Below are 113,184 nucleotides of genomic sequence, written 5' to 3'. Positions count from 1 at the left end.
TTCCTTTAAGATATATTGCAAGGAAAACCAACTTGTTCACTGTATAGAGTACTAAACATTCCCTGTATAACAACCACCTGAGAAAAGACCTGTTTCGGATGACTGTGGAAAATCATTGAATTTATGTAAAATGTAATTTCATTGTATATTATTCGCCAGCTATAGTAAATGTACAGAAATTTGTCTTGGTGACGGCGGGACAAAAGGAGATCATATCGCCTCTATCACATCTTCCTCCTCTACTCTCTCAAATTTGCTCTCATCAAAATACAATTTCCATCTACCTCTCTTTATTCTATATACTAGTTAATATATTTATTCTATTGCTGTAGTTACTGTAGGTCATTTTGGATAAAAGTGTCAGCTAAATGTCTAAAATGTAACGTGGAATGTTGACAACTTACAACTCTTAATCATCGTATCAGTATATGTGCTCATGCAGCTACTTATTCTACACCACTTTGATCTGCCTCTCCATGTTTTTTGGTTTTTTTTAAGATTTATTTTTGGCGTTTTCATGCTTTATTTGACAGGGAGATAGAGAGAGACAGGAAGGTATGGGAGAGAGAGAGGGGAGGACATGCAGCAAAGGACCGCGGGCCGGATTCAAACCCGGGTTGCTGTGGGAAGGACTGAGCCTTATGCGCTCTACTCAGTGATCCACCGGGGCGCCCCGAGCCTCTCCATGTTTATCTATACTCAACAGCCTATATATTTTTCTCACTTGAGTGGTGATGACCTCTTGACAGTTTGGAAGACGGGTCTTTGTTGAGTGCAGTCTGTGGTTGTGTTTCCAAAAGATATGGCTCACATCGTCTTTGTGCAAATGCATGCTGCTTAGGTGCTTTTGGGGAACCTAGCAGTCCACCATAAAATTCTTTTGTTTATTTTAGTTAGCGGTAGTTTGCGTTTTTCCTTATGTTGGCTTGACTCCCCCTTTCAAACGCTGACTGATGGAAGTTTACCCAGCATAAATGGAGAGATAGTGGCAAGTGTTGACAACCTGATCCCAAAGGGGCTGTTTGTCCAGCCAGGTGGCCTGTTGCCTGGGTCCATATTAATGGCTGCTGACTGTTATGATGATGACTATGATGACAATCTTGATGCGATACTGGTGTCCACTACCAGCAGGCTGTATGTTTACATATCTGTCTGTCACCTTTTCCCCTCAATCTCATCACATACTAATGAAATCATCTGTCAGTGCATGGCTGGCACCTTCTGTCTGTGGAGCGTTGACATGAAGTGCAAGATTGACTGTTGTTTATATGTAGGCTACATTTATATTCTGTTATTATGCGGATCCTCACATATTCAATTTAGAAGTTGTTGCATGTAATAGCCATATCCTGTTTACAGTAGCCTGGATAAATGTACACCTTTAATTATTAGAACCCCAAATATAATAGCTGGGATAAATATTAGCCAGGATGCCGTGGCATGTAAACATTTTATCCCATTTGTTTTGTGAAATTTCTGTTCCCATGGTAATATTTAAAATATTCTGACAATTCATGTATACAGGGATATTTAGATAGAGATATGAAGATGCATAAACACCTTACTACAAATTTGACCTAAACGCATCAACCTGGTATTTACAAGTAGGCTAGGCATTTATTTGATGCTGTGATGAGCAGGTAGGGGTGTAGGTGTAGGTGTTGCTCAAGGACACTTCAACTCGACACGTGGCTGTTGACAGAAACACCCTGGCTGTTTGGGAGGATCAAACCTGCGACCTTTCAGTTATATAACTGAAAGGTTGCAGGTGGGATGTGATTGTCACTCTTAACTGCCAGACCATCCTGCCACCATGCAGGGCCATGGGCTAGTATGTGGAATACTCTCTGCCTGTAAAAACACTGATGGTCAGTATAATGTTGTGCAATAGCTATAGGCCACAATTGGAAACAATTAAATAAGAACCAGACTACTGGGGTAGGGTTAGTGCCATTTTTCTTCCAAGAAGCACATGTGCTTCAAAATTTGAAAAAGAAAAAATGTAGGAGCACAGGAAAGAAACTGCAGGAGCATGATCTGTGAGAACAATTTAAAAGTGAGTGTCCATACTTGGAATCTCAAGTTGCACATGTGTTTCTTTTTCAGCTTTCTGGGTAGCGGTAATGTATTTTCAGGCACTCATATGCTTAGGCTTATTTACTGCATTCCATCATATAGTCTATCAAGATCATCTAGCATCTAACAGCCGATCAGTCTTGCTCAAGTCTCGCTAATGCACGTCGCTCAGGGGAGGCTCTCGAGGGGCTGGAAGGAGCCGTGCCCTCGTTTGCTTCTGCTGTTTGGAGAGGATCAGTGCTGCTGAGATGTGCTTTAGAGTGCTTCAGCCCGTCATTAGAGAAATGGCTCTTCACCTTATTGTCTGTTTAATTGTTCCATTTCCTGGGCACCTTCTCCACCCACGGCGCCTTTGTGAAACCACTCATTACAATCTGCCTTCAGTGGTCGGGTGATAAAATGTTTTCCAATGAAAGTGCACATACGTAGTGAATCATTTATTTATGCCCACAAAGATACAAGGATAAATAAATGGATGTGAACAATACAAATGTAATTAGAAGGTTTCTGGCATCTGCCTATGTGGTGACAGCGCTCATGGATACATACTGTATAGCACCGCCGCTATCTTCCTCTGATATGATGACCGCCAGCTGTTTAGCTCTCTTTTTTAATAGACTTGCTGTTTGGATTCCCCTAACCATGAAGCTGCAGGCACACACACACAGTCAATCTTGCATTTCATACTCAAATCCTACATAATACGCCTCTAATGCACTGTTGTGAGATCATTTGTTTAAAAATCAATTGAAAAGATCAATCGGTTCGACCATAGAATGCATTGACCCACGTAGATGCATTTGCAATAAGCTTGTGTGGCTCATTCTAGATCCAGCGACCATCTCATATGTTGAAATATCCTGCAGCCACTATGAGCCTATGCATGCCTGAGTGTGGGCGGTGCAGATGTGTGGGTGTCTTGCTCTCTCTCTTTTTTTTTTTGCCCATTTCACTTTTAGTGTTTTTTGTGCTTGCTGCGGTTCAAGGGCATTATGTAATGCTTATGAGAGCGCCCCATCTGGAGAATTGCCGCTGAGATGCAGAGTTTGCAGAGCTCACTTTAGAGAAACCGAACCAACTTGTCTGTGAAAGAGATTAGAATTGAGGCCGCTAAATAGAAACAGGGTTCTGGAGTCCTGCAGGTAAGTAGCACTCAGGAGTGGAGCATCTTTGCGGCCATCAGCCCTAAGACGGTGATGGTTTCTTTTTTTGCAAGTGTTTATATCTGAAGAGATACTGTATATGTAGTGCTATTATTACTTCAGGAGCATTGTAAATGTAGCCTAAGACATGAGTTTCTCACATGGTGCTTAACGAGTGTAATGCCCTGCTTTATTCCCAAGTACACAAAGGTCTGTCCTCCGTGGATGATATTTTGTGTTGTTTTTCTCTGATTGTGTTTGCTCTCTTAGATGAGTATAGTGCCACAGGGAGGCTTGCTGCTTCAAAAGACCGCTCATTGTGCCGGGCTGGTTAATGAGTGATTAGGCAGGATTGGCTCTCTGTTTGAGGAGAGGAGCTGCTTGACGACCTGTCAGATGGATAGAGAGACGACCCCTAAGATGAAAGGAGGATGTGCAACCGCATTGAGGTTGGCTGGCACTAGGGGTGCACAATTAAAGCTGCACTAGGCAAGATTTTATGTAAAAATCCACCTGTGTTATCAGCGTAAATCACAAAGTGCAGCTGCAACAGAGAAGAGAGTCCCATCCCCCTTAATTGCCCAAATGAAATTCTGGTATCGGTTAGGTCACTGGTGGGAAATCCTCTCCATGCAAAGGAAGTAACGAATCAAAACTAAACGCGAAACTGTCTCCTAAACAGCGCTCCGTCCAGAGAAAACTGGACTCACCAACATTAGATCTTTTGCCTCTCTGGTCCCTTTGGTTTCCTTTGGTTTAAAGCATCACAGACCGGCCGGGTTGGTAAACATGAGTGTGCTGTGTGCAGTTTACTGACATCGCATTACATAATTTTCAAGTATCGAAGTCCTTAAATTTAAAATAGCAGCCACTCAAAGCCATTTGGGGCTGCCAGCATGTGAAGTTACCTAGTGCAGTTTTAATCAGAAAAATCAAAATCATTACATAGAGCACTCCAGTTTTGTTTGTTTGGAAATGTGCTTCAGATAGCTTCCTAACCACGTTTTCAAGCCCTAGAAGTATCTATGTCTAGATTTATGGCCATTTATGCTGTAACCACAGTATGGGGAATAAAAGGAAATTAATTTAGGCTGGCATTGTGCAGTGCTGGTTGGTGTGACTCAGGTGCTGTGGCAGCGAGGGCATGCAAGGATGATGACTTGAGGATTTAGTCCCAGGGACCCATGTGTGAAGATTTTTGTTGCTGATGATTTAGCATTGAATTGTAGAACTGTATATGGGGAGATAATACTGGTGAAACCACTACAGTCATTCTTATACACTCTCTAATATGGAATCATTTCTAGTGAGTTATATTGCAGTGAAATTAAGCGGTGTCTCATTTTGCTGGTAGAACCCCTGGAACCTTCTCAAGGACCACTGGTGACCCCACTTTGACAGCCACTGTCTTTAGGGGAACTGGATCCCGCTGCTGTGGCACACACACACTGCATCCTTTGTGAGGCTGTCACACGGGCCACTGCTGTCAGCATTTGGGATGCAGTGGTCTGTACCTGAGTCCAGCGGAGCGGCCCAGGCTTTAGGCTCAGGTATCGCAAAGCCGAGAGCTCCGTGTCAAAGTAGGGTAGTCAGTAGTAGAGCCAGCTAGCCCACACAGTGGTGTTACCCTGTCCTCTTGTTGATGCAATGAAGAAAACAAAAGTTTCTGTTGAGTAATTGGTTTCCTATTTATCGAGCCTACATCCTTCTCATTTCTTATGTTGTGACTAGGCTATATGGTTCTTATCTGTATCTCTGCGTATCTATCCTTAACTAGATCACCGTTTGCCCTGACGTAGCTTGAAATCATTGGTTGCTTTCATAACAGCATCCATCAGTGACTAAGTCTGCAGCGGCTGCAGCTTCCCTTTTTATGAAGCCGTCCTTGCAGCGTTGTCAGGGAAATGAGTCACGGTTGCCAAGGAAATGAGACGGTGTGCGGTCGACTGTATGTCGCAGGGTAAGGTTGGCCTTGAAGCAAGAGTGCTCTCACAGCAGTGAAAACTCATACACTCACTTGACATTAGAGCTCTGTAGAAATGCATTCAGAAAGACAGAGAGAGAGAGAGAGAGAGAGAGAGAGAGAGAGAGAGAGAGAGAGATCATGACAAAAGTGGGAAGGTGAAGAGTGCAAAATGAGTGGGAGGGATGAAATTATAGATACTGTGGAAAAGTGAGTTTGTCTTGTATTTGGCTCTTTTGCAATATTCTTATACTTCAGGAATTAAAAAATTCAAATCTGCTAAATGTTAATTCACAGGCACACACACACACAGACACACACACACACACACACACACACACACCAGAGATCTTCCATGACATCATGATTGCAAGCTTAATGTAATTTCCAAACAGAGCCTGCTTAGAAAAGCTAAATCCTACAGATTGAGGGTTTTCAGGTGACACTGTAGGTTAATCCAGAAATTATGGCCACAGATCTCAAGTGAAAGTGATTTACCACAGTTCAAATGAAAACAAAAAAAAGATTGCTAACAGCTGACAGCATGCTGAACAAAAGCTCTCTGTGCTCCTTTTTCGAACGAAGTGTCTGTTTTTTGCATATGTGTGTGATGTATCAAAGTGTGTGTGTGTGTGTGTGTGTGTGTGTGTGTGTGTCATCCAATACCAGGTCGGTAGTGAAGGTTTGGAAGGTTGTGACCACTGATCTCTGTGGTTTCAGTGAATGAGGGAAATTCCACTGCCTCTCAAGCTGACTGTAGTTGAGTGTTGAAAACTGACTTCTCAAGCCCTCAAGAAAGTTAATCATTATTAACTCACATTAACACATTAATAACCTAATTAATAAGCAATTATTTTGAGTATAGCTTTCACAAAATGTCGTGTTTTGTGCCAGTGCCCCTTTCGAAATAAGTGTTTAAAGTGGTAATCTGTGAGATCCATGTCTTTTTTTTTTCTGTTGATGCAGTTTGAGTTTCTGTAGGTGGTGCTCTTTTCTTTGTCTGCTCATGCTAACTACCCAGTTCTTCTTCTATTTGCTTCTGCTGTTGCTGCTGAGTCATGTAAAACGCATCACCTCCTGTGTGACAGGATTTTTCGCTGGAAAATCCTACCTGACTGTGGGTGTTTAGAACACCAAAGGTAAAAGCTTTCATGAACCGGGTCTCACTTGAATCACTATGGTGATCAATTGGCAATAGCCAAATAGACATTAATTTATATGAAAATGTCACAGCTTATACTCTAAATTATATTTTTTTATCTGTGATATGACACCTTTCCACAGACTACAGAAGAAAATGAGTTGTTTGTTCGCTCTGGGGGAGTTTACTTAATTGCCCTTGTTAAATACTCACACAAAATAAAATCCTTCATAATTCCGGTTAGTCCCTGCCTTCCGCCCAGTGAATGCTGGGATAGGCTCCAGCCCCCCCCCACCCCCCTTGTTGCTTGTTAGGCTGATACTCACAGCACATGGGATGAGGTCTTCACACCTGTATGACTGTGAGTCACACTCGGGAGAGGCTCCAGTGAAACTCCAGTCATCTCCAGCCAGTTCCTTTGAGGACTCCTGCGCTGCAGACAGACGCTCAGTGGGAGTAACCTCGCCTTCACCCAGCTCAGCCAAGACATCTTCTTCCCACTCAGCCGCGGAAACCCCAGGAAGGGCGCTGCTGCCTCCAGACATTCCTGACTGTGTGGCTGTTCGACAGAGACGTTTTTCGTGCGCATTCCTTGGCCCGTAGCAGCAAAACATAGGGGGCGGCTTTTACAAATGGTGTAACCCTAGCCCTGCGCGTATGGGCCGCTGCAGACAAGGGTTCCATTGAGAGTCAGGAGGAGTAGTGTGCCACTGGAGAAGGCAGGGCAAATGTAAAGACAGCCATGATGTAGAGTAAAGAGTCTGGCTTAGGGCTGCCACACTACCACAGTTTCATCCATACAGTATTGTGGCACCTGGATGACTGAAGCACCATATAGCACCATATAGTTAATTGAGCACTCATGCACTTTTTCAGCAATGCCCTGCTTCACACCCATAGAGGTAAACACATTGTCATCTGAGAACTGCTCAGTACAACCACAGTCTTCTACTTTTGACACTAGGCAGTTTCAGTGGAGTGGTTCAATGTTGCCAAGTGTCTCACTCAAGGGCAGCTCAAGGGTATTTACTGAGGGAGAGGAGAGCATTTCTCATTCCCTAAAGATTTTCCTGGAAGGTCAACTACCTTCAAGCCAGCTTCTAGGCGACTGCCGCCTTGTACCCAGTGTAGGGCTGGGCGATATATCAATATTATATCGATATTGTGATATGAGACTAGATATCGTCTTATATTTTGGATATCGTAATATTGTGATATGGCATAAGTGTTGTCTTTTCCTGGTTTTAAAGGCTGCATTACAATAAAGTGATGTAATTTTCTGAACTTACCAGACTGTTCTAAAACAGGGAAGGAAACCCTGTCTTTGCATTTTATTTTGATCACAGTCTTGTTTTAATGAAAGTGCTTGTGACATCTCACATGTGGCTTTGACTTACAACTGAACATTTAGCCTACTTCGTAGAAAATACCGAGATATATATCGTGTATCGCCATTCAGCCTAAAAATACCGAGATATGATTTTTGGTCCATATCGCCCAGCCCTAACCCAGTGCTCTTGATACTACAATACATCTTTGATATTGTGATTAATTTTTATTGTGCAACCCTAGTGCAGTTTTGCTGGAGGGCGAAATACGGATACGCACTAGAAAACCTGTCCCTAGACAGGATTGTTATGATTTCAACCAGACCTAGGTAAGTACTGGAATGTTTAGGAAAGTGTTTGAAAGTCAGTTTAGTTCATTTTTATGTGATTGACAACTTACCTGACACAATGAAATGTCCTGGTGCGCTAAACCCCACCCACCTGATACTCCTAATTCAAGCAAATGCTAAGAATTATTTGCAAGTACTATTCAACCCAGGTCAAATATTCCAGTTCGACTGTACGGAAAAGCTGGTACAGGAAACATAAGTTGGGAGGAGTCTGTCTCACAACCAATGCTAATGATGAAGACACTCAGCGAGCAGACAGGGATGCTATTAGTTAAATCCTCAGGCTCCATCCACTCCAGTCATCCTGAGCTCCCAGGAGGCATTTGAGGTAATGAGATCCCTCTGTGCTCCTCCTGCGTCACTCCCGCCGTCTGACCCCTCTCTGCCGCTGCACAGCTGTAATTGAAGGCTTAGCAGAACGTGCCGTGCCATGCAACGCTTATAGCACATGCAGTCAGCATGTTAACCGCTCATTGTGCCTCTTGTGAGCGCTGAGGGGGGTTCGTATGATGAAAGGGGTTGAGCCACGATGTGTGAAGCCCTGGGTAAATTGCTCAGTTGTCTCTTTTTTTGTTACATTTGTCCAGAGGTTTGCCCTTTTTTCTTTGCACAACTGTCATTCATATTTATACAGTTGCACACATCGACACCTGGGAGCTGCCCAGTACAGGCACAGTCATATGAGCAGCTCTGCTGGTGCAGTTGAGGGTTAAGTGCCTTGCGAAGGGGTAACTCAGCAGTAGTTGAGCGTAGAGAGCGTTGCTCATTCACTCCCCCACTCAGGGATTTTCCCAACCTTCTATTAACGAGCTCGCTTTTCTAACCTCTAGGCTACCACCCACACAATAAATCAGTGTTTGGATTAAAAACTACAATGTGAGATATTTAGATATTATATCACCATTCATTAGATATTACCGTTGTAGTTTAGAGTAGTGTGTCACTGGCTTGTTCATTGCCCCTTCCCAGATTCCTAGATGGGTGAGGGATTTGTTCCTGGTCTGCCACGTTATTTTGTGTTGCTGACATCCACTTGTTCCCTCTGCAGTAGAAAGATCCCCCTATTGCTGGGAATTGAACAGTATCTATCAGCACCATACTGGTGTTTGCTTCAATATGCTGGATTCTTAAAATTTCAGTTGTACATCATACACAGATATTGATGAAAGTATTATTTCAGAACTGGATGTTGAGTTTGAAGTATCTAACCCACTATATGTATCAAATATTTGCCAAACATACCCAGCATTAGTCACAACTAAGCTGTAGCTTGGCTAGGCTGGGTGCCACTTGAGTTGACATGCGTCCTCACCAGGCGGTGTCAGCTGCTGTCAGGTCCTGTGCCTTGGCCATGCTCTTTGGCTCTGGCTGGATGGTGCGGTACGTGTGTGTGAGGGGTGTGTGAGACAGGGTGTGTTTGAGAAGACTCACTGGTCCTCAGTGGTTGGGCCAGTGTCCAGGCAGCTGCTGGCCTCTGCAGACAGGCTGACCCCTCCCTGCATGCACACCCATGTCACTGAGGACTCCACCGACGTATGCAAAGAAGTCGATGCGGCTTCTGTTGTTCATTCCTACAGCGCAGCCTGAAGTCAGTTCTGTCCACTGCGTCCATGTTCTCAGCCATTTTACTGTAGTTTGTTCCTGCTGTTGAAACACATTGCTGGTGTTTTGAGTATGCAGGTTAACTCCGCCAAGCAGAAGTGATGTATTAACACCAGAGTCAATTCTAGCTCAGCTAGCATGGTCTAATATGGTGGAGTTGCAGTGAATTATACCCAAATGAACACTAGATTATTTACTTGAGACAACAAAATGTAGAACCCACATAGGATCAAATTGGACCAAATTTTAGAAACTACAACAGAGTTGATTAACTCACTCATTTGCGTTTTTATCTGCGTTAGATTTGCATCGGTGTGTTTAGAGTCTGGCCACTACTGCAACATTTCCCACTTTGTTGAATCATGTGCACATGTATGGGCTGCTACTTCCATACCTTTCCATACATACACCCACACACACACACACACACACACACACACACATACACATACACACACACAGTGCATGCCAAAGTGTGACAACAATGCTAGTCACATATTGAAAAGCTCACATACATACACACCTCACACATACACACACACATACATACAGTATCTGTACATATAGATCCCTCAAGGCCATTTTGGATCAATACGCTCTGTGTTGCCACTCTTGCAGGATTTATTTTCCTTCAAGTGGCTTTTACAAAGTGTTTTTTGTCCTTTAGGGCTAAACAGTTCAGGGTGGGCTCCTGTGTAAAGAATGTCCCATAACTGGAAGGTCACACGTTCAATCCCAACAACAGCCAGTGTGTAAAAGCTGTTGTTTAGCGAGACACTGAACCTCTACTTGCTCCATGGGTGCTGCTCTTGGTTGTCCCTGCACCTTGAACCCTCCGGCGAAGTGGGTCTCACATGCAGACAAGCAAATTCATAACTACACTTTGCATAATGTGGTGACTGAAGTGCTCTAAACCTCCTAGAAGAAAAAAAACATTAAATCTGATGTCTGAATCCCTCTCGTCTGATAACCAGGGGTATTTAACTGCAGTGGAAAGTGTTGCTTTTGCTGTGATGATAATGACAATGATTAGATGCGGCCTTGAGAGAGAAAGACAGAGAATGAGCATCCTGTCCTAAACCCAAGCCAGCTTTGCTTTTCATCTTCTTTCATTTTTTCAGGGTTCCCACAGCCCTTGATTTTTCAGTCAAATGTAGCACCCAAATTCATCAGTATGCCTCAGCTCCGTTCTAGCATCAACAAAACCCTATGATGGATATTTGCATTGATATGGTAGCAATTTTAAAATGAACAATTTCACCATGATTTATTGATTGTATGAGGCCTGTATTGTGTCTAAATTTGAAGTCACGTCTTACCCTCAAAACATGGCAATTCTGAGTCTAAATTTCACCAAACAAGACCTTGAAAGTAATTGAAAAGTCCTTGAATTTGATGTCCGAGCGAGTGTGGGAACTCTGTTTGTTATCCAGTGGATGCTTCTGTTAGGGGCCTTGCAGTCCGCTTGTAGAGAGCTTGGGAGGGTATCCAGCAATGGCTAGGAACGTTACCATAACCACATCATATGATACACACTAACCCAAGAATTAAATATTACAGGAGATGGTCTGCGCATGGACTCACCCAGGGAATTTTAATCCCCTCAATCTAAAAGCTTTAGTCTAATGTTACTCTAATGCACCGCCGCATTTGAACATTAGATTGGTCAGTATGAACATTGCTGTTTTGTGCCCCAGTGGAAGCTTTGTGGGAACTGGAGGTCTTATCTGTGCAATGCCATGAACCATACTGTACAGACTTGGACCGACAGCTCATCACAATCTGAATCGCTTTATTTGCCGAGTACAGTTCATGTACAGGAATTTGCCTTGGTGGCATTGGTGCAGAGAATTTGCATAGTAACACAGTACATACTGACACATGGTATGAGGACAACAGGACCTCATATGCGGCGCAAAGGGACAGTGCAAGAGTCTACACATACTGTTACACATACAGAGTTCATTCAGAGTTTAGTTTAGTTGAAGTTCTTTTCAGTCAACCAACTTTTAAGTATGTAAGTGCTGTGGTTACCTCCCATTTATCTCATGATATGGTGTAATAGATGTTATGTAATTCCATTGTCAGTGTGGTGCATAAATCACAGCTGTCAAGGCTCCATTAACCTTAATTTGTTTTTGATGTGGAACAAGACCTCACCCTGTTCTACAAACACTTACAAGCTAATACGGAGAATCTATAAGAAAGGCTCTTTTCTGTTCCTGGTTGTAGATAAGCCTACTGATGCTGTCATCACGTGTCAGCAAAAAAGGAAGGTTTTCAAGACAAAGAAAGAATGCTTATATGTATTTGTGAAATTATACAATGAGGATTTAACAGGTTTCAAGTCAGAAACTGCTAAGTGCCACAACAGTTATGTAGGGTATCGTCTGGATTTTAACGATTCTGATTCCGATTCCGATTCTGCTTATCGATTCCGGTTCTTAACGATTCTTGATTACGATTCTTTGAGGGGCAGGGTCAAAACATTTTTTTTTTGTTTTTTGTTTTTTTAAATATTACTTTACACAAGTCATATTCAGAAACTTCTAACTTGTGCGCACATTAAAAAAAAACAAAGACCCGGGTATTTTTCAAAGTCTTTGTAAGTCTTTGTCACTCAGACTCCGGTATGGCCGGTATGAAGAAAGGTATGTATGTTGTCTGTCTCTGGAGCTGTATGTGTGTGTGTACCGTTCAATCCTACCGCACTTGAAGTAGGTGTGGAATACGTGTTCCTTAGTTCACAGTCTTCTTACTGCAGGCAACAGGTTCTGTATCTTGTGGGCTGGGCTCGCCATCAGTGCTGGATTAGTTCAGAGAGCTAATACCTTTAGTAAAAACTCGATTGCAGCTAGCGGACTTTTAGATCACTAACGCTTTTAGCATAACTAGACTAAACTGCATAACTAAGAAACAGGAAACTTCTTCTTCTTCAGTGATTTTACTGGCGGACTACAAACCAAAGGTGCATGCCGCCGCCACGGAAACTGAAACTAGCACGAGTGAAATCTGTTTAGGAACCGATAAGCAGAATCGAAATTAAAATGTCTTATTGATTCCTTTGGAATCGGAATTTTGGCACCGGTTCTAATTTGGAACCGGTTCTCGATGCCCAACCCTACAGTTATGTGGTTTTTACGTGACAGAAGCACTCAAAAGCATGCACGCTCAGTCAGCTTTCTCCATATAAATAAAAGTTTCCTGCTTGTATTAAACCCTTCAATGTAACGCCTATGGGAATCTGTGTGTGATTATGGCAGGGCTATTAAGCCTGAGAGATTGTCCTAAAACTTCCTAGTGAAAAATGGGTCAAGGAAAGAGAGAAGACATCTGAGGCGGTTAAATCTTGCATTGACCGGGCCTCATATTCACAGGATGCAGATCGGACATCAGATGACAGATGAGGGTGTGATGGTGATATGGGGGTGATATGGGGATGTCCCCAAAGTGTCAACACTCACACACACAGACATACACAGAGGAGGAGAGCAATCAGCATTTGTAGGTCAAACTATTGTAGCGCTGCAGGGATTTCCCTCCTGCTGCAGCCCTTGCAGGTCTTGCCCATTCCTGGCTGGGGCCTCCATTGTCTGTGCTTCCCAAAGATAACAGAGAATGTGTTTAATGAGGACGGCCATCATGGAATAACTTTGCCTCGAACGCCTGGCAATAACCTGTGGGGAACACTTAAGCCTTGTCTCTGTAGCATCAAAGCGCCTCTCATGTGGAAAGTCCCGTATAAGCACAGTAGGCTAGCTTGTAAAAATACTGTAGTGTACTTACATTATACACTGCAGTGTAGACCCTGTTGATGTTTCTCATATTAGATTCATGGCCTCAACACAATTGTCCTCCACTCTTACAATATGCTGTTTGAAAATGAAAGTCAATCGGCACTGTTAGGGCTGCATGTACAGTATGAATCATGAGCACAGTTAAAACAACACTAGTTATGACCATTCAGCACAGAAACATGTGCCAGATGGCCCTGTCAACAGCCAGAGCTTTATGGCAGCCTGGAAAATTACCATCACTAGACTGATGTGAAGCCGCCCCCCGTTTGTGTTGCACCAGCTCCACATGGATATCCACATTAGCTTGTGTTCAGCTGTGTGAAGAGCTCTCTACTCTACCGGTTGCAGATGTTGAGGTTTGTCTGTGAGGGGCAGTGCCGGTAGTAGGCTGGCTGGCGTACTGAGGGATCATTATGGTTTTCTGATGGTTAGCGGTGGTGGTGCTGCTGGTGGTGGGAGGGGCCGGGAGCGCAGAGGGGCCCCATAGCTGCACAGTTACAGGATGGAGCGGGGCCCGGCAGCGACTGGCTAACTGTGGGGTTATGAAACCTGAAATGGGGATGTGGTTGGCTGTACTAACTGGAAACAACTCTCTCTCCCTCTCCCTCGCTCTCGCTCTCCCTCGCTCTCGCTCTCGCTCTCTCTCACTCACATTCTTTCTCCCCTGTGTTTTCTTTTCTTGAGTCCAAAATGTTACATATCCATTTCAGGAAAAACAAAAACAAAGTAAAAGCCCTTTGTCAACAAAGGACTTAAATTGTTTACAATCCATAAAAAAATAAACACCATAATTTGCTTTACTTATGGACAGTGGACAGTATGTTGGACATTTAATTTCGAAATGAAAATTCCTTTCCATCTGTCATCACTGATGTTTTATTTTCCCCTTTATAAACTTTATTTGAGACGCATTTGGCTTTATTTATTTGAGATGTTGTGCTGTTTAAAACTTCCTTACAGTTTCTATAAGCTAAACCCGCATTTTATTTTTTAAGAAAAAATTCAAATGTTTTGGTATTGATCTGCTAAATTTGTTTTTCAGTAATTGAAGCATATTACCTCCGCCAAGGTAATGTTTTCTTTCTTTTAGCAGGATATCTCAAAAAGTTGGGCACGGATTTGCACAAAATTTGGTATGAAGGTTGGTTATGGGCCAAGGAAGAACTAATGAACTTGTGATGGGGGGGGGTGGCTTATCACCAAAAGGTGCATAACTGCCTTGCTGCCTTGTTGTCGGCCTTGGCTCCTAGTTTTTAAAGTTTTCATCTTTTTAGTAACTATCGTATATAGAGATAATTTTGGTCAAGGTAATCATACTATGAAATTTTCATATGGCCTGCTTTCCTTATAGGTAACTGATGGATAACCTTTCCTTGGTGAGTGTGCAGGTGTCTTCTGTCCAAACTGCATATGAGGAGAAGGAAATGGCGTAGTCTAATTCAATCAATGCTATTTCACTATTTAATTTGCCTCATGACTGATATGTTTAGATCCAAATTCGATGTATCTTTAAATCAATAAACCCTTCTTTGGGTTGCTGTTCGTGTCAAGCAGCAGAATGGATGGCCCCACTTGTGGCTGCGTAACTCTCTATTTGTGGAAGTGAATGCGAAACACTTGAGCGGCGAGGGGCAGCTTCCGAGCACGTGGCGATCTCGCTCGCACTTCCTGTGTTTATTATAAACAATGGCAGTTGAAGCTGAAAGCAGTGCAGAGATAGCATCCTGTTAATGTCGTTACCTTTCAGCAGCTCCCTCTGGTGAATGCGGCTAATTCAATACCAGTAGACGGTACTGGGAGGAGAGGAGGGGAGATGGGGAAGGACGGGAGGTCTAATCCAATCTGTCTGGTGCATTGCTGTACATACATCAGTCATCTGTTGTGGAAAGGGTCTGTGCATGGGCAAGCATCTGGCAGATTACGTAGATAACTTCAAAGAGCTTTGAATTAATTGTCTTTCCCTATTGCTTTACTGAAAAGTGCTGGGTTAGAAAAGGAAACCCAAATTTGGCCACTTTGCTGACCACATGTTGGGTTGAATTGACCCATCGATTCAACCCAGGGACTGATAATTTGAAAATTACAAATGACCCAAACATTGGGTTACTCTCTATCTCGCAATCACTGCTTGTATCATGCTCAATATTTCTTTATAATTAATACTACTAATATGTATATCAAATATACCTTCTTAATATTTTACCACATTTACCACATTCCATTTGTGTATTCACTATATTGAAATAACACAAATGTTGACGACCACCCAGGCACACACACACAATAGAGAGGCCACAAGAAATGCCTGTGCATACGAAAGTTGTATTAATATTAAATAACATTTAATTAATTTAAATTCACGATGCAAGTTTTAAGAATCAGTATGGGAATAGCTATCTAGCTTTCAATACTTTGAGTGTAACTATCAAAGTGCTAAGAGTTTAACAGAAAATAAAAACATGCCTGAAAACAGATTGAAACATCAGAATTGGAGATTCTGATGGTGTTGGTACAGTGTATATATATCCAGCGAGCTTCTTTATGAAATATTGCGTTGGCAATATCCCCTCTTGGGGAAGGATTAATTTCTAAATTCCTCAAAATCTTAGTCATACAGGGGAGCCATGACTTTCATGAACATAATGGTGTACAGTTGCATAATCCGTATTGTCTGTATACTCAGTGACACATCTTATGCTAGAAACTATTGGGCGGAGGGGAGGATCATTTAGTGATTTATGGATCTCAGGGAGACCATAAAAAACAGGACGTATTGGATATTTAGTTATTAGGAATTATTTTTCATTCTCAACAATCCTCCCTTTCAAAGGATAATTCAATTAGAGATTTGATCTCAACTTTGATCTGATCATTGGATAGAATGTAAGGGAATGTAGAACTCTCTATCATTTAGTTGGGATTTCACACCATCGTCATATTGTTCATATTTCATGACTACAATAGATCCACCCTCATTAGCAGCACACATTATTACATCTTTCCTTTTTTCAAGAGAATGTATTAGCTTTTATTTCAGCAGTTGACTTTTTTTTTTTTTAGTCAGATGTTGTTCAACCAACTGACTATATGTAGTAATGGTAGGGTTGTACTGTAGCATTGGCGTTACTCAATATATTAGGTCTAGAAGCAAAATACTGTTTAAGCTGGAGGAAACTGAAGAACTTAAGTTTTACCAGGTTAATATCTGTGTTATTCAGGGTTAATACTGTGGTAAGAGATGTTGATATTCAACTATCAGGTGACAAAAAGACAACAAAGTGTCACTTGCCTATTTGATGAATCTCTATGGTAACTATGGTAACCCTAACCCTAAACTGACCCTATTTTTTAACCATAGCCCTATCCTGACCCCAACTCCAACTTTAAGTTAAGCCTAACCCCTACACTGAATATCTAAACACTACTTTTCACACTATTGTATCACCTGAAACTCAGTTGACTTTTTAGTGATATGTTATGTCACTTGATGATAAGTTGAGTATCAGTATTGGACTGTCCAAATAAAGCACAGCTCCACCCCGCCTGTTTCTGACTGAGTAATGGAAATGAGGTAGGCCTATTCGATCTATTTAATACGGCAAGACTAGTTTTCCTAATAGCGATAATTCAGATTACAAATGTTAGATAAAGTAAATTGTACTTGCAGTATGTCTAGGAGAAAAATGGCCAACTCAAGAAAAACAAACTCAAAGGAGCCTATAAGGGTCTTACCTCTTATAGGCTGAGGGCTCAAAAAACACACTATGCATGGTCCACTAATATCTCCTTTGAAGCGTTCCAGCCATGCGTTTTGCACCGTTGGGGTTTTTTTGACTGTGGGAGGTCACTGTAGATCCAAAAATAACAGTTGGTGTAGACAAGAATAGGTGAACTAACTGGGTAAGGGTCACATGCAGGAGCTCCACCCTCTGTATTAAACTGACAAAGAATTATCTTGGCTCAATTTGAAATGCACCATCAGGCTCCAAAAGATGTGGATACATTTGAAGTGCTGATGACTAACTGCACATAAAATTGAGAAAAGTGGGCAGGCTGGGTGCCCTGATGTTTGAGGCTGTCCTGTACCTGAAAGGTCTCAGGTTCAATCCCCGCAACAACTGGTGTTTCCCTCCCGGCTCTGACCTTGTGTGTCTTAAAGGGATATACAAAGGCACTATGTTGCACCAAGGGGAACATACTGATTCCTGTTACTAAGCTATATCACAGTGTACATTTACTGATGCAAGGCAACTCTACAGCTGATGCCTGGGAGCCTGGATCCTCAGGTGGCGATCAGCTGACCTTTCACCTAGTCTTCTTTAACCCTGGATCTTGTGCAGCATGGGCTGGGGATTGTGATTCCCTACGAAGGTCACTCATTGTCCCTCTTGCCGGCCAACCTTATTGAATGCCAACACAAAGACGGCCGTAAAAGCAGAGTGATTTGCTCAGGAGAGAGACCTGCCTATTTGCTCTCTCCGTGAAAAGGCTTTGAATGGGGTGTTGGTTTGGTGAAGATCTAGCCAGATTGGCATTGTGCGGGCTCATTTCATTGGTCTGAATAGCTCGCTGCAGAAGATAATTGCAGAGCATTGGTTTATTACCAGGGAAGGTGATTGCTTAACTGAGAGGAAATGGATTGACCGTGATAGTTCCAAGGCAGCATTCAACCAGAAAGTTTCCACAGTGAATCACACTGTCTCAGTTCAGGGACTTTCCTTGCTTCCTTGAAATTAAAATCTCCTAATACGCACGGTTTAAGCATGGCCTTCATTCAGACTCACAAAAACCTGGTATTGTTCTCTCATAGGTGGGAGGAGGAGAACTGCAATTTACTGTTTTTTCTACTTTTACATAGCCAATGTAGAAATTCCACTTTTAGGCTACTTGCTGAACTACTGCTGCACTTGTGTTCCATCCCTAAGAGGCATTAGAAAATCAAGTTTTCTCTCTCTTCAGTTGTCTAAAGTTTCAGGTAATTGTCTGGTAACCAGTTGGTTGACAGGCACTAGTATTCTGTGTTACAATATAGTAATATGAATTTAATGTGTAACATTACAGAGTACTTGTCTTGAAACTACTCAAGATACACATACTTAATTGCTTTTGAATGAAAATCATAAAGATTTGGTGCATGTTCCAATAATAATCCAACCCTTACCCTATATAATTTTATCATTCTAAACACCTGGTGTCAGATAGGTCTTTTCTGGTAAAAAATCCTCTGGTGCACTGGAAGTGATGCCTTTTTGTTTCTGGCAGCAGCAACAGCAGTTTGTTTGGAATAAATGCGATAGCCACCATGGCTGAACAGACAGAGAACAGAGCGCCACCTACAGAAACTCAAACTGCATCAACAGAAAATCCAAGGAGAAAGCCATCACAGATCCCTGGGAAGAGCAGTGCAGAAACACCACAGCAATGAGCGCTGAGCACCAAAGATGTAACCAAAAAAAAAAAAAAAAATAGGAACTCACAGATTACCATTTTGAATTACTGACGTAGAGTACTGAAAAAATACTCAGAAAAGCGTCAATTTAAGCATTTGTTCATGTACAGTGAGTATAGTAGCTGTAACTCATTACTCTCCACCACTGCCTTATCCCAACATGTTTCACCAAGGCCTACACAGTATGATTTACTCTCTCATCATGGTCACCACGTTGTCATTTTCTAAACCTGTCCATAAAAAGACTAACGGAGAACACGGCTTCCAGTCCCTTTCACTTCACCTCCTCTTTTCTTTGACGGCGAGCTCCGAGCTGCCAGTTTGCGAGCGCCTGTACGTTCCTGCGTCTCAGCAGCAAGCGGGCAATGACGTCAGTGGGTTTTGTATGGTCGCTGTTCCAGGAGTCAATGACGCCAGTTTGCAAGGCCGCTATGTGATTCCCTCAATTGCCAGGCTTTCAGAGAGAAAGACCTGGCAGACAATGCGGCACAGTTACAGCTATTCATCCCGGCTCGCTGAGAGACTCTGCTCTATTGAAGCGTACGTCCCTGTCTGTTCTCCCGGCTCACTGCCGCGGCACCACCATAGATCTGCCGGCGCGCTCCTTTGCCATAGCAACTTTGGAGTCGGAGCATACAAAGCGCCATCGGGGCCAGGAGCATTAATATCAGCCCGCTGTTTCGCAAATGAGAGTTCTTGCAGTGTCAAATGGCAGCCTATGTACTCAACATCCTCTATATTCTAAAATCCCTCGGTTGTCTGTCATCAATTTGAGAAAGTCTTTTTAACCTCCCCACTCCTCTGAGCTGCAGCACAGAAAATGAACAGTGTAGCTTAGAGGCATATTATGTTGGTCCACCATTACACTTTTAACTTGTTTCCTTGTTATGTACACTGTTGCCACTTGCTGTCTTGATGATTGTACAAGACAAATTTCTTGTAAGGACCAATAACTCACTAATCATTCGTTAATTTAGTCATAGTGCAGACCAAAGATTACAGGAAAAACACCTGCATAAGAAGCTGCATTAGAGTTAAAAGAAACAGCAGATAGCCCCCTTTTTTGCTCCATTTGTATAGCTTCCTCTAAGTGGACAGGAAGATGAGCAGATAGAAAGAAGAAGCACCGTCCTGTGGTCCAGTGATAAGAAGTAGTTCCCTTGAGGTCCGGCTATGATAACGGCTCCCTTGTTCCCTCTCACAGGCAGATACTGTCTAGACCGTCTCTGTTTTGGTCTTAACTGCTTCATGTAACCAAGTTAATCTGTCCCTTAACACTAAATTGGATCCCTCCCGCGCTTCCTCTGTTTCTTATTGCACCAAACACTTGTATTTGCCAATCTTATTATTATTATTCCTCTTCTTCCTACAAGAAAATCTGCCTTCCCATGCATGAAAATAAACCAAACTTTGCACATAGGTCCAGTCCCATGCCAAACTTACTCAACTGGCTTTGGGGGTCAATAGTCCTGATGGTGGCACTACAGCAACCACCTAGAGTTTAAAACTTTCATAAGAAAATCAGTCGTACGTGCTACAGCTTTGCAACTTTCACCAAAATGTAGGCCCAAGTGAGCAGAAATGTTCAGATGCTTCAAGCTGCCAGGAATTATGAAGTCCATCACTCTTTTTTTCTCAAAAACTGTAAAACTAATTGAACCTCTCTCCTCCCACATTTTGTGCTCAGTTGACACCAAACTTGCTACACAGCATCTTCAGACTGTCCTCCACAAACCATCCAGCCAGATTTTTGAATTATCAAAAATTGAGCCCACAGTGCATCAAAATGTTTTACTGTAAACAGTACTGTAAACAGCTACTGCAAATTCTCGCTAAATAAATCTCCAATTTTCATGAAAATAAATGACAAAATTTTCCAGTCATGGTAGATGAAGTGTGTAAAATTTCAGAATTTTATCTCAAAAACAGAATTTTTGACAGTATTTTGAATTCTGCCCTCATGTAAACTATTGCAGTCAATGGAAATAGAGTGTCTTTAAACATCTGTTTTTGGCTTATGGAGCAATCAATCTTTGTTAAAATAACTTACAGACATCTCTATGTTGTCTAGATGAAGTATGCACATTCTCAGAATTTTGTCTTGAATACTGAATATTTCACACTAGTTTGAAATCTGCCTGTAAATGCATGGACAGCTGTTATCCTGCACCCTGGTGGTTGGCTAAGTTCTAGTGTGAAGCCTCCTCTAATTGTCCCACTTCTCAGGTAGCTCAACACGATCAAGACTTGCCATTGGTGGCAAAGGTTGTGAGTTTGAGCCCCAGGTGCTGCAGAATGAACATGCTTATACCTAATCAGGCATTGTGCTGTGTGGATTAGAGACTCATGATTTCAAAGATACTTCAAGGTTTAATGATAATTTTGGTCCGGACAGGTCTGCTGATGGACCCTCATGTATTTCTCATTTGCCTTCCTCCTCTTCCTATTTTTCCTCTTCCTCCTCCTCTTCTTCCTCTTCCTCCTCCTCCTTCCTCAGCAGCTATAATTTTGCTTGTGTTTAGTTTCCAATTATTGCCACTGTCTTCTTTAATTAATTTACCTGAATTGAACATTCCCATGGTTATTTGTGATCATAAAAACTATATATGGCTGACACATTTATTCCTGCTTTGACTACCATTTTATGATGGCATTTACAGTAACAGCAGTCCAAGGAAGTACATCAGCAGCGTGACTGCATAGTTCCCAGGTCTGAGATCTAAGTGACATATAGCTATGGCATTTAGTCGGTATAGGCTTGTGGAGTAAATCATTCCCCCAGTGTAAACACTAAGCATACATCTACCCAAGGCCCCCCTCTCACAAGCCAGCTGGTTCTTATTGATGCAAGACGAGGACAAGATTCCCCACTGCCATTATGTGCTTTACTTTTCCTCCCTGCTCTCTGGGCTGCCTTTACTGCCCTCAGACTGTCGTTACAGCCTTGCGTTGGTGTATTATTTGGAGCCGGGGAGGGCTGGCTGGGTGCTGTTCTGTCCTGTAGCAGCAATGAAAAGCAAAGTTAAAAGTGGCTGTAAACTGCCGGCAGGTCGGTCGTCACGCTCCCCCGCTGTGGCAAGGCATTTTATCACTAGAGGAGAGGAGCATCCCGGCTGGTCGTCCGCTCACACACAGCGCAACAGGCGTGTGTGTGTGTGTGTGTGTGTGGCATCCCCTTTTTCCCCATCTTGGTCCACTGTGCGCTCTTTTTATGGCACATAGCATCTGTTGCAGTTGCTATGCGAGGGACAAACATAGAGCGCTGTCTCACACACACTGCAGACCGGGACAACAGTATTAGCAACTGGAGGAAATGAGGTTTCTATTGACAGTGGTGCGAAGTTCATATTGTTTCTATTGAGCTTGAAGCCAGGATCTCCTCCCCTCTCCCAAATGAATAAATGAGAGTTCATCAACTAGGACTGGACTGTTAACTGCAAAAACACTGAAATCACAATTCAATTTTCAAGTCACTGTAAAAGCCTGTACTTTTGTCTTAGGGGGAAATAATTGCCTTTCACACAGCTGCCAAAAGGGTGCTGAGCAGAATCTTTGATTTTGTTAAAACTGAACACAACCTAATCATTAGCATCTCATACCTCCCATGTTCCCTCTCAATTTTTTTTTACTGCTGAAAAATAATTTATGTAGAAAAAGCTACGTCCATACAATTTATATTGCAATCTCAACATTCAGCCAAAAGAATTGCAATAGGATTTTTTTTAATTAATATAATGCAGCCTTTGTAATATATTACTAGGTTGTAACTAGCTTTGGGTTGTATAGTGTGATTATCAGGTCCACTTGCAGCCCAGCCGCTGGACTCTCATTGTTTGAGAAGATAAGGACAGTCTATCCGTGGTGTGTGTTTTGACAGAGCCTTCCTGCCATCTTCCCTCAGATTCAGATGTGTAAATAATGTGGCCTCTGATTCAGCGAGCAAACACCTGGTCCGAGACAGAGAGCAGATAAACGGCTCATACAGCCATGTTCATTATATGATTATAGAGGTTTATTGTAAAGGTAGAAAAACACACTCCACGACTCGATGGGAACTCTTAATAAAGTGGAAGTGGATTGTTGTCTTATTGTTGCCTGTTGATGGGTTGGTTGATATTTGATGGATATTTGAAAGGTCTTTCTCTTCAAGTTTATGAAGACAGTCTATAAATACTTGGCCTCACATTCACACAATTACATGCATTCACACATCAGAGCTACCGGTGTACAACCACAGTCTCCTGCTTTTATCCTCATTGTAATAAATGGTTGTCAAATGCCTTGCTTAAAGGCACCTTGAGAGAAGCTGTTGAGGGAGGGGAGAGCAGATAGGTTTTCCCAGCCAGTCCGGGGATTTAAACTGGCAACCTTCAAGTCACAAGCCCACTTCTCCTTGTTTTGGTTTCTGCCGCTCCCATTTCTTTCCTAGAAGAGCAGATGCTGAATTGAAAGCTGAAGTTAATCTGAAAACTGTGACAGATGTACCCTTAGCTGGGGTTCCCTCCATATTTGTGAGTTCAGCTGGAGCAAATGAAGCCGAGTGTGGTTTGCGGCTGTACGAGAGCTCATCCCTCGATGGTGTATTCTCCACTAAATGGCTCCATAGAGACTGTATTCATTAGCAGGCCTGCCCATCATCATGGCTGCTTTCCATGAGAGTCCTAGTCAAAATGGGCCAGGGCCTGGGGTAAACATAGACCAGGCTTTCTAGATTGTGGGAACAACTGCAGGGTTCAGGTATGAATAAGCATTCACTCATCTAGGCTGCCAGATATTTATGCCTCAGACTCAACAGTGTTCACAGTGTATCATAGGAAGTGCCCGACTACACTCTTTGCCTTTTTTAGCCTTTTTAGTCTTTTAAAATCTATTAACCCATATTTTTTTGTTTATATGTGATGTGGGTTTTTGTGGGTAATTGTAATATTTTCTATTCATTTCAAAGTGTTTTCTAGGCCTAGCTTAGCCAATGGTCTCTTTGTTGTTGTTTTTTGATGTGTTTGTGCATATTTGTCACAGTGTGTATTTGGCCCTAGAATCAGTGCTTCCACTAAATAGTCCTCTTGCTCTCTCCCTCTCTCTCTCTCTCTCCCTCTCTCTCTCTCTCTCTCTCTCTCTCTCTCTCTCTCTCTCTCTCTCTCTCTCTCTCTCCCAGGTCTTGCCTCTGTGTTGTCTCTAGCAAGTCGAGTTGCCCGCCTCACCGCTCTGTTACATCCTGAATCCTGGCGGGATCCCCGATGACCTTTTTGGCTGCCCTCCCCAGCTCCTGTCTGCCTTCTTCTCTTCTTCCTTTTCCTCCTCCTTCTCCTCCTCCCCTTTCTTAAACTCTCCTCCCCTCCTCCTCTGTGTCTCCCAGCACCAGGCTTATTACTCAAACCCCGCTGAAGAGAGCAACACAGTAGCTGGCAAAGGATGAAGCGGGTCTGCCTGCCAACGCCAAACGGGAGATAGAGAGAAGACACAAAAGAACGAAAGAAGGGGAAGAGAGAGAGGGAGAAAAGAGTGGAGAGAGAGAGAGCACTTCAACAAAGCTGTGAGAGAAGCAACAACAACATTCAAGATGCCCCACAGAGAGAAAAACACAAGCTTCACTTGAGTGCCATGAGCTAGCAAGGGGCCCCTAACAGATCTGGAACTGTGGATTTTACTGAACGGACACACACACACTCAAAGTACTAGAGACATCCAACCACACACACACACACTCCTGCATTCTGGGGCTCTTATTTCCCACCTGCTATGCCTCTGTGAGAAGCGTCGGCCATGCCAGCCAAGGGGAAGTACCTGTTGAACGACCAGGAGCTGAAACATGAGGCGCTGTACCGCAAGTTCTCCTGCATCAGCCAGTACCAGCCGCTGGTGCTGCTGCTGGGCCTCTCCATGCTCTCCTGTGGGATCCTCCTCATCCTCTTCTTCGCCCTGGGACTGGTGAGTCTCCACATGCACATCTTTAGTGACAAAATCGGCCTGTGTTTGCAGATTTCCCACTGACTGATAAAGGAATTTCTGGGGAAGTCAGGGAGTTGGATAAAGTCTCTGGGAAAGTCGGGGAATATCAGGGAATTTTATAACTGGGTCAATTTACAGGGCTATACCAGGCTGTATTTAACAACTTGTTGCAGACATTTATTGTATTACATGGTGGTTTTCATCTGGTTTCCTCCACAGCAAGCCCAACTGTTGTGGAAACCAGACTGTTTAACCCTATAGGACTTTTCTGAGCTGAAAAACAAATCAGGAAGGAATAACATTTCTGAGTCATAGATGTGCTCCGCCTCCGACTCATTTATGGCAAGTCATGGAAAAGTCATGGAGGCATTTTACAAGGCATCTTACATCAAGGCCACGGTAGAAACCCTGTATTTAACAAATGAGGCTGAGAGTTTTTTTAGGATCACCTGCCGCTGTGCCCACCTGAATGAAAACACTGAGAAGCTGTTGTTTTGTTGATGGTTTATCAACTCATAAAGGGGGCATGTCTTGATAGAGTGGGGGAATTTTGCACACACAAATTAGTGAGATAAATACCTTGATTGTAATTTTGAACGTTTTTCTATAACACATCGATTTGATTAGCCTGGTTCCAGACTCCTGCATCGGGTCCCCTCCCACTCTTCAGATTTGGTTGAGTGATTCAGAGAGTCTGGTGTTGCTCTAGTCAACGGCTTGTTCTCGCTCTGAGAAACATCGAGCCAATCAGCGCCTTTGTGGGCGGGACTAATGTTTGAGCCGTTTGTGTGACGGTTATTGCCGTTTCAGCAGAATATTTGTTGAAATCATTCCTTAACCAATATTTTGTCTTTGCAAAGATGATATTTTTGTCAAAAATGACCAACATTCTTGGTGAAGTTAGTAAATATGCCCAGTATCAGTGTAACTGAAAATAACATCAGAATGGCCGGATACGTCAGTCACTAGTGATTGGTTCAGGGAAAATCAACCCCCCCCACGGAGAAAACGTCTAACAAGAAGGCAATCTCAGGCTGAATAATGGAGTGGTAACGAAATGGCAATTCAGTCTGAATATCAGGCTACAATTTGATCCTATTTGCGGTTTTGTCTTTATTATTGTCTCAATTGAATAATCTGCTGGTTCAAAATTGGACAGTAATTCACTGGTGTGCTGCGATCTTGGATCAAGACAGATGGGCTGGGATTGACACTGATGTTAATACATTGCTTCTGATTGGTGAATGCAGGTTGACTGAATACAGGTTGACTCCCCTAGCCAAAATGCCGCTAATGTGGCAAGAACAAACTACAGCGGAATGACGAGGAATATGGAAGTAGTGACGAGAATTGGCTCCAGGTTGTGCTGTAGGAACGAGCAGAGGCTGCATCAATATCTTGTATCTTTATCAATGCTGAAATCAGGCAGTTTGAGGCCATCTTTATGCAAGATAGAGATCCACGTATGTCACTCCAAAGTGTGAAAGTGCAAAGTGTAGTGCAGCAAATGCTTATATCAGTTTACTCATATCAGTTGAGACCTACGTACCTAAAGACTGAGTTTGGACATCAGTCAAGATGTGACACACACACGCACACAGGATGAATGAACCTTCTTTTTAATCATAGTACTTCTTGGACTGACACGGCTACAGTCATATGTCCTCTGAAGCTTATAACAACCAGTGTTTGTGTGTCACATACACACATGCACACACACCAGCCTTGGTAATTATAGCCTAGACTTTAATTAGATAAAGCAGTGAATCTCTGTTTCACCCCCTGAGGGTATGCTGTTCAGCTAATGGATGGAAATACGGAAGATTAGCACATTAAAGACACCATTGTGGCCAGATCTATTTATATAATTACGAGCCAACACACTCTAGATAAGAAAACGTTATTTTCAGAGGGAGACTGGGTCAAGTGTTATTTTCTGTGCACAGGATACAGTCTATTAGCCGTTCTTCATCTTAAGAGATTAATAAAACCCTTACACAATTAGCTGCCTTTGCACCAAATGTCACGAAGGTCCAATTTTGATCAAAGTTTTTGTCGCACTAAATGGTGAAAAGGCATCTTAGAGTGTGCTGATTCTAACAATCTTTTCCTGATTGGCAGTCAACCCAGCAGCTAGACTGAATGTGCGTACATGTCTCTGCTCTGTGGGAGCTCTTTGTCTTTCAAACCATTACTTAACCAGGCAGGTCAGTTTAGAGCCAGAATTTCTGTGAAGAAGTCCAATCTTTACTGCATGCTTGCTGAACCAATGCTGCACTTTTACTCCAGGGTCTTGCTCAAGGACACTTCAGCAGGGAAGATGCTTGCTGACATGTGGGCTTGAACATGGGTCCATCAGTTGAGGGATGCTCTCCCTACTCTCTACGCCACCCTGCTGCACCCAAAAACGGCTCGATTAGTGAACTTTGAAAAAGTAAATGAATCAAGTAAGGGCTAAGACAGCACTAAAAGGTTAACGTAGCTATGAGAGTTTGGGGTGTTACGGTGGTTCTGACAGGAAGAGGCGGGGATTCGTTGACTTCCGCTGATGGGCGGCATGCTGTTGACGTTGGCCTGGCGACGGGTAGCAGAGCGGCGGCCGGTCAGCAGACCAACGGGCTGGACTGCCTCTGTCACCGGAGATTATATTACAATCCTCCGTAGGAAAATCCATCCTTACCTTCCTTCCATTGTGCTGCTTGCCCTCTTGCTCTCTCCCTCTCTCTCTCTCTCTCCCTCTCTCTCTCTCTCTCTCTCTCTCTCTCTCTCTCTCTCTCCCTCTCTCGCTCTCTCTGTCTCTCTCTCCTATACACATGCGCATAAAGCCTCATATACACACACATACAGTAGACCTCTGCCACACACATACACATATACACAGTTCTTAGGAGTGCTTGCTCACGCATAGACTTTCTCTGTTTCTTACACACACACACACACACACACACAAACACAAATCATTACCCCCCTTTATTAGCATGACCACTATACTTGTGTTGCCAAAGCACTCATGGATATCAATAATAATTAATATAAAATGTACGGTTATACATTAACAGAACACAATGAATCAAAAGCAATCACACACAAAAATAACAAAATATCTTTTAGGAATCATTTTTTGCGGCATTCTCTTTGACTCATCAATATTCATCAATTCATTAATATCAATTGTATTGCTCTCTTCACCTCATACAATTTTCATCTTTTCTTTGTTAAGACTTGGAAGCACTTGTTTCTATCACAAAAACGTGGGAAATAACACATCTCTGAACTGCATGTCAACTTCAATATGACTGCTGTGCAATCTCTCTCTCTCTCTCTCTCTCTCTCTCACACACACACGCACACACATCCATAGAAGCACCATCACTCACCCCCTTCTCTTTCTTTCTTTCTCTTTCTCTGTCGCTGTCTCTCTCTTTCTCACACACACACACACACACACACACACACACACACACACACACACACAGTTGCCGGGGGTACAGAGGAGTTCAGAGAAAATGTTGGGATGGAGGAGCTTGTGTAATGCTTTTGTTAAGTGGGGAGGGTTGGGGTGGGGTGGTTGGGGGGCGCTATTAGGGAGTAGCTACTGGTGTCAGAAAGTCACCGTCAACTTATATAACTCTCCTCTCCAATCACGGATATCTGATGAAGAGCGTCGCTGAGAGGAATACAGGCTGACCTGGTTTCCAAGTGCCACTCCATACCACCAATTTTGGGCCCTGATTGGACGGAAAGAAGGTTTTGAGAAGTCTGTTGTTTCGGATTTCATCTAAATACAGTGGGTCAATAAGTCTGGAAGAGCTGCGAGAGGCTGGTTCTGGATTGTAGATTTTATATAACACATCACAACGGCTCTAATTTTGTCAACTAGCGCTTCTTAATTTTGGGGCCGCTGCGGCTTTGACCCCTGCACTTGACACTTGCAGTTGCTTGTAATGTTTATGATCCATGAGTGGAAGCCTGCTCCAGTGTTGCGCTCATCGAAAGTTTCTCTGGATAGGAGCATGAGCTAAATGACTGAAATGTAAATTGTAGGCGCAAACATCTTCAGTGTAGTTTACCACAGTCAAACAAATGACACCGCAGAATATATCACTCCCTTGTAAGTGCTTATTTTTTTGCCTGTCTAATGTCTATTTAGTTTCATAAGACATCGGGGCAGGAACATATCACAATTTACTGGCACACATGGTACAGGGACAACAGGACCTCACAGTCAGTGCAGAAGGACAATTGATATATACTGTAATACACAGCAGACTATTGCTCAAATAAAGCATTCTGTCACTATGCAAAAGCAGGCGGTGCAGACATAAATAGTGAAAGATTGTGCAAACCACAACAGGTCATAAATAAGTAGGAATAACAAGTGGCAAAAATGTAAAATGCAAATCGTACAGAACAACGCAGTCGGTTTCATTGTGAGTCTGTCAGAGCTCACAGTGTGGCAATTGCTGAACGTTATTGCAGTATCCGTATTATTTTTTTGTTTTGTTTTGTTTTTTCCTCACACAGTCTAGGCTGCTATTCATATGGAATAATTGTTCTTTTCCTGCCTACAAAAAGGTGTTGTCAAGACTCAAAGCCCCATAGGGCGCAGAAAGTGCTCTACTCGAGATCTGGCCTTTTCCACCGCTGCCATGGTAACCAGAAAGCTCAACATGCAATGCAGAGATGGCCTTCTCTGAGCAGAGATCTACTAACACTCACTTTGTGTGTCAGTCTCACTCTTTAACACTTTTTAACCCTTTCCTTTCTTCTCTCCATTTGACACACACTTATTCCATCTCTGTTTGCACTCGATCACACACGCAGACATTCACGCCGTCACACACATACGCTCACACACAATGCTCACCAACATACATACATACATGCATACACCACATGCGCTCATGCACACATGTACATGCACACGCCCACACGCTTACAGACATTCACACACAAAACGCACAAGCACACACACACACAAACACACACACTCTCTGCCTCCTGCTTGTCTCTCACTGTACAGTAACTCAATCAGGAAGACCGTGGCCCGGAGCAAACAGGACATGACGCAGAGACAGATGTGAAATAAGCCTCAGTAATCCCACATAAGCCTTGATGCTCGGGTTCGATATCGATGGCCCTCAGGAGCATCAAGCACACATGGAGAACCTGAGTTCTATGAACTTCAATCAGAGCACAAAACTGACCACTCTACCAAACAAACTACCGGACTATGAACATATTCACTGAAAAATTTGCCAATTCATAAACATCTGTATTTTTATAATATTATTCATATTTTTTATAAGATCTGTCCTAGTGGGTTTTTGTTTTTTGTTTGAAGTACTTTTTAGCATTTTACTGAATAATACCTGCTCAACATTCTTATTTTCACATTTAGTTTCATCGAAATCAGAATTGTTCAGTTTGTCTAGTACGTTAAATACCTGGAATCTGTCCTGGTAACATTGGTGCAGGAACATAGCATCTCACACAGAGACGTAGTACTCAGTACATACTGGCATGCATGGTACAGAGACAAAAGGACCTTACATTCAATTCAAGGGCAGTGCAGGGCAGACTATACATATCGCTCTACTTATAGGTATGAAAGAGTTCTATCACTATGTGCATTCATGCAGCGTGGCATGGTGTGGGTTTCAGCCATAGGTGAGAGTTCACCAGTGCAATGGAACAGCATACTATGAGAAAATGGTACTGAGTAGTATGAAAGTGCATGGAATAAGCTCTGAGGCTAAAGTGTGGTGCATAAAGACTCATATGCAGTAATAAATAGGATGGACTAGACAGCAACAGGTGTGGGATTATCGTCACTTCCATAAATCATCTTTAATTTCTAACAAAATGATATGAGCGTGTGTTAAACTGCATCTTCCTGCAGTATGATCTCAGTAAAGTGTGTGTTTGTGTGTTTTGTTCTCCCTCCCTTCGTGCTGGTGCAGAGTGCGAGGTCGCACTGTGCCTTTGTGATCGTGGTGAGCTGCAGCCTGTGTGTGTTCCTGGGTGTGTTTGTGCTGGTGTGCACAGAGGTCACGCAGCGATGGAGACGTCTGCTGGGCCTGGTGGTCTGGGCCACGCACCTCACCATGGGCTACACCTTCATCTTCAGCGGCCCCCTCATCCTGGCCTGGGACCAGGTAACTGCTTCCCCTCTGCGATGTAGCGGAGGGCAAAGCCATCCAGACTCAGGTTACGGTCACAGGATACACAGAAGATTGGACTTTGCTATTGAATCTTCTGCACCAGATACAGAATGTAGTCTACAATGGTGTAAAGTCATAATCTGCAACATTTTCATATGAATGAAATTTTTCCGTTTTGGTTCTCTCTATCACTGAATGATGATCTTGCAAATTTGCAAATCTCTAAAACATGAATGACAGATGTTTTTTTTTTATTTCACATTTCAAAAAGCACTTCCAGCATTGGGTTATAAAATACAACATCATATTTCAGCATGTATATGTTACAGCATAATTTAGTGCTATATTTGTTGATATTATATGGACAGTGTTTTATTGGTATACCATACCCCCCCCGACCCCAAGATACACACACAAGCTCACACGACTCTCCTTCTACAAGCGCTGTGCGATTACTCGAAATTCAGATTAATGACAGCTAATGAAAGTAGCATTTAGTGACATTTGATTTAATTGCCGCGCAACGGATGACATCTTAAGATGCCTGAACCTCTTCCCCTATTTTCCCAGGTGCCGTACTTCCTCTTTATCATCTTCACCGTGTACACCATGCTGCCTTTCCAGCTGTGGTACGCCGTGGTGTTGAGCATCATCTCCTCGCTGTCCCACATCCTGGTCCTCGCCCTGCGCCTCACCGTTTTCAGCCATGAAACCACTCCTTACCTTGCCAACCAGGTGAAGCCTGTTGGAGCTTGTATGATAAAAGCTGTGGCATTCTGTTATAGATGATAGTTATTCCCAGGGCTGCTGATAATTACTACATTCTGAAATGTTAATGTATCAGTCTGTAGCTGTTATTTTTATTGTAAGAGTGCGTAGTATGCTTTGACCAATATGGGTTTTTGATGCCCAATACTGATATTTTTGTTCTGAAGCTGCCAATAGCTGATATTTTGTGATGTTCAGTATCTTTAAATATGACAAAAAATTACTAGAGTTCAGTGCCTATCTTACAACAAGACAGGTTTGTGTTTGCAAATGACTTTAAAGATAATGAACAAAAGGCTACCAGTGTCTGTCAAATATATTGGAAAAAAACATAAGAAATGTGTGTATTATAGACAGGTGTGTAGACAGTTGAGCTGAGAGGACACAGTATATGTGTGTGTGTAATAGCTACCTCTTATCATTTAAGCTCTAACACCTGCCCCTGTCTGTGTGTGTGTGTGTGTGTGTGTGTGTGTGTGTGTGCGTGCGCGCTTCTACAGCTGCTGTCCAATGCGGTGGTGTTTCTGTGTGGCAGTGTGGTCGGCGCCTTCCACAAGGTGCTGATGGACAAAACCCTGAGGCAGACCTTCCAAGACACCCTGAGGTGCCTGAGCATGCGCATGAAGCTGGAGATAGAGAAGAGACAACAGGTTAGTCTATCGTACTGGTGTTTCAAAGACTGGTTCAAAGATTAGAATGGTTGTCCAAATTTTGCTGAAGAAAATGGAATTAAAATTTAATGCTTTGGTTAAATTTCCAAAGTCTTCTTAGTGCAAGCAATAACTGGGGTGATGAAGTGGGCACCTCCCATCACAAGTGTTTGGTTGAATTAGGCAAACACCTCCTCGAGAAAGCTCCACACAGACACACACACACACACACACACACACCCAACGCTGATCCAACGTACTTGGAATTCAAGGAGTATTACTCATTTTATTTTGTAGGCTTGGCTAGAAGCCTTTTTCTCCATCTGTATCTTTATAATATTATGTCCCTCTTGCATCCATACTGTTGGTTACTTTCACATGAAAAGAACAACACATATGTTTTAAATTTACTAACTTCACTGAATGGAAACAAAGATTATAGATAAATGATGAAAATAGGTCTTGAATGATTGTTATTTCCATAGGCTTATAATTTGATTTCAGCTTTAGGCTTTGCCATTGGCCGGCCTCATGTTCACTCTCCCATGGAAGTTTTCATTACGGCTACCAAATCCTGCCCAAATGCGTTGACTTGCTTCGACTTCAGATGGCTTTTTTAAAACAATTTTTCTTCTTTCGTCATTTGTTTTGACTGTTGCTTAGGAGGTGACATAAAACTTACTGAGAGGGAAGCTGATGCGTTGCCTAGCAGGACAGAGAGGAATGATATAATCGTTAACATTTAAACCTTCTGTTGTATTTGAATTGAGGCTGAAAAAAGGGAGTGAGGTGCACGGGGTTAGCCAAAGAGAACAGGGACATAATAGGACGGTGGGGGAAGCTTCAAAACCGCTCCTAATGGGGAACCAATGGGGAACACACATTGTGCTCCCACATTAATTTCAGCAGGAGGAGACGCAGTGTTTACCCCTGAAATGTTTCTTGGCAGGGTGGGAAGGTCGTCAGAAATGGCATTTAAACCTGTGACGTTAAAACTCCCCTTTGAAAGCAACACTAATGAAATTCTCTGAAACAGCATTGACCCCCCTGCCCCACCACCACCACACCTCCATCACTGATAGAGAACACACACACACACACACACACACACACGAAAACTTTCCCACATTTACCATAATTTATATATAAGTACTTGTATGTCACTTTAATTAGACCCAGATCAAGTCTAATGGCTAACATTTACAGCAGCGCCTCCTGTAACACATCCTACAGTCACACAGCATCGTCTGCACAAGGGCCACTTTATCTGACTTCATGTTTCAGACTTAGCGGGAAACTGATAGGGTCATTTGAACCTGCAAGGGGTCATCCAGACAGGATGGGAGCAGCTCAGGTCACAGCAGAGTGGAGCGAGACAAAGACACACACACACACACACTCATAGACAGACAGACACACACACACACACACACACACACACGCACACTCTCATAGACAGACACACACACACGCACACACACAAAGTACATTGCCTTCAGAAAGTATTCAATCCCCTTGACTTTTTCCACATTTTGTGGTGTTACACCCTGAATTTAAAAAAGATTAAATTAGGATTATTTCTTTGCCTCTGATGTGGTGGATTTTTATATTGCATAAATGCAATACAGAATGCATAATCTGTATTGTGTCCCTTACTTGTGATGTAAATATGTTATATTTATTTATATTTATATTTAAAAAAGAAACTCTTTGTAGAGTTCAGAGACAGAAATGTAAGCAGGCATGGGTCTGGTGATGGCTATAAAACTGTTTCAATCAGGATAGACCAGGTCTACAATTTCAAATTTTTACTGAATCAAACATTGATCAGAACTTTGGAGTAGACTCCATTTGAAGCTCATGGCAAAAGATTCTGTGATCTCATGAAAATAATTTTGAACTCTTCAGCTGCAATGCAAAGCACTGTCTTGACGGAAACTGGGCAAAGCTCATCACCATCTAACACCGTCCCTACCACGAAGCACTGTGGTGGCCAGGCTGTGGGGGGGCTTTCCAGCAGCAGCAGGGACTGAGGGAACCATGAATGGAGCCAAATACAGGGAACTGTTGAGGAGAACCTGTCAAGGACCTTAGATCGGGGTGACGATTTATGTTCCAACAAGACAATAAAAGCATACAGCCAAATCAACACTGGAATGACTTCAGAACAAGAATGTGAAAGTCCTTGAGTGGCCTCGCCAAAGCCCAGACTTGAATCCTATTAGAAAATCTGTGGAATGACTTGAAGATAGCTGTCCACTGACACTCCCCGTCCTACTTGACCGAGCTTGAGAAAATCTGCACGGAAGAAAGGGAAAAAAATCCCAGAATCCAGAAGTGCAAAGCTGATACAAACATTATCCAAGAAGACCCACGGCTGTAATTGCTGCCAAAGGTGCTTCTATAAAAATATTGACTCAGGGAATATTTAAATTAGACATTTCTGTGTTTCTTTATGGGGCATTTTGGTATTTTGTGTAGATTGTTGACAAAGAAATCTCAGTTCAATACATTTTGAATTCACATAACAACACAACGTGGAAAAAGTCAAGGGAGTTGAATACTTTTGAAAGGCAATGGATTCTCACAAACCTTCAGATGTTTGAGAGTACTCGCTTAGTTATTCATACAGACACACAAACACACACATAGATATCTCCGTCTCCGTCTCTCTCTCTCTCTCTCTCATGTACACACACAAACTCACACACTCAAAAGCTCCTGCCTCGTATCTTAAAATTTGTGTTTGTTCTCTCTTGCTTTTATCTCTATTTACATCCAGTTTTCCTCTGTAAAGCACTTTGTGATGAATATATTTTGTTAAAAGCATTTTGTAGATAAATGTGACGAGACTTGACTTGGCTAGCACGGTCAGGTGGTCTAACCCGACTTCTGGAATGACGGTATGAAGAGAGATTAATGATTTCTTCAGAAGTTGAATCATCAGATTTTTTACAAACCATTAAACTTTGAACAGTGTTCTTCTCAGGTCGCTGGCTTTAGTGGCAGGCTGACTCTAATACGTGTTTTCCACTGCATTAATGTGTTGTGCCGTATCCACACCGGCACAGTATGGGATGTTTTTCCATTACGTTATGTTTACCATTATTTGGGTATGATTGCAGCATGCTGGTAAGGCACCTAAATGTATGTGGTAGTGGATAACAGGTACAGAATGGTGCTGATACTGTGCCATAACTATAGCAGGGCCAGTACAGGTACAGCAGGACACTGATGCAATGGAAAAACCCTTAATTAACAGTAATCTGGCTGAATGAGAGCCTTGTTAGCTCAGTCAGTAGAACGGCACACAGCGCTCTGACAGCAGCTTGATGAGACCGGCCTTTCTCTCCTAAGTTCATGACTGTTCGGATATTAGAGAGTGAGATATTGATGAGGTATGTCTGCGTGTCCGTGCTTGCATGTGTGTGTGTGTGTGCCTGTTTGCATGGGTGTGTGTGTGTGCCTGCATGTGCTGGATATCTGTGTATGTCGTTTTACATTTTAGGCATTTAGCCAAGACTCTCATCTAGTTACAGCGAGCGCAACAGTCCAATGAGCTTAAATTCCTAGATCACCAACATTACAACTAACTAATTGTGTGTGTGTGTGTGTGTGTGTGCGCAGGAGAATCTGCTGCAGTCTGTGCTGCCAGTCTACATTTCCATGAAGATGAAGCTGGCCATCATGGAGCGGCTGCAGGACTGTAAAGACAAAGAGGAGCAGCAGCGACTGGTCAAAGACAACAACTTCCACAGCCTCTATGTCAAGAGGCACGAGAATGTCAGGTACACAATGGACCAGCTGGAAATAAAGGGAAGGCTATGGATTTTAGATTGTATTGATCACTAATCAGGCATTGTCTTAAAGCAGTACTTCAGTATATACAAAAGCCTGTCCTACTGATCACTAATCAGACCTCTACTGCCGCTGTAGAAATATATTGAGCTGTGATTGTGAAAGTAATGGTGTCATTTACTTTTACTGCTAATAAATGCTAACAGGAGACTAGTGCCAATTTGTCAGATCAGAAACAAAGACTAGATTTCTTAAAATGTCTTCAGAGGGGCCTTGATTACTGATCAGTAGGATAGGATCAGAAAAATCCTGCACCTTCCCTTTAACATAACATCTTTCAAGAAATGTCATTGCATTGTATATTTGTTCTGTGCCTCTGTATCATCGCTAATCTGAATGGGGAAAAATGGATCTAACCCAAATCATTAACTTTTTGAACTTCCACTCTTGGCTCTCTGCCTCCATTCCTTTCTCTCTCCCAAAAGCTTTTGGTTATTGCATTAATTTTTTTTTTGACTTGCTTCAGTTCTATATTTGTATTTTCAAACCTAAGCATGGCTGAGGTCTCTAATCAAATTGATTACATTTCCTTTTCCGTCTACTGGGAGATCTATTTATACTTTCACACTCATAAAGCCCCAGTCATTTTGAGGGAAACTTGTGTTTATGCTTTCTCTTGCACCACCATGTTGTGGACACAAAAAGCAGATATTTCTGTCTCTTTCTCATAACGATGGAGATTAGTATGTTTATATGTTTTCAGAGCACTGACCCAGTTCAAGCTTTTTGTTTTATGAGGGTTTCATTCATTTAGAAAGTGCTGACAGATATTGGGTCAGCTTACACTGAACATTGGCAGATGGCTCACTGGCTTAATTTTTTTTCCAGTAATTGCAGGCAAGGTACAACCTCTGCCTTACCTAGAGGAGGGAAGTACAATAGGTCATAGATCCCCTGTGTACAGCGCTGCTCTTCTCAGGTGGCTTTTGGAGCAGGAATCATTTTCCTTACAACCATTAAAATAATCTACAGCTCACTGAAAGGCTTCAGACCTGTTTGATATCTTTAATATCTTCAATGTTTCTTAAGAGCAAGAAGAATATATTAGAGTGAGGAATGTTTCAGTTCCAGGCTTCACAGTTTTGAATCAAAAAGTTTTGAATCTTCACATTCGTTTGAATAGGCAATATTCAGTTTAGTTCAGTTCAGCTGAAAGATGCTTTATTGGCATGACTGTCAGCAGGACTGGCAATACAGTTTATAATCTAGAACAATGTAGATTACATTGATTGTACAACAGAAAACGATTAGACTGCTAATATCCATTCTGCTGTTCATTTGGGTAGTTTTGTCTTTGAAAACATTTAGAGAAAGGACTTTTGTGCGCTGCCAGAGAGAGGTCATCGTGACTGGATCAGTCATTTTTGCTGCTGTGTTCTATTAAGCCCGCAGTACGTAGGTGTTGAGTGATAGACTGCTTCCCTGACCTATCCCTATAATTATCCCAGTCAGGCCTGTCATTAGCTGTGTGGTCTGCCTCAGCGCTGTGAAGCACCTGGCTGTTTTCAGTCAGTCAGTCAGTGGAACAGGTCAGGTTGGGTATCGGTGTCCCTCCGGTGGTCGGCTGACTGGCAGCTGTAATGAGGCCAGGATGCAGCATTCATCCAGCCGGTGCTGGTAATCGTTCTGCTGGCTGGATGTAGTAGGCTGGCCTGGTGGTTTCAGTAACTGTCCTGTAACAGAAATGTCACATGTTCAATCCCTGCACTGCCACAGCCACTGGGCACATTTACATGCAGACAATACTCTGGTAATTGTGAATAATCGGGATAAAGATGGTTGGTCTGAATTTAATCAGAGCATTTACGTACATGGTTCAAAGTAATGTGATTTCCCCCAATAAGATGGATTTACTTGGATTTATTTGATAGTTGAGTTAGTTTACAGAACAGTAAGTGACGCGATGAGATCCTGTCCACAGCCGTGATGTCAAACAAAAACTATCCCAATATATTTAGGATGCAGCATTCAGCACAAGACATGTGAGAGCTGACATGTAGCTGTCCTGTAGCTCAGTGCGTTGAGCATGCAGCCTGAGCCACTGCTAGGGTTAGAGGTTCAATTCCCAATGGGGCCACCCATGCTAAAAATGCATGCACGCATGGTAAGGCACTTTGGACGAAAGTGTCCACAAAATGGCACATTTGGTCTTATGTGGTCTATGTGGTCACTAGTGTTAACAAGCATAGCAATAGGTCAACTTCCTCTATGACCTTTTTTTGACATACACACATTTAAAGTCACAAGGAAACGGCATTTCGATTGTTTCATATATATGAAATTCAACATATTTCTGGTTGAAAAAGGATGTTGGGGAGAGACTGTTCAAAAGTTGGATCATAACAAACATGGAATGAGAAAGGCAGTGAAGCCCATCTGTGTTATTACTCAGAATTTTTATGTATGCCTACTGATGCGCCGTGAAGTAACCACTAAAAATACACTGTTTTGTAGAAAGTAAGTTAATGGGATTTTGATATAAAAATACAAAACAATATTTTGTTTTATTCTTTTTGGCATTTATTGTTGAATAGGTGTACATTACCACCATGTTAGCTACGGAAATTAGATAACATGGTGAATTCAGGATAATTTTTCATTTCATTGTGACTTAAAAAACTGAATGAAATTGGGCTAAGGCCAAATAAATCAAATCAAATCAAAGTGTGTTAAACAGGTTATTCATACATGGATTATGATCTTACTATGATTAAGATGATCGGACTAAGGCATTAATATGACAATTGCAATAGTCAGACTATTAATCAGGTTAAAATCGGATTATTACAGTGCATGCAAATGTATTCAAAGTGTCAATCCCTACTAAAGTGTCATTGAGCAAAACACTGAACCCTCTACCTGCTGCGCCCTGGCTGCTGTGGTGAAATGCATGCCTGCACTGTACATGTGTCTTAGACAGATGTGGAAAGAAACAAATTCCTAGTTACACAGACTGAGAGCTTCATGTTCTTAAAAAATCACAAGCAACCAGTCATCAGACCTGCTGGATGTGGGTGGGAGGCAGGTCAGGTGACAAACACTAAGACATCGTCTGAATGTCTTTGTCTGAATGTCTAAATATCTTTTGTTACTGCCAGTATTCGTTTCATTGAGAGCAATGTTTTTTCTAAATGGGGAATCTGCGGCAAAACATTCTTGAAAAATCAAAAGTGTTAAATGTCTGGGAACACACATGTTGTTTTGTTCATTCAGATCCTGATTATTCTTTAAGGTTACCAAGGTAACAGCTGTTCTTCCTGCAGTCCACTGGAAACAACGCTATTACGATTCACAAATATAGTGAGAGGACTGACTTGAACACTTTGATGTACATTACATATAGATTTCATTATGATTAAAACAACAATAAGGCAAAAAGAATAATAAACATGTATGTAAAAGAATACATATGAAGTAAATAAAAACAACCTAATGATACCTATTCATCAAGTAAAATCTTTTAATTTGTATTTTAAAGCTAAATTTGCTATTATACTGCACAAAATATAGTCGCAATTTGTTCCATGCACATGTGGGGAAATTTCTGAATTTAGTGGGTCTAGATTCCACAATTAAAGAATATTAGCATATCGGCAATATTGAAACATTTCATGTAACTGAAAGTGTCCACTGTTTTGAAAATAGGCATTTGTATATGATGCAGAATTTCAGTAAAATAGATTTGTTCCTTAAATCAACAATAATTATGATCACAGTATCGAGCAAAATAATCGTGATTTTAATTTTAACTCCTGTTCATTTCAGGCCATAGACATGAATTACAATGAACTGATATTTATGTCTTACTATCTGCATATTTTACAGGTTAGGAAAATCCTAATGACAGCCGATATTCTTGCTGTGTGCGTTAAAGTCTGTCTTTTCTTTCTTTCAGTATCCTGTATGCTGACATTGTTGGCTTCACCCGCCTGGCCAGCGACTGCTCTCCCAAGGAGCTGGTCATTATGCTCAACGAACTGTTTGGCAAGTTTGACCAAATTGCCAAGGTGAGTTAATGATTCAGAATTCCTCTCTGCAGTTAACTGTTAATACCGGTAACACTAACCTCTGACTTTTACTTGCAAATGACGATTTACCTCTTTATAGATTGTGACAGCAATAATGTAATGATTAGAGTAGTGAGCTTGTGACTGGAAGACTGTGACTCAGACCAGCTGGGGAAATCTGGGTGGGGGAGTAGAACGAGGAAATACTCACTCTCTACAAATACTGTCAAAGTGCCCATGAACAAGGCACTTAAACTCCATTTTCTCCAGTGGAAATGTTCAGTGACCCATAGTACAAGACTGTAGTTGTTCTGGGCAGCTCTCAGGTGTCAGTGTGTGCATGTTTGTGTCCTCTGCAACTGCTCCCCTGTTAATTAGGATTTTAGATAATTTGCCGGGTTGAATAAGAGGTGAAACCATATCAGATAGGTTAATCAATTCTCAAAAGCCTGTAACCTTTTGGATTTCCTCTGTTCTCGTTCCTTGTAGGAAAACGAGTGCATGAGAATCAAGATCCTTGGAGACTGCTACTACTGTGTGTCAGGACTGCCGGTCTCTCTGCCCAAACACGCCAAGAACTGTGTCAAGATGGGCCTGGACATGTGTGAGGCCATCAAGTGAGTTTTATACCAACCAACCACAGAGCTGCATACTGACTAAAACAGATACTGTCTCTGCATCGTTTAACTCCCCACAGATGTGCTGCAGTCACTCTCAGTTTTGTAATGAGTGATGTGTGCTGAAAATAAAACATGTTAAAAAGCAGTTGGCGAACATCTCTCAGAACATAGTGTGGTTTATTATCCTGTAACGGTGGACTCTGTAGGATGAGTCATTCCCATTCTCTTATTCGTGTGTCTAGTTTAGGGTAAACCACTTTTGGGTTACTTAAAAACAACTGTTTAATAATGCCTAGAATAACAAAGGAAACTAACATTGCTGTCCACAGTTGACAGGCACTGGACGACCCCAAAATTAAGTAGCGACTTTTATTATTTTACCAGTCAATACATTTTCAAAATAGAGGAGGGTGTCCAAATGGTCAGTCACCTTCCAAACTGTTTGTATAGTCAAACTTTGCAGCCACAACTAAAAACTGTTAATTCCTGACCCTGTTATTAACATATATGCTGTTAAAATGTAACTGTGTTGTTCCAAATTAGAAACACATATATGATGAAAATGATACATCCTCCCATGCTGCTTATTCAGGTGTTTAGAAAAGGAATTAGATGGGCTGCTGAGGAGAGAGGAGGCTGCTTTAGTCTTTTACGATCCTACTAAAATGAAAGGACAAATCAGAAACACCTAAATTATCAGTTTCACTGTACATACTGACACACATGGTACAGGGAAACAGGACCTAGGAAACAGAGCAAGTCGTAGCGAGGACAGAGGATTAGAAGTATCACTCAACATAAATACATTCAACCTTCAGTATTCAGTAGCTGTGTGCGTTCAAGTACTGCCATCTCCATATAGGAAGAGAGCTTTAGTGTTGCTGTCATCCCCTCCAGGCAGGTACGGGAGGCCACAGGGGTGGACATCAACATGAGAGTGGGCGTGCACTCTGGCAACGTGCTCTGCGGCGTGATCGGCCTACGCAAGTGGCAGTTTGACGTGTGGTCACATGACGTTACCCTGGCCAATCACATGGAGTCTGGAGGTCTTCCAGGGTAGGATTACTTGCATATGAATATTTCGTTCCAAAACACAATATGCATTTCATTGGCATTTGCTAACATCTGTCAATGTTTGTGCATTAGAATGCTTGGTTATTGAAGAAGGCAGCAGGCTAAAATGTGTAGCTTTCCCACCTGTTCAATATCTGAATATATGTATATCTAAATGTATTTCATACCATATCTGAATTAAACAAATTGAGTGATTGTGAGTGAATGACTTAATGACTGAACTATCCTGAGTGCAATCCAGCATTTGAAGCATTTGAAATGTAATACGTTTCTTACATTTGTCAAGCCAGGTTATTTCATTATTTCCCCTGATCACTCTCTCACACATCCAGACGCGTCCACATCACAGAGGCGACCCTGAAGCACCTGAACAAGGCCTACGAAGTGGAGGAGGGCAACGGCCATCAGAGGGACGCCTACCTGAAGGAACTCAACATCCAAACCTACCTAGTCATCGATCCGCGGGTGAGCTATCTGCCTGGTTTCCCTCCATATTGCTTAGAGTGTGGGAGAGTGTGACAAAGAAATTGCGAGAACTATCCACCAATTGAAAAAATTGACGCCCACCAGTCACAGAATGACTGCTGGGATGAGATACAGTACAAAAGTTATGAGTCATTTTAAGATTACAAAATTGTTATGTGTTTGAGGATACAGTCATCTGTGTTTTTCAAATATTGACCTGGTCTTGCTCCCTACTGAAAAATAGTTTTTCTAATTTCTTTACCTACCCTTGTTGATTACACATGATCATTTTGGCAACACAGGAATATTTGTTGCATCCTTATTGGTGCTGTGGCTTTGACCTTTGACCTCCTCACTGTTGCTTGTAACGCTGATTATTTCAGAATTTAAGCTCAGTTGATGTATTGTAAATGTAACGTTAAAGGTGTGTGTTTTAAGTCAAAGGATCAGTCGCTGAACAGCCGCAGCGTGCCTAAACCTCGGGTGAATGACGGCCTGAAGATGCGGGCGTCCGTGCGTATGACCCGCTACCTGGAGTCCTGGGGGGCCGTCAAGCCCTTCGCCCACCTGCAGAGCCGCGAGGGCTTCACCACCGACACCATGGTCAACGGCAAGTCACGCTGCAAGGTGAGCAGACTATATACACCTGAAATGTACAGGAAAAAACACAAAGTAGTGTTGGTTATTCAGGACAAATTGCATCATGTGCAGTGACATAGTAAATGCAAGGTGGGTAAACGACAGATGTAGCCATTGTAGAGGTACTACTTTTTACTGTGTGCTAGTTGAAAATACTGCTGATAAAGTTTGAACCATCAATTTAAACAATAGGATTAATTCATGTTTTTTTTTAAGAAGACCCCATTTTCACATTTTACTATAATGTACACAAGGGATTTAGATCAGAAAGCTTTACATTATTTTGAGAATGTGGGTATAACTATTTCATAAATAAAAAGGCGGGTAAATTGAGTTTAGCTGGGTTTGCCCTCCACCACCTATGTGATCATGCATTCTTAATGGGTGAATTTGGTTCCTGTCTTTTTCAGGACATCCCGCTGCGATCAGCCCCCTGCTCCAAGATCACTGAGAGGTAAGAACAAGTCTGGTAGCCACAAAATGGTGTTGAAGTTTGGTGAATATTTTTTTAAGCTTAAGAGAAAGTTGACTGAGCCTCGCACTCACATTCACCGCTGGAAGTTGGCCTGCATAACGGCCCAGTGTGCAGGTTCACTGGATCAATTGTGGTGTGAGTGCCTTGCTCAAGAGCACATGGAGGATGGTTGTTTAGGGAGGGAAGAGTGTCTCTCATTGGCCTTCCCTGCCCAGATTTCCCCAGCTGGTCAAAGGATTTGAACTGGCAGCCATCCCATCAAGTCCACCAAATATATCTTGCAACTAAGCTGTTTCCTGCCAGTTGAAATAGGCTTGTGTGTGTGTAGCAACTGATATTGTATTGACTGCTGGATAGTATAACAACATGTCAAAATGTAATAAAATATCCCTCTAAATGGGTTGAAAATATCCTAAAACTCATTAATGTAATAACTGACATGACATTATTACATTAACTGGCAACTAATAAGGGTTTTCATAAGTGTTTTCAATATATTTTTAACTGATATCATAATAATATTGACCAGTAATACAACAACTCCAATTATTACATTCTTCTTATTCTTACAAGTTACTACATTATTAGTCAATATTATCATCAATAAAAATATGTCACACGGTTTTGAAGTTAGTGACAGTTAATGTAATAATGGGATGTCATTTACTACTGTACATTAATTGGGTTTATTGCATCTCCAACCCAGTTAGAGGGACATTTTATTACATTTTGCTATGTATTACATTATCCATTATCCAAACCCTCACATTTTTACAGATTTCCATTGTCTTTGTGGATTTTAGATTCACATTTTACATTTCAGTCACGTAGCTGACGCTGGTATCCAGAGAGATTCACAGTGAACGTGCAGGTAGAGCATTCACTGTCCTGCTCAAGGACACTTCAACATGATGTGCATCTGTATGCAGAAAACCAACAGACCATCTAAAATGTAAACGCATCCGCTCATAGATGAAAGCATGTGTGAATAATACATTATTCATTCAGTACATGCCAGCCCACATGTTGTATCATGTTATGTAAATATCCCAGAAAAGCACATTTGGTTTTAGTTAGGCCATCCACTTTAGTGGTCAGAGCTCAGAAGTCGACTCTCCTCCCATGTTCGTCAGACCTAGAGCTTCTTTATGTGAGTGCCAGTAGACAGAGCAGGGAAATGAGAAAATTACCATTTAAAACCTTAAGTCTGAGTGGCGGTTAGTTGACACAGATTCTTTAGATGGATATTTATGAGATTCAAGGCGTGCTGCTTCTTTAAGAAAAAAAACACCCTCAAACTGAATTCACACGTGTAACACTTTCCACTATTGGGACATGAATTATCATTAAGTAATGCATGAATTAATGTGAATTAATGAATGATTTAATGTATTAACTATCATGAATTGATGATGCTGGAATATTAATATATGACTGAGTCATTGCTAAGCGGTTGCATTAACTAAGGGTATTAATTCATTAAGTAATTACCTGGGGGCATCAAATAGACTATGAATCCACTCTACAGGAAAAATCCACTCTACACAGCAGCAAAAAGTCCAATCAGCCAGTGCAGCCTAGGAGCCCATAGTGGTGTATTTTCCAGGGGGAAAATTCCTGATCACCCGAACTTCCTCCTCTATTTTCTCCATCCACATTCCCGGTAATGCAAACTGCCTCTACTGATCCACTCCACTGTTAATGCAGTCAAGGCTCATGTTTTTGGCTGAACCCATTGATGTCTGCAGTTGTAGTGTGCTGTACTGTAATATGTTTTAAAGTTATAAATCACACCTATACCCACACACAAATACGGATTATGAAGAGCATAGACTCTCTCTTGCTCTCACTACACTGTGAGAAAACAAGGTACAGAGTTGTACCTTTTGTCACTGGGGCTGGACCTAAAGTGGTACACCACTGCTATTGCTCTCTCCACCTTCAAGTAAAGCCAGAAGCAGAAAGCAACAAGTTCAGGCATGTTCTTTGGAGGTTGTCAAAAGGCATTCTGGGAAACGTAGGAAATCACTAACTGAAGTAGAACTAGACACAAAAGTGGGTACACCAAAAAAGTAAATTGCAACACTTCATTACAAAATAACGAAGAATGCATTGAAAATGAGAGATTGATGAGATCTAATGGTAAGAATATCTGAGGGTGGAATGTTCCTTAAAATGTTCCTTAAAATCCCCTCCATTAGCCAATGCATAGGCAAATGGATTATGGTTATAGCATATAATGGTTGATTCTCTGTGCCTGTCTGGCACAGGCAACAAGTGTATGGACAAATATTTAAATTGCAACAGCTGATTTGTGTGCAGGACTTGCCCACACAGACAGTGTGGGTCAGAGGGATACGAGTAGAAGAGATAAGTGTCTGCCTAAAAGAGCATTACAAGCATTCCTCCATACAAGCGTTAAGTCTTATTTTGTCTTAGACATAGTTAATCTCATTCATGTATTCACAGTTGACTGTAGCTGAGAACATCTCAAGTGACAAAAACTGAGGAGCTGACTTGACAGTGAACACCCACTCATGACTTGACATCACAGATCAGAGCCTTGGTCGCCTAGTCTCTAAAACAAAATTAACTGTCAGTGGAGCGAGTGACATTCCTCTTCACAAATGTTGATCTAGCTGTTTAATATGTGAATTCTGTCTATGGATGGATTTTCACTTTTGTGTGATCAAAGGCCCTGTGTTCATTTTGGTTCCCCACTGCTCTGTTGTGATGAATTTGTGTTTGTGTCTTACTGTTGGGCCCTGACAGCTTTGATGAGTCTCTAGAAGAGCCCTTCTCCTTGCCCGCCCCTCCGTTCAGCAGCTATAAGTGAGTGGGGCCTCTGCGGCCTGCAAGGTGCTCCCTCCCTCAGTGCAGTAGTTCTCAACCTTTTTGGCTCGAGACCCCCAAAAACTAAGGGATGCCTACTCACCGCCCCCTGTTACAATAGAATAGTGAACTTTCATATTAAATAATTATTTTAATTTTCCATTTTCAGACAATTTTACTCAGTGGCTCTGCAGCTCACTGGAAAGTGTGTTGGATTTCTAGGTGTGGTGGGCAAGTTATGCAAAGGTTGTGGGTTCAAGTCCCACCAGAGTGGCCACCTCTGCCTGTGTCAAAGACAATTTCTTGATTCATTGATTCATTGCTAATAAGTACCAAGGAATCAATATGCTTCATGCAATTTCCCCATGGGGATAAATAAAGTCTCATTAATAATTATTAATTTATTGGACTGAAAATACTAATTTCAAGGAAAAGGTCATTCATCACAAAGGTTAAAGATGACACATTTGTATATTACAAATAGATTTTTGCACATACCATGAATTATTCCATAACACCCCCCCCCCCCCACCAAAATCATCTCGCCACCCTATTGGGGCGTCCCGACCCGCAGGGTGAGAACTACTGCCTTCAGCGGAGAGCCTTGCTGTTCCAACACTAACCCCAGCACAGATCTACTACTGTTCTCGTCGTCTCACTGTTTCTCTTGCTGCCTTCTCTGTGTAACAGGGCAACATGGGATCTCACAAGCCTTCAGAAAGCCTGTAACAACTGTCACTAAGCAATTCAAGTCTGTCTTTCGTTGTTAGTGGAGTGACGTGCTCCTCTAAATACTGACCACTGACTGGGGCTTGTGTATATGTGTGTGTGCATCTGTGTGTGTGTGTGTGTTTCCTTCCTGGTAGGGGGTTACCAAGCAGGGGCACTGCAGAAACACTCCCGCCGAATCCCCCAGAGTTCAGCTAACACACGATATCCTGCATCCGGCACACTCGCTGTAGATTGCTCTCACAGGCACACACCATTCCTCTTTTTTCCCCACTAATGCTCAGAATGGCCGTAACCAGTTGCCTCCCAGCACAGCTAAACTGGGCCCGAGTAACCCGCATGACCTCGTCTGGTTTTCCAGCATCTGTCCCAGTCAGCCTGTGTGTCCACGTGTCCGTCGGGTATGCCTCTTCCTAATTGTCTCTGTGCTTTCCGGTGCAGGAACAAGTCCCAGAAGAGTAAGTTTGATGAAGAGCTGCACAATGAGATGACTACGACCATCGATGAGCTCAGCAGCAAGTAGGTCCAATTTTAAATCAAACCAAATTTTATTTATGTAGCCCATTTTATACAACAATGTAAAAGGGTTAAAAACCGTTCAGGGTCATGAAAAAGAAAGCCAACAATAGAAACAAGATAACAAACATCATGAAGGGACACAAAAGCAGAAGCAACATGTAAGAAGTGTAAAAGTCCATGCAATTATGTCACTTCTTTCTTTCTTTCTTTCTTTCTTTCCTCCCTTCCTCTCTCTCTCCCTCTCTCCCTCTCTCCCTCTCTCAGGCAGTGGTCTAAGTCTGAAGAGACCAGCAGCTTAGCTCTGTGGTTTCCAAAGAAAGACTTGGAAAAACAGGTCAGTTTGACACAAAGCTGCAAGTCTGGCCTGCTTTACAGTGCTGTATCCTTGCTCCTTGTAAAGAAACATTATAATGTTGGATACACTCACTCAGGTCCATTAACTCATATTGGAACGCACCACCAAGAAAAAGAGTCTGTGAAATACATGAAGGTGTTTCTGCACTCAAAGGCAAAAGGCAGAAATCATGCAACTAGTAAGGGAAAACAAGCACAAACATTTCAGCATTTGATGACAAGAGCTTGAAAGGTGAAACCTTTGTTCTTGTTTTCCCTTGTTCTTTGCAGATGCACTATTGAAAGCATTGCCTAAAGCATAAAGCATTTACCTGCTAAATGGAGGTTCATGTGCATCCTCTTTTTTTCCCCCCTTATAAGTACCGAGCCTTGGACTTGCCCATGTTCAAACACTATGTTGGCTGTGCCACCATCATCTTCTTCTGCATTTTTGTGGTTCAGATGTTTGTCACAAAGGAGTGAGTATGACTAGATTTTTCTCTCCTATCATCACATCTCATCATTTACTAATTCAAAAAATCTATCCCAGAGTTGTTGACAATTATTGTTACATTCATTCAAAAATACATAATAAAGATGCCATTACTTGTACTTACGGGAAAGAGTGGCACTGGCCGCTAATGTTTGATGTCCTCTTTGTCTTAATCTCTCTAAGTCGGAAGATGTTGGGGATGTCATTTGGAGTGCTGGTCTGTGTCCTCCTGCTGACCCTGGCCATCTGTTTCGCAGGTCACTTACAGGTCAGTAGGACTCATTTAGCTGATGCTCATATTCAGAGTGACTTACAATGTGTACAACAGTAGAAAATGCTCAAATCAGGCAAACAGTCATTGTCGTCTCAACATCTGGACATCATGATCGACAAACAACAACCATCTACCCACATTTAGGAGGCCTAAGGCAGTAGGGATAAATATCCTTATAGCTGTTTTCTTGGCAGTAGTGAGAGGAAAAAAAAAACGTAAATTCCTAGACTGCCAACATCACACGCAACCAGTCAGAAGAGGTGCAAGGGTCAAAGATGCAACACACACGTAACAGTGAGAATGGCCATATGTGATAGGGAAGTGCTGGGTAAAGAAATAATGCCTGTGTGTGTGTGTGTGTGTGTCTCACTGTACCAGAATTAGTGAGTGTGGGCGTGGAAACATGCTTTCTTGCATGTTATGGAAGCTATCCATTCCACTCACTGGGCTCCAGCCTTCTGCAGCTGCCCAGCTGGCCCTGGTGCATGACACCTTACATTCAGTCATGACAGGCAGTGTGATCTACACACTCAGACAGATTCCTTCACTGGAAATAGCCGGTGCTAAGTGAGTCAGTCACACATGATGTCTGCAGACGGATGACTGTATAAACGTCACGCGCTCCTCGTACTTGTTTGATTCCATCCCTCCTCGTCTTTCCTCTCCCTTCCCTCCGTCCCGTCCAGCGGCTGTTTCCAGAGAAGCTGTCGAGCTGCCAGTGGCTGCCAGCTGTGTCGGAGGCGGTGGTGAAGCAGCCGTGTGTGCGCCTCCCTCTGGCCACCATCACCACCGCGGTCATCGTCATCCTGGCGGTTTTCAACCTGGTAAGACTACGCTTCCACCACTTTGAGCGCTGGTAGAATGTCATCACATGCTCTGCTATTTATAGATGTACTACACTTCATAGCTGAAATACCAAACTTCAAAGCCCACTGTCCAGTGGCTGCGTGTCAGTCAAATCCTTTTACTCCCCCTCAGTGCTTCATCAGGACAGATTTGACAAAATGTTCCGGCGATAGTGCTGACCGGCTTTATGCAAATAACTCCCATGAGCAGCGACCTGACGAAGATCTCTTCTACCTGCCTGTGAGTGATCGCTTTGTTAAACACACAAAATGATAAAATGACAAAATTGTAATGTTCAAGAGTCCATTCATACATTACAACTATTTATTCTATTTATTCCTAACTTTTAAGTATACTTGAACTATCACTTTGATACATTAACCAAGCCAGGTCTAACTCCCATCCCCCGTCTCTCTCTCCCTCAGTACTCTGTCTACAGCTGCATCCTGTCTCTCATTGCGTGTGGAGTCTTCCTCAGGGTGAGCTTTGAGCTCAAAGTGCTCTTCCTCACCCTGGCCTCCACAGCCTACTACATCATCATCCTCAGCTGCAAGAGGAGGCTCTTCGTGGCCTATGGACACATCCTCTATCATGGCGAGTTGAACTGCAGCAGGTGGGACTGAACTCTGGATGTCAATCCTGTATCCTGTGTAGTGTTTTCTGTGAGGAGGTGGGTGAGGAGCTGAGAGGGGGAAGGGGGATGTTAGTGCATTACAGGATATGAGTAGTAATTTAACATTAGTCACTCTCTTAGATTTCATGCATCCTCTAGTTTAATCTCATTAACATCAGCTCTTATTCCCTTGTGTATTTCAGAGGAAGGCTAGGTGGTGGAAACAAAACCAATTGGAATTACATTTAAAGCATATAAATGACATCTTATCTCTTATCAGAACCGTTTACAGTGACCGCCACAGTATGATAATCTTAAATTCCTTGATTACCAACATCATTAGGCAACCAGGGTCAAAGACACAGAGAACTAACAAAAGATGTTACAATTATTCCTGCATCCCTAAAATGACCATGTATGAATAGGTGAAACACTTAAATGAAACTGACGTCCAACCATGAATTCCCCTTTGTGCTACAGCATTGAAGATGAATCCGTCCTGGATGAACTTGGCCTGGTTAAACACCCCCAGGTGATGAGCTGCATATATATCACCCTGTTCCTGGTCACTATGCTCATCATCTCACAACAGGTAAGGAGAATGCTCTTCACCCCATTTCCCTTCCATTTTTATCCCTTATTTCCCATACAGATACACACAAAGGTGCATTCAAACAACAATAAAAAAGCATCCTAACGGCATGCATCCTCCATTCATGTATTCCTATCCAAACCCTGTATTTCAGAGTCATCGGTGAACCAAAACTAAACATCTGTTTTGTATTTTTGTCAGCCTGTCATGATTTTATCTGCGGCATCTTTTATAAATTTTGTCTGGCACTGCTGTCCACAAACTGTAAAACGAAAGGAATTAATAACTTTGTATTGCTTACAGGCATAAAGACAGACTGATAGCATTCCTATAGAGTTAATGGTGCCTCGCAAGTACCTGGATGGCAGATGTGTAACCTTTCGTTCCTAACCTTTCGTACATTCCTCCTCCATAGCCCTTTCTTCTGCTCTCTTTTCTCTACAGCAAGTGCAAATGTTTTTACATGGAGGGACAAGGGTCTAAAACTGACACGGGCGCTGAGCGATGTGGCTTTAACTATTAGATGTGTAACAAGTAGCGATCAGCTTCTTGCGTCTTATGTTATGGTTGAGTTTGTCAATTTGCCTTGAAATAGCAAGTCTTATCAAAATAATTTCTCAAATGTAATTAGATATCATCCAAACAGCCCAAGTAGAATATCTCATCACTCTCTGGAACTCTTCAGAGGCCAAAAACAGATTTGAGGAGGACCACATTAGTCCTTCGGACCCTACATTAACCAGTTTTATTCTATAGGAAGAGCGTTACCCACTCAGTTTCCCCACCCACATTTTCCCAGCCAGTCCAGGGATTCAAACCAACAATTCAAACCTCCTTCTTCCTCTGCTCCATCCCTTCTTCCTCTGCCTCATCCTCACCACACGTCTCTGTCTCCTAGAACGAGTCCTGCTTCCGCCAGGACTTCCTGCTGAAGAACAAGAACCACACGGAGCAGGACGAGATCGAGACCAGGGAGAACCTGAACCGCCTGCTGCTGGAGAACGTGCTGCCGGCCCACGTGGCTGCGCTGTTTGTCGGGGAGAATAAAAAGAACGAGGTGGGACTCCACTCAAACTCTTTACTTAATGAGAAGTACAAGGTAGGCACCCCGGGTTAGGGGTGGATTTCTGAGGCCAACATGCCCCCCCATCTCCTCCCTCCACCTCTCCCATCACTCCACTGGCTCTCATTGGCACGTTTGGTGACTTTGACACCGGTACACGGTTGACATGAAATTGGGCTTACCAGCAAAGTAATGTGGTCACTACGTACTGTTTGGTTTGTGGTCAAGGGAAAAAAACGCCCCAATGGGAAACCTGCAAAACATGGATCGCTTCGTATCATAATCTGTGCCTCACTTGATTCAACCGTCATTCTGCCCCGCATTTCAAATGATGGATTGCAGCATCATCATCATTATTTGTCGACATTATAGAGACAGAGCCACTCAAATTATACATTGCCAAAAGCACCCAACTAAAGTGCATGTGTCATTTTGCAAAATGTAAACAAAAATTAGGCATTTGTCACTACTTGAAATATTCTCAGTGTTCTATGTGCAACCCTGTGACCGCGACTTGTTGAAATATAAGCTAGTTATTTTGTTCTCTAATGTGATCACAACAAAAGAGATTATATTTTCTCTGTCTTTCACATACAAGGGAATAAGGGAAATGAGATTTTAACAATCTCATAACAGAAAGCCGAGCATGACTCCAGTGATGTCGGTGTCCCCAAAATGTTGAGTAAGATTTAAGATTGACGAGGATATAAATAAAAATAGATATAGAATAGTTTTTGATGGCTCGAATTGTCACTATGCCTCGCTACTGAAAAATTTACAGATGTTTGCAGTTCAAATTTGCAGTGCAAGAGAGCATATTGGCAGGGTGTGCAAATGTGCCTCAATGGCTATTCACATTATCAGCTTTACAGATGGCTACTGTTTTTCCAAGTATGTGCAAGTAATGTATGTCCAACAATATATTCTGGTCTCGTGCATAAACACAGGGCAGATTGTGCAAGCAGGGCAGATGTACAGAGCAGTGTAGAGCGTGGAGAGAGATTTACCGATCTAAAAATAAAATTGGAAGTAATTCTAAATGTCAATCTGTACAATGACCTCACTTGCACTCTAGGAAGTTAAGCTGTCGTCACGGGGGCATGAACAATCTGTCACCCGTCACTCACAGAGAAACTCTTTGACTTGACATACAGTGACAAAGGAGTCTGCTTATACAGGAGCTCGTCAAGCTGTCTTTTGTATTGTGGGAAATCTGTTTGTGGTTAATTTTTGTTCCTGGAGGCCGGCCGGCGTATCTCGAGGAGTATCTTGTGTTGTTAAATGCTTGATGCACAGTGCTCGCATTGTCACATCACTCGAATATGTCTCATATGATGAAGAGTGTGGGAAACATGAGCAAATTGTCTGTTTTTTTTGCTCTTGAGTGAAACATGATACACATTCAGAGTGCTAGCTGTTTCCTGGTATGAGTCATCAAGATATTTTTGACAATGGCTCTCTTGAAGAGGTGAGACCTGATGACACAGGCTGTCATATCTCATGCATTGACCTGACCTGAAACCCAGTCTTTGACAGAAGTGGCTCTGTGCTCTGATGCCTTCCAATGTTCTTGCAACAAACTTTCCACAAACTTTCCCTCTGTCTGTTTTGTGTGTGTGTGTGTGTGTGTGTGTGTGTGTGCTGGTTGCTTCTTCTTGATTACTTGTACAATAACCAGAGGTGGAAAGAGTACTGGAAAGTGTTGCTTAAGTTGCTTAAGATGTTACTTGACTCTGTAAGAGTAATTGTTTGGAAAATTACACAAGTAAAAGCTTGAAAATTTCCTCCCCTGATTACTACTCATTTTGGTATGGTACTATAATATACAATTTGCCCAATCAGCCCAAAGTTTGTGGATTGTCTCTTTCTAATCACATCAGCAGAGCTAGTTTTGATTATGGGAGGTAAAGTCCAGAATAGCTGTTATGAGGTAAATCACAGAACACATTGCTTTCACTAATCTCATGTGTAGAAATAAAACTTACTTACATTAAAGTGGGAGTAAACACTTGAAAACATATTCAAGTAAAAGTAATTGTAGTCAAAAAAGTAGTGTTGCTTAAAAAAGCCCAAAACAAGTAGTTACTTTCCACTTCTGGCATATAACCCTACACTTCTCCTTGGTACAATTACTCATTGTGCTTCTCGTATTTTGCCTTTTGTCCAATAGGATCTCTACTATAAGTCCTATGACTGTGTGTGTGTGATGTTCGCCTCCGTGCCGGATTTCAAGGAGTTTTACACCGAGTGCGACATCAACAAGGAGGGCCTGGAGTGCCTGAGGCTTCTCAACGAGATCATCGCCGACTTTGACGAGGTCAGGCAGAGAAACGGGAGAAAGCGAAACCTCTATCTTTCATCCTAAGTCCTTATTTCTTTACCAAGTACTTCCCTATTATACATGACGGAAATATCTGTTTCATCTCTGCACTGTGGGTTTGACAGATCGGTTGCTTATAACGTTGCTGATTAGGAACTTATTCTACTCTTGGAATCATTACAAGTCCCTCGGCTAAATGGCGAAAATGTAAATGTCAACGGGAATAAATAAATGATGAAAGAAGGAATGAGTGACTAATCAGGCAACATGCCCAAATGCACACGACTCATATTTCTATTCTGTTTTTCCCCTAACGCAACAGCTGCTGTCCAAGCCAAAGTTCAGTGGCGTGGAGAAGATCAAGACAATTGGCAGCACGTACATGGCCGCCGCGGGGCTGAGCGGGACGCCCGGCCAGGAGAACAATCAGGTGGAGTAGCAGTGCTTTGGACCAGGGCCACACCTTTCTCAGCATTTGTTTTAAACCACTTGAAGCGCCAGATGGGTGGGGTTAACCACATCAGGACAATCCAGATACTGTCAATAACTAAACTTAAGAATGTTTTTTTTGTCACGGTTTAATGCGTGTCTTCCTGGCACTCATGGCATTTCTTAACACTTAATGTATGTAATTTCTTGGATGGTTTTATCCAAAGTGCCTGGCAGTATCGGTGCCATTTTTTTTACCGCTGAGCACAATGTGGCAAATCCCACCAATCTGGAACCTTAGTATGGAAAAACAAACCATCAAAGGTATTTGAAAGTACTATTGGACCCAGGTCTTCTGAATAGTGATTGATTGATTGATTGATTGATTGATTGACAGACATTATTTCGGTGTCATGCACCCTGCATGCTCAGATCACATGAGCTTTAAAGACTCATCCATACATCACATCGCAGTTTGGTGTAACAAATATTTTCCTCCACAAACTCAAATAAAATACGATGCATATTTCCCTTTTCTCCAGGCTTTGTGCCACATACAATCCACCTTTTCAGCATGTCTCAAGACTCTCATGATTATTTTACCAAAAGAAATGACCAGAAATAGAAGTCATTTTGCACACAAAACATAAAACATGTCCTAGTCATATTTTGCATGTTGAATGACGCTGCTGTGCCTCTGTGTTCTCTCAGGACAGGGAGAGACAGCAGGCCCAGATAGGGAACATGGTGGAGTTTGCCATCGCGTTAATTGGCAAGCTGGATGGCATCAACCGGCATTCCTTCAATAGTTTTCGGCTCCGCGTGGGTGAGTAGGTGTAGCCGCTCGGCAGCTTCGGCATAAATTTACCACATTTGACTGACTAAAATCTGCACTGCACTGCATCCAGTACTATCAGTGCAGACACATTAACCAACAGGTTGCCTTGGTTACACGGTGCATGAAAGGCATTTAGGTTAATGGTCTTAGAGTCAACGAGGGCAATATTAGAGTCATCATAATGTCTTAGATCAGGGTTTTATATCATTTTATATCAAATTCATAGCATGCATTATGGTGTGCTGGTGCAAGTTTCTTCTAGTTTCACGATGGAGTTCCTAGTTTACCCATCTTTTTTACTATAACATTACATCATCTTATCATCTTTTGAATTAATACTTCATCTTCCCCTCCCTGCTAAATCATACTCACTTACATGCTTTGTCTCCTTGCTCTAATATGCTCTTGTCTGAAGTAAAGAAAATCCTTTCTCCCTCTCTGCTCTTATTTGCCTTATGTCCTTTCTTAGTGCTTCTCTGTAATATATGATCATTCTAGGGTGGCAGGAGTATTTTGTTTAATCCATTGTCAGGGAACTATGACTGATATTTGCACTATTTACTGGCTGCTTGTAATGTTGGTGATCTAGGAACTTGTTTACCATTGCACTCAAGTTGCTCTGGATAAGTGCACCAGCTAAATGTTTAAAATGTATAAGGTAAATGTAAATGCTTAAAATGTATAAAGTAAATGTCAAAACCCAGTTGTGCGTCTGACTAAACTTTGCCCGTCTGTTGTGTCTGCAGTGCTGACATACAGTCATTCCAGACGGTTTATTCTCTCCAAGTCTTAGATAAAACATTTACAGTTCTTGGGAGATAAAAACACACATAACTCCTGGCCATAAACACTGAAAGTTGTTCCAGAGAGCGGCGTAACGGCGCTCTTATCCACAGCTGTGTCAAGACACACCGTGCCGGGGAAATTAAATCCACTAAATTCCTCTCTTGAAAGACATTTTTATTAAAAAGCAGTAATGTGTTTAGCGTCTGTATCGTTTCTTTGACCGGTGACAGTTTTCTGCCCGCGCTATGAGAGTGTTGCTTCAGGTTTCCATATGAAGGGATTAAAGTGGTAATCTGTAAATTTCTTTGTTTTTTCTTGATTTTGGTGACACCTTTGGTGATAAGCGGTCATTGCTTTGGTGTTTTGCACGCAATGGAGGCACTGAGCCAACATACTGTGATAATAAATACACTCAGTGTAGACTGCGGCTTCTTATATTCCTTCTACCTCCTTATATTTATTCCATAAACGCTGCTGTTGCCTCTGTAAACATAAAACGCATCACAGCACACATATTTTTCCCCAGCAAAAAGGGACTCCCTCATAGGTGTTTAAAACAGCAAATGTTAAAGTTTTCATGAAGTGTCTACAGGTTGAATGACTACTGTATGGTAGCAATTGGTGATGCACAGTAGCAAAACACACATTTATTTAGAGGAAGAACTTGCAGATTATTACTTTAAATCCAAAAAACGGCATACAGAAAATTTTGGTGAAATTTTGCTACCCAAAATTCATCCATCCATATATCAAAAACACAAATGATTCTAAACAGACATATGTTGTCTAAAGAGACTTTAATAAGTAACCCATTATGTGCTTTATGTTCACAGCAGTAATGTGTGGTTTGTGGTTGATATATTGTTTTGGAAAGAAACTCTTCACTGGGATAAGATACTGTCACTGTGCATGATACAGACTTTTTTAAATAAAATTTTTCTTTATCTTGAATTGAGGCTAGTTGGCTGTGCCCCTCTCTTCACCCAGCCTCATGCCCCTGTTGTTGCTCCACAGGTATTAACCACGGGCCGGTGATAGCGGGGGTGATCGGGGCGAGGAAGCCTCAGTACGACATCTGGGGCAACACGGTCAATGTGGCCAGCAGGATGGAGAGTACCGGGGAGCTGGGCAAGATCCAGGTACATTCAGCCTGTCCAGCAGGCAAACAGCAGCACCTCGTTTGGTGCTTTTTAAAGGTCAAAGGTTGTGACCAGAGGTTAGATTTCATATCCATAAAAGTTGTACCCATATGTATTAGCAACAATAGCTTTGGTGGGACAGCAGATAAATAAAGTTATTACTGAGTTATTTTTTTAACTTTTATTTTAGTTTCACTACTCACACAGTTACTGCTCTTTGGCTTTGCACAGTAAATCTCACCTAAACCATGGCTGCATTTACAAAGATCCAGTTTCTAACTCTTCGCGGACCAAATCTGATCTCTCTGTGACTGTCTAAACAGGGACAGATGATATGAAATCAGATTTTCCCACATTTAGTCATGAGATGTGATGTGTGTCCCTGTGTTAACGCAGACTGTTCCTCTGCATGGCACTAGAACGATCGTAAATTTAGGGTTTAACTGGGGGAAACGACTTAATCCACTTTGCCAATGTTGAAGGCGGCTTTCCCAAAACGTCCTGCTGCTATAACAATAAAGGCTTTATAACGTTTGCTCACAAGAGTACCATGACTCCTTTAAAAAAATATATGCTGTCATGAAGTTGTAAGGTGATAAACTTTGAAGACAGTCAGGTGATGAACTTTGTTATTCCTGCTGTCAAGAACAGTGCACTTTGTTCCACCACACATGAATGCGGGTCTAACAACTGAAGCATTAGACGTGGAACCATGTAATTCCAATTTGTGTTTTCAGATGAGTGATGTTACCAAATTATGTCTGACTCCATGACTCGAAGTACAGGGTTCAGCAGGGTGGCAGAGGGAGACTATCCTTCAACCAGAGGATCAGGATTTAAAGTCCCCATGAAATGAACTCCCATTACTCCCGTTTACTTCCTGGAAAACCGTGTATCTTTAATGGTGACCATACACCTCTTTGACGATTTAGTCCCCCCCAAAAATTATTTTGTTGTATATTTATATCAAAATCTCATTAGTCTTACTTCCTGGAAAGCGAAAAATCTTTAGTGATGACTTCATCGTGTACCAGGAGGCGACAAATATTCCAACCAATGAAACTATCACAGATTTTTGAACAGTCCCACCCCTCTGCCTTACTCTCCCTAACTGATGTCCAATTGGTTTACACTTTTGGATGATCTCTCCCTGAGCTATGTCCCGCCCCAACATCCTCTTTCAACACGAAATACATCACATTAAGGAAGCAAGATGCTCTCAAAATGTGGTTTGAGAGCAAGCATCCACCCCGCTGAAGTGTCCTTGAGCAAAACACTGAATCCCTACCAGCTCCAGTGCTGCTTTTCTGTAGCCTGACCTCTGACCTCCCTGCAACAAGTCAATGTCACTGCAGGAGTCAGTAAACTATCATCATTATTACGCTGGGTGCTCAAAATGGCCTTATAGTGTCCTTTGAAGGCTTCAGTCACTCCACCCCAAGTGTTACTGGAGCCACAGAAGCTTTAATTTGTTGATGTTTTGACTAGTGTTCCCGTCTGTGTGTTCCTGTCTGTGCGTTCCCGTCTGTGCGTTCCCGTCTGTGTGTTCCTGTCTGTACTCCCAGGTGACCGAGGAGACGTCGTCCGTCCTGCAGAAGCTGGGCTACTCCTGCGAGTGTCGAGGCTTCATCAACGTCAAGGGGAAAGGGGAGCTGAAGACCTTCTTTGTGTGTACGGACATGAGCAAGCAGCAGGGCATGGGCCTGAGCTGAGGCCAGGCGCGCCACAGTGGACTCCAAGCCCGACACACACACACACACACACACACACACTTCACAGAGACCCGGGTACACTAGTCGAGAGTTTACACACTCCCCCGCGTGCCGCGAGTGTCCAGACAGACCCCGTCCTACAACGCACCGGTGTTTTGTTTCGGATATGGAGGCTTACTGAGGAGCTGCTGCCTTGCTGTGCGGTGGGTGTGATTGTGACTGTGGTTGGGACCTGTTGGAGTCACCGGGATTCGGCAGTCGTGGATCGCATGCTGGAAAGATGTACATACACTTGACATCTTTTTCTATTCATCAACACGTTTATGTCCAGTGATCGGTCACTTTTGTACTTTTTCTTCTGTCTTTAACTTAGATGTTGTTTGTGACGGACAAATGTGTATTGTACTAATGCCAAATACACTTGTAATCCCTGAAGAAGACCACTTTGGTCCTTTTGAGAAAAAAACAAAACGTCTTCTTTCTAAATCTAAAATAAGGTTCTACAATACGACAGATTCTACTCGGATCATATTTTGGAGGCCATCCTGTATGGTTTTCCTGTTTGAAAAGGGGTTTGGATACTCTGCTCTGTTACTGTGTAATGGGCAAGATGTGTGTGAAGCCAAGCTGCTTCACAAACAGACTGTACAACTATGATGTCGCAAAGAAGTGCTAGATATAAAAAGGAGAAAAAAAAACGTATCTCGCTTCTTCAAATGTTCTTGGGACACATTCAGATTAAAAAATAATAATAATAATTATGTTTTTCAGGTTTTCACTTTCTGGCCAAGCTGCAAAATCTAAACTCACTATATCCTCAGAAATTAATGATCATATGGTTTCTTTTTTTACCTCTCATTACAGTTACTTAGGCATTGGTCCTCTAGTGAGGTTTAAGTTTGTAATCAAATTTTTGTGAAAATTATGAGCAGTTCCAGCTTGGCCAGAAAGTAACAACCATTTATTAATACATGTATGAAAGGATATTTGTTGAGGAAGAGTTTCAGGAAGAAATCCATGTTGTGCTGTGTGTCATCCGTTAGTTGTAGTGTTCTTTATTCTGCAACATCAACCCCCGATGTGTCTTACGCTGCCTGTCTGCCAACATGCTGCAATGAGGGAATCTGTGATGCTCTCCTCGGTGTCCTTAAGTCTGTTTAGATCTTACTATCAGTCTGCTGTGACTGTTTTTCTGGCTACAGCTCTAATGATCACCTGCATTGATCTGCATCGCTCTCTGTGCCTCAGAAAACTTGATTGGTCTTGTGGCCTTATCTTTTGACTGCCATCTCATCTGTAATTATGGTTGCATAATAATGTATTGGCCTTCATGTGAACAAATGTGAGTTTGAATTTTGTACAGTTCTGGAATGTAATAAATGTTTTCATAAGTTTGTGGTTTGTAGTAACGCGTTCCAAAACACCCGGGGGTTTATATAAAAGAGGTTTATTGATTGAAATGCATACAAATGTCACACAAAAAGCACCCTTTGTACAAAACGTGAGTTATGAAACTGTCGGCGTGGTTGGAGTTTCGTTACACAGCGACGACGGGAACACCTTCCTGACAACCAGACACCGTCTCCATGGGCTCAGCCGTCTCCTGCACTGAAAATGATATTCAATGGTGTAACTTTCAGTGTGTTGATTTTCTACTGACATGCATTTGTAACCTTCAGTAATAGATTAATTCAGGATTTGACAAATAACTGACAAATCATTTTTAAATCAATCAATATCCAAGAATCCAGGGACGCAGTTGGAAAATAATGGGAGTTGTATGTAGGAAAAAAGACAAATCCAAAGTACAAAACTGTTTCAACATGTCAGTCTTTGTCCATTTGTATTCCTTGTAAATTCAGTAAAGTTGGTTGTAACTGAAGCTGTTAGTACAGCAGGGTGTTTACCTGTAGTGAGGTCTATGAAGGGCCCGGCTGGTTCTGGAGGTAGAGAGATGCCCATGGCCTTCCTGATGCCGTAGACGCTGCTGACGTCACACGGGGCGACCTGCCCGGTCAGCGCCGTCAAGTTCCCCGTCACCTTCTCAGCTGTAGAGGGGAGGAAGTGGAACGTTATCAAGGCAAGATTAATAGGGGCAAATAAACAGAAATGTATATATGGGATAGGTCTCGTTTTCTACACTAAAATGGGCAATCCCTTTGTATTTTCTCTTTACTGAGACGATAGGGGAGACAGAAGAGGCTTTTCTGGTCGATCCTACGATAGGGGAGATAAGTGGCTCTAGAGGCTCGGCTTTTAAAATAATATGTGACATTTTCATTTAAATAAATGTCTGTTTTGCTACTTTATTGCTGTTGATTCGAGCTATATCCAGTTCATGAGAGCTATTAAATTAGCTGTTCCAAACACCCGGTGTCAGGTAGGTTTTTCCCAGGAAAAATCCTCTGGTGCAAAGGAGGTGATGCGTTTTATGTTACCAACAGTTTGTTTGGAATAAATAGAAGAAGAACTGGGTAGTTAGCATGAGCAGTGATAGCCACCATGGCTGAACAGACAAAGAACAGAGCGCCACCTACAGAAACTCAAACTCCACCAACAGAAAATCCAAGGAAAAAGACGTCACAGTACTGGACACACTGTTGACAGGTGATCTCTGGGAAGAGCAGTGCAGAAACACAACAGCAATAAGCGCTGAGCACCAAAGATGTCATCAAACCCAAAAAGACATGGATCTCGCACATAAACTAATTTAACCAACAGATCTCTGGGAACGAGGTCCGTCGCAACGATCTGAATCGGACTCGCGGTCTAAGGAGGGGGAATTCCTTTCTGAAGCCCGGAGATAAACCACATCTGCGTGGGCTGGAGGTAAAGAGGGTGTTGTTGGTGGTCTACAGCTGGGGGCGAGGGCCTGAGCGGAGGAACAAAGGGGCCATGCATCGCAAGGCTCTTACCCAGCTGCAGCTCCTTGGCGGTGGGGGCCAGCAAGCAGATCATGTTAGGTAGCTGCTTGGCACTCAGACGCTCCTTCTGTGCTTCCTGCAACTCACGGAGGAGCTTTGTAGTCTCGTCCAATTTCTGCTGGAAGTGCAGGGCCTCTGTGATGAGAGGGGGGGAAAAACACACACACACACACACAGAGTTGGTACTTCCTCTACGTTCCTCCAGTTACCTCCTGGTAATTCCTCCTGTCCTTGGTTACATGTATTCAACACAATAGGTCCATTCTTTCTGAACCCCCGATATGGATCCCCCTCAATCTTTCTGTTGTCTTTGTTTCCTACATTAATCTCTGACAGTGCTGAGAAACCAGACAGCCTTTTGGGAAAAAAATTATAAAAAAAAAAAAACTTTGTTAATGGGCTTTTAGAAAGGTCTGAGAGGATTCATAATGGGATGCTCAGTGACTAATGGCTCATCTAACTGCTTTAGATGAAGGTTGACTTTTTTATTTCAGATTGCCTGCATTGCCATAGTGTACACAAGGTAATTGGGAGTTTGTTTGTTCACATATTCCTCTAAGACACATATACTGACGCTGTTCACAAAATGGGTTACAGCACAGAGGCAGCCAGGACAGACCAGGTCAGAGTTTAGTGTCTTCCTCAAGGACACTTTGAGGATGTCAATTGAGTGGGGTCTTTAGAAACGTATTTAGAAATGCAGACAGCATGTACAAATGTTGCACAAAAAATTATCTACTTTGTTACATAACAAAATGTGCTTTCACATTATTATTATTTGTTTTTAAACTTTATTTATCCATGGGTGGTTGGCGGAGCCTGCATGCTCTCATTCAGCACTGCCCCGTTTAACATTCATAGTTACGCACATTCACACCTAGGAGCTGCCCAGTGCCACCACAGTCTTCTACTGTCGGCCTGCTGGAGCTGTTTCAGTGTCTTGCCCAAGGCGTAGTTGAGGGAGGAGCAATGAGGACTTCTTATTCCTTTTCCTTCAAAAATGCCGTCAAAATGTTGTCTAATGTAGTCTAAATGTAGTTCAAATGTTGTGTAGTGGATTATATTATAGTATAGTCTTGTGTATTGTATTGTCCTGTTGCGCTGTGGTCGGAAGGAACGCCATTCCATTCCTCTATATTCTGGGCACTGTATATGGTTGAATGACAATAAATCTGTTTGACTTGACTTGAGGTTTTAGAACTGGGATCAGGATTGAAACGTTTCCAACAATGCTCAGCTCTAGGTATAAAAGGTCCAACTTTGGCTGTGTGCTGTCTGGTATGGAGCGTTCTCTCTCTGTCATATGTGTATATATATATTTACCCTTTTGCGTGTAACATATTTTCTCCATCTGATCAGATTTGCAAATTTGGCTTTAATTGTTTTCGTGTGACCTAAATTATACTTATTAAGTTTGACTGGATTTTACCCCCAGAGAGTTCCTCGGCAGACTGCTGGCCCAGGCCCAGGCTGATCACAGAACTCAGGGAGTCCAGCCTGTTGCTACTGGTTGCTTCAGGTTCAGCTACCTGAGAAAGAAGGGAAAAAACCAACAAAAAACAAATTTAGTCAGATTAGAAAAATTAAATCCATAGAAGACAGCTGACAGTTTGTGGGAACATCCAGGCCCTTTTGAAGCCTTTTTAGTCACGCTGCTTTCTAGATCCAATAAAATCAAATATAATGAAAAGCTGCAACACCCGAGCATGAGGATAAACTGGAGAGCGGCCAAGCACAGCAAACAGCCAGGACAGAGGGTTGCTGTGTGCCTGACGGAGCGGCCTGTACTTCAGTTTCCTCCACTGCTGTGAGGGGCGATTCAGCGGCCCGGCCGATGGGCACGGAAAGAAAACTTTTCCAAATCTCCAATACTGGGAATTGAGTGTGACCGAACGGGACCGGCCTTAGCGGGGGGGTGAAGTGACGGGAGCTGTGTTTTGAAGGGAAATGTTTGTTCCATGTGGGGATGGGTCACAGGCGGGTGCCTGCCGTGTTGACACAGCTGGACGCTGCAGCAGACGTAGACAGGCTGTCTATAATGACAAAATGAAATAAAGAATCCGCACATGACGTAAAATCAAGACCACGTGCTTTAGTGCCACACCAAACAACGGCATGGCAAGAGGTCCTCTCCCACAACTTCCTGGAGGATCAAACACTGTTTGTGTGATGAGGGCAGACTGCACGGGTTTTGCATTACATATCATTTACTGATATTTCTCATTTTCGATCTGACTTCTACTTTCATTTTATTTATATAGTGGGACACGTCTCACCTCCATGTCGTCCTTGTTCGGATGTGTTTTTGCTGGCTCTTCCACCTGTTGGACAGTCAGAAAGAAAAAAAATAGTATACTTTCAAATGCATGGACACATACAGTATATATATATATATATATATATATATATTATATAAGCATGTAAGATACATGGTTCTAAATTTCAGAAGCATAATGCTAAAAAAAAAGGTTTTCATGTTTCTACATTTCTCCTCATTTAAACTTTGTTGGAAAAAATTAACCTAAGTGCTCTAATCAACTTAGAGCACTTAGATATGAAAGTAGAAGCTTACTGGCTCTGTGTTCTTGAGGGTTTTGGAATGCTCCCCATTCGTCATGGCATCCAGAAGATTGTCTGCCAGTTTGTATGTGTACTCCTCTGATTTGGCCAGGAAGTCTGTGATGCTGCTAATCTCACACACACACACACACACACGCAAGTTACACACATTTACTGCTAGTGTTCTCCTTCATAAGTAGCAGAGGGTTACAAACAGAATCACTTTATTCCCCATGTATAACGAGAGGGGAGCGTCTTGGTGGGGAGATGTTGACAACCCCGGTACAAAGTATGAGAATTCACGGCTTGAAATCGGATCAGCGGACTGAGCCAGAGCCCGCGGCCAACAGTGGCAGAACTCTGGAACATCTGGAGGCTAATCAGCCAGGAATGCCTTAAGTGAGGTTTTGTGTAAATGTCACAGATCCAGGGTGCATTACTGCCCGTACTGCTCATACCTCTCGGGGGCCTGGGGGCTAGACTCCTCGCCGTACAAAGAGTAGATAAGGTCAGAATCCTCCTTGCTGATATTGGCGAAGCTGGAGTCGTAGGTGGGTGCGTAGGAGGTGAACGGCCCGTAGTTCATGTAGGACACTGTGGAGATTGTGTTACACACAGGCAGCTCATCATCAGTCATGCACACTGAATCAGAAGGGAGTGGGGGGGGGGGGGCTCAGAGTTGAAGACTATACGAAAGAATCCAGAAATGTAGAGGCGGTGCGGTATCTTACCTGGAGTGATCCTGTTCCTCTTGTCCTCCCTGAAGCCCTGCAGGGTGTTGACGCCGCTCTGCAGTCGGTTGGACATCATGCCCAGCTTCACAGGACAGTAGCCCACATCTGCAACAGCAAACAGTTGAGCAACAGTTACCAACTCTCGCCTATTCTCTCTCCGTCTCTTTTTGTTTGGCGGCCGGCGGCCCCGTTTGTACTTACCTCCCGCTGATAGATCTGCAGGGTTGAGGATGGCCAGGGTGGTCGAGCCATCGGTCTTCCGCCTCGCAAACTCCAGCTACAAGACAGCAAATGAAATGTGGGCTGAGAACTAACTTGGTGATCTGTTATGGCATGTCGGTGAAATATTTATTAAAGGAGAGTGGCAAAATGCAGATAGAATGTAAAAAAGCCAAGGGAGACACAGAGATCCTAGGCCAACAGATGAGTATCTTAACACTTCACCATCACTGTGTCTGCCTTAACAAACAACTAGTTGTAAGTGTTGATGTTTAATGACTTCGGCCTGGAGGAACAAAACACATATCTGAAAGGGATGCCGTGTCATGAATGAGTAAACTGCTTATGAAAGTTTCACACATGGAGGTATTCCCAGGCCGCATGTGATTCAACAACCAGAGATTGTTCAGGGTTGAGCGCCCATGTATTCAATGGGGTTGGGCGATATGTTAAAATTTTCCAACCGGTCACCGTCAGCCCATCAACCGGCGATTGCCGATATATTCGCGCAGGTGTGTGTGCGGCGCGCGCAGGGTGCGGGGGAGTCCCCCCACTCCCCACACGCCATCTTCAGCGAACAATCATGGAAGAGCTTGTTGCCAAAAGAATACAAAATCCTCTATTTGGGATTATTTTGGTTTTAAATCGGACCAAACTGGCAAGCCGAAGGACCTAAATGAAGTAATTTGCCGTCTTTGCAAACGAGTAGTGCCGGCAAAAGATTGAACAGCTGTCCGACACTATTTGAAAAAGAGTCCGATGGCGTCAGATGAAGGACGCAGCCTCCAAATGAACAAACAGGTGAGGATAACATATTATGCTATTAAATGATCAGGGTGCACAACTGCACATACAGCTTTTGGTCTAGTTCTCAAATATGATTTATGAATTGACGTTGCTTTTCAGCACCAATCGATCGGACAGCAACCACTAAAGACGGCTTAATTTACTCACTGCCCGTTTTGTGAAAGGAGCTAGGATCCACACACACACACACACACACACACACACACACACACACACACACACACACACACACACACACACACACACACACACACACACACACACACACACACACACACACACACACACACACACACACACGGCCTCCTAGGCGTCAGAGAGTTTGATGAGACACATTGGAATGTGTCCAAAATCAGGAGAAATCTTCAATACAGACTCATGAAATGAGTCATGAAAAATGGATTTTAAGTAACCAGTCTTGTCAGCATTAATTTGACATTTTGACGACCTGTTTTTATATCTTTGGATATATGCATGTAATACTTTGATATTTGTATTCTCCTTTGTATTTTTTCCTATGAAATGTGCTGTTGTGTGTGTGTGTGTATACTAAATTGGTTAATCATATATGCTTAGGTATTTTAATTATCATCACAATAGTAAAGGTCTAGTTATATTTATCCATTCTGGTCCTAACTCGATAATTATGTTCTATTTAATTGTTTCATTCATACATTCATTCATTATAAAGAGCTTGGTGAAGACAAATAATTGACTAAAACTAAAATGTTGAGGCATCCCTTTAACCTGTTAGATCAGGTGGCAGTCGTGGGAAAAATAACCGTTGATTACATTCTGAATATATGGAAAGCCACGAGAAGCACTTGATAAATGTGAACTTGCAAGTGTTGGGGTGCCTCAAACATTTCAAACAATATTCAAACACATTTTCATATTCAAATACATTTGAATATGAAAATGATACATATCTCATCTGGGTAAAAAACCTGGACTACCTGAAGTTAATTACAGAAAATCTCTAAAACAAATAATCTCCTATATGAAAGTGTTAATATTTTCTCAACCAAGGGCTTTAACTACCCACTATCCTTTAAAATAATACCATGATTTATTTGCATTTTGTGCCATCACAATTTTGTAAGATTAGGTGTCACGTTACTTGTAATGGTGGATCTCTGGTTTTGGACCAGTTTATCGGTGGTTTCTCACCTCACACTGCAGCACTCTGTTGGACAGCTTTCCTCCAGACTCCTCAATGACCTTGCGAATCTCCTCCAGCTCTTTCTCTGCCTTCAGCGCCTCATCCTTGGAGTCCTTGTCCTGTCTGCAAAGGAAACACAAATTGAGAGATGGCAGATGAGACACTTTGACCTTGAATGAAACGGTTTTACTTTGTAGCAATCAAAAACTGCATGCATACAGCAGAGTGCAGAGTACAGCAGAGCTGCTTTGGGTTATAATGAAAGGCAAACTGCGTGAGCGCTTCTCTCCATTAACACCTACGTTCTACTTTCCTTCCTTTGATAACCTATCTGTAAGCGCTTTGTTAATGTCAATAAACAACATTAAGATTTAGTACACAATATCAACTTCTTTTTTTTTTTTTTTAACTCTCTATTTTAATTTATTCATGTACACTGTAGGTCTAGGAGGAACGGTATTTCATTCTTGATTGTACGTAAGTGCAAGAAAAAATGACAATAAAGAATCTTGAATCTTTTGCAAGACAAAACATGAAAAGTGCCTGACTCAGTTTCCTCTGTCAAAATGTTTTTATGTAATTCCTTTGACAATCTACCACAGCTAAAATGTGATTTTAATCGTCAGTCAATGTTACACCTTTGAGCAACAACGCCCTGGCTGAAAAGACTATTTATCCACTGATGTCAAAGACGTACGGTGAAGGCAAGACCCAGCATGCTCCGAGGCATTCCTCACATTCTCAGCCTCCAGCCTCACGGTGGAAAGAACTGATTCACTAAAGACTCACAGGAAAACACGCCCACAGAAATCAACACTGTTCATGGACTTGCCAACAGAGTGGGAAATTGCCTCCATCCACATGCTGCTGATTTTTGGCTCTGGCTGGTTATCTAAGTTATCTCGTCTTTGGTCGCCTTGCCATATAACCGATCGCTGTTTCAGCTTTCGTTTCTGTTTTTAAAATCTTTGTGACTGTAGCAGGTAAGCTGGCGACGATAGCCAATGGACAAAAAAAAAAGAAACATGTTTCCTGCCCTGCTCATCAACTTCAGGGACGGCACTGGGCCATTTCCTCACTGACACGTGTGTTTGGGAGATGAGCAGCAAGATACAGACCTCTAAATGCAACTGCCTAATCTAAACTCATGCTGGGAAGGTTATACTGCTTCCTCACTTCACCTATCTGTATAGTTTGTGTACATATATAGTTTGTATTTTGTACTGTTGTTGGTGTTAGCTGGAATATTGTGATAACCCATGCCATAATTGATTTGTATGTATGTTTAAGCATATCTATATCTATGTATACATTTATTATCATTTGTGATGCTGACTAAAATCTTTGAAAAGGACAGCATAAACACAAGAACATGATGCTCCAAACACCAAATCAAACACTAGACTGATTAGCCAAGAGGGGTGCATTGATTTTCTATTGAGTTCAAGCTTCAGCAAAAATAACCTGAACTCCTGCACAAGGCTTTGAAGTGGGTAAAGTATTAAATACATAATCATGATTATTCTCTTCCTGAATAGAAGGAATTGTTGTCATTTCAAGTGTGCCTTAAATCAACATGTGTGACTTGTGCCAAGTCAACAGGGTAAAAGACCTGGGTGTGCTGGGGGTCTGGGACCTCTCGCTGGCATCCGTGGACATGGGCTCCTCTCTGTTCTGGTCCAGGCTCGAGCCCCCTTCCTCCTCAGTCTTCCCTGGCTTGTTGGCAGAAGGGTCCAGTCCAGACATGAAGTCTATGCTCTGCCTCAGGCTCTGTAGCCTCTCCTACAGGAAACAGAATTTAGAATTTCTTCATTTGCACATATTAGAACACGGACAAACTATCACAAGTGAATTGGATGAACAAAACTTAACAGGCAGAGGAAATTTAACATATATGAACACAACCAAACTGCAAAAATGGTAAGCAAAGAGAAGTGAATAATTTGCTAGATAAAAGAGAATAGTTTCAATAACTAGTTAGTGACAACATGACTCAGTGGTGATTCGTGACCTTCCTGGGAACTATATGAAGCTATCTGCTGCCCTCTGCTGTTCAATTATTAGTTTTAGGGAGTTTGTCCCATTGGTCAACTTACCCATTAAGTGATGTGAACATAGACACCAAATCATCCAAAAAAAACATAACTGTGGCTACATCAGCTACATTGAGTTAATGATACTTATTTTTTTGTTGTTAATTTATGAATCTACAAGCCATATAATAAAATCCACTAAAAACTTTTTATTAGTAAAAGGTCAGTCTCTGTATTTTGGATGATGCTAGTTGTCTACGATCACTTAACATAGTGTGTGCTGAAGTGATATCATAAAACACTGGAGCAAATGATCTACCGGGGACACATGGATGATTTTGGTGTCTATGTAAGTTGACCAATGGGGCAAAAACTTGGTATATTAAGAAGCCTCTCTTCTATCTTCAGTTTCATACCGGGCTCAAGATCTTCATTCCGGAGTGCAGCAGTTTCCGGGCGGCTTTATGGTAGATTGTCTCAGGTTTGTTGTAAATCATGGCATTCTCACACATGATCCTGAAATCCACCTGCATCAACAATACAAGACACATCAAACATTTACATTTGCCAACATGACAAATGAAACAGCAAACTCATGGCTTGGTGCACACTATGGTTTTGGGGGAAACTGTCTGGTAGTGTTTGGTGGGGGGTAAATGGCAAACACAACAGAGTAAGGGCAGGATTTTCCCTCTAAAGGCTCATTTATGCTCCCTTTGCGTCCAAAAATAAATACGTCCGTTTCAAACGATGTAACCGTCACTGCCCACATACTTCCGTGCGTCCTTTACGTTGGCATGGATGTTAAGCAATACATCCAGTAGAGGGCAGTAGAGAGTCAAAAGTTTCTGTCCACCGTCGCCATGTTCATTGTGAACAACAAACAACATGGGTGCATCCCAAGTCTCTTAAATTGCATCCACGTTTCCCTCACTTGCATCTTTTCCAAGGAAACCATGCGATGTGGATTAAATAAACGTAATTTAGGTTCCCCATGTTCTTGCATTAACGTTATATGTCAAAAAGCATAAAATAACGGGCATTTACACTTGTACTGTTTCTCTGCCATCTCGTTCAAATTTGCCAGATGTAGGGGCGGAGAATTGACGTCATGGCGTTCAGCTGAAAGTCTTCCAGGAAGGCTGCTCTCGTGTCTCCTTGCTCATAGCTCCTCAGAGATCCCTCCTCGCTCCTCGCTCCTCGGAGCAGAAATAAGAGCTTTGGGACGACCTTCAAAATGACGGACCAGAACGACTTCCGGTTCAAGCGAGGATCGAGGAGCGAGGAAATATCAAATAAGAGACTTGGGATGCACCCCATGTCTTCGTCGTGTCTCGCTTGAACTATTGGCTACACTGCCCCCACGATTTCCGGTGGTACTGCGGTGGTACGGCTCCGTTTCGTCCGTATCCGTAAGCTTTCAGATAACGTGCACAAATACGGACGAAATGAACGCAGAGTACAGACAGAACACTCCGTCCGTATCCGTATACGTATTTAACGTTGAGCATAATTGAGCCTTCACAATCAACATGATTAACCTTTTCCAAGTTGCAATTATATGATTCACCTTATATCCAGTTGTGTGTGTGCGTGTGTGTGTATTATGTAGGGCTGCAACTAACGATTATTTTCGTTGTCGATTAATCTGTCGATTATTTTCTCGATTAATCGTTTAGTTGTTTGGTCTATAAAATGTCAGAAAATGGTGAAAAATGTTGATCAGTGTTTCCCAAAGCCCAAGATGACGTCCTCAAATGTCTTGTTTTGTCCACAACCCAAAGATATTCAGTTTACTGTCATAGAGGAGTAAAGAAACCAGAAAATATTCATATTTAAGAAGCTGGAATCAGAGAATTTTGACTTATTTTTCTTAAAAAATTACTCAAACCGATGAATCGATTATCAAAATAGTTGGCGATTAATTTAATAGTTGACAACTAATCGACTAATCGATTAATCGTTGCAGCTCTAGTATTATGTACTTTATATAGTTACATCCCATGTGTACAGTGCAGACAGATACCTTGAGTTCCTCCAGTGACTGGTAACACTCTTTCTTTACTCTGTCCTTCATCGTACTGAAGTCCATGGGCCGCTTGATGATCGAAGAGTAGCCAGGCGCAATGAGGTCAGTCACCGGGAATGAGAAAAATGCACTGGGGTCTTTCCTACAGAAAAAAGACAAACACATAATTTATTTACAGAACCACACATAACATTGATATGACGTCTTCTATATAAAACAATGAAGAGGAAAGGAGTGTTGTGTCAGTTAGGCAATGCCAAGCACCCAGAGGAGACTTGCTGCTGCCTAAGCTGATGGACATCCAAACAAACAAATAAACAAGAGGAAAAACAATATATCATATCACAACATATCACAATTCACAATTCAACACTGCACCTTTGGAGCTGTCTGATGAGCTGGTTCAAAGCTTCCTGGAGAGGGGTCTGTTCTTTTTCTGCAAAGAAGAATAAAAAACCCATATCAAAAATGTAGGCAAAGGGTCAAGGAAAATAAAGGACAGATACAGATTGCAAACAAGTGGCAGCTTGGCATTACCTTCCAATTTATTCAGCTCTGAACGGATAGGAGTTCTGCTCTGGTCTCGGTCATCCCAGTCTCCATCTGCATCCTGTCCTTTTTTCTTCTTCGTCATCTAACATTACACACAAAGGCCATTAAATGTAACAGTTGAAACTAGGGTGGCAAGGTGGCTCAGCGGTGAGAGAGACTGTCCCATGACTGGAAGGTCCCAGGTACAATCCCCACAAGAACCAAATGTATTCTCCATCAACAGCTAGGTTTCCTTGAAGAAAACACTGAACCCCACTCATGCTATGTTGCTGTGGATGAGTCAGAGCTAACGCCCTAAATTTAAAGTGTAAACTGAACCCTTCCACCTACCAACTGTCACGAGCATTATCACTTAACTACTACCGATCGATAAATAAAACAAACACAGCTATCCCATCTACAAATAGTAGAAAGCGTTACCTTTTTCTTTCCCTTGTCATCATCTGGTGATCCAAAGCTCCTCTCTTTGTCGTCCTTCTTCTTCTTTTTCTTCTTCTTGTCCTTGGGTTTGTCGTAGTCCGCCGGTTGTTCGTCGTAAAATTTATCAAGACTTGAGCTTCCCGTCGTCACCTCGTTTCCAGCAACTTTTAAAACCAACTTCAACGGTCTCTCTCCGTACTCTGCAGAAAACAAGTAGCGAACAAGTACGTTAACGTATCAATAGATAACTGATATCAGTGACAGGTGATATGCTGGTAACGGTACCATTTAGCTAGCAAGTGCTACAATGAAGCCCTAGCCTGACTTAATTTTACACGGCGATCTCAAATCTGTTTATTTTCATGGCTGCCCGAAGTATTTACCTAATGACTGAAACGTGTGGGAAACAACTAAACCAGTCCAGTAGCTAGCTTTAGCAGTGCGCTAATTATGATTTGTTCATGTTAAGAGTCGTGCTAGCACGGCTAACAAGCGCGAATCCGGGGATTCTAGCAAATGCAGTTAAACACATTTGAAAACAATTAAAGGGCAAAAGTCCTTGAGCTATCTGCAAAGGAGTTACCTTCGTAGCCGTGCTTTTCCGACTTATGCTTTTTGTGCTTCTTGCCCATTGTTTATTGTTTTGATGTAGCACCAGGCAGTTGTTCTTTCTTTGTGCTCTCTGTCCTGGCGGAAGCAGAACAGGGTGACTCTTCCTGAGGGTCAGGGTGAGCAGCGCCACCTGCTGGCTGGGCGGGGAAAACTTGGGCTCATGCGTTGATCTTTATCGCCACTAGGGAGCGTAATAAGCATAGCATTTCAGTCATGGACCAAACCTTGCAAAACTTTGATCCTATGATGGAGTATCCCCGTGAGTCCCGATTTTTAACTATACATCATTAGTTAGCACCTTTTAAAAACGAGGCTTTGACATAAAATAATTAGAAGGTACAGAAAATTCCTGAAAACACCTTCGCTGAAGCACAAGGGACATCAGGGTGGCCTATTGTTCAGAGAGACTATCTCTCAACCTGAGGACCCAGGTTCAAGCATCCACCCTGCTGAAGTGTCTTTGAGTCAGACACTAAATCCCTCCCAGCTCCAGGGCTGCTGTTTTATAGCTGATTCTGCATCAGGGGCAAGTGAATAGAGAAATCTCCCTATGAGAATTAATAAGCTATGACATTATAATGATAATAAATATTGGCATGCAAGCTCAAGGCCAATCGACATGTATGTCAGGCTGCATCCATTGCTCTCACAGGCTGACAGCACTAGTATTGTCTTAACAGACACCTGCTTTAAAATTCAATGTTTTGGGACAATTATTATTCATTTGCACTCCTTTTCTTAGACCTTGTTGTCATTAGGTTATGTGTCACACTGAGCCTTTTAATAACTTTTAGTCACAGATGAGTTAGCTGAGTCCTGAGCCCAGACTGGGACGGTCTAAGGGGAGAGAGGATACTTGGTGGTGGTCAGGCTTATTAGGACACTGTACAGTCCCGTGCTTCCATCACTTTCGGAGCTGTTATGCTCTGTTAAATCGGCACATATTTTACAGGCTGATGAATGACAGATGTTTTATTCATGGAGGAGAGATAGTGTGCATTCTTTGAAGCACATTCCAGGTTTTATGAAGAGGCAGGGGATGGGGGCAGAAGTTTGGGAAGGAGCGGAGACCGAATCCACCATTCCAGCCATTCCTCCCTTCAGATGAGGAGGCGATTCTGACGCTCTGTTGACTGTTGGAGTCTCCTATCTAGTCAAACCCATCCCCAGCAAATTACCTCCTGATGGGTGTCATGAAATACCAGCACCCTAAATTACTAAGGCAAAGAGACAAGTTTAAATTTACATTTTAGGCTTTTAGGTGACGCTCCTATCCAGATAGAGTGCAACAGCAGAAAAAGCTTTCTAGGTCACCAACGTTGCAAACAACCCAATTTCTTCACAGGATCATTAAAGTTTCATCTTATCTTAACCAATAGTGAGGAATTTAAGGGTCAGAGTATTAGTGCCACGACAATACTCCTGTGACCCAAGGAAAATAAACAGGGGAAATAAATTAAGGAGTTAAGGAGAGAGGTAGACGTGCATTTGTTTCTTTAAGATAAGAGCTGTGGACAGCATTCAGCTATAAAAACACAACACAAACTTGAGTGTGCATCCATGAAATCAGTCTCATATTCATGGTCTATGGTGCAACTCTAGATTTTATACTTGTTGACCTCGCAAGTTCAAGTCTCCATTCTCTCCCTGCTGGCTTCAGGAGAGAGTTATTCAAGTTCACATACCCAGTTTTCCCTATTTCCCCATTTTCCCCATGGGAATCATTAAAGTTTTATCTAATATACATCCACTGGGCGGTCCTAGACCACAGGAATATAAATCCTTAAATTGAGCGCCTTTAGCTTAGACAGAGGAGCTATATAATTGTGAAACCCACACCACCGAGGGCTAGTCCTATTAGGTAAAGTATACTTTTACACTCACATTCGAGGCATTAAGCTGTTATGAAGAGTGACTTAGGATGAGTGTAACAGTGGAACAAGCTTAACTTCCTCGATTGCCTCCATTACAAGCAGCCGACAGTAAGGAGTGCAGAGGGTCAAAGCCCCAGTGCCTCAGCCGCTCCGTGTGTGTAGGGCCTTGAGACGGGGGAGCGGCGGTTTGTGCCAGCCCCTGCCTGCCCGCTGCCTCTCCCCTCCCAGCCCCAGAGAGGCCATGGGATCCATCTGTTTCGTTTCAGCTGCGGAGCTGCACACGCATTGGAAGTCCGCGGACGAGCACGGGATTAAAAGGAGATCAGTTACACCAAACAGGGCTAACAAATGGCAGATGTTGTGAAATTCATTATCCTCTGTCACAACAGAGGGGCTGAAGGGACCCAGAGATTCTGTTTCCACATGAAAGCGGCATCCCAGCGGAACCATGGGAAACCGCTTCCCACTCGGCGGCCTGGATGGAGCTGGAATATTTGGTCTTTCCACATATACACAACAAATACACAAACAGGCATACAAAGGCAGGCTTTGAACGGTTTATCTGTCTTGCACATGGTTAGACTGAACCGGCATTGGAGATAATACATAGTGTTTGTACGCCACTAAGCCAAAGCGCTATGATCATTGGCAATTTTAAGGCGCTGGAACAATCCAGTTTGAGCTGTTCTAAAATAAAAATGGAGTTGTGTTGTAAATTGTAGTCCTGGTTTTGTTCAGAGCTCCATCATGCCAGGATGACCTTGCGCAACTCTCTTACATGCCGCAGACTGCCTTCATACCTCTCTTCAGGATTTTCAAACATGAAAATCTCCCCAACCTTCCTCTGATGCCTAAATTACATCCCCCTCTCGCCTATCTTCCTCCTCTCCTTGCACCTGAACATGTCCCTGTCATGTTTATAAAAAAAACTTCAGCTCGCTCGACTCTTCTTAGCACTTCTCTCTCATACATAAAAAAACTTGTAGGACCACAGGAATATTTGTTCCATCTTTTGTCTGGGTGTCGTGGCGTTGACACTTGACACATATGGGTTGCTCACAATGTGTGCGATCTTGAAAGTGAAGCTTATACTTTTGTTGTTCTGAGCGTAAGTCACTCTGGATAAGTGCATCAAGCTTAATGCCTGAAACAAATGCAAATGAGTAACTTGCATACTTATTGATAGGTGCAGAATTATGGCGTGCAGTGTTGGCCAGAGACGTATATTCTTTTAACTGGAAGTTGTCAGAATCCCGTTCAGATGTGACAGATGAAATGTTTGGGGTCATTACAGCTGTCAACGCAGAGCGGGTTTTGAAGATGTAACCAGCCATCACAAGTAAGACAGACAGAAACATCAAAGAGGAGAAGCCAATCATTCTGCCTCAGTGTTTTTCTCCCGCCTGCCAGTCTGTCATGGCAACATCTTTGAGCATCAATCACTCATCCCAGTCAAAGCATTATGTGTATGGTGACTCTATTTTTATCTGCAGCCAAAACACTTCTTGTGTGTCGCTTTGATTATCAATTTCACAGCTCGGTTCTGTCCCCGCAACGCTCCGATCCGGCCGTCCGACACCGTGGATGAAGGCTGGACCTGATGTCACGCCGCAGCAACCCGACACTTAGACTTTGTGATGCAGAGACTGGACCGAGGATGCTGGCTGTCCTCCCCAAAACAAAACCAAAACAGTTGAAATAGCCCTGGTGAACCGCTATTGAAGAGCACCAAGGCAGAGGCTCGTTTGAAGTGGCTTGAAGTCATTTGAAGTTATTTGATGTGTTGTCATTAGCATCTGCCGCCTCCGATTGTTAGCCACAGTCTTCTGTGATCCAATTACTGTAATGTATATTTCATCGGGCTTGCTTAATGTTTTTGTAGTTTAACGTCACCCTCTGCTTTAAGGTACTTAATGTATTATTCTGTTTTTGGAAGCTCCATTACAATGGAGGTTTTTTTTTTTTTTTTTTTTTTTTAAAGGAGACTAGTCTGATGTGTGGATCTGCAGGGGATGCTTGTTGGGAGTTGTCTCTGTGTGTGTGTGTGTGCGTGTGTGTTTCCTATGAGCACGCACACATTAAAATGCTTACTTGCATCATGAGTTTGCATGTGTGTGTGTGTGTGTAAGTGAGCGTGTGTGACAAGGCGAGAGAGATGGAGGGGGGGGGGGGCGACCACTGATTTCTGTCGATCTGAGCCTTTATTCTCCCTAAGCCTCTGAAGACAGTGGTCCTGGGGTGGGAAAAATACACAGGGGAGACGTGTTCAAAGCCTGCGAGCGCAGTGACGATCCTCCGTCAGATCCTAAGCCGTTTGAAAAGTTCATATAAACTGAAAGACAGCCGCTGGGAAATGGTCTTTGCAAACTCAATGAGAGTTTATCATCCCGACACAGGGAGAGGCACCGTTTGAGGTGGAAACGCTGTCTGTAATCTCACTCGCCTTCAGAGGTTTATGAGGGACCCCTCCTTACCCCAAAAAATGGGTAAACCGGGGTCCTTATGCGCAAAGGATCTCAGAATAGTAGTTGTCATCCTTCTTAGCCGGTAGCCCCCCTAAAAACAACACAGTTCCCATCCGCGACCCCCTGGTGCGGATGTTCCAACAGACTGGTGAACTGTGAACACCAATCAATGGCTTTTATTTTCCCCTTTCAGGCTATTATACTAAACAAACTATTAGAGGAAGCTGGAAAAGGATCATTATTTCACAAGAAGAAAGCATTTATTGCAAAACAATTACCTGATGCAGGCCTGTGCAGGCTGCAACATGAAGGTTGTTTGCCTCAATATGTGGCTGTTTTGTCTGTAAGTCAAAGTGCCTGGTAGCTGTCGTTTGAAAAGCGATTCTTCACCCAATGCATCACCCAGAGAGGCAGTAATTGAGCATTTATCTATATAAGAGAATTCAGTGTAGTTTTCCATTATTGACAACTTACTTGGCACTATCTGGAGATTCCTATCTGGTAAACCCCACCTGGTACTTGAAACTAAGAATAATTTGCATATTGGCCTTTAACTTATCCAGGTCTGATTGCTTCGTTTTTGTCAAAGTTGGAAGTTGGAAAAGAGATGTGTGTCTATTCTTTGAGTAAACCCTGAGCGGCTGGAGGCTGGCTGCTCTGCAGTATTGCTCAGCCTGCAAGCAGACAAGCTTACATTCTCCAAAAGCTCACGAACAATCAGATCCTTTCTACTGGTTAGGCATAAAAAGACCCACATGACAGTGATTTCCAGGGCCTCGGCAAAGTGGGAGGGAATCAGAGATCACTGTGAGGGGATGACGGTAATTGTCTCATTTAGAGACTGATGCCCACAGGTAGGAGTAATTACGGAGGACCATTATTCTCTCCTGTCTGTGGGTGTGTGTTTGTGTGCCGTGGCGGCCAGTCTCTCAGGCGGGCCCCGGCGGCAGATTACAAAGGTGTGGCTTCCGTGCGACATCCAAATGTGACACATAAAAGACAAATGCGCGGATCAACAGAGGGCGTCTCAGCCCCATTCCGCTACTTTGCCGTCAATCTGACAGATGGCATGGGCCCGTCTGAGGCCCTGGCAATGAGGAGTGCAGCGGCTTCAAAGGCCTTCTGTAATCTGCAGAAACATCACAGGCTGGGAGAAAGTGACTGTCTCCCAGACACCCACCCTACTAAGAGGGTGAGCGAGGCGCTAATGAAAGGCAGATAAAGGGATCGCAGGCACAGACAGCGCCTCATGAAAAAAAAAAAAGAGAGAGAACATCAGGTAGGGTAGTCTTTTTTTCCTTTGCCTTTCTTTTTCTTTGAAAGAATCTACAGATAAATGGTCTAGTCAGTTCTTTTGTATTCCCTAAAAAACAGGAACACACAGATAAAGAGTTATTTTCAAAGTGCTCCTCCCCTGTTGAGGGTGACTCAATTCAGTCTAAATGGTCAGCGCTGAGTATGGGGTAAAGTTAGTGATGATGGAAGAAGGATGAAGATTGTGGGTTTTTTTCCTTTTTTTGCTGGAAATGCCAGCAGTTAGTTGTGTTTGTGGCTGCTTTGATGTGCCAGTCAGGCCCGGTGCTTGCTGTCAGCCGCACCATTAATCAGAGGCGCTTGGCTCTTTGTCACACCTTGCTGTATTCATTTATCGCCCACGAAGGAGCCACCTCCCTTCATTTGGACTGATCAATTCCTTTTAGTGATATCTCGGTGCGCTGCGGGTTCACCTCTCCTTCTAGGACACATTGATACCCGACAGCACAGATATCAAAAGCCCAATATGTCTTTTTCCATTCTTGGAAACAGTGGGGCGATGTCAAGCTGTACAGACCCCGACTATACAGAACATCACACTGAAACCTATTGTGGTTAGGTTAGAAAAATCAAACAGTTACCACCTTGAGACTGAAAACACATCATCATAACATTGGCCCGGGCTGCAGCATGAATCCCGTGGCTTCAAACCAGTCCCTAAAACTTTTGATCTCTAATGTTCCACATGCCTGACATTGTGTGATGGGGACTGTGGACATCCAGCAGGTCCCCGGAGGCATTAGCAAGCCGACTGGGAGCAGTACACAGTGTGGAGGGGTTCAGTGGAGATAGCATGGATCAGTCATAGTCTGCAGACCCCCTCTCTGCTCCAGAGCCAGGGGATTTGTTAGCTGCTGTCTGGGTAACTGGGCTGCTCTCCTATTGAGCATTTGCCTGCAGTTTCTGACAAGCCACTGGACTGTGTAGGCCTGTCAAAGCTCTTAATGGCTCTAGCTTTCAGGGCATATACAGCCTCAAGATACCCATCCCCATGTGCTTCCAGTGTGTGCATACCCACAGTGGTGTGTAGTGAAGAAAAGAAAAACACACTTTAACAACCAGGCTAATGCTAATTCATGGAAATTAAATGCTTAGAATCATAGACCCTAGCAGGCCAAATTTTTTTTTTTTTTTTTTTTTTTTTTTTTAGCTTTTTGCCTTAGGAACGTCAAATGTCATATGATTGTATGGAGGAAATATGCACTGTGACTTCCAGTGCTATGACCAATACACTATCAGTCACTCACTGCACTTCCTTCTACAGCTGCAAGCGGACTGCGTGCCAACTTGAATCCTGCAGCTGTAGTATTGAATTCATATAGCTAGAATGATGCGTCAACTACCCATAGTATTCTTGTCCCAGTGCCGTTTGTCAGCTGTCAATATGTCTCTACACCAATGTCACCAAGACAAATTCCTGTTTATCTGTTGAAATTAATGTGATTTTGATTCTGATGTGGATTAACCCTGACACTGCCTGGCAGTACTGAATCCTCTCAAAGTGAAACGCTTCAAGTGCAGATGGTTCTTCTATTTGAATGAGAGGAAATGTCATTTTCTGTGCATCTATCACAAAAATAATCTTTGGAAAATTATTTCAAGTAAATTGCTGTGATTTCTAATATATTCTACACATTTTTTAGGGGTTTTCCAGATCACCTGATATTCCTAGATCACTAACATTACAAGCAGCCAGGACTAGCTTGGACCCTCTAAAGATGAGGGATGTGTTCATGAGGATCTGGTGTTGAGTTTGGACAGTTTAGGACAGCATAAAACGTCTGGGTGTCAGCTGCTGTTTCACTTTTAGCTCCACCAGATTCCACTCCTCCCCACACCCAGCCGGGAATACAGGAGCCATTCAAGAGTTGTGTAATTAGCTGGAGTTTAATTAAAGGCCAATCTGAAAAAGGCAGACAAAAAGGCAAATTAAAGAGGCTTATAAAGCAGAAAATGAAATGCTTAACAAGCTCAATATTGCCGCTGAGGGACACAATTTAAATGGCAAACTTTTACAGTGTGCATGTTTACAGCTCTGTGGGCTCAGTGTTACTACAGAGTTGTGATAAAAACTGATTCTATAATTGAAATATAACACAACAAATATTTTACAGCAGGTCAAAATCTCACTGCCTCCCACTCCCACATGCCAGTGTCTAAAGCAAGCTGGATTTTTCAGATGTCACAGCTTTAATTGAAAAATAAAAATAAAAATTTGTAAATATACAAGGCAAATATTTAGTAATGTTTCACAATCCATATGGTTTACCATGAATTCCGTATTATGTGAATAAAACAACCCAGAATAATTAGAAAATTTGGTAACTGGTGAGCAAATTGGGAATGTAATCCACAAACGTTAAGGAAGATATAGTGATGCAGTTAATAAGTGTTATTCACATGCTGTAACTCCCACATCGCTTTTAACCTAATGTTAAATAATGTAAGTGAGAAACAGGAGGCTCTGTACCCCCAGTGGGGCCAACTGGCCTAGAGGGAGGCCAGCAAACCACAAGCTGCTCTGCTCCTTGTCATCACTACACTGACTGGCTGCTGCTAGTTTCTGTACGTTAATATTCAACACTGATTGTATGAAGACTTTCATTTTTGACTTTCATATATATATTTTTTTATATTATTGAAGCTACTAGTGATCTTTAGTGCTTTACTAACAAAATAGTAACAATTAGGAGGATGTGATCATCTGTATCTTATCAAACACAAGAAAATCTGGCAATATTTCTTTTCCCCAAAATGGAAATTTTTCAAATGAGGATGGCGCCGATTTTGTGTTAGATTGAAATAGGTTCTTAATTAGTTACAGATAGCCAACATGATTTATCGCAGCACCTAAAGATTTAGCTGAGATTTAGGGACATTTACTGAAAACAGAAGAATGTATTCAACCCAAGGCTCGCTAAGCTAAATGGAGACACATGACTGTTTTGTAAATTCAGTCAATGTGGAGATCTTGGCAATTTTCATTCGGTTTTAGACCAGGAATCTCTCAACTCATTAAAAAGTGGTGAAAATGTGAGACAGAACCACCCAACCATGAAAATATGTGCCATGGGGACATGCGTCCAAATTGACAATATTGAGCTGAAACCACAATTCTCCTGATGTTTCCCAGGGCATATAATATGTGACCTGTCAGAAATCTGCTTGGCAGACTGTTAAGGTAGAATTATATGGCCCCTAATTAAATGAATTTAGAGGATCACAACTTTCAGCAAATGATAAAAACATGATTACCATCTGCGCTTTTGAGGAGCTCTTTCTCTGCCAAGCCTTTTGATGAGGCTGCAGAGTTATCCAACAGCTTTAGCAGATGTTGCGGTATTGAGCTGAAAAGCAGTTCTCAGGCATTTCAGTCCTCTTGAGAGAGTTTTTAACTGGTACACTTTGAATTTAACAAAAGGTTAACTGGGTTATTATCATCTGCAGCAGTGACAGCAGCACTGTTCGGATCCATCGCACTCGCAGCATCCTGCTCTCTGCTGCATGCACAGTCCTGCAACCCGCCGCGCCCGCGCCTTCAGATAACACACACATGCATGCAAGCTTGCACACACACAACACAAGGTAGGGGAGAAAGGGATTACATGTAATGGGATTACAGTAATCTTTTTTACCAAACACTGGTGACTAATTTGTTGCTGTTATGGAAAAAAACACAGCACTGTCATTACATATATATACACATACTCTCAGATTACTTAGAAAAACAAAAAACCTTTAAGGAAAAAAATTATCTTAAATTTGAGCTATAGTTATTATATGTTCAAATTATGTTAATGCAACTTCAAATGATAAATTAGAGAGAGAGAGAAATATTTCATCATTGAAAATTATGATAACACTTCAAATTGCAGTCAAACCTTGCACATCCACCCACCCACCCACCCACACACACAAACACACACACACACACACACACACACACGTTTAAATGAAGCAGCCCATCAACCTTTTCCTCACCTGACTACACACACGCTCACAGAGAACACATTGCTTCCAGTCGGAGCAGAGCGAATAAACTCCTCTCCGCTTTCCAACAGTTTAACACGAGGATGGCTGATGATTCGGGAATTGCTGCTCTTTCAAAGAAGCTTTACATGACCTTGTTTCCTTGGAGTAAAAGATACAGAGAGCTGGAGGGGAGGGGCGAGAAAGAGGAGGGGTGGAGGAAGGAGGTTTGGGTTGGGGAGGGGGGGGGGGCATAGTGGAGGAGGTGGGGTAAACTTCAAAACCCACATCAAAAGGAATAAATAATTGTTTCTGCTGGTTTTGTTGTTGTGATACGGATCGGCGAAGCAGCAAGTGGCGAGCAGGAAGCTTTGATTTGAGGCAGCCTTCCTGGAGAGGGCTCCTTCTGTCGGCAGCTGAGCAGAGGGAAGCGAGGCCTACTGATTAAACTCCTGTTTGTTTTAATCTTCTTTTTTTTGGCCCCGGGGGAGGCCCACAGAGAGGGAGAGAGCCTGCTGCGGGGGTGGGACGCCGCGCTCCTCCGGGGGCCAACACCCTCTCCTCTTTGCATGAACGCCCTGAAAAAAGGGGGCAATGCGTGCAGCACCCAGCCGCGGGATGAGGAGAGCGAGGAGGCACAAACAGGGGTGGAGGGAGGAGAAGAGAGGGTGGGGTGGGGTACAGGGGGTTTCATGATGGTTGCTGGTTGCTGAAGGGTTTCGGGTCAAAGGGAAATTGCAGCAGATTATTAGGCCGATAATCTTCTATTCAGTGCAATTTGAGTGGGTTTATTTTATTTTTTCAAGTCAGTGAAATGACTTGAAAAGATGACCTGTTTGCTATTTTTTTACGACAGTAGGCTATATACAGGCTATATAAGAACAAAATGTATTACAATTTAATTTATAACTTATTTTAAATCAAAAATCATTTTCAGTGATTAATTCATGGCGTACCTGTAGGCGTACATGAAAATTCCATCACAGATTTTTGAACAATCCCTCCTCGGATACAGCTGTCCCATCGGTTTACAGCGCCGGCCACTTTTGTCCCGTCCCAACATCCTGTTTCAACCGGAAATTTAAAGATACTTTAAAGATAGTGGCTCACTGGTTTCTGTTCGGTTTGCAGTTCACTGAGGCCACTCATATTAAAAATGTATGCGCTCATGCCACTGCAAGGCCGTTTGGATAAAAGCACCCACCAAATAGCATATGTTATGTTAATATTGTATGTGAAACGATGCAAGTCTCAAAGCCTTCTCTGCTTGCATTGATTAAAAAGTTTCTTCACACATATTTTCTCGTCTCCTTCATTGGCTGCACAGTAGCTAAACGTCCATGGGGGCAGATAGGGACCCCTGCTGACAGCTTCTGTGGAAAATGGCAGATTTTAGGGTCTAAGTTGACAGAGGTCAAAGGTCGCACAGTGTAAGACAGCAGAGCGGCGGGGGGTTTGCATGTTGAATGTGTGCGTTTAGGGGAATGGAGGCCACTCACATGCTAATCTCATCAGATGGGCCCACTCTGCACACTAACACATACATGCACGAATGCACACACACACACACACACACGCACACACACAGCCTCATGGAGCCTCCACTAACATGACACTAACATGACGAGGGGTCACACACAACAAGAGAGGCAGTAGAGCTAGACTGCTAGCTGTCTAGCAGCTTGTCTTTTTATGGGAGCTACTGTTTGTGTATGGAACTTAATATGATGTATTTTGCAATAGGTTGGCAATTGCCAAGATTGTATGATCAATCCATATTCAATTTGTAAAATAACAGAAATATTAACTGGTAATTTCATGTAAATGCAATGCAAATTCTTGATACAATAGCTTTGCACAACTTTGAGTTAAGATCACAAACGAGGAATCTTAGAGAGATTTACCTCCCAGGAGTGAAGGCATTTATGAAAATAAGGTGCTTAACTATCCTTACAGTTGGCCTACCTGCAGTACATTATGCAAGCCATTAAATTAATACTGCATGAAACTATGCAAAGTTTAGATACCTGTTTCCCTGCCATCGTACCCAAAAGACCGGAGTGCCTGCTTTGAATAAAGTTGCGTTTAATATTTGCACTGATATAATCGGAATGGAACCGCTGATTTGCATCAACTGATATATGCCACACCGACTCCCCGATTCTGACAGAAATCCAGTATTGGCAAAAATGTCGTCAGAATTGCTGAAGGAATGAAATAGACTTGCTGAACGGCACATTTCTTTGAGCCCTTCACGCAGTTATTCAAACAAAATTGTCTCATCGGATCCTATCGACACATGATGAAACAACGGAAGGCAGCGTTTTCCTTCCCTGACAGTAAACAGCCTCTCCGTCCACGGCCCTGTCAGCGCGGGAGACAGAGCTCGTTAAGAGCTCACATCAAACGCGCATGGAGACTGATGATTTAAATATTGAATCGACTGGCGGCAGCGCGCAGACAGAGGAGAGCTGGTATGTGCTGACACTAAAGACAGATGTATATTTTAGCAGCCGTTTCCCTGCTAAACTGCCTAATGGCCTTGGGGATGAGGCAGATGAAAATGAGACCTGCAGATCTGTTGGGATGTCTCCGGGGTTTTTGGTGTAATCGGTGGAGACCCCATCTACCACCCCCCCAAACCCCAACACACACACACACACACACACACTCCTCACTCTCCTCAGTAGGATCAGAGGAGAGGTTCCCCGAGCGGAGGCCCCTCTCCAGGCCCCAGGCAGCAGGGACACTAACAAGCTGTAATGATCTCCAGCCAGGCCCTGTCTCTCCGCTGTTCCTCCGCTCACTCACACCGCGACCTGCAGAACAGACCTCAGAACAGACCTCAGAACAGACGGGAACCCGCTACTGAACCCGCCGCCGCTGCGGCGTACTGTCCCCCTGTCCTGCTAGTTTCAGCTTAGGATCGAGGTGAGACGACCGCTACCTCTGTAGAAAGAAAAGGAGGAATGAACGCAGAGGAATGTTTCGTGATGTAACACTACGGCAGAATGTATTGATAAATCTACACCGCACATATAGAAAGGCATATTTGCTTTGATGATTTGCGCCTCCCCCCCCTCCCTTCTCTGTCTGCACCTCTGGTCTCCAGGCTTTTATGGGCCTGTCTGCACTCCAAGAGGAGGCCAGATGTGAGGGACTGGAGCGTGTTCTGGTCTGCTTCTCATCTTGATGGGTCCTGTGTAGATGTATCTGAAAAGTCCCAGGAAGAAGAGAGATATCTGGTCTCCCACAGCACCAGGACTGGAAGGCCAGTAACTGCCAGGAGAGGCTACCACTACATGTACTGTATATACAGTTAGTAGACCTCTCTGCTTTGAAACCCTTAGGTTATGGTTCCACCCGAAACTTCTCCTTGCAGTGCTGGTGTCTTTCACTTCTTATTTTCAGTGGAAAGCACATGGTGTTGCTAGCAGTGTTGTGAGCTTGGCATTCAAGCCTGAGTGCTAAAAGTAAAAAAAAAAGTTCAACTTCTATTAAAAGAGCCCCACTCTTCAAACAGGTTTCCAATAGTCCTCATGCTATTGCCTTTGACAGCAATTGGATATGTACACACAATATACCATGTGATCAGGAATAGCTTTGTGAGTATAATCTTTTCCATTGCCTTGAAAATGAATGAATGGATTAGAAAACAGAGAAAGGAATCTGAGTGACGTTCAGCCATTTTTTAACCTTTATTTATCTAGAGATGATTTGCTAAGGAGGCATGGTCTTGTCATACTTCATGTTCACACTGTTACACACACACACACACACACACACACTCACACACGTGGGAGATGCCTAATGTAACCACAGTCTTATCTGTTGGCCACTAACCAACTCCAATGGAGCAACACTGCATATTGAAAGAAAACTCCACCCTAAAACACATTGACACTGTTAAGAAACAACTATTGGTGATGTATCTTGCATTTCTGCTCCAGTTTTGTTGTTTGGTGGTGTATTTTTCTTTTTCCCACAGACAACTGGACAAATGTAGACAACATGACGTCACGTTGAGATATTTCCAGCACAACATGCAACAGGCTCACGCTCTCTGGGAGTTGCCAAAAGTAATTCTGGGAAATGTAGGAAATCACTAGATGAAGTAGAAGTAGTGGTGGGAAAGTGTGTATAAAAGAAAACAACTCCTGGAACACACTGAGCATCATAAACTGATGATCTCTAACAGTGGAAGAGTATCCGAGGGTGGATTTTTCCTTTCAGTGCCTTGCTCAAGGACACCTCAACAATCGTTTTTGAGAGGAGAGCATTACTATCATACTTTTCCACACCTATATTTTCTGGTCGGGGGATTCGAACTTACATCCGCTGATCATAAATCCGCCTCTACAACCTTCAGGCTTCTGCCGCTCACAGCACAAATCACCTTAAGATCAGCACCTGTTGCTTCATCGCTGCAGCGCTCTGTGTGACGTCTTTGTCGACTGTCTGCTTCTGCTGATCCCGGGTCAAAGGTCAGGTTGAGAGACCAGACTAATGCTGACACAAACTTCACAGATACAGCTCCTTCAACAACATCGTCTCTGACCCCAACCACGTCCTGAACAGTGAATCCAAATTGTTACCATCAAATCGGATATATAGGGTTCCACGATTTAATAGGGTTAGACTGAAGCACTCTTTTGTACACCAGTCAATCCTAAAATTAAATATGGAGCTTAATCCCAGATCAAATGTACGTTGAAGGGCCTTGAATATTGACTTCTGTGATTGTTAATATGTTGAATGTGTGTATTTTTGTGTCCTGTCTTAATTTTTGTCTTTTCTGTGATGTTGCAAATGGAGCTGCTGTGATGCAAGAAAAATTTCAGACTGGATCTGACAATAAAGTATTATCATGATCATCATCATCATCATCATCATCTACTTGTTTTGACTGTTGACATTAACTATAATTTTCATTTTCTATTCTTACACGTAGATGATTACAAAGAGATCTGATATATTCAGTAAAAATGAGCTACTGTATCTTACTTTTACTCCAGTAATTGCTTTGACAAGCAGCCAAATTGTTCTGTGATCTGTGTAACATTTAACTGAAGTAACAGTCCTTCTGCTTGAGTAAAATATTTCACAGCTCTTTCTACTTTTTTTCTTGTGACTGACTGGGATTGAAAAACAACCCAGCACTGGCTTGTTTACATCGTTGCTGTGGCCCTGCCAGTCTGTTCAGCTGGCATCTGAGGGACGGGGTTCAGTTGATCTTACCAACCAGGCCAAATCCAGTCCCAGTAAACCATCAAACGGACCATGTGGATGCCCTCGCATGCCGCCAGACTGGGTGGACCAAATTAAAAAGTGGGCGCATCAAAGTTAGAAGCACATTGTTTAGATGCCGCTCGAGGTCCAGGTCCTGGACATGAATTTATCTTTAGTCTCAGTGGCAGGATGGCTTGCAAACGGTCTATGTTGTCAGATACAGACATACACTGCAAAGACATCAATCATAACAAGCAAGTGAGATAATTTTGCAAAATGTCTTGAATCAAGTTTCATTTTATTTTATACTAGCAGAGCAATCTTCTTCTTTAGAGTCAAGGGAGAGACAGACAGGCAGGCACCTTAACAGTACCGTTAAACAATTTAAACAGATTACAGCATAATCTGATTAAATTGCATTCCAAACAAGTGGAATTATCTCATCCTGTCTGCAGAATCTTTCGCTTGTTTTAAGAAAAATACGATTTTAAGACTGAATATGAAACAAAAATAATTTCTTAAGAGGCAGGGTTATATTTTGCAGTGTACTGTCTGCTACAAGTCAGTGTCCCCTTTTGTTGTTTGTTGGAGTACATTCTCGATGTGGAATAATGAGCATGAGGCCATCAGACAGCAAAGCTGGTTTTACTCTCTGATGTGTGTGCCAGAAACGCACATCCTCGTTAGACTGACCCGCAGCTACTGGGAACAGAAAGTTCCCAACTCGCGCTTTGAGAGCTATTGTGTTTGCATCAGTCCCTAACCCTAACCCTTCAAGTGTATAATTGAGTGCTTACTGAATCTTTTCATTAAGTCAGAACTTCTACACTGCTGTCCGGCCCTGGTGAGCGCGCCTCCGCTCTCAGCTTGGTGTACTTCAAAGTTCTCTTGAAACTTAGCTCTGTGTTTATTTCAGGCGGTCTTGAAGCCCGTGTAATCAACGGGGAATTGACTTGAAGGTCTTAAAGGTTCCACTTTGAAATAGATCAGTAGCCGCTTACATCCACCCTCACTCTGGATATGAGAGGTGTGGACATAAATTTCGCATCGGACAGTGGATGAAATAAATATGAATTTTCAACATTTTGATCTAAGTATTGAGAGTGGATAAAAGGCGTCTGAAAAAGGAGCGTCTGAAAAAGGGGCTTACATTTTCTATAATATTAAACCTAAGTCTGCCTTTGATCTTTTAATCCTGTGCTCATAAGGTTGCGAGATAAGCAGGCATGACTAACTTCTCTTTCTTAGCCTATCTAATAGTCAAGAAAGAGCAGAGTCCACATAATGAGCTCTTTTACCCCCTTTTGAAGACAAATTGGACTGAAATTCCATGTTTAATGGATCTTCCTTTCAACAGAATTCTGTTTAAAGTCAAGGGAGAGATGGCCAGTCACATTAACAGCGCCGTTAAACAGAGTTAGAGTGCGGGTGCATGGCCTTGTTTTTTTTTTTCTGTCAACCTCCCAGATTTCTATCTAAGCCGTCCGTCGCTGTCTTTGTGGTTTCATTGTTGTCGTTTCTTTATTTAGCCAACACTGTCACTCAGAGTGACTTGCAGGGTTTATATAAATATGACAGTGGAGCTCAAGTCCTGTACGGCACACGGGCCGGGCTGTCAGCGCCGGCCCTTGTAATCACATCCACAGATCTGCCGGTGCCCGCTGTGTTCACCTATCTGTCCTCAGAGTCAACGTCCCTGCCTGTCTGCCTGCCTGCCTGCCTGCCTGCCTGCTGAACTTACTGGAGTCAACTCAAACTAACACTTTAACCATACATCAAAAAGAGTAATCTATGATAAATAACTCAGGGAGCTCTACCAAAGTGTGCGAAAGATTAAATTAAAGTATGCAAAAAGTATCCCTGATAGGAATTGAAATGAAAAAATGAAAATGAATCAAGAATTTTTATCAATGTCAGTGTTTTGGTTCAAGTCAGAATGTAGGGGAGTATAAGTGAGAATGTGCTACGAATTAATGAGATAAGTAACAGAATGAAAACTGTCAAACCTTGCTCACGTAAAACTAAAATGAGACTGAAATCGAAGTTGAAACTAGAATCAAAATAAAACCAAATGTAAATCACAAAACTTTTCGAACTCTCTCTGTCTTTCTGTCTATGTGTCTGTCTCTATTGCTGGTGCAGGAAGTGGATAGTGTATCATTTAATAGCGTTTATGGGTATAACTAATGTTGATATGAAATCTAACCTATAATTACGGCCTTTGACCTTTAAAACATAGCTGCTACTTTGTAGGGCAGTGCGTGTCTCTGCTTTCCCTTTCTCCAGTCTAATCACTTTTAAAGATTAGAGCCCACTGTGCCTTGCTTTGTAACTGCAGCTTGGTAATAGTTTCTCTCTGGCTGTCTCCCACAGGCTGTGTTGAACCTTTAATTGGGTGACGTTCTCTCCTGTTGCCGTCTCCCCCTCTCTCTGTCTCTCTATTTCACAAGCAGAGAAAGTTATTTACATCGCTATAATACTTTCATCTCCTATTCTCTTTGTCCCATTGTTATGCAACTGCATGGACTCAGATGTAAAAGACACTCAGGGTACAAAGAGAGGAATTTTTCAGATTTTATGCATTAGTTCTTTTCACATATCTTGCATTCTCTCCAGACAAATTATACCCCAGATATGAAGTGGTGGTGGGGGGTGGGCGGGAGGGGGGTGGGGGAGGTTGAACAAGGCCAATTTGTTTAAAGGCTGGTCTCCAGGACTGGGCGCACCACAGAGCCATATTCATATATTACATTTGCGTTTTTACACTTCTGAGGGCCCCTCCATCGTGTGGCTGTTTTCATCTCTCCTTTTGATGCTGGTTAAAGGAGAAGGCGGTCATTGTCCTCTGTGGCCTGCAGGCATGTTTTGGGCCGCGCAGAGTGAGTCAATGGAGAGTCGGGGGCCGGCTAAATGTCAGGCGCACATGGCCACGCTCGCATAGCTTAATGCGGGCCTGTGTCTGGCCCTTGTCCTTGTCCCCCTCCGACTCTGTGCGTCTTTATCCCTCTGTCTCCAGCTTCTCCCTCTGTCTCAGATGTACATGCCATCTGGTCTGGCTCCACATCTGTGGATATCCTGTCTACAAAGCCCCGGACAGCAGCCCTCTTTGTGCAGCGACTCTTTGCGCTCTGGGGCACCTGCCATGGCTTAAATCAGTTTACCCATGCAAAAGACGCGAGCCCATTAATATCGTCCGCCACTAAACATCACACATTGTAAAGCACTTGCTGGAATATCGTTTATAGCCCACAGGACGAGACGCCGCTCTGTTTGGGAATACCAAAGCGGCGATACAAAGGAGGAACGTTTGCAGACCTGTCAGCAGCCCGCGAGGCTGCAGAACACACAGTCATTACAATGCCAAACCTTTGCCATACAGGGAAATGTGCCGGCGACTATAGAGGGCAAGACAGATTGTGTTGGGGGAAAATAAACACAGTTCAATCATTTATCAATATTTATCAAATGAGTTTAAATCTGCTTTCTTTCTGCTCACTTTCTTTCTCTTTGCACTCTTTTTTTTCTTTTGTTGGCTTCAAACAATGACATCAATGCGAAGACTAATTACTGCTCATTCTGTTTGGCCTTGGCAGCGCTCTGCTCCCCAGATGTGTTCAATATGGGAGCAGTCACAGCAAGTATGTGCGTACCAGGAATGAGAGGCCATGTGCCACGGATGGGTCCCACTGGGACACGCTAGTAGACGTTTGATTCATTATACAACACTGCAATATCCAACACGGACTTTGTTATATAAGGCTGTTTGTGAAATGTGTCTTAGTGGAAAGCATCTTCTTTTTGATTGCTACTAAGCATTGTCACATTGAATGAATTTCACATTAATGTATTTTTAGGTTTTGTCCTGGTTTTCATCAAAATACATAAACAGACACTCTTGAGGATTCCAGAATCACTAAGTGTTTTTAAATGCACACAAAATTCCAGATACTAGCTCACATCCCTGTTAAGGACTTATTAAATATAATTTGTGTATATACATCTTCATTTCCCAATCACAAATATTCCTCTATACACAAATAAACAGAACATTTGGAATATTACCGTGATAACAGCTACACAGACTGTAAAACCAACATCAAATGGGATAAGGTGTTTACATGCCTCAGAGTCTTGGCTAATATTGACATTTCCCAGCTATCATATTTGGGTTTCTCATAATCTCAGTATGAGCTCAAAGGTGTTACGTGTAGCATTTTTAATCAATATATCATTGCCAAATTAATTAGGATACATTGGTATGATTATCCTAAGCAAATGAGACCATAGTCAAGGCAATTGGTAGCCTGTATCTCACACCGGTGGTATTAGTGCTAGTGTTTCTCAAAATTAAGACCACATTTCCCATAAACCCCTGCATGTTGCTACTTGTCCCCCCTCCATGATGTTGCTCAGTGTGTGATTGTTTTCTCTTTGGCTTTACTGAAGAGGATAAACATGTTGGAAGTGTATTTTCCACCAGCCTTTCAGTCCATCCACCTTCTGACCTTCTGTTTACATGTCGCAACTTATAAATAGAATACCTCAGTATACTTCTTCATTCATTGATTTTCTTTACGGGCAGAAGGCACATTCACACCTATGGGCAATTTAGAGTCTCCAATCCACCTGATTTACATGTCTTTGGACTGTGGGAGGAATCAGGTGAACACAGGAAGAACATGCAAACTCTGGGTATCAAACCCACATCCTTCTTGCTGTGAGGCGACAGCTCTAACCACTGAGTCACAGTGCTGCCCCAGTCTACTTCCACACTTCCCGAACAATACTGAAATATCAGTGTGCATGTTGTAGCGCCGATGATCTCTCAAACAGATCAGGGTGTGAGACAGTGGAGGGTTTGAGTAATGCTGATTAGAGGTGGAACAAGCAGAGGGAAAATGTACTCAAGTTGAAATACTACTATTTGAGTTAAATTCCAAGTCAGAGTAAGGGTAATTGTCTAGAAAAGTAAAAGTAAGTGCAGTTCACTAAAAATGCTCAAGTGCTTTGTTACTTTTGAACAAAATCTACCTCTGAAAAATTAAGGAATCACCTGTTCCTTTTCCGCTCCTCCCAGCAAAACTATAGCATCAGTTATTGGATGATGGATCCCGCTGATCCCCCTCACTGCTCTTATATCTAAGAGGAAAAACTTACTCAAGGAAAAGGCAGAAAAGTAACATTACTGTAAACATCTATTCAAGTACAGTGTCCAGAGCAGTTGTCAAGCTTTACTCTCCATCTTTGATGCTGGTAGGCCGTGTCACGTCAACCGAGGTGCCGACAGAGCAGAACAACAAGGCTGAGCAGAGGGGGGGGGGGGAGACCACGGCCCAGTCAAGCGCTTTCAAACTGCAGGGTAGTCGCCCCGAACAGACAACAATGACTCATAGCAGCCTGTCTGTCCTGTCAAAACAAAAGACGAGAGACGGGCTGCTGCAGCATGTCTGGGGGTGGTGGGGAGGGGGCTCATCTGCCCCGAGCGCCCTGCAGGCTCATCCACGGAGGTCTCAGTGTCAGGATAGCTGTGTGTTTTCCACACATACACCTACACCTACACCTACACACACACACACACACACACACACACACACATACACACACACACATATACACACCCATGCATGGATGGACTCACATAAGCGCGCAACTACACACCGGCACCTGGATGCATACACACACACACACACAAAGTGGATAAGGGTTGGATATGTCTTCATGGAATGGAAAGCCACATGGTTATGAATGTCCTTCATTTGCTACATTGTCATCCTGTAGCAGAGTACATTAGACTTGACATTTTGCTCGCCTGTATCCCAAAATACATCAAACCCACCAGATTTCCCATAATTCTCCTAGTTTGATAGGTTGGCTCGTCGTTTGTTATGGAGCAGCATGCCTGAGAATACCTCTTTGACAGTTCAACCACCGTTTGTCAGTGCTCCCTCCTGTATTCTGTCCCGCTGCTAGCCTGCTAAAATGTTTCCACATGGCCCCTCCATACGCCATCACCTTGATTTAGTCCCGTCTCTGTTTCAGCCTCCGCGGTACGAGCGCTGCCTTCCCCTGCTCTAATAGGATATGCAACACCGCCCTCTCCTCTGAGTGTGAAGCGGTATGGCTATCGACACCCTAGTTCATAGCTTAGGAACTCAAACATCTCGGTAAGACGGAGCTTATAGGCTGTGAACCCATATTTCAGGGAATTAAGGGGAAAAAAAGTGTATTAGTCGGCTGGTAATCTGAAGCATCGCTGCATGTTGATCTGCTTGCCTTTTTTGGTTCCCTTCTGTCTGCTTACAGAGATATAAGAGGAATCAGCGTGAGTTGCCAGGGTTTGATCCTAAGTTGGAGAGGAGGGGTGTTTTCTGGTATTAAAAATACCACACGACACACCCAGCGCTTACGTGCCTTTCAAAACTACTCCCACGTTTTCAACACAACCTTTTTGGGCAGAAAAAGATGGTGATAGATTGCTATACACACACACTAGTGGCAGAACACTTTGTAACGGCTCACAGTTTCAACTCTCCACTTCTGGTTCCTCTCATTTTTTTTTCACAGGAGGGGGGGGCGGGTGTCCTGTTTTATTTTGCAGAAAAGCATCTGGGATCAGAGCAGCAGCGAGATAACATTGGGGCTCTCTTAGCGGTTTGATGGCAGTATAACCAAGTCCCTTGGGAGTGGCAGAGTGGTAACATCACACTGCTACAAAGCCAACCTGGCGAAAGACATCTCTAAGTGATTGCCTGGTTAATTAGCGCTGTGAAAAAATGTAAATGTGCGTTCAGGAGCTGCGGGTGGCACAAAGGCCAGTGTGCTGTAATCTTACCCCTGCATCTCCATCAGACGGCCTGAGTCGGGGGACGCTCAGATCACAGGGAGCTGTGTACTCTCTGATAATGCCGTTTCAGACCCTCGACGGGCTCATGCGGGCCTTTCAAATGCGTTGTTTATGTAATTACTATACTCATGAATTGCTGATTGTCAACAGTAGTTTGAAGATGAAGCGCTGTGTCAATTAAAGTGATCCACATTTGAAGTCCGCAACACCCACCACTACAGAGGGAGCAGTTTTTCTGATATGCAGGCATGAATACAAGCAAACGCATGTGATTAAATATTGTTTCCTATTATTGTTTATTTGGAGATTTCTCTGAAGTTAATTCAGAAAGTCCTTCACTTTGCAGCACTTTGAGATCTATATCAGAAGGAGAACTTGTAATCAAATGCTTGTGGTTTCAGCTTTCTCGTGGAAAGTTATTTGAAAGATTCATTTCAAACAGATACTCTTGTCAGGCTGATCTAAAGCTTTGGAATTTCAGAAATGTGTGATTTTCTCCAGAGCCATCATCAAAACGGACTGAACTCAGACTTTGCACAACATGTGTTCAGTCAAACACATGTTGGGTTCTTAGAATTCCTCTCCAGAGTGGACATGTGCCTCTAGGATTATTAATATGGCTGATTTTCACAGAACATCACATCTGCACAGCTGTATTGGAATTTGATAATTTCTGGGGGATCGGGACATCTTTACTCACATCGTCAATAATCACCTTGCTATGTGGCTGCTGATCAAAATATGCACTGTTGTTATTCTTGACAAATAATCATCTGGAGAAACTGCGCAATCAGATATTTTACATCTACTGCGCCCAAAGAACCTTAAGCAAGTCACTGAGGTCCAACCTACTCCAGGGACGTTAACTGCCCTCTGACCTCTGACCTTTGACCTTTGACCTTTACAGGACGGTGGCATCGAACCTGTGACTTTCCAGTTACAGGACAGGCTCTCCCACCACTGGATCAACCTGCCACACACACTGTCTCACATCAGGTGGGAGAGATCAGAAAAAGGAGATCTCAGTTGCTTTGGGCATTTCATTCCCTTTCATTCCCTCCCCGAGTAGTGTGTCTGCATTTGGATGTGCAGCGCGGCCCGGCTGTTCCAAGAGACGAGTGTTTACAGTTTTCTGAGGCCTTGTTAATCATGTGTTCCAACAAAACGAGGCTCCCCTGTCATCAGCCCCCTTTTTCCCCTGGTCTCAAACAGCTCAGCATCACAATGCAATCCCCGCGCACAGCTATGCATCACAGCAAGCCAAAGTAATTAACATTGTACAAATTCTCTCTGCTCGCTCGGTTCTAATGGGAGGAGGAGGAGGAGGGGGGGGGGGGGGGGGCGTGGGTGGAGGGTGGCTGAAGAACTTTGAGGTTTCACAAAACAAACTTTGCCAGGCATTCTTTAGACTTTGTTGGGCCCGAGCCCGAATCAAAGCGAGCGGACAATCTTCCCTTTCATCTCTCTGAGGCTGTGAAGGAACGGACTGTGTCCTGCTATGGCTGTGAACTTGTACAGCTTAAGACTGTGAAGGCCACGATTTTTTTTTTTTTTTTTTTTTTCAGAGGGTCGTCCTTTGAGTGTATTTTTTTTCCCCCCTCTCTAACCTTTTGATCTAAATCTTCTTAACTTTAAATGAAGTGCTTCAGCCTCTTGAAGATTCAGAGCTTTCAAGTCACTGTTCGTCTTGAGATGTAAATCCTCTCGGAGACGAGATGACTTGACCGTGTTGAGAGTGTATGGTCGGGATCTTAAGCGCGGACGTTCAGTCTCTCTGTCATCGATCTATTCCACCAAAATAACCCCTCTGACAAAAAGATAACATCATCCAACTTTGGACACGAGGGACAAGCTGCAGATCAGATATCCACATATGAGATTTGTTGGATGCTTTTTAAGCATATAGTACGATGGGTGCATACATTTTTGTGATTGGTGGCCCGGGTGGGAATCCAACCCCCTGACCCTGTTAGTCCTAATGTGACGTTTAATACCTATTGAGCTATACAGGGTCACAAAACACTGTGAGGAAACAATATGAGGAAATGGGTGATACTGACTTCTAACGCTCCAACTGAATATACCAACTGGGGCTAATTCCCTTTCAATTTGCTCAATTCAAATGTAAATTAAGACTGAGATTCGCATAATAGTGATAGAGCCGTGATAGAGCCTTCATGCTCAATATTTTCTCTCTAGAATGGATATGAAAAGCTTTTTACGGCATAATATTGACAGTTTTCTTTAAATTCTGAAGGATATCCATTTTGTGAATTGATTGAATTGAAAGATAATTGACCCCAAACCTCAAATATACAAACTGCTGTGCATTAAATTAACAGCAGTTTACACTATGCAGGTAATGGGCTCAGCCACTTAGGGAATGTTCTCCTTCTTTACTGTCATCTATTTGACCGTTTGCTGTTATCTTGCTGAAATTAGCATGCAGGTGGGACTGGGATGACCTCACTGTGAGATGCCACTGGTTTCCTGCATGCATTGAATACCACTGGGACTGGAACACACAACCTGATGTTTCGGGCTCCATGACATCACAGCTCCCATCTGAACCCCATTGGAATGAGATATGATATTGTAATGGACGGCTCTACATCACCAAAACCCATAGTGAGCAGACCTGGGTCAGAGAGTAGTCACAAATATTTTGTGGCATTTTAATATTAGTGAACACCAGATGGGTGGGGCATACTGCATCAGAACAAGTTTTTCAAGCACAGAAAAGTAAACAAAATTGGCATTCAAACACTGTGACAGTCTGAACTTTCTGGCAGCCACTGTATTGTCATAAGAGGCAAACCCCACCCATTTGGTGCCTAAGTAGGGTAAAACAAACTGAAAGGTATTTGCAAATATTCCTTGACCCAGATGCTTTCATTTATCGGCCATTATTGGTTAAACACTCTTCCTCCTTGTACTCAGATGGTTTGAAATGTAAAATATCGTAAATATACATAATTGTCAAGTTGAATGTAGGTGTAATTTCACATTTCTTGGCATTGTTGTAACAGAAAAAAGAAAGAGAAGGGTCTGTTTTAAAATTAGTTTTAGTACTTTCAGATATGACTTGTTTTTCCCTGGCTTGTTTTGTCCTTTTCTGGTCCTTCCATACACAGCCCCAGGGACATCGATTTGGGGGGCCGTCGATTTGGAGCTTGGTGCCTCCAGAGGGGCCCCTCTAAGTGTATACATAAATTACATATCATTCATTTATGGGACGGTGAGCCATAGAAATTCCTGCACCCAGACCTATCCTGACCTAGCTCTGCCAGCGCTCGGCCAGCTGGCCAGAGGAATAAGGGGGGATCCCTGGTGCTCAGCGCTGAGTGCTGCTAAACAGGCTTTTGTATGTGCTATACACAACGCTCCATCACTGGCACTTTGGACAGAGCGAGGACTCCGCTGCCAAGGGAGCTCCTAGCCGTTGTTCTTTTCATCTAAGCTAAGCCACTTGGCCCGCGGATGCAGGCAGAATGGACAGGGAGAAGAAAGGACGAGCAGAGAGGCTTGTGGGAGATGGCAGGATTCCTCCCCGTCTCCCTCTGGGACACGTTTCCCCTGCATTTTATCCTCGCACCCTTAGTCTGATTCACCGTGAATTCTTTGGAACACTTTGGTACTGCTTAATTTACATGTATGCCAACAGGCTTTTAATGTATTTAAAACTTGGAAGATGTTCAAAGGAAGCTATAATTCCTCTGAAATAGGCCTTTTGAAGGCTTTATCTTGTTCTTTCTCTTCTGGCTAATCTTGGAGCCCCTCAGCATGCCAGAGCAATTTTTCTAATGCCAATTAAGCTTGACATTAGCATAAAACAGCTTTTTAAGTTTTTTTTTTCTTTTTGAATCAAAGAACGATGTTAAATGGACACTTATTTACACTCCAATCGTCTGTCTTTGGAGTTTCAACATTGAGCAACTTCAGTAAAATAAATCACCCTGGTCTTTGTCTCTATTGTTTTGATATAGGCGAATGGGAATATCAAGGCCGAAAATTCCCTTAATAACAACTCAACACATTTTTTTGCTAATGAGCAGTCCCTATGGTAAGACATCATAAATTCTGCTTTTTGTCCAAATGAAGGTTATGCTATTAATGCAGAACGTGTTGGCAGTCTCTTTCATTTCTCCCAAGAACTGTTGTAATTGCCACGGAGTGTTAGGAATCAATTAATTACCATTAGGGCTTCACTCCAAAGCACAGTGAAACACACAGCAAATGGTTTTTCATTAGCCACAAATGTGCAAATGTGACCCAGAGGAGAAACATAAATTCTTAGCAGATTTCTCGCATATTTGTGTGGAAGTTGAAAGCCTTGTGCTTCCTTCACATGGAGAGCTGGGAGACATTCCACTCCCAGGGAAAAAAGTGCAGGTCCAGGCTGAGGGGAACGCTATGGGAAACCCAAGCCATTATCTTACTGGGTTCTTGTTTTTCAGAGCTGAGAAAACCCAAAGAAATCTGCAATCAAGTGTCCAACAGCTGTTGAAGGAATCAATTAACTTCAGTTACTTTGTGTGGATTATTTAAATGGTGATAAATGGCTTCATTAACCAAATCTTTCCCAGTGTGAAAAATGTCTCCAGTGAAGTGAAATGGTTTATTTAGTCAAGATCTCAAAGTAGGGGTGTGGTAGACTGGACAAGAAAACCAAAGGCAGCGGGATACTAACAAAGTTGAACATGCCTGAAATGGAAACACAACTCGATCACAGCAAAAAATGTTGTGTATACTTTGTATACACAAATATGGCTTTGTATTATTCAATCTAGTGAATCTGGAAATTGCAGAGACAAAAACTCAGAGATGAGAGAGAACTTGATCGATCATAAAGGTGCAGATATCTTCTAACAAGTTCAGCAAGCCAAGCCTCAATGCAATTCATTTTGAAAGAGTTGACCATGAGATGTTAGCATGGAGATGTAAACAAAAGCAATGACCTGGAATCATTGTGATGCTCATGTGATATTTTGGACCAATTGTAGACAGTCGCGCAGTGGGGTGGTGTGGCAAAGACTACTTCAGCCATTCTGCAGTCCAAAGCCAGTGGGGTGCTTTATTTTTTTTGCAAAGGTGTCCTTTTGTTCGTATGAACCTACCAAAATTAGTTTCCATAGCAAGTATACCACAGCCTTAAGTTGAAACAGTTACCTAGGTGATAGGAACTAAGTGGGAAAAAGTCACAAATCCATCAACAATGAAGCGTGAGAATAAACAGCATATATGAAGCCAATAGACCAGATGGAGTAAAAGCTGGTTTCTGAGTTAAATAAACTCAGACTGAGTGCTAACACTTTCCTGAAGAAAGTTGAAGAAGGTGGTGGTAACACTTCTCTAAGTGAGTAGTGCTGACAGGGAACAGGTCTCCAAGTAAAGAGGCTTTGAGATCACTTCTGAAAAGTCCATGAACACGTCTCTCTACACTCTTTTGTGTTTCTGTCTCGTTATCTGATTCTTTAATCACATTTCTGTTTCTTTGTGCCGCTGGTGTGACAGTGCTTTGCTGCTGTCACACACTCGTGTGAGTCACCACACAGCTACAGCAACTGTAAAGTACCGTTGCGAATCCTAGCCGATTCACCGCCTCAGAACAGAGCAGCCAGAATCACAGTAAGAGAGACTTTAAAAGGCAAGCCACATAAAGCAGGCTGTCATTCTGTCTCAGCGCAAGCCAGAGGAATACAAGAGCAAACAAGATAATTTGCAAACTTCATAATTTTCTTGAAAGGAAATAAAGAACTGTTCCTGTCCTGAAGTATGAGACAGAGCGTAAAAAAAAAAAAAAAAAAAAAAAAAAAGTGGGAGTGCAACCCATTAGCAGCAAGTCACCCGCACTGATCGTCAGCATTAGAAAGTGCTTTCAACTCTGCTGGCTGTCAGCAACTCTGGCAGCTTGGAAGAGCTTAGCTTCTACTCTGAATCTTAGCGGAGGGGCTGTGGTCGGCAATGACAAAATCAGTTTGAACTCTTGCGTGGAGGATCTGTGAAAAGGGGTTTCGGATCAAAGCAGCCTAAGTGGGTCAGAATTACCTTGACCATCTGAGAACAGTCACATTTTGAAGAGGGGCGGGGGTAATCTGCAATATAGAGGGTAGATTAACATTTTGCAGAGAAGATCCCTCCCAAAGACGTCAGATCAAAGCGGGCCGGAGCTTTTTTTTTTCTTCTCTTCCAACGTTCTACTGACTCAGTGTTAATTTGGTAATTTGGTTGGCACTTTCCTCTGTGTCTAGCAAGGCGAAAATGTGTTTACCTTTGAGTGTTTGGAGAAATGCCCCGGGGCCCCGGGCTTTGCTTTACTTTTTATATGAAATACAACGATGAAACCAATGTTTATTTTGGTCTTTTGGAGTGTGAATGTACTCAATACCACCTCTAGTATGTGATGGTGTAAACTTCCCAGACTGAGAAGTGTTTTATTGTACACTCCTGAGAGAATTTATACTTGAGTTCAGACGCTTTGCTTACATTTGGAAGAGATACTGATAAACTCTAAAATTACAAGCAGTTGAGTGTTGAGACATTATTGATAACTGTTGGCATTCCTAAAGAAAGATCTTAGATGCTGTCATAGGAAAGGAAAAGGAATGCATTTTTTCTTTTTTTTCTTCTTAAAGACCTGTTTCTTGGACACATTTCCAATCATTTCTAATGGTAGATTCCTGCCTGCCTGTTGTTTTCCCTGCTCTTTGGTTCCCCTGATCTCACCCCTGATATGAATTCAAACTAATTTAACTGAAATTTTGGGTTTTCTCGCCTATCTAACTTATTCTCTTGATCTCACCTAAGTTTTCCTAAGGTACAATAGCACCAATGCACACAGTGTGGAAGAGAAGCAAGATCTCAGGCAAAACCTAATCCAGCCTGTCCAGGCAAAATTTGTTTGGTATTGAAGCAGTAATGAGCCATGGCAGTTGCTCAATGGGAGCTCTGTATGAGCAAATGAACAAGAGGAGAGGAGCCATAATAGATTAAAATCAGACAAAAACCTGTATTGACAAATCGCTGCAGCTCTTCCTGTGCTTTCAGCGAAATCACCAGGAGGGAACAAATACATGTATGCTCTCCCCTCCTCCTCCGGACCTGTCTGCTCTGTTTACAGCACCTTTAGCCAGAGCTGCTTGTACCTCTACTGTATGTAGAAAAAACTGTACTGTTCCTGCATGAAAAAAATGTTTCCCTTCCTTATTTCTGTACCTAGTTTTACCTACCAATATTTAGCTGTATTACACATGAACATTCTGAGGTTCTTGTCTTGTTTCTAACAAATTGCACTCAGTGTAAGTCCGTCTGTATAAGAGCATCAGCTAAATGCCAGAAATGTAAATGTGATTGCAAATGTTTTAAGCACCTCTTGCCGTGGCTGCTTTCTTTCACTATGCTTCTTTGGAAACGGCAAACTACAGAGGGAAAATGTTTTATGGTAATGGAGGATTTCAAGTTCCTTAAAATATCTCGCCTGACTTCATTAGTAGAGGTGATTTTTGTTTTAACATAGGCCGAGCTAATTCCAGCCTGGCCTTTGGTATATGTGAGGCAGTCCTTTAAAGACGGCTTGCGTTTGAAGCCTGCTGGTCTAGCTGTTCAAAGCTGCAGCTGTTTTGGGTGGTGTTTGACAGCTATAATTGATGTTTATTTTGGCATCGAGTTCCAGTCCTTTCATGCAAATGTCCTGCATGCAGTGAAATGGGTCAGGGCAGCACTAGGTGGGCACAGTTTGTGTGTACCAGGATAAGAGCAAAGTGCTTAACGAATTTACATTTTAGATCACAGAATCTCAACAAGCAAAGCACAACAAAAACAGCCACACTAACGCTTAAAATTAAAAATGGCTTCACTGGTCTCTTTGATTAGATAATGGATGGGGGAAACATTGCAGCACATTAAGATATCCTGTATCATAGTAAAGAAGTAAAGAATCCTTTTCTTTGATTTCATTCATTATTCAGCCTAGCAAAGGAGGTACACCTACTCAGATTACCTTGCTTTAATACTTGCACCTTCCAAAACCTACTTCCTATCAACTTCTTTCTAACGCCTTTAAATGGGGTATTTATAAAAATTATGATTCAAGATTCAATATCTATAAGGCCTGTGTGAGTTCCTTTGGCACTTTTACTATGGCTCTTTGAGGAGCTGTGGTGCTGCGGCCCAGTCTGCCCACCTGCAGACCTGCCGAGAGCGAGCCGGCTCTCAGACATTCCGGCTCACCGCATGTCCGCCCCTCCACCCCCAAACCCTCCAACCCCTTCCCTCCATGCTTTTCCCTCCGCCAGCGCTGACATCACCGGGGAGGCACGCGGGGGCCTCCTCGTCTGCTCCCAATTACAGCCACGCAAACTCCTCCACGGGAAGGACTTCAAACTGTTATGAAACCGAGAGGCACAACCTGAGACCTCGAGAAAACAACCCGGCGACGAGGCTCGCCACCGGCGGGTCTGGCGAAGGCGCGGATCCGTGCGGTCATCCAGCAACACTCCGCTTCGAATTCCGGCATCTGCGGGGCTTAGAGGATATTATCTGAGGCAGCATTAAGGGCAGATGATTGGATGTGGAAAAGTAGGGTGTTCCGAAATAGCAAACAAGGTCAGGATGAGCAGAAAGCATGGGAGCGTTAAGCGATTTCTCCTCCCGTTCCCATTGAATCTGCGTGAGAATGAACAGGGCCATCCGTTTGACTCGTATTTGAACCCTCAGTTGTTGGGGTCATCCTGTGCCTTGTACATAGAGCTCCATAAAATCCATCTGCAGAGGTCAGAAATAAAACAGCACTAATGCCCTTTTCATATTTGTTACAGTTTTCAGTTTGGCTATAAATTCTTCATGTTGGCTGATTTATCTTAAGCCATTTTTACATTTTTTAAAAGCATTTCAGCTTTAATAGACGGAGGGAGATTTGTACTGAGAACTGAGAAAACATGCCTGATCTTGGATTAAGCTAAAGTACCATTTTAAGGTCAAAGGTTTCATATCGGTCATTGTGCATCTAAATCAGATACAGTAGATTAGAAACAACACAGATAACATGGACGGCCCTCTTTGAATATGCTGTGGCAACATCTGCCTTCATACATAGTCAAAGACGTATAATTTAGGTGATTGGTTGATCAAATGGGTAAAAGGAACAATATATACAGCAATGAAAAAAAATGCTTCCGATTAGTTGTTGGAATTGTTGGAATTTCTTACTGATATATGCAATGGCAGCATAATAATCTAATACTAATTTATTATTTATATTTTAAATAAGTTCTGGTGTGGGATTCCAATGTGTTTCTTCTATCCGAACATTTCAGCCATCTGAACAACATTGGTTCTTATGGTGTTTGTATACAGCAGATGCACATAAGCTGCCCAGGTACTTGAGGGATCCAGGTTAGTTAGCTTTAGCAGTTCTTATTGCTTTACACCCAGAGACAGCCAAATATGGAAAACTTCATAACAGACTATATACTTTGTAGATAAATCTCTACTTTATAGAGATTTGCGTTTGGCTCAACAACAATCTAAAAGTTTGTGGTTTGGATGGTCATCTGCATGCGTATAGTGTGTGTGTACCTAACTTTTACTGCTTACCCACGCCTCTCTCTCTCTCTCTCTCCCTCTCTCTCTGTGTCTATAAATCATATTCCAGTGTGTCCAGATGAGGCTAAACGCACTCAGCACCAGAGAGATTCAGTACTGTCAGAAAGCAGCGCAAGTGGAACCACCCGAGTGTTTTTTTACTGTTTTTAGGAAACCTGAGCCGATGAAAGTGTAATGCCTCAGCCCTGATAAGAGTCGGTGAGGTAACTTGTATGTATCAAGTAGCTGGCACACAACATGTTTTCACAGGTGATTGTGAAGGTCGTTGTGGTTGAGAGTCTCCCATGGAGAGTTGTGTTGTGACCCATACGCTCTCCAGATGTTTCCCAACATGCAAAGGGAGACAGCCCCGACCCCACCCCATCCACCAATATGAAAACCATGTAAAGAAAGCACAAAGTTACCACTGATGTAGTAAGAAGGACTGTTCTACCAAAATGAATCTTTCAAATAATAAATATGTGATATTTTAAAATAAATAAATGTCTGTTTTGCTACTCTGTATCACTGATTGATGTAACACAATAGTGATTCAACCTATATCCAGTTCATGAAAGCTTTTATATTTGCTGTTGTAAAAACCCGGTGTCTGGTAGGTCTTTCCTTGGGAAAATCCTCTGGCTTACAGCAAGTGATGCGTTTTAATTACTGGAAGCACCAACAGCATTTGTTTGGAATAAATATTAGAAGAACTGGGTAGTTAGCATGAGCAGTGATAGCCACCGTGGCTGAACAGACAAAGAACAGAGCGCCACCTACAGAAACTCAAACTTCATCAACAGAAAATCCAAAGAAAAAGACGTCACAGTACTGACACTGTTTGATTGACAGGTGATCTCTGGGAAGAGCAGTGGAGAAACACCACAGCAATGAGCGCTGAGCAACAAAATAAAAAAAAGACGTGAATCTTGTGTATTACCACTTTAACTTTTTATTCTGCAAAAGTAGATATTTTCCTAAAATTCAAAATTTTCCCTGATGTTTTATGAGATATATTTATGTCACTATGTGAGTTGTTGATATGTTCCCGCACCAATGTCACCAAGACAAATTCCTGCACATGTATTGCATTTGGCCAGTAAAGGGATTCTGATGCTGATTTCTCTCGTCTATTTTTAAGCATCCAGCATCCAACATCGGTACAGGAGCATGACTGTACATTTACTTTACCATCTCTGGTGATCTAATTTGATGATGTCATATGATTGTATTACCAAAAATACTGGTAACTTTTAGGAAATTGCCTACTTTTACAGAGATAGATAGATAGATAGATAGATGGTCTCAAAGCAAACACTCTCTGCCTCTTCGAAGTATTTAATAAACTTGCAGCAAACTTCTACTCTCCTCATTCTCTTCTCCTCCCTTTGTCTCCTCCCATATATCTTCTGGGCTCTTATCTCCCGCCTTCTCTCCCTCTCTCTTTCCCTCTCCTCCTCCTCTCCTCCCCACCTAATTACACCCCTCCTTTTTCTCTTCCTACAGTTGTTTTCTCAATACAATACAGAGGAATCGCTGGCCAGTTCTTTATGTGGAATAGTTTCAAATCAACTGGTTGTTGAGAAATATACATTGTTTACAACTATTTGCCATTCAAAGCCATTATGTGTATGCAAGTTTTCATTCCAACCAAACACAACAGCAGCTGATCTCACTGATTAGTTCTTCCTCTCCTCATTTTTATATCAAATTCCTGTACACTTAAGTCAAGTTTATTTATATAACCATTTATCATAAGCTTGTCACAAAGGGCTTTACATGCCATATTATATACATGTACATATCATATACCCTACTACATCAAGCACACTCATGGGCAATTTTAGAGTCTCCAATTCACCTGACTTGCATGTCTTTGGACTGTGGGAGGAAACTGGAGCACCCAGAGGAAACCCACACAAGCACAGGGAGAACTTCCAAACTCCACACAGAAAGGACCAGGATGGAAATTCAAACCTAGGACCTTCTTGCTGTGAGGCGACAGCGCTAACCACCGAGCCACCGTTGAATTTGGCAGTTGAGTGATTCTGATTCGGCTCTGTACAACATTTCATCCTTGTGGGCAACAAAAGACGTCCAGCAGGATGACGTCACTGGCCCCATCTGGACCCTCCACCCCTTCCTATACCCCCTCCACCCCCAAACCCCCCACGCCCCTCCACCCCCCCACCTTCAGACCCAAGCCTTGGACTGCCAGCTAGCCAGCCAGCCAGCCTGCCAGCCAGCCTTTCTCTCTCTGGGAACACAGCTTCATTACAGAGATGAATTGTCTTATTGTGAAGACCCAACTGCCCCTCTCGCAGGAGAGGGCGGGGCCTCGCCGGACATCGGGGCATCATGCGGTGACCCGGCTTCAGGGGTCAGTACACCCACTGTTTGAAAAGCATCTCACGTAACGCATCACTGGATCACTGCCCCCTCTTCTCAGAGCAACCAAGGACCCTCTTACAACAAACACCAAGTGTCGCACTGAACACCATCATACATCTTATACTCAACCATCATATAGTTTGTATGTGACTGACTTGTATATTGTACTGCCCATAGTATGTCTTGTCTTTTTTCTTTGTGAGAGTTAGGATTAGAAACATTGAATCCGTTCAATGTTGATGATCACCAAAAGAGCATATGTGGTCAGTATAGGAATGGGACCATTCTATAACTGATTCAGGATGTTTCAGCTATAATCCCCTCTCAGTGCTCACTATAGTGCTGGCTGCAGTACCTAATGCCTTAGCCAGGAACATTTGAGAGGATGGAGTGCTAAGCTGGTATTTGGAGTCCTTTGGGGACACACTCAGCAATATAACCAAAAACAAAGACAAAGTACAGAAGTGACAAGAGCGCTGAAAAAATTTACTCAAGCAGAAGTACTGCTTCTTTGGTTAAATTTAACTTAAGTCAGAGTCAGAGTACGTGTGTGATGTAAAAGTCATAGAGAAGCTCACTGAAAAAATATTCAAATGCTTAGTTTCTTTCTCTGAAATTCATTAAGGTTTTATGCATATTTCAAAATCCTCCCTTGATTTGTCCATGGAAGTAATTTAATGTTTAATGTTTTTTTACTGAAAATGCCAGATCCTATTGCACTTACTACTCATACAATATGTAGTGAGCAGAGTTATATTACTCTATATAACTAGAAGTAAATACTTAAAACAATAGACAAGTATAAGTAAACAGAAAAAATGTAAAAGTAGCCTTACTCAAGTACAGTAACTGGAGCAGTCGTAATTTGTTGCTATCCACCGATGGTAACATGTGAAACTCATAAATAGCTGAAATGCTTGTTTAATGACTTGGATGTGCGCTCCCCACGCAATGCCTTGTATAGGATTTGGTGTCTGGAAAGATTGTGTTTGTGTTTATGGAATTCAGATGGTCAGTTACTGGCGTGGAGGGAGTTCGGGTCTTTGATGCCGGTCTATTTGTGGACCGAGAGCTGACCTTGGGTACCATTGTGTAGGCAAGAGGGCATTTTCTTCCCAAGGCCTGCGCAATCATCTGTCAGGTTCAGCCAGCTTTATCAAGTGCGTATGGAAAATCAGTCCTTTTGCAATGTAGGCAGCAGTCACGCAAACCCTTGGAGGCAGACATCTGTGGAACGAGTGTGGAGAGCGGGTCTGCTCGGAGAGAGTGTTTGATCCACTCCTGGAGGAAGCAGAGGTTTCCTCTTGCGGAGGATACAGTCAGAGTGTGTCCCTGTCAGCTGCATGAGCCTGTACACCTGCCTCTATCCACTGGACAGTGAAACACAGGGTCTAGCTGATAGAAAGACTGCATGACTTAACCCACGGAGTCATAGTACTGCAAAGGTAAAAACAAAAGGAAAGAATATTTTTTCACTTTTGCCTTTGTTTTTCCAGGGAAAGCCGACTGCTCTTTTCCAGCAAAGCCCTGCTTCACATTCATACACTTGCATAGTCTTCTACTGTTCACTGGGCAGCTCCACTGGGCAGGTTGGGGGTTAAGTGCCTTGCTCAAGGTCACAGTTATTGAGGTAGGGAGAGTGCTACTTATTCACTTTGCCCACCTGTGTTTTCCCAGACGGTCCAAGAATTCAAACCAGCAACCTTCTGTTTACAAGCCGGCTCCAACCTCTAACCTCTCTATCCTCTCTAACCTCTGGGCTACTGCCGCCCCCAGAGAAAGCAAATATTTCAGTCACTTGCAGTTGGGTATCATATGTTTCCCCTATGAGGGACTGACACTGTTTTTAATCTTTATTTATCCAGGGAAGACTTCTTTGTCACTCACTTTGTCAGTACCACCATGCTTCATTATCATAGTTACACACATTCACACCTGGGCGGTGACCAGTACATCCACAGTCTTCTACTGTAATTTCATAATTCTGAGTATCCCTGAACTGGATGGCATGGAAGAATAGCTATCTGGTGGTTACAGCTATTGTTGCTCCATTCCTATCAATCAGGACATAGGCTATCTTATACTGTGTTAGCTATTCTGAAAGAAAGCAGTCTGCTCGGAGATGAAAACCTAAGGAAGGAGGAATGAACCTTGGCTGTTGAAATCTAACTTTGGTCTGTCATTACAGTGGGATGAAATTCAAGTGTTGAAGCTGGCACATAGGCAGTATGGTTTGTGCCAGAAATGGTGCCATAAAAGGAATCAATCTGCTTTAATATTTGTTCATTGTAACGTACAGTCGTTTAAACATTTTATAGAGGCAGAAGCCAGCCAATAAAGAATTAGCGTTGCTTTTATTGCTTTTCTTCTGAAATGTCCTCACTCTTTTCTTGCCCAGCAACCACAGGCAGAATTCTGTGGGAATGGCTCTGAGCCAACGCAGAAATGTTTTATTGTTGTGGAAAAAAAATATTTTAAGTACTTGCTTTACAATGCTGCTTGAGGCATGCCTATTTCTGCTGACAGCACTGTGTAGCTTTTGTCTGGTTAAACTATATGCTTTACAAGATTTTTTTAAGTAAACACATAAAAAAAAGAACAATGTCAAAAGCTCTCTGTTGTGAAATGCTCTTTGGAATACAACAAGGCCTGTTGTGAAAGTGCTACATATAATGTAGTATTTTTCGGTGGAGTTCAACATGGCAAGATCAGCGAATGGATGAGCCTTTAAATATACCTGATCATACAGTACATATACATACAAGGCATAATGACAAATGGGTAATATATAATAGATAAAGATTACTTTATTGGCCATTGTACACACGCTAATCAGAATTTATCTCTCCATATATCCCTCCTAGAAACACACATACATAGGCAACATACATTGTTGTTTTGATCCCAGGGATTGAACCAGTAACCCTCTGATTATTGGTTAGTCACTTTGCCTCAAGGCCAACCTAAAGCCCCTAAAGTAGTAAATAGACAATAATGTTCCCTTTATCTTTATCTAATTTACATTGGACATCAGATCAAACACATAAAACCAAGCTATCTTGACAAAGTGTAGAGCATTGGGAGCAAATGACCGCCTGAACCTCAGAGGTCTCTTTCCAACACCTCTCTTGTTGGCACGTTGCCTGGAAGTCTCTTTTTTTATTATTTCACAACTGAAGTCATAGTAGAAGCCCCACATTTTTCTGCATGCATACTGCATTACTGCTGCTGTGTTGCTCCACCTCCAAGAGGAATTGTTTGGAAAATTCACATTTTGTTCCAACAATCCATCAGTTTTTCAACAATCAATAGTGAGAAAGTTTTGTTTGAAAAATTAGAGGTTTGTGTTACAATGTGCCTATTCATCTCTACTTTGATGGCTATCACTGTATTCTACGTCTCCATGAGGTACCTTCTTTGCCTCTTAGTTGCTATCGGTTTCTATTCTTGTGATATCTACTAGTTTCTGTCAGTTCTATTGTTTCTGTTGGTTTGGTATCTATTGGTTTCCTCTCTTTCCATTGGTCTGTATTTCCCAATATGAAGAGAATGTTTCCTGGTTTCCTGTGTGTCTGTAGGTGAAAGGTCACAGGTCTGTGGAGAGGAAGTCTTACTGCAACAAGAGCCTGTGGGCCCACAGCGCCGAGCCACAGCCATGTTATTCTGAATAGGCCTCTTCCCTGTGGAAGGCGCTGCTAAATATTTGGGTATTAGTCTGCCATTGTTTTTCTGTGTGGGCTTCAGCCTCGCATCTCACGGCGAATGCCCTGAAGATGATATAACGCCCAGTGCAATTTGATCGTGTCCTCTGTGACTGAACCCAAGCAGAGAGTGCACTTTCAAAGCCTGCTGAAACTATTCAAAACACCAGCGGCCCGTTAACAGCCCGGGATAATGAATTCCATGGCCGCGCGGGCCTCTATGTGTGGGAGACTCGGAGCTTAACTAAATAAACCTCGTCTGGCTGAGTGGCCCCACTGGTGCCCGGCCCTACGTGGACGAGAGCGGCCCGGTCTCTCACAGGTCACTGGGCGGCCCGGTGCTACTGACAGCCTCATTTACCCCGAACCCACCGTGACATCCGCTAGCAACGTCCCACAAGTCACACCTTGACTCTATCACGCAGGATAGGCTACTGTTGGCAAGGGCATTGTTAGTGGCTCAGCTTGAAATGACAAACTGCATCTACGGAGGGTTCATAGGAGATGCGCTGGCTGGAGCTGATAGGAGAGATCACTGGTGTTCCCCGTGGTGGGAGTGGCAGGCTCTGATGTTTTTTTTTTTTCCTCTTCTCTTCATTAACTATTCACATTTGCACCTTATGTGCAGATCACCATCACCGCTCGACGTGAGTCCAGGCAGTTCAAAGGCAGCGTTGCTTGGAAGTGTGCGAGCCACCCCAGGAGTCGCCGGGCCTCGGACACCTGCGGAGTGGTGGGTGCTGAGAGCTTGGGTGTGTTTGGATCAGGGACTGAATTTTCCTCTGAAGATGAGGAAAAGGTTTATGGCACGCTCCCATGAGAGCGTCTCCCGCTCTTTGAAGCTCCTGTCTTGGTGGCTGCTCTTATCTCAGGAAAGGATTATTTTATCTCCTCCTGTTCCTTTCTCTCTCTTCTTCTTTCCGTCAACTCAGGTTTTGCCCTTGCGCGGATCTCTTAGGAAATCTTCTCCTTGCCCTTGCTCTTTCACTCCACTCCATTCCAATTTCCCCCTTTCAGAGTACACCCAGCCCTCTTTTCACCACCGCCCCCCACTCTCTTCCCTCTTCTTCCTCTGTTGCTCCCCTCTCTCTTTCTCTTTTCCCCTATCTCCTCTATTCTCCCCTTCCAGCACATGACAGACTGTGTAATTAATGAGCATCATAAACCTCTCTTTCTATTAGCTACCCATTAGTAAACCTGGCAAGCCTGTCATTTTGGACAAAAACACACAGCTCCTTCATTTGATCCCCACATCAAAGGGGGAACCCCACTGTTTTCGGCTGAATACACTAATTGTGTCCTCGTTCTGGATGGGGCTACACCCCCACCGCTTCAAAAAGCAGCCAGTGCCGAGTGCAGATAGTAAAGAGAAGTACAGAAGCAGAAAGTATTGATTATACAGGGCTAAATTTGGAGAGTTTTAGACGTAGGAGAAATTAACATGGTCATTCAGCGGCGTGCCTGAAGTCCGCACAAGTGTGTGTTTATTTACTGCACATCATTTGCTCTATTCAGTTCTACTGCGGACACATTTTGCAGGAAAAAAAACGTCAGTGGGCTTAAGGCCCTGTTAAGAGTGTTTTATATGCCGCCGTTAACAGATAAAAAGGAATTTTTAAGTGGGACGCTAAGGTTTCCCCCCTTTTACACTACAAGCCAATAACATAAAGTACTGGATCAGCAATCTAATTAAGATAAGTCTTTTAAAGTAAGTCCCATCCGGAAGATTTTTTTTTATTTCTGAGTTTTGCATATATTATATTTTCAGCACCTTCACTCTCATTTTGTGCAGCTTTATGAAGTTTTTGCTCATATGACAAAACAACTTATGAGCCAAAATGAGCTCAAAGGAGTTCTTAAATATTTGGTCAATGAATGTTTACTTTATTGCAAAAAAGCACTGTGTGTCTAAAATCACAAACTATCATAACATAAAACTAATACATTGAAAGATCATCCTCAGTGCATATTACAACTAAAAGCTAAATTTTTTAACAGTATCCTTTGTCCTTGTTCCTATAAAATATTTGGAATCAACCTATATGCGCTCCATATTAATTCTAATTGTTTTAGGAGGCAGTAAGATGTTGGCTAAAAGCAAAATATATGACAGAAAATTGTAACACTATGGTCAAAGCCCCTTTTATTTAATACAAAATGACAATGTTTCTGTCCTAGTGGGCCTTTAAAAGGGACCCAAAGGGAATGGAGTGTTGCTTACCATTAAAGGTAGTGCAGAAACGCTGTTAGTTTACATTAAATTCAAGTTTATTTTAGGGGTATAGCTTTGCAGGTTCTACATTCGCTTTCACATTGAATTTCACTCAGCTTAGCACCTGAGACAGAATGTGCATGTAAAGCGCAAAATCCTACCTGTCCAGAATAATTCTGAACACAGGTTATTGCCATTTCTCAGAGGAAAGGTCTGAGACTGAGCCGCTATAGGCTTTGAACATATGGACCGGCAAACGCACGCCAGGCCGCATTTCCCTCCCTGCGGAGCCCTCGCCTGACACATCGCACGCTGGGCCGCCACAATGGGCTGAGTCACCGCCGCTGCAGGAATCAACACTGTACTTCAGTCACGATTGTCTTCTGCCCTTTACAACATCCATGCCCTTTTGTTCCTCAAGATAAAGGCAACAGTCACATGTTTGAGCTTTAAGCGCCCAGCAGCTGCTCTCCTCTCTCCTCTATATGCTTTGCACCCCCCCCCCCCCCCCACACTC

The 113,184-nt window shown here is 42.7% G+C and overlaps 2 protein-coding genes across 3 annotated transcripts; one reads left to right on the top strand and one right to left on the bottom strand.

Moving 5' to 3' along the window:
• The first annotated feature begins 3,130 nt into the window (after window positions 1-3,130).
• On the top strand, window positions 3,131-60,427 carry adcy7 (adenylate cyclase 7). Its single transcript, XM_071529246.1, has 27 exons — window positions 3,131-3,218; window positions 24,004-24,776; window positions 30,761-30,955; window positions 31,532-31,696; window positions 32,230-32,379; window positions 36,007-36,167; window positions 40,133-40,244; window positions 40,734-40,861; window positions 41,762-41,920; window positions 42,271-42,403; window positions 42,842-43,030; window positions 43,453-43,496; window positions 46,290-46,349; window positions 47,520-47,597; window positions 47,862-47,931; window positions 48,312-48,409; window positions 48,607-48,691; window positions 49,384-49,521; window positions 49,676-49,783; window positions 49,969-50,156; window positions 50,637-50,748; window positions 51,647-51,805; window positions 53,982-54,128; window positions 54,454-54,561; window positions 55,272-55,386; window positions 57,199-57,323; window positions 58,889-60,427. The coding sequence occupies exons 2-27, from the start codon at window positions 24,612-24,614 to the stop codon at window positions 59,033-59,035; spliced, it is 3,339 nt and encodes a 1,112-aa protein (XP_071385347.1). The 5' UTR covers window positions 3,131-3,218; window positions 24,004-24,611; the 3' UTR covers window positions 59,036-60,427.
• Window positions 60,428-60,467: 40 nt separating this feature from the next.
• brd7 (bromodomain containing 7) lies at window positions 60,468-73,166 on the bottom strand. 2 transcript variants are annotated; one of them, XM_071529257.1, is made up of 17 exons: window positions 73,058-73,166; window positions 72,475-72,674; window positions 72,040-72,136; window positions 71,881-71,938; window positions 71,500-71,644; window positions 69,890-70,000; window positions 69,053-69,222; window positions 67,449-67,563; window positions 65,454-65,529; window positions 65,250-65,357; window positions 64,977-65,112; window positions 64,532-64,646; window positions 64,236-64,292; window positions 63,389-63,488; window positions 61,951-62,094; window positions 60,943-61,083; window positions 60,468-60,643 (listed from the first exon to the last, which is right to left on the bottom strand). In XM_071529257.1, the coding sequence occupies exons 1-17, from the start codon at window positions 73,104-73,106 to the stop codon at window positions 60,573-60,575; spliced, it is 1,893 nt and encodes a 630-aa protein (XP_071385358.1). In that variant the 5' UTR covers window positions 73,107-73,166; the 3' UTR covers window positions 60,468-60,572. The 2 variants fall into 2 exon arrangements, with proteins under 2 accessions (XP_071385358.1, XP_071385367.1); XM_071529266.1 differs by having other exon boundaries at window positions 64,236-64,280.
• Window positions 73,167-113,184: the final 40,018 nt, after the last annotated feature.

The sequence above is a fragment of the Centroberyx affinis genome, unplaced genomic scaffold (genome assembly GCF_046629955.1).
Source record: "Centroberyx affinis isolate AG114_WGS23_722 - 3 ecotype Tasmania unplaced genomic scaffold, CSIRO-AGI_Caff_v1 ptg000124l_1, whole genome shotgun sequence".
Classification (NCBI taxonomy): Eukaryota; Metazoa; Chordata; class Actinopteri; order Beryciformes; family Berycidae; genus Centroberyx; species Centroberyx affinis.
Note: the sequence above shows the minus strand (reverse complement) of the source record. Positions and strands in the feature narration are given on the sequence as shown.

Coding starts and splice junctions, on each gene's coding strand:
- adcy7 (XM_071529246.1), top strand. CDS start 24,612: ATGCCAGCCAAGGGGAAGTACCTGTTGAACGACCAGGAGCTGAAACAT. Junction 46,350..47,519: donor CCTCCGTTCAGCAGCTATAA/GTGAGTGGGGCC, acceptor TTTCCGGTGCAG/GAACAAGTCCCAGAAGAGTA. Junction 49,522..49,675: donor TCCTGGCGGTTTTCAACCTG/GTAAGACTACGC, acceptor ACTCCCCCTCAG/TGCTTCATCAGGACAGATTT.
- brd7 (XM_071529257.1), bottom strand. CDS start 73,106: ATGGGCAAGAAGCACAAAAAGCATAAGTCGGAAAAGCACGGCTACGAA. Junction 71,939..72,039: donor AGAGCTGAATAAATTGGAAG/GTAATGCCAAGC, acceptor TCTTCTTTGCAG/AAAAAGAACAGACCCCTCTC. Junction 64,647..64,976: donor AGCCCCCAGGCCCCCGAGAG/GTATGAGCAGTA, acceptor GTGTGAGATTAG/CAGCATCACAGACTTCCTGG.